At 44.4% G+C, this 144,179-nt stretch overlaps 1 long non-coding RNA gene across 1 annotated transcript; it reads right to left on the bottom strand.

Annotated features, from left to right (window-relative positions):
- Positions 1 to 42,224: 42,224 nt before the first annotated feature.
- Positions 42,225 to 115,381, bottom strand: LOC311234905. The gene is made up of 3 exons (XR_014620113.1): positions 115,107 to 115,381; positions 114,738 to 114,829; positions 42,225 to 42,327 (listed from the first exon to the last, which is right to left on the bottom strand). It is a non-coding gene; the product is annotated as an uncharacterized lncRNA (long non-coding RNA).
- Positions 115,382 to 144,179: the final 28,798 nt, after the last annotated feature.

Genomic DNA, 144,179 nt, shown 5'->3' with positions numbered 1-144,179 from the left:
CCACGATCAGTCCCCTCCTCTGGGCCCGCTGCAGCTGTGCCGGCCCGGCGATGCATGCCGTCCGCGCCCCGAAAGCGTAGTCTTCTGCTACGTGCTATGTATTAGTGCTAATGCTCTCTCAACACCACCAGGCTTTCTCTGCCTTTGTCTTTAGTGTCGCGGAATATCAGCCCCAAGCTGGTGTCGTCGAGCAGCGGCGCTAACTCACAGTACGCGTCTGCGTTACGCTGGTCGTCCAGGGCTTGCTCTTCCGCCGTCAGGTCTCCCGTGGGGGCTGCCAGGATCGTCTCCTTCAGTCCCGCACCGTGCATGCAGCATAGCATGCGCTCTTCCCAGAGCTCATAGTCCTCTGCTTTTCGTTTAAATGAGGGCCATTTGCCCCTTCCCTTGTTCTCCATCCTCTTCGTTGGTGGTAGGTGCAGCTTTAGCTCTTGTTGGCCTAGCGTCTAGCCACGCGGTGCTCCCGGCGCTAACCTAGCCTATACTTCAGCTAAGCTTGCTACAGTACCCTTATTATTTCGCCCCGGCGTTATCTGGGCCCATAACCTGTGTAATGGGAAATATTAAAGAACTAAACGATGAGCCATTTACAAATCATTCTGAGTCATTATTAATAATAATAAGAACGTTTATTTCACCGTGGCCACAGTTTATAGTTTATAGTTTATAGTCAGAGACAATATGTTAACACATTAGCGTCTGGCCATAGACTGACCCAGAGCGCTGTTCAGACATATGTTAAATACACAGTTGTCAGACATAACATAATATCAGATATGATGATGAAGGTAAACAAAAATGGTTCTCAGACACTGGAAGCAACAACAAAGAAGTTATGGCTGGGGAGATGTTGGAGTCTTCTTAAAGAGACATACACACATTAACCAGTCAAGCTGGTCACACTGAAAGTCACGCTGTATAACATGATATCTCAACACAGATCTATAAGGACATGATAATATATTCCACGACAACTCCCCCGATAATTAATCACAATCATTATCACTTCATAAAGACAACAACAAATATTATCATCCTTAAACCAAAAATAACACAAATTATAATAACTCAGCAAAAACTATTTTTATTATCTAAAAACAAAAGGTCCTCTGGATTGACCCTGTGTCACGTGCAGAAGAGAAGTTGCCATAACAGCCAACCATCATTAGTGTCTCTTTGCAAATGTCCAGACGGTGGTCGAAGGACTCAACAGTACAATGTCCAATCTCTGGTTTTGTCAAGGCCGGAGCAGCTGCACCATATTTTCTCTAATCACCAAGCTGAAAAATAGAATCACAAAAAAAAACAGGAGAGTATCTCGCCAAAAAGACAATTTCCCTTATTCAAAACAAAAACATTCTCACAAAACTTTCAGTAGAGCGAAAACAGATTAACAGCAAGAACACGTGACTGCAAACTGCACAGTGCTTGGAATCTCCCAGCAGAGGAAAAGCTCAAGGCTATTCCCTCAGAGGCAGGGAGATAGCTTAAAAGTTTAAAACAAAACAAAACTACAATTTGCAAAAACATCTCCATTCTGAACAAAGTTCAGTACATTATTACCTAATATTTCTGATATAATGTAATGTGATGTGGGTCAGACTTGCCTCTTAATCAGTTGTTGAATCTCAGGTAGATCACACATAACCCAAGTCTTCCATTGTAATGAAAGCACATTCAAAAACATCTTCATTCTGAACCAAGTTCAGTACCTAATATTTCTGAGAGGAATACTGTAATATCTGTATGTGTGTGATTCAAAACTTGCCTAATCATCCTTCTCCTGAAGAATCCCGGAGCGGTCTCTCCTCCTTCCCCCGTCCGCAGTCCAAACACCCCCGTCTGCAGTCCATGTATGCCGTGGCTCGGTCCTGATGATCCTCCCCTCTGATGCAAGGAGCCTGTCCGGTGAATGGCTTAGACCTGCTGGAAACTGTCTCTTAGATCTTTATCTCTGGACCACTGATCCTATCAGACTGGGGTCAGCTGTCGGTTGATGGTCTTAGCGTCCCATCAGCTGGGTGTATGCGTTCACTAGCTGATAGGCCCTCTGCCTCCTAGTTCTGGAGCAGATTGGGACAGCTTACTTTCTCAGTAATCAGCTGTAGTCGGTTCCCCCACTCAGGTCCTTGGTTGTGGCCCTGATGGAACAGGCCTGCTGGAAACTGTCTCATAGATCTTTGTCTCCGGCTGATGGTCAAGGAGAACTGTCTCAGTGTCTATGCTGTAGCTGCAGAGTGGAGCTCTGGTTCAGTAGATTAGCTGGGCCAGCACTTGTCTCCCCGTGCTAGAGCAGTGGGCCTCAGCTTCCTCTCTCAGTGGTCAGCTGGGCCAGCACTTGTCAGTAGTCAGTGGTCCTCTGCGCCCCATAGCTGAGTGTCCTCTCCTCGGGCAGCGGCGGGGTATTTGGACTGCACAGAAGACTGAAGAGAGACACACCCACCGAGAATCCTCAAAAGAAGAGAGAGAGAGAGAGAGAGAGAGAGAGAGAGAGAGAGAGAGAGAGAGAGAGAGAGAGAGAGAGAGAGAGAGAGAGAGAGAGAGAGAGAGAGAGAGAGAGAAATAAATAAAAATAAAAATAAAAAGCTGTCAGTAACATTTTACACACTAAAATATTAGAAAGGTGTCCACTCCAGGCTTGAAGTTAGGACAGCCTATACCTTCACTCAGCTCCAACGATATGTGTGTTCTACCCAAAAGTCCTTACTTTTTCTTTCCTCCTTATGTTTCTCAGGCCAGGTGGCCCATTACACCATGAGCCCATCTCCCGTTTCCAAAATGCATTACAGACTGTTTGAAAAAGCTGTTTTGCTATGATAATTGGTAATGACATATCAAAATAATGTTCAATAAGATGTACTTGTAAGTTTTATTCAGAAGTTAACACAAATAAATAATATTACCAGTACAGTACAGTATCTAGCACACTCTCAGGAGCAAAACAGAAAGAATCATTTCAAACTTGAACTATGTGACATGGCTTGAATCAACTGCTCCAGTGGAGTTGCTCAGTGGCCAATGGTGTCAACTGTGGTTGTACTGGGCAGCTCCCAGGTGTGAATGGAACTGTGTGAATGTGAAGCAGGGCGTTCCTGAAAAAGAGCATCTGTGCTCAGCGAACCTACCCTGGGTAAATAAAGGTAAAAAAAAAAAATGTAAATTTTTGTTATGAGAGTTGGTTGTTAGTTGTCACAGACAAAACATGCTCCCTGTATGCTAGATGTACACACTTTTAGCTATTATGTTTGTTTTTTCTACTTTTTTTATTAAAGCAACACTGGCGGGTACGTCATACGACCGCCAGACACTTATGGACCTAAACCCCGGGCTCAAAGAGGAGTTTGGAGACACTTTATGCCTAGAATGGCCAGCAGAGATCAAGCGGGAGAACGGCAACAAAGGAAAAGACAAAGGAAACGGCAGGAAGAGGCACAGAGGGAGACGAGGAGGTATCAGGCTGAGATTAAAAAGAGCTGCTTACCGCCCAGCAATTCCATCCATCTTTCTGGCGAATGCACGTTCGTTGGAGGGTAGGATGGATGACTTGAGGGCGAGGGTCCGCTTCCAACGGGAGATGAGAGACATCAACATCATGTGTTTCACGGAAACATGGCTCAAGTCAGCGACTCCGGACAACAGCCTCTCTCCCTCGGACGCCTTTACCGTATTACGTGCGGACCGCACGGCAGCCTCTGGAAAGAGCGTCGGCGGTGGGGTCTGCCTCTTCACGAACAATGTCTGGGTTAATCCCAAAGAAGTGCATGTTCTCTCAAGCTCGTGCTCCCCAGACATGGAATATCTGTCAATCCTGTGCCGTCCGTTCCATCTCCCCCGGGAGTTTACCGCGGTCATCATGACTGCCGTATATATCCCCCCACAGGCGAATACTGGCAAATCGCTGGGGGAACTACATGACCACCTCAATAAACACCAGATCAGACACCCAGACGCGGCGATGATCGTGGCTGGCGATTTCAACCAGGCGAATCTGAAGAAAGTGATGCCGTCCTTTTTTCAGCACATCGCCTGCTCCACAAGAGGGAGGAACACGCTAGTTATTCCCCGTTCAGAGCCGGCTACAAGGCAGTAGCAGCTCCGCCATTGATGGGGTCTACAAGCTCGAGCGATCACGACTCCATCTTGTTATTCCCCGCCTACAAGCAAAGATCACGTGACGCCGTCGTGTCACGTGAGACAAAGAAGTGGATTGACGAATCAGAGGCCACGCTCCAGGTCGCGCTCGCAGACACGGATTGGAATATGTTCCAGGGAAGCGCCAGTGACGTCAGCGAGCTCGCAGACACAGTGGTGAGCTATATAACAACAATAGCTGATGGTATTGTCCCCACGAAAAAGGTGCGGGTTTTCCCAAACCAGAAACCGTGGGTGGACAGTACTATTAGAGCAGCTCTGAACTCTCGCACCACCGCTTACAACCTGGGCAGAGTCAGGAAACATGGAGGAGTATAAGGCTTCAGTCTATACTCTGCGCAAGGCTGTCAAACTTGCTAAGAGGACATATGCTGATAAACTGGAGACACAAATGGCACATAATGACACAAGAGGCTTATGGCGGGGACTGAAGACAATAACTGACTACAAAGTCAGTGCCCCCTCAATGGGGAGCGACAACGCCTCTCTCGCGGACAAGCTCAACTCTTTATTTTTTTTTTTTTATCCACTTTTTCTCCCATTTTTCTATATTTTCTCCCATCCCAATTTCGTATCATCCAATTCATAATATCAGATATGATGATGAAGGTAAACAAAAATGGTTCTCAGACACTGGAAGCAACAACAAAGAAGTTATGGCTGGGGAGATGTTGGAGTCTTCTTAAAGAGACATACACACATTAACCAGTCAAGCTGGTCACACTGAAAGTCACGCTGTATAACATGATATCTCAACACAGATCTATAAGGACATGATAATATATTCCACGACAACTCCCCCGATAATTAATCACAATCATTATCACTTCATAAAGACAACAACAAATATTATCATCCTTAAACCAAAAATAACACAAATTATAATAACTCAGCAAAAACTATTTTTATTATCTAAAAACAAAAGGTCCTCTGGATTGACCCTGTGTCACGTGCAGAAGAGAAGTTGCCATAACAGCCAACCATCATTAGTGTCTCTTTGCAAATGTCCAGACGGTGGTCGAAGGACTCAACAGTACAATGTCCAATCTCTGGTTTTGTCAAGGCCGGAGCAGCTGCACCATATTTTCTCTAATCACCAAGCTGAAAAATAGAATCACAAAAAAAAACAGGAGAGTATCTCGCCAAAAAGACAATTTCCCTTATTCAAAACAAAAACATTCTCACAAAACTTTCAGTAGAGCGAAAACAGATTAACAGCAAGAACACGTGACTGCAAACTGCACAGTGCTTGGAATCTCCCAGCAGAGGAAAAGCTCAAGGCTATTCCCTCAGAGGCAGGGAGATAGCTTAAAAGTTTAAAACAAAACAAAACTACAATTTGCAAAAACATCTCCATTCTGAACAAAGTTCAGTACATTATTACCTAATATTTCTGATATAATGTAATGTGATGTGGGTCAGACTTGCCTCTTAATCAGTTGTTGAATCTCAGGTAGATCACACATAACCCAAGTCTTCCATTGTAATGAAAGCACATTCAAAAACATCTTCATTCTGAACCAAGTTCAGTACCTAATATTTCTGAGAGGAATACTGTAATATCTGTATGTGTGTGATTCAAAACTTGCCTAATCATCCTTCTCCTGAAGAATCCCGGAGCGGTCTCTCCTCCTTCCCCCGTCCGCAGTCCAAACACCCCCGTCTGCAGTCCATGTATGCCGTGGCTCGGTCCTGATGATCCTCCCCTCTGATGCAAGGAGCCTGTCCGGTGAATGGCTTAGACTTGCTGGAAACTGTCTCTTAGATCTTTATCTCTGGACCACTGATCCTATCAGACTGGGGTCAGCTGTCGGTTGATGGTCTTAGCGTCCCATCAGCTGGGTGTATGCGTTCACTAGCTGATAGGCCCTCTGCCTCCTAGTTCTGGAGCAGATTGGGACAGCTTACTTTCTCAGTAATCAGCTGTAGTCGGTTCCCCCACTCAGGTCCTTGGTTGTGGCCCTGATGGAACAGGCCTGCTGGAAACTGTCTCATAGATCTTTGTCTCCGGCTGATGGTCAAGGAGAACTGTCTCAGTGTCTATGCTGTAGCTGCAGAGTGGAGCTCTGGTTCAGTAGATTAGCTGGGCCAGCACTTGTCTCCCCGTGCTAGAGCAGTGGGCCTCAGCTTCCTCTCTCAGTGGTCAGCTGGGCCAGCACTTGTCAGTAGTCAGTGGTCCTCTGCGCCCCATAGCTGAGTGTCCTCTCCTCGGGCAGCGGCGGGGTATTTGGACTGCACAGAAGACTGAAGAGAGACACACCCACCGAGAATCCTCAAAAGAAAGAGAGAGAGAGAGAGAGAGAGAGAGAGAGAGAGAGAGAGAGAGAGAGAGAGAGAGAGAGAGAGAGAGAGAGAGAGAGAGAGAGAGAGAGAGAGAGAGAGAGAGAGAGAGAGAGAGAGAGAGAGAGAGAGAGAGAAATAAATAAAAATAAAAATAAAAAGCTGTCAGTAACATTTTACACACTAAAATATTAGAAAGGTGTCCACTCCAGGCTTGAAGTTAGGACAGCCTATACCTTCACTCAGCTCCAACGATATGTGTGTTCTACCCAAAAGTCCTTACTTTTTCTTTCCTCCTTATGTTTCTCAGGCCAGGTGGCCCATTACACCATGAGCCCATCTCCCGTTTCCAAAATGCATTACAGACTGTTTGAAAAAGCTGTTTTGCTATGATAATTGGTAATGACATATCAAAATAATGTTCAATAAGATGTACTTGTAAGTTTTATTCAGAAGTTAACACAAATAAATAATATTACCAGTACAGTACAGTATCTAGCACACTCTCAGGAGCAAAACAGAAAGAATCATTTCAAACTTGAACTATGTGACATGGCTTGAATCAACTGCTCCAGTGGAGTTGCTCAGTGGCCAATGGTGTCAACTGTGGTTGTACTGGGCAGCTCCCAGGTGTGAATGGAACTGTGTGAATGTGAAGCAGGGCGTTCCTGAAAAAGAGCATCTGTGCTCAGCGAACCTACCCTGGGTAAATAAAGGTAAAAAAAAAAAAATGTAAATTTTTGTTATGAGAGTTGGTTGTTAGTTGTCACAGACAAAACATGCTCCCTGTATGCTAGATGTACACACTTTTAGCTATTATGTTTGTTTTTTCTACTTTTTTTATTAAAGCAACACTGGCGGGTACGTCATACGACCGCCAGACACTTATGGACCTAAACCCCGGGCTCAAAGAGGAGTTTGGAGACACTTTATGCCTAGAATGGCCAGCAGAGATCAAGCGGGAGAACGGCAACAAAGGAAAAGACAAAGGAAACGGCAGGAAGAGGCACAGAGGGAGACGAGGAGGTATCAGGCTGAGATTAAAAAGAGCTGCTTACCGCCCAGCAATTCCATCCATCTTTCTGGCGAATGCACGTTCGTTGGAGGGTAGGATGGATGACTTGAGGGCGAGGGTCCGCTTCCAACGGGAGATGAGAGACATCAACATCATGTGTTTCACGGAAACATGGCTCAAGTCAGCGACTCCGGACAACAGCCTCTCTCCCTCGGACGCCTTTACCGTATTACGTGCGGACCGCACGGCAGCCTCTGGAAAGAGCGTCGGCGGTGGGGTCTGCCTCTTCACGAACAATGTCTGGGTTAATCCCAAAGAAGTGCATGTTCTCTCAAGCTCGTGCTCCCCAGACATGGAATATCTGTCAATCCTGTGCCGTCCGTTCCATCTCCCCCGGGAGTTTACCGCGGTCATCATGACTGCCGTATATATCCCCCCACAGGCGAATACTGGCAAATCGCTGGGGGAACTACATGACCACCTCAATAAACACCAGATCAGACACCCAGACGCGGCGATGATCGTGGCTGGCGATTTCAACCAGGCGAATCTGAAGAAAGTGATGCCGTCCTTTTTTCAGCACATCGCCTGCTCCACAAGAGGGAGGAACACGCTAGTTATTCCCCGTTCAGAGCCGGCTACAAGGCAGTAGCAGCTCCGCCATTGATGGGGTCTACAAGCTCGAGCGATCACGACTCCATCTTGTTATTCCCCGCCTACAAGCAAAGATCACGTGACGCCGTCGTGTCACGTGAGACAAAGAAGTGGATTGACGAATCAGAGGCCACGCTCCAGGTCGCGCTCGCAGACACGGATTGGAATATGTTCCAGGGAAGCGCCAGTGACGTCAGCGAGCTCGCAGACACAGTGGTGAGCTATATAACAACAATAGCTGATGGTATTGTCCCCACGAAAAAGGTGCGGGTTTTCCCAAACCAGAAACCGTGGGTGGACAGTACTATTAGAGCAGCTCTGAACTCTCGCACCACCGCTTACAACCTGGGCAGAGTCAGGAAACATGGAGGAGTATAAGGCTTCAGTCTATACTCTGCGCAAGGCTGTCAAACTTGCTAAGAGGACATATGCTGATAAACTGGAGACACAAATGGCACATAATGACACAAGAGGCTTATGGCGGGGACTGAAGACAATAACTGACTACAAAGTCAGTGCCCCCTCAATGGGGAGCGACAACGCCTCTCTCGCGGACAAGCTCAACTCTTTCTTTTTTTTTTTTTATCCACTTTTTCTCCCATTTTTCTATATTTTCTCCCATCCCAATTTCGTATCATCCAATTCAACCCTCCCCTGTCACGAACGCTGTTTCTTGCCTCCCACAAGCCGGCTGCAATGTGGACTAAGTCATACATAGCACAAGTCCCCTCCGGTACTTGAGGTAACAGCAGTCGCATCTTTTCACCTGCGCAGCTCGATCTCTCAGTGTCGAGGAGTAACGCGTGGGAGGCTCACGCTGCCCCCGACACTTCCTGATTCTACTGCGCAGGCGCACCAACCGACTTGTAGGAGTCGCTTGTTCACAACGCCCGATCCCCACCCTTCAGTTTCCCTCCCCGTAATACGGCCAATGTGTATTACTGCGGACGACCAGCTAAACTGAAAACAATGTGGAGAGCTGGATTCGAACACGCGAATCCTAGCGTAAGCTCAACTCTTTCTACGCTCGGTTTGGTGTAGACAGTAGACTAGCTCTCCGGCTAGTGACGTCACTGGCGCGCCGGCTGTTGTGGAGGGGGGGGGGGCAACCGCAGGGGGCGGGGACGCTCTCTCGTTGTCGGAACACAGTGTGAGAAGAGCATTTATGCAGGTGAACACCAGGAAGGCTGCTGGCCCAGATGGTATAACAGGACGCATACTCAAGTCCTGTGCCAACCAGCTGGCCCCGGTGTTCACCGCCATATTTAATCAATCCCTGGCGGAGTCAGTGGTCCCTGCCTGCTTCAAGATGTCTACCATCATCCCTGTACCGAAGAAACCCTCCCCAACATGTCTCAATGACTACAGACCGGTGGCACTCACCTCTGTGGTCATGAAATGTTTCGAGAGGCTGGTCAAGGACCACATTTGTGCCTCCCTCCCCAGTGATATGGACCCTATGCAATTTGTATACAGGACAAACAGGTCCACTGACGATGCGGTCTCCCAGGTACTGCACAGCACCCTCTCTCACCTTGACCGTCAGAAGGGGGGCTATGTGAGACTGTTGTTCATTGACTACAGCTCAGCGTTCAACACCATAGTCCCCACCAGACTGGTGGACAAGCTGATCGAGCTGGGTCTGAGCTCCGCCCTGAGCGCCTGGGTACTGGACTTTCTGAGTGAAAGACCCCAGGCGGTCAGGGTGGGGGGTCAGACCTCCAACATCATCACCCTGAGCATCGGGTCCCCCCAGGGCTGTGTTCTGAGCCCCCTGCTGTACTCACTCTACACACACGACTGTGTGGCCAAGTTCAGCTCCAACTCCATAGTGAAGTTTGCAGACGACACAGTGGTGGTGGGGCTGATCTCGGACAACGACGAGAAGGCCTACCGGGAGGAGGTTGAGGTACTGGAACGCTGGTGCCAGGACAACAGCCTGCTCCTGAACATTGGTAAAACCAAGGAGCTGATCGTGGATTATAGGAGAGGACAGCAGGAGACACACACACCACTGATGATTAACGGGGCTACCGTGGACAGGGTGAGCAGCTTTAAGTACCTGGGGGTCCACATCTCAGAGGATCTGACATGGTCAACACACATAGACACAGTCGTAAAGAAGGCAAAGCAGCGCCTCTACCACCTGAGGCAGTTAAGGAAGTTCAGAGTATCGGGGAAGATACTCCTTCTACTCAGGAGCTGTAGAGAGCATCTTGACCGGAAACATCACTGCCTGGTATGGAAACAGCACGGCACAGGACAAGAAGGCCCTACAGAGAGTGGTGCGCTCAGCCGAGCGTACCACGGGTATTGCACTACCTCCCCTGCAGGTTCTATACAACAAGAGGTGCAAATCCAGAGCCTGCAGAATAATGAAAGACCCCCACCACCCCAATAACAGCCTGTTCCAGCTGCTGAGGTCAGGCAGACGCCTGCGAACCCCAGCTACTAGGACAGAGAGGCTTAGGCTCAGCTTCTTCCCCCAGGCCATCAGAGCCTTGAACAATGAACATTGAGTGCCACAGAACACTGAACTATCCACACACAAGCACACATGAGCACACACACGACACACACGCTGTGCACGCTCACACACTAGCAGCCACTTTAACACTTTAACACTTTAACATGAGCGGGCACACACTCATGCCGCACACACCCACACTTATGGCCAAAAGGAAAGGCCACTTTAAATTAGTATAGCAACAGTAACAGTGTATTGCACTACCAAAGCTACCTAGCATGTCCTATATGCTCTGTAAATAACTATGTACAGATACCGAGATGTCACACCATGTTACCTGTTACCTGTTATTGCACAATGTTGTTTTTATTGGATTCTATTATATGTTGTACCACTGTATTGCACATCGTTGCGGGCAAGACCACCCGCATTTCATTGTATACTTGTATGCCGTGACAAATAAAACTCTTGAATCTTGAGATAATTTATGCCAGTAAGCTGGTTTATCATAAAATGGAGTAACGGAATATTACACTAGGAATGTAATAGAACTGTTTGATTATGACACATTCTCAGAAACACTTTTCCTTCATTTTACTGTTGGATGTGGAGATTGACATCATGTTGCAAATATCAGTCAACATCTTTTGCTTTGAAGTCAAATAACAATTTCACAGCGCAATGACTCCTATACGAATATATTTGCTACCAAATAATCCACTGATTCTTGAAAACATCACCTTTTTGGAATCCTTTACCACAAGACTTATCTTGATAGTAAATGATGTCTACTCATTGAGTGCATTTAAAGAGTTTCATTGTCTCTTGCAAAGTGGAAAAAGCAAAGCAATACATAGACTCAGTGTTTAACTGTAACCTAAACAAAGGATAAGTGCTACAAAATAAATCTGAAAAGTTACTCAAAATAACTGAAAACAAACAAACGCGCACGCCTGTGACAGACGTATAAGTAGGCTGTGCCTGAGATCATCTGATTGGCTAATGCCACCTGCCCAGTTAACTAGTCAACAGCACGATGGTAATCCAATGAGAGGACTGACATCAATAAAACCAGTATAAAGCTCTGCATTAAAGTACATGTGTTTGCAAGAGTTCCATTGTAATAGATTTTTATGTAAAATCTTTGGTTTGACATCTACAGTCAAGCCCCGTCATTACCTTTGCTGAGGCAGCAACAGAGTTTGTGGAGTTAAATCACCAGAGGTTTTTCCTGGTGGAGCAAGAATGCCACTGATGTGCCGGCTCTCCTATTAAATAAGACGATGGCTATGAAATGCAGCTTAAAACTGCCGAGATCCGATTCCCTTTTTAAAGACTACAACAATAGAATGGCCTGAACCTCCTGTTCGCTACCCCTCCAACCCAAAACAACTCCCGCAGGGCAAACCTTCCTCTTAGCGTACAGTTCTAGGCCTGGGTCCTACACAGTTTTAAACAGTACAGTGTAAAAAAAACTTCTCTCTTCCATGCTCTGAGCACCGTTTTTTGTTTGTCTAAAGATAACCCTCGGGTTTCAAAACAAAAACCGTGCCACTCTGCTGTTATTCAAAACACACTCCTACACCTCAACAATTTTTCTCTGTGTCTCATCTGGCCATAGCAACGACAGGCCCCGCCCCTCTCCTGGTTGTCATGTGCTGCTGCCATGACAACAGCTTTAACCTTTACACACATTAAAACGCAGTTTCTACTGTCCAACCCCTCTCCGCTCTGCTGTCTCTGCCTGCTGCCTAGCTTATCTTGTTGATGTTCTAAAGGAATGTCAACATTCAGCTCGCTGGCAGTGAGCTGCCAGCCACTAGACTGCTTCCTCCACCGTTCAAACCACCACCACTACCGTCACCATGCACATTTCTGACCTGTCTATCACTCTTTTAATAACGACCAAAAGGCAGTGATTATAGTCTGATTACTCAGAAGCATGTTTGAAAGTGAGAGGGCAAGGTTATGATACATTACGACCGCAAAGTCATTAGTGGCATTTCCAAACCTTGAATATGTTTCTACAGCTAAATCAGACATCCGTCCTTCAATCTTGTGGGTATAGGGCCAATACAGGAAGTTGAGTAGTTACATTCCATGACAGTTTTGTAAAGCTCAGTTGATATAACGCAAGCAAATTTTCCTAGTTACTTTCCCACAGGGTTTTTGCTAATATCGTGTCCATGTCTGTACACACTAAAAACAGATGGGTCAATTCTATAACCCAATTTCTTGGTTAATCGTGTTGGGTTAAAATTATGGGTTAATTCTCTGAGCATAACCATTATTTGGGTTATTGAGATTTAATTTTGACCCAATTCTGACCCAATTTGTGAGTTATAATAATGGGTCAATTTTCTGAGACATAACCCATGTGTTGGGTCAGAGAGCTGGGTGTTTCCGCTGGGATCTGCAAAGCACACCCCTCTCCCACTGGGAACTATCGTACATGCCTTTTGTTCCAGTCAGTCAGTCACGTTCACAGTCAACACGGTACAACAAACCCTCTTCACGGAAAAGACTTCACTGACTCAAGGTAAGATCTCGTTTCGTTAGCACAGTATTTATATCTCAACCCATCCATTGTGCCTATTGCGTCGTGTTAACCATGCACTGTGAACGTTGTGGAACTAAATTAGCTAGCTCTTCACAGCAAGTCTGTCCCGTCATCAGCTAGTGGCTAGCTGGGAGAGCTAGCCACAGCAAGTTGCAACTTAGCTACTCATTTCTATAATCGGTTCATCTCTAACCTTGTAAAAATATGTGGTAACCTCTTTTAATAAATAAGCCACACGACACGACACGACACATACATCATTACCGTTCAAGCATGCTACCGAAAGTGACCAAGTCTATGAGTATTACAAAGGTTCTGGCTAGTAGCTAGGCCTAGTTAGCCAGTAATAGTAACGTTACTGTTATTGCTAATTTTACCGTGTTTTGGGTTGTAATGATACCAGATTAACTGGAGACTATCTATAGCTGTGTAACGTTATATGGTTGATATCTTTATTAACCATGTGTGTAATAAAGCTGTTGTCCTCTCAATGCGGTGACATAGCTGGTTGGCTAGCTAGCTACATACTGTGATTTAGCGCCATTTTGAGGTCTACATTTTCCATCATCTCTCTAATGTCCCGCGATTCGGGCATCAATTTACAACAAGCCAGACATTTGGTGAGGCTTTTTACACCTGAATTCAGTGCTAAATATTCTAGGCTGCTATGTCAGCTAGTACTTGGCCTATCGTTCACACGTGGCTGAGTACTTGGGCATGAGGCATTAATTAATTGCAGATGTGTTCATTTCCACATTGCTTTCTGTTTTGTTTCAGGCCAGTCTTGATGGACAGCTTTGTCACAGAAAAATTAATTGAGTGGCAATTGCCAGAGCTCACAGACAGTTTTAAAGGTGAGCATTTTTACTTTCTTGACCATGAAAATGTTTCCATGACTAAGCAGTATAGGGTTTCAACACACATGCACACACATTATTCTGTTCTTCATCTTGGTTCTCATCCTGTTCTTGTCCTGGTGTCTGGTCCTGTGTTGGAGTTTGCTGCCTGGACTGTAAAAGTCTTTCTTTGTTTTCTGTCTTTTGTCTTTCAGATAAAGATATCGATGAGGAGGTGTTTCAACTTTTAGATGACGAAACAATCCGGAACCTCATCCCCAAAATAGGCCCCCGGCTCAAGTTCTCAAAACTTTACAGAGAATTTGTAAGTGATCACTAAGTTAAGAGTTCTAACATATCAAGGCAGATGGCGTATACATGCTTTAAATGCAAAAGGCTAATTCCTGGTGATGCCAAGTCTCTCTTTTCACATTTACGAGTAGCACACAATATAAACGCTTCATTCACTTAATCAAATCAAATCAAATCAAATTTATTTATAGGGCCCGACAACACACGTTAATGTCCCCATGGGCCGTACAGATCTTCTTTAAACAAGTCAAGAAGAAAACATAACAATAAGTCAAGAACAGAACAAGAACACCATAAGGTCCAAACATTTTTAGATGAATGCAAATAAATGAAAGAATGCAAGCACTCCCAGACATACCCCACGCGAAGGTAAGGAAAAACTCACTAAAACCTAACAATAGGGAAAAAAGCTCCACAGGCAGTGTGGAGGAGAGAAACCTTAGAAGGGCCATTCAAGGGGGGATCTCCCTTCTTAGATGTTGGTGATAGTAGTGTTGCAGACGGACAGTTGGTAAGCATGCACTCATGTGTGTAGTGGAACACAGATGAGTGCATGCAATAGCAACTGTACATTTTGAAAAATTAAAGATAGAGCTAATAGCGATAGCAGCTGAACATTTTATATCCAATGTTGTGAGGGAGTTTGTAGCAGAAAATGTTCTTTCATTCGGTCTTACAGAAAGCACTTGCAAGGAGAACATAACGACAACCAGGCCCTGGCCCAGCCACCTAATGTACCAAATCAGGCTGCTAATATTTTCAATGCTGAAGAGCTAGTACTTTCTTGACCATGAAAATGTTTCCATGACTAAGCAGTATTGTTCAGTAGGGTTTCAACACACATGCATGTGTAACGGGTGTAAAACTCACTCCCCAGAGGCATCCAAACTGAGCGCTTAGGAGGGAATTCCTTTCTTGGCGCAGCGGTTTGTGATGTCGCCCGCAGTGCGGACGCCTGGGGTTCGACTCCCACTCAAGGCATGGTCGAATTCGTGGCAGGGGCGAGTTGCCTCTGTTACACTGGTGCCGTAGACCCGGATGCCTTGGGTGGTGTGAGTTTAGGGGGGGTGAGTGTAACGGGTGTAAAACTCACTCCCCAGAGGCATCCAAACTGAGCGCTTAGGAGGGAATTCCTTTCTTGGCGCAGCGGTTTGTGATGTCGCCCGCAGTGCGGACGCCTGGGGTTCGACTCCCACTCAAGGCATGGTCGAATTCGTGGCAGGGGCGAGTTGCCTCTGTTACACATGCACACACAAATTATTCTGTTCTTCATCTTGGTTCTCATCCTGTTCTTGTCCTGGTGTCTGGTCCTGCCAGCCTGGTCCTGTGTTGGAGTTTGCTGCCACTGGATGGTACTGAAATTACTGTAAAAGTCTTTCTTTGTTTTCTGTCTTTGTCTTTCAGATCAAGATATCGATGAGGAGGCACCACCAGTACCCCCCTCACCAGAACCAGCAGTACCTCCCCTCACCAGAACCAGCAGTACCTCCCCTCACCAGAACCAGCAGTACCTCCCCTCACCAGAACCACCAATACTTCCCCTCACCAGAACCAGCAGTACCTCCCCTCACCAGAACCAGCAGTACCTCCCCTCACCAGAACCAGTACCTCCCCTCACCAGAACCACCAGTACCTCCCCTCACCAGAACCAGCAGTACCGCTTTTGGAGTCCGCAAAAGAGGGGTGGAGTTCTAGAGGAAGCAAGGTAAGCAAAAAAAGCAATATAATGCGCAGCTCCTCCCCCTCAGGGAATGCTACACCCATTTGCAAGGGGGCAGAACAGGAAGCACAGCCCCCCTCGTCCTTCGCATTGGCTTAACGGGGCAGGCAAAGCAGCAAGCTTCAGAGAGCCTAACTGCTGCTTCAGAGAGCCTATCTGCTGCTTCAGAGAGCCTATCTGCTGCTTCAGAGAGCCTATCTGCTGCTTCAGAGAGCCTATCTGCTGCTTCAGAGAGCCTATCTGCTGCTTCAGAGAGCCTGTCTGCTGCTTCAGAGAGCCTATCTGCTGCTTCAGAGAGCCTAACTGCTGCTTCAGAGAGCCTATCTGCTGTAGAGAGCCTATCTGCTGCTTCAGAGAGCCTAACTGCTGCTTCAGAGAGCCTATCTGCTGCTTCAGAGAGCCTATCTGCTGCTTCAGAGAGCCTAACTGCTGCTTCAGAGAGCCTATCTGCTTCAGAGAGCCTAACTGCTGCTTCAGAGAGCCTATCTGCTGCTTCAGAGAGCCTATCTGCTGCTTCAGAGAGCCTATCTGCTGCTTCAGAGAGCCTATAGGTTGCACCCACAGAGTTTGGTTGCACCACCACCAAGCCAAGGTCTGACAACCAAAGTCCCCCAGGCCCCCATAACCTCTATTTAAACTCGAAAAGGCATTGAGGTTTCCCTCATTTACAAAGACGAGTTAAAACCACTCCAAAAGCACTCCAAAATGTCATTGCACGTTCCATTGGCATGAGAAAAAAAAACTTGATTTAATTTAGCTCCCTTATATAGTTGGTATAAACCTGTTATCTTGCTTATGATTTGCTGTCAACCCAAGATTCACCTGTATTTAACATTCTTTCTTTGCTTATGTGCTTGTTTTAGGTTGGGACAAATATGGTGGAGTACCTCCAGCAGGCAAGACCCTCTCCCTCGGTTTTGGTGCTGGGAGAACCACACACATGTTGTGCTCAGGCATTCGTGATCTATGCAGGTCGGGCACACCCTAAAAGCACAATGCTCGGGGCAGTTGATACGTGTTTTAAAGCATTTTATGTATTTGACATAAAGTACCCCAGGCAGTGTGTTAATGCATGGGAGTTTCTCCAGCACGTTATATATAATATTGAGGGACCAGAGTCCAAGCATGTAGCATTCTTAAGGACAGCCGTACGTAACGCAAAACTTACAAATGAGGAGGAGGTGGAATAGGTGAAGTAGCAGGAGGGAAGGAGGAGGAGGAGGAGTATAAGGAGAGGAGGTGGCGTAGTGAGGAGGTGAAGTAGGAGGAGGGAAGGTGGGGGAAGAGATGGAGGAGGAGGGAGATGGGTAGACGCTAAGTCCCGTATTTCTATATGTATATATTAGTGCTGTCAATCGATTAAAATATTTAACAGGATTAATCGCATGATTGTCCATAGTTAACTCACGATTAATCACAAATTAATCAAATTTTTTCTACCTTAAACAGATCTTTTTCAAGTTCCAAGTTTTAATACTCTCTTATCAACATGCGAGTCAACAAATGCTTTCCTTATGCAGTCATTTAACACAAAAGGATGACCCTTATGCATTGCAAATTTGCATCAAATTCAAAACAGAGTGATGCACAAAATAACTTAAAAGAAAGAAAATTCATTAAAACAATGAATAAAGTGTACATGAAATAATAGGGGAAAGAAAATGTTAGGAACTTGTTACATTCACCCACACAAGGGCTGAGTAATTGCACACACCCCCCTCTCTCTCACACACACTCTCCTAGCTCTCTTTCTCTCTTGTTCTTCCCTTCTCTCTCACCCCCCTCTCTCTCTCTATATCTCACACACACACACACACTTCAGAAACAAACATAGTATCAATGAGAGCATCAATAATACACCTGAGTAATAGTCTAGTAAAAAAAATTCTTAAAAGTTAATCGTGAGTTAAAAAAAATAGTGGCGTTAATAGAATCGGGCGATAACATGTTAATACCGCGTTAACTTTGACAGCCTTAGTATATATGTGTTTTGATCTATCAATATCTGGGGGAGTGTTCCAACAGGGCAGTAAAGCAGTACAAAACCATATACCGATATGTATTATTTATTATTTATTATTTAAACAGGAAATCAGTTTGACATGAAAGCACTTTTTGATGTCCACACGCCGTGACATGTATATGCAACAAGTGTAATACATTTTGAAGTTAAATGTATTCTACGCCTTGGTCTGTTCTTTTCATTGATTTCAGCACATTTAGACTGTTATACCTTTCAATCAAGCATCTGTGCCAACCTAATGTAGTGTACTAACTATAGCAGTTGTGTTAATAGGCCGTTTTCACAGCAGCCATCTTGACACAGCAGGGTAAACCTACATCCTGTGAACCAGACTGACACATGTGTAACTAATCATGTTGCTGTGTCCATCTGTTGGTCAATTGTTGTCAATCTGGCTCACAAGATGGCTGCTGTGAATAGGGTCTATTTGACCCTTTTGATGTAACCCAAGATTCAGTCAAAGCAACTATTTTGACCCTTAAAATGGGTCGTTTGTATAACCCAATACGGGGTCAAATCAACTAGGAGGTTGGGTTATTTTGACCCTTAAAATGGGTCGTTTGTATAACCCAATATGGGGTCAAATCAACTTAGAAGTTGGGTTATTTTGACCCTTAAAATGGGTCGTTGGTATAACCCAATATGGGGTCAAATCAACTTGGAAGTTGGGTTATTTTGACCCTTAAAATGGGTTGTTGGTATAACCCAATATGGGGTCAAATCAACTTGGAGGTTGGGTTATTTTGACCCTTAAAATGTACTTAAATACTTAATACTTAATACTTAAAATACTTAAAAGTATTCGTTTATTTGACCCAAGTTATGGGTCAAATTAAATAACCAATAATAATGGGTCAAATTAACCCACACACTGGTCGGGCCCTTTTTGACCAGTGAATTGGGTCAAAAATAACCCAAATTGGGTCAAATTTGACCAATCTGTTTTTAGTGTGTATCACGACATTATAGGCATATATATATATATATATATGTGTGTATATATATGTGTATATATATATATATATATATATATATATATATATATATATATATATATATATATATATATATACACATATATATACACACATATATATATATATATATATCACAGTGGACCCTGAGCTTGGTTTTCCTCCATTTTCGTCCAGCAACTCTACAGCTCCTCTTTGTCTGACCAACACTGCTATCGTTTTTACCCATGGGGAGCTTTTGTCACTTGACCTCCCCCCCCCCCTTTATTGTCTCTGTTAAGTTTAGGTTAACATTGAAGAATACACAGTGATGGTCAGATATAGGTAATTCGATTACTGATACTTTATCAATTAAGTCTAGGATGTCACCATGTTGGTATGATTAATCTTTCACATCTCTAAGGATACCAACTGAGATTAGCTTCTGAGAACCAGGGGTGTAAATTACTTGAGTAATTGTACTTCGTTACCACACTTAAGTACTGTTTTGGGGGATTTGTACTTTGCTTCGACACAGCGTAATAGCTTACAAGGAGAAGCGTTGTTTATTGATATAAACAGAAGCCTCAGCCCAGATGTTATCAGATTGTATTTTAATTGCTATCGTCTCTGCCGCTATTCAGTCCAATGGTGGCTCAGGCCTTGTCTAGCCAGAACCCTTCTCCCGTTAGCCGAAGCTAATGATGATGTGTCATCCCCCCCTCCCCACCGGCGAGGGTGAGAGGGATGAGAGTCTCCCTATGTAGAATTTTATTGGCGCACACACAAAGCATGATAATAAAGGTGCAATCTTGTGGGATAAATTTGACAATCAACCCAAAACCAGCAGCATAATCACTGATTATTACACAAGGACTTTTTTACTTTTACTCAGAAGTGTGTCTTACTAGTTATGCTATACTGGCCAATATGACTTACTGCCATAGTGAAGCGTCTCTTTATATCAGTTTATAAACCAAATATACATTGAAAAACTCTCTGATTCCCCCCTTGATTCTAATCACCCTTCAGAATCATAAATCATTATTTGGTTTTTCAATTAATTATACCCAAAAATAGACTCCTAACAATTAGGCCCTACCTGTCTCAATGTATAGCAAAAATGAACCCTTGTCCCATGATGGAATGAGTTTGAGACCCCTGGTCTATCCCTTTAAGAAAAATAATAATGTACTTTTACTTTTCAGTACTTAAGTACACTCAAAAGTAGGACTTTTTGATTTTTACTCATAAGTGTGTTTTTGGCCAGCTACCTTGTACCCACTTATACACCTGTACTGCATACCCCTGTATGATAGCACGCACAATAACATCTGTACACACCCGCACATAATTCTCCCTTACACATCTGTAGATACTATATCTATACCTGTACATATCCTTTACCTACTCTTACTAGTTATGCTATACTGGCCAGTATCACTGTACATGTTAATAATATACTCTGTACATACATCTGACCAGCACCATTACTCAGTAGTATCCTGTACATATCCAGTGGGTCTTTTTAGACCTAGTGTTGTCTCATGGCTTGAGTGTCTGTATAAAAGAAATATGTGATACGTGCTTGTATCTCTGATCATATGCCTGTTTTATTTTCTGCTGTTGTCCCATGCTCTGTAGCTGCTATTCATCCTCCTGCACACTGTTTTCGTGCTCTAAATACAGACACTGCGCTGAATCTCCACACAGCTTTTAATGACTTTGTGCTTCCTAGTGTGAATGGGTATAATGCCCTAAATGTAGAGGAGCTTGTTGCACTTTTTTTTACATAATAATATCCCCATTTACTCACTTGTTACACTGTATATTGTCAATGTACTTTACTGTTACCTTTCACTCTGACACACTGCACTTTACTACTACATCTACACTCTGTTTGCCACATTTATTCCCACTGTACTGTATTTGTGCTGTATAATGACAACACATTTGACTCTAATCTAATATCACCAACCTACACCCAGGTTTCCCCTTCTGTTAGACTTCGTCATAGTACTGAGACTGCTCTTTTTTTTAAATGTCCAATGACATTATTTTAACTGTGGACTCTGGGTGTGATGCCATCATGGCAACACTGGATTTTGACCGCTTTCTCAGATTTTGAGACGGTACCCATACTTTCACTTAAGTATAATTTCTGGGTACTTTTACACCCCAGGTAGGATAGTTCTATGTATTGATCACAGACATGTAGGATAGTTCTATGTATTGATCACAAACATGTAGGATAGGTCTATGTATTGATCACAGACATAAGTGTTAATTTTAGTGCTGTCAGGTGATTAAAAAAATGAATCTAATTAATTACAGGATTTGTAATTAATTAATCTAATTAATCGCATTTTAATCGCATAACCATTTTATGCCTGATATTCTATAATCATATTTCAAATTGCATGTGTCCGGATGGCAGAATTCAGTACTGTATCTACAAAACCTTCTGTTTAATCATCTTCCATCTATTAATTTGCTTAGATTTTTCAGGTCTGGTCAATTTGAGCATGGTGTTATTCACAGTCAAAGATAAAAAAAAAAAGATGTATTGATATTCTCATTTGGTTCATAAGAATTTACTCAAAATAAAATTTTCATTCAATCAATCAATCACAGCGCAGATTGATTGATTGAATGAAAATGTTATTAACAGATTGCAGAATGGGTACAATACAGTACGGCTCAATACACACAATTGTTAAGGGGATGCAGACCAGAGAAAGACTTTCATCTTGTTTACATCAGGGTCCCCCATTTTCAATTCATAAAGAATTGTAAGTAAGGGTGCAACTTGCACCATGCAATCCATTCTTTGTGGATCTAGCCCACAGTATTTCTGACACTGGGAATACATTCCCTGAGATTCATAGATGTCCCTAGAATCAGATACCAAGAACATGCAAATGGACCATATTAAAAAGAAAAAAGTCTGTAAATGTGTATTCTACATTCTTATGGAATGAGATACAAAAAAATAGTATTAAAAAAATAAATAAAAAATTGTAATTAAGTTTGAGTTAATTTTCATAACGCGATAATTTGCTGTGTAATTAATTAATCTAATTAACGCGATAAACTGACAGCCCTAGTTAATTTATGTAAAGAGAAATGTCCATCGTCACTCATTTATGAGTACTTTACACCCCCACTAAGAACTCCTACAGAAATATTGATGAGTATTTTGGTGGCCGGTACAATGTGATGATGAGCAAAGACAGTCCAGCTTTTTAGTTCAATAACAAGATACTAGAATGATGTAAATTCACCCATGCCAATGTCATCATATACAAACGATGCAGATAAAATAGCTAGAATTGTTTATCCCTTTTCATAGCGTGCATGCATGTAAACATGTGTGTGTGTGTGTGTGTCATATACTCTGCCTGCTACATCATGTCCTCCGGTCGATTGACCGTCCAGTCAATGCGCTGATGGCTTCGTCCCGCGTTGCAACTCTGCCCTCCATTGCGCCTTTTTCCCCTCAAACTCCTCTTTATAGGCACAGTCCTTATACCAATGACCGCCCTGGCCGCAACAAACACCAGCAGGTTTGCGCTGCCTCTTTCTCTTTCGCCTCGGGATGCTCTGCCCAACTGAGTAGTCCTTTGCAAGCTGTGAGACAGTTCTCACCAGGGCTAACTGTGATTGTCCGACCGTTTTATCAGCGACAATTGTGACCGCTCCATCAGCTGTTGAGCATGCAGACTCAGCCCCCCCAATTGCCTGGCCATCTCATCTGCTGCTATTGAGCCAGCCCTGTGTGTGGACGTTGAAACAGGCGAGACCGTTGCAGATGGTGGTGGTGGTATGCGAGGCCAATCTCCTCGCTTCGGAGTCAGTGGTCGCTTAGATGATAATAGATCGCTTGGAAAAGCGCCCGGTTTCCATCATAATACATCATATTTCAACGCACAGCGCGTTACGCACTGATTGGTTGCAACGGATACAGCAATGAAACCAGTGCACGCCCACTGTAAGCGCTATTGCGTCTAGCCCGAGAGAAATGCGGCTACGGAAAGAATAGACGCCTATTGCGTCTAGCCCGAGAGAAATGCGGCTACGGAAAGGAGTCACTTCCTGTTGTTAATGAAAACAATTATTTATATTTGATATATTAACGTTATATTGTGCATTGGAAACACAAACATACTTAAAATGAGTAAATATTATTCATTTTAAACTTCATTTTAAACTTAAATTCATTTTATAGGCCCCCAAAAAAATTAAAAAAATTTATTCTTCTTCTTTTAACCAGGGAGGGCGGCGCTCTAGCGCCCCTATCGGCCAGCCGCCACTGCCTGACTTCAACAGGCCAATTCCTGGCCAAATGAATACATACGGAAACCTTAGAACTCCAGAGGTCGAAGGCGTCTTGCAATATAGGCTCCTCTCTCCTGAGGCGTGAGGTTATGAATTTACCCACACGGTTGGTGCAGATTCTTCAACTTGTCAATACAACACAGGTGCATTGATTGTTCTTCTGCGTTTCAAAATATACTGCTTAGAGCCAAGATGATACAAGACTTCTATTTTTAAGAGCAGGACTACTATCTCGTAATCTCAATACACTGCCAACACATTGCAGAAAGGTTAGTAGGAGAAATGTTATTTTTGTTGTAATGCTTCATTCAGTGATGCATGTGTAAAATACAGTTTTTCATTGGAAATGTGTGTCATGTTGTAGAATAAAAGTTGTAGTCACTTTTATTTTGAAATAAATCCAACCGGAAGTGTTATTGTTGTTCTTACGCCGGTTTAGCTATTGGATAATGGTCAATGAATGGTGTAAGAATAAAGTCCAAAGGACCTTCTGATTTAACAAACCTGCTTTGTGTTTTTCATATCACTCTCAAGGCATCATAACATTCAGTAATTTCACGGTGGCGAATCTGGCGATTACTCTACTTGATTGATTGAAAACTTTATTAACAGATTGCAGAATGGGTACAATACAGTACGGCTCAAAACAAACTATTGTTAAGGGAATGCAGACCAGAAAAATACTTTCGTCTTGTTTACATCAGGGTCCCCCATTTTCAATTCATCATGACATACAGATATACAGTACTGTTTCATCAAGACATTTATGTTATACAAGACATACAAGTATACAGTACTGTATAAGAGACATAGATCAGGCAAAAAATATATGTAACGGTTGTGACAACATCACCTCAAACTTCGATGCCCCGAGTGGGAGTTGAACCCCGGTCTCCCACACCGCATGCAGCAACACAGACCGCTATACCAAGAGGTGAATCCACTTCTAAGTGCTGGGTCTATGCGTCTTTTGAGGATGTGAGAGTGAGTTTAACCCATAGCACCGCTACTCACCCCAGCCCTTCTTGACTGCGCTTTACGATACCATCCGTTACACGCACCCTCTCAAACTCACTCCACTCCACCCAAGGCATCCGGGTCAATCGGCACCATTGTAACGGTTGTGACAACGTCACCTCAAACTTTGATGCCCCGAGTGGGAGTCGAACCCCGGTCTCCCACACCGCAGGCAGCAACACAGACCGCTATACCAAGAGGTGAATCCACTTCTAAGTGCTGGGTCTATGCGTCTTTTGAGGATGTGAGAGTGAGTTTAACCTGTAGCACCGCTACTCACCCCAGCCCTTCTTGACTTCACGATACCATCCGTTACATATATATAGGGGCGACAGTGGCTCAGGAGGTAGAGAAGTCGTCTGACAGCTGTCACTTTTTGCGACAGGAAGTGAGAGTTGTTTGGAACGAAGTGTGAGCGGAGTTTGTGGATAATTAGTGTTTTTTAGGTAATATAGAGTTGTTATTTCTTTTCGGTTTTAATAGTTCTTATTTTGTGTTTGTTTCCCCCAGCAGCTTTGTGCTGTTCGGGGGAAATTATCATTGGCTGGATACGATGGCATCGGACACTTTGAACGGCGGACGGAATACGAGGGCAAATGATAATGGAACGGAAAATAACTATGAGAAGAAACTAACAATCGAAGTGGATATTGAAGGAGAAGATCGGATTACGATGATGGAGTTATTGAGAGCGGTGAAAGTGCAGTGTGGTACAGTGTTGGGTTGTCGATTCAAGACGCCTAGAAAATACGAGCTGACGCTGAAATGTTTGAAAACAAAGGCCAAAGTTATGGATGGCTTGAAGATCAGGAATAGTCGAATAATGGCAAGAGAGCTGTCAACTGATGAAATGGTTGTTTCATTCATGAACTTGCCAGTGTACATAACTGACGATGAGATTTTGGAGAAATGCGCGATGTCGCCGATAAAAAGGAGAATATGGACAGGCACAGATGTCGCGGATAGGACGAGGTACGTAAAAGTCAAGTTCACGGAACTGGTAACATCATTGCCGTATTCAACACGGTTTGATACCTTGCAAGGAGTAGAACATTTCAGAGTTTTGCATGACAAGCAAATTCGAGTGTGTAGACTTTGCATTAAACCGGGACATGTACTCAGAGATTGTCCTGAGTTTAAATGTCATAAGTGCAAGAAGCAAGGACATTACGCGCGTGAGTGCGAGCAGAGAGAGAAGTGCCCGGGATGCGGGGACAATTACACGCAATGTACGTGTGCTGCGGCGAACGGAGGGAGAGACGAGGGACGAGAGTCTGGTGAGAGCAGATCGACAGGTGCGAGGGATGGAGCTGAGTCGGCTGACAGAGGAGAGACGGTTGAGAGCCAGGGCGCGGATGGAGGAGAGGAGGACGAGGAAGAGGAGGAGGAGGAGGAGGAGGATGCCGAATCAAGAGAGGCGGAAGGAGGTGACGATGATGATGGTGATGAGGAGGAGGAGGTGATGCAGACAGCAACGGAGGAGGATGGAGAAGGAGGCTGCACAGTGGCGGAAGCAGTGCAGGAGGAGAGAACGCTTCCAGCCAGTGGCAGCTGGTTCAACGCACAGGGGGAGGCGCACCAGCGCCCTCTGTCGGCCAGACGCTGCTGTTTCCAGTTTACAGGACAGTGGAGAAAGTCGAGAGATGACAGCTGGGCAGCAGAAGGAGAAAGGTGAGAGTGCTTCCAGTTTACATGACACTGATGACAGTGGAGAAAGTCAGGACATGACAGCTGGGAAGAAAGAGCTGAAAACGAGGGTGAGCAGAGTGAAGGGAGCAAGTCAGGGGGATACCCAGGAGCTTCAAGGAGATCTGAAAGGAGGTGAGAATGTACTCACAGAGAAGAGGTTCACGTGCGCAGGGAGTGCTGAGAAGAGTGAGAGGGTGAAAGAGGCAGAGGGGGGCAGCTCTATCTCACTCTCAGATACTACAGATGGGGAGAGAGAACTGTCTGATGAAATAGAGATGGATTTGAGTGTGTCAAATATAAACAGGCTAAAGAGATCTCATCCGAGGACACGTGGTGGGCGCGGGCGAGAAAAGACAAGAAAAGGACGAAATAAATGAATGTGATAATTCTTATTACATTTTCTGTCATGTGTGCTACACTAAATATTGTTTCACTAAATGCAAATGGTTTGAGAAGAGTAGGGAAAATGGAGGAACTTTTTATGACCTATAAAGCAGAAATAATAGTTTTACAAGAAACATGGTGGACAGAAAATGTAATGAATGATGTAAAAAAGAAATGGAATGATGAAATATATGTGAGTAATGGAGCAGAGAGATCGTGTGGGGTAGCTATATTATTGAGAAAAGGTGTTGTTAATAAGGTAAGGAAAATACATGAAGATACTGAGGGGAGCGTGTTGATAATTGATTTTGTGTTTAATGATATTACGTATAAATTATGTAGTATTTATGCTCCAAATACGGAAAAGGAGAGGAAAGTGTTTTTTGAGGGTTTGAGGGTGCACATGAGTGATAATTGTATAATGATTGGTGATTATAATACTATGTGCACAAGATTGGATACAACAAGTAGGGTGTTTAAATTTGACACATCTAGGAATGCACTATTTAAAATAATGGCAGAAACTGATATGGTGGATGTTTGGAGAGAAGAGAATGCAGGTAAGATTGGATACACTAGAAAGCAATTGGTGATGGGTGTACTGAGGCGGAGTAGAATAGACTTATGCCTTGCAAAAAGAAGTGTACAGAAGTACATTTTAAATATAGAGCACAAATTTAATTATTTAAGTGACCATGCAGCTATATGTTTGGAGTTGGGGTATGAAGTGCAGATGAGAGGAGGGGGGGGTGTGGTGCTTGAATATAGGGGTGCTAAAAGAGGAAGAGTATCAGAGAAAGATAAAGAAATATATATGTGCAGAGAAGGAAAACCAAATATATAAAGATAATGTGGGTGTGTGGTGGGGTAATGTGAACGCTAATATAAAGAAAATAAGTATAAGATATACTAAAGCGCGGAATTATAAAAAGAAAAAAGAGGAATGGAAATTAAGAGAAATGTTGACAAGAGAGGAGGAGAAGATAAAAATAAATCCAGATCACAATATAGAGAAGTACCTTGAGCTTGAGGCTAGGTGGGAATCAAGTGAGAGAAAAAAATGTATGGGAGCAATTATAAGGAGCAAAGCTAAATATGCTTTTGAGGGAGAGAGGTGTACCTCTTTCTTTTTAAGGTTGGAAAAAAATAAGCAAAGGAAAACATATATAAGAGAAATTGAAAATGAAGAAGGTGAAAAAATGAATGATCTTGTTGGTGTTTTGGATACTGTAGAGTCTTTTTATAGGAAACTATACAAGAGTGAAGGGGTTGATAATGAGTGTGTAAATATTGTGTTAAATACCATGAAAATGAGGCTGGAGGAAAGTGATAAGAATATGTGTGATGGAGAAATAACTGAGAAGGAGGTGAGAGAGGCAATTCATGGCCTGCAGATCAAAAAAAGTCCGGGGCTAGATGGATTGTCTGGAGAGTTTTATAAAACTTTTGTTGATCTGCTGGCACCAATATTATTGAATGTATATAAAGAAATGGAAAGAAACAGTGTGTGTGCGGAAGGAATGACTACTGGAGTTTTGACTTTGTTATTTAAAAACAAAGGCAGCAAAACTAGGTTAGAGAATTTCAGGCCAATAAGTTTGTTGAACGGAGATTATAAGGTGTTGACAAAGATCTTGGCTAATAGAATAAAAAGGGTGATTGGGAGCATAATAGCGCCGACGCAAGCCTACAGTATACCTGGAAGAGACATATCTGAAACTATCAGAACGATAAAAGATGTGATAAAATATGTAACAGGTAGGGATGAAGAATGTGCTTTGTTAAGTGTAGACCTAAACAAAGCTTTTGATCGTGTGGATCGTTGTTCTTATTGAAAACAATGAATACTTTTGGTTTTGGTGAAAGAATTATAAAATGGGTAAAACTTTTGTATACAGATGCAAAGAGTTGTGTAAAGTGCAATGGGTGTATCACAGATGTCTTTACTTTAGAACGGTCTGTGAGGCAGGGGTGTCCACTTTCAGCCTTGCTGTACACAATTTCTGCAGAGCCACTTGCAACTTATGTTAAAAGTATAAAGGAAATTGTAGGAATTAAAATACCAAATGGGGGGGTGAGTCTGGTGCACCAGTATGCGGATGATACTACCTTCACAGTAAGGAATATTGACAGTGTAAATAGAATAATGGAGTGTCTGCGGGTGTATGGTAGGGCATCAGGGGCTAAGATAAATGTGGATAAGTCGGAATTATTATGTATAGGTAATTTGAATATAGATAAATGTGTTTTCCCTTTTAAAATGGCGGAGGAGCACATCAAAATTTTGGGGATATGGATAGGGGTGAATGATAGTAAAGAGAGGGATTTAACGTAGACAGGTATAGTAAATAAAATAAGACAGATGCTTCAGTATTGGAAACAGAGGTGTTTGAAGCTAAAAGGCAAGGTAATTATAGTAAATAGCTTATTAATGTCAAAATTAATGTATGCTTTAAGTGTGTTGGACATGCCAGAGACAGTAGAAAATGCTGTGAATGGAGTAGTAAAAGATTTCCTGTGGGAAGGGAAGATGGCTAAAATAGCGCACAAGACTCTGATAGGTAAGTGCAGTGAAGGTGGTTTAAATTTGTTTGATTTTAAGGTAAGGAAAAAAACTGTAAGGATAAAGTGTGTACAGAAGTACTTGTGTGATAGCACAGAGTATGGCTGGAAGCGTTTTTTCAGAGAGTGTGTAGAGAAGGTAGGCAAGTGTGGGGACAATGGTCTGTTCATGGGGTTTAAACTGCCCATGACAGAGGGGATACCTGGTTTGTATAGGGAGGTACTGCAGGCGTGGGCTGAGTTCTTGCCCAATGTAGAGTACTTATGTACAGAGTTAGAAATGGTTTTTAACCAACCTGTATTTCTAAACCCTAAAGTAAGTATTAATGAGAGTGTTTTGTATAATAAAGTTTTTTGGAGAGCAGGAATAAGACAAGTGAAGGATTGTGTGTATGAGTTTGTACCGGGCTTCCTCCCGGTACAGGCTTTATATGACACAGTGATAGAATTGGAGGAGGAACAGTTATGCATCAGTTTCTTCTGGTTTTGAAAAAATTAAAAGTGCGTTGCCAAGAGAGTGGAGAGAGAGAATAGATAATGAGTGTGGGACAAATAAAAGATGTGGACTGCTAGAGTTGAAGGTAGGGAAGGGAGAGAAGCAGAAAGATATAGGTAGTGTAAAAAGTAAAGAAATATATCGATTTTTTGTCTTGAAGGAAAAGAAGATACCAGCGTCAGAGCAGGTTTGGGAGAGGGTCTTTCCGGGGCTGGTGGGAGGGACTATTTGGGGCAATGTAGATATACAGTTTAATAGTATAGAGTGTGAACATAATGATTTTCTGTTGAAACACAATAGGATGTACACAAAAACGGTGTTAAGTCATATTGATAATAGCATAAGTAGAGTATGTGATGTGTGCAACGACAAAGATGAATCTTTTATGCATATGCTTATGGAATGTGATGGCCTGCAGATGTTTCATACAAGGCTGAAAGAGGGCCTGGGGGTGAACTGGGGAGAGGGGAGGGAGAATGGGGTGGATTGGAAAAAGAGGTTTTTGTTTGGTTTTTTTATGGGAAAAAGGAGGAGAAAAACTTGATGAATTATGTATTGAGCCATGCTAGATATGCTATTGTGTACAGAAGAAGGATAGCTTTTTTTTTTATCAAAAGAAGGTGGAGGTGTGGCCTTTGTTTAAAAGCATGATGAAAAAAGATCTAAAACTGGCTGAAAAATATATGAGTAAAGAAATGTTTGAGAAATGGTTTATTGACAGCGGGAAATGTATAAGGATGGAGAGAGGTCAAGTAGAGTTTTGTTTTGGATAGTGTTTTTTTTTGTTTTGGATGGGGAAGGGAAGGATCTGGTTCTGAAATAATATTGTATGTATATAATTGAAATGCGTGTCGATGTGTCCTTGAGCAAGACACTTAACCCCTAATTGCTCCCGATGAGCAGGTTGGCACCTTGCATGGTTGCCTCCGCCGTCGGTGTGTGAATGGGTAATATGTAAGTAACTAATTGTAAAGCGCTTTGGAAAGAAACTGTACATTGGGGGGTTTGGACATTTACCGGGGCCAGTTTTTAATTGCAGCCACCCGTAGGTGCTCTTTGAGAGCGGTTTTGAAGGAGGGTAGGGATTCACATTATTTTACGCCTGTGGGTAGGGCGTTCCACATTGTTGTGTCATAATTGTGAAACGTGTTTGAGACAAATCTGGGTTGAACATGACTTGTGGAGCTCCCTCTGGTGTTGTGGTCGTGGAATTCACGGACCTTTGGGAAGTATTTCGACATGTACATGGGTATCTTAGTGGTGTAGTGTATCTTGTAGACCAGGCCCATTGCAAGTTGCTGTACTCTGTCGTCTACTCTAAGCAATCCTAAGTTGTCAAAATGGGCAGGAGTGAGGTGGGTTTGAGGAGTAAGGTCAAGCAGTAGTCTGACCATTTTCTTTTGTGATGTTTGTAGACTTGTTTTTAGGGCCTTAGTCGTGCAAGCATAGTCGTAGTACCCTTGAATGAGTGCTCCTGCCAGAGTCTTCAGGGTATTCTTGTTTACCAGAGAGGATATCCGGTACAAGAATCTTGTTCGTTGGTTGACCTTTTTGATTACATTGGTTGCCATTTTGTTACAGGAAAGATTTGCCTCTAGGATGGAACCCAGGTAGGTAATTCCATCTTTCCTTGTGACAATATTGTCACCCAATGTAACAGAGAAGCCGTTGGCCTTGCTGAGTTTGTTATTTGATCCAAAGAGAATGGACTCTGTTTTACCCAGGTGTAATGATAGTTTGTTATCAGCGAGCCAGGTGCAGATTCTGACGAGTTCAGAGCTGAGGGCTTTTTCAACCTGCAACTTGTCCCTGTCAGAGACCAGCAGGGCTGAGTCGTCCGCGAACAGGAACAAGTTGCAGTCACAAGCTGATGACATGTCATTTGCATCTCCACCATCTGTTCTCTCCCCTCCAGGTAGGATTGCATCCAGCTCGCTGATGAACTATCAAAACCAATTGCTGTAGTTCATACTCCTCCACCTTAGTCCATTCAAATATATCTTCTGCCGCTTCAGTTAGTCCGTTCATTACATGGTCTCTGCATTCTAGTTCTAGATATTTTCAGAGAATTGGAGGTTAGCATTAGCCCATTAGCCATAGACAACGAGTTGAAAGTACTGTACACAGAGCCACGTGACGTAATTCTGCTGGGGCGGGGACTGAAAGGAAAGGGGACCAACTCTAATGTTGCCAGCAGTAGAGGGCGCTCGAAGCGCAGTAAGTGTAAAATGAATTCAATCAACCAGTCAATGGGAGGTTTACTATTTATGACAAACGCTTAAAATATCTGAATTTCAATATTGTAAAAGTTAAATTTGTCATCAATATGCAATATACATCAATACACAAAAATACTTTTTCCATTCCGCTGAATGACAATTTAAAATGTCAATATGTTTCTATTGACCATAATAATTGTAAAGATTGTAAAGAAAGATTGTACTTTTACTGTTATAAGCAAGTTTACGTACCACTCCATATATTTATTACCTCCAGAGTCTGCATATTTTTACAGAGCTGATGACAGAACTAGCTAGGGAGAGAAATGTCTAATTTGTTAGTGGTTCGGGAGGTAGAGCAGTTGTCTGGTAATCCAGAGGTTCCCAGTTTGATTCCCACTCGTCCCGGGCAGCGTGTCGAAGTGTCCTTGAACAAGACACTTAACCCCTAATTGCTCCTGATGAGCAGGTTGGCACCTTGCATGGTTTCCTCCGCCGTCGGTGTGTGAATGTGTGAGTGAACGGGTACAATTTGAGGATTTTTTTTTTAAAGCGCTTCATAAATGCAGCCATTTACCATTTATGGTCTCTGCTTATACTGTTGATGGCTGACAGTATATCTCCGAAATGACATGTTTTGAACATGGCCGTAATATGGTCAAACAGTTTGGCACACAACCTAAAAACTGGTGGTCTCTAACAAAGGAGTGGTTCATTTCTTTGCGGGAAAAGCACCACAATGTTGTGAAATTAATCCAAAACAAACAGACTCAACATAACCTAAGCACCTGCCTTCATCCTGCCCTCTGGTAGAAGATATGCTGCCCCTGTATTCAAAACGTCTGCTATTAGGCTTCTTAACAAACAGAACCCCCCAAGCCGCGTCTATGCCTTCTACAACGCTGTTCGGTTTCCTCTGATTGGCCGCTGACCTATGCTATTACACGCCCCTTTACACTCTCGCGCTGTGAAGCGCCAGCGGGGCGATGCGGTGGTTTCTCCCCGGCTTCCGTGCGCCGTGCTGCCGCCGGCTTGACTCGGTCCAGCTCCAGCAGCAGCGGCCGTCTTCCGCTGCCTGCGGTATCCTCCCTCCGAGGCGGCTCGTTCTTATTATTATCCCCCATTGTTCAGGTCGACATGGTCGCACAAACACCCGTTGGAGGAGTAGTGGGGGAGAAGAAGAGGAATATTTTTAAATAGCAAGAATTATCGACTGGCAACTCTGTGCTCGTGAATGAATGAATGAATGAAAACTTTATTTAACAGATTGCAGAATGGGTACAATACAGTACGGCTCAATACACACAATTGTTAAGGGGATGCAGACCAGAGAAAGACGTTTGTCTTGTTTACATCAGGGTGCAGCTGCAGCTGCTGGTACACTATGGAGAGAGAGGCACACAACAACAGACAGACAGCCGGTTTCAATCACTGAAATATGCCTCTCTCCATACAGTACCAGCAGCTGCAGGTCTGACGAGCACAAAGTTGCCAGTCGATAATTCTTGCTATTTAAAAATATTCCTCTTCTTCTCCCCCACTACTCCTCCAACGGGTGTTTGTGCGACCATGTCGACCTGAACAATGGGGGATAATAATAAGAACGAGCCGCCTCGGAGGGAGGATACCGCAGGCAGCGGAAGACGGCCGCTGCTGCTGGAGCTGGACCGAGTCAAGCCGGCGGCAGCGCGGCGCACGGAAGCCGGGGAGAAAGAGAAACCACCGCAGCCGGGGAGAAACCACCGCATCGCCCCGCTGGCGCTTCACAGCGCGAGAGTGTAAAGGGGCGTGTAATAGCATAGGTCAGCGGCCAATCAGAGGAACCCGGAAACCGAACAGCGTTGTAGAAGGCATAGACGCCCCCGGGCCCCCTTGCCCCTTCCATCTGGAAGAACTGGACCTGTTATACACAATACATCAGTATACATGTACAATCACACTACAGTCAACATGCAGTATCACACACAGATCCATATACACACAATACAGCAGTATACATGTACAATCACACTACAGTTAACATGCAGTATCACACACAGGTCATAGGTCGACAGGACTACCTTGCTATTGACTATTATTTTTGTGAATGAACTGTGTGAGCCCTATTTAAAAAGAAAAAAATCTATTTTCCTTGCCCCAGGTTGTGTGCAAACCAGTGACATTGACAGTGATTAGGTTAACATGGGACTGCTGAGTGGGGAACTTGGACTAATTGGGGGGAAGCTTCAGGCTAGATCTTTTCCATATGGATTGGCTGGTGTTTTGAGCTAAATCATTCAATCTTTATTTATACTCGATAATACACTGAGTAATTAAACTCATTTACAGTGCCGTCGAGATGTTACATACACAAGTGTCACAGTGTGTTCATAAATATAAAGATATCAGACAATCAGAATAATTAAGAGCACATTTTTAAAATACATTACAAAAAAATAAAAATATCTTTTTAAAAGAATAAAATAGCTAAAAATTTAAACAGAGGTAATAATTTAAAAACAATTACATATTGTGGTGACCTGATTGGTCATTACGGTTCTAAACCGACCCATAGACACTAGAGTGTCTAGTTTCAGTGTTTCCTGCAGGGTATTCCATGATTCAAACCTACCGAAGTCGGCCCATGTCACCCCACTTCTTAGGGACCTGCACTGGCTCCCCATTGCTGCACGAATCCGCTTCAAGGCCCTCGACCTAGCATACCGTGCGGCAAAGGGAACCGCTCCCGCCTACCTCCGGTCAATGGTCTCTAACTACACACCCTCAAGACCCCTACGCTCTGCATCTTCTGGCCGCCTCAGACCTACTCCTATCCAAGCTCCGGGAGGGTCATCAAAGAGAAGTCGCCTATTCTCAGTCCATGCCCCACAATGGTGGAATGAACTACCCACCCCAGTTAGGACAGCCGAATCACGTCCAATCTTTCGCCGTCGACTAAAGACGCACTTCTTCAACCATTATCTGAATAAAAAAAAAAAAAAAAAAAAAAAAAAAAAATCTAACCCTAACTAACCGTACTGTCATGCACTTGTCCTAATAAACTAACCTACACTGTAGCACTCAACACTTTGATGAACATTGTTGCTCAGCTGATAGAGTTGTGCCCTTCCTGATGGCTTGTCGTACAGAACTTGTAAGTCGCTTTGGATAAAAGCGTCAGCTAAATGACTAAATGTAAATGTAAATGTAGGGGCAAAAAAGCCAAAAGCAGATCTACCAAGTTCAGTACAAACTCTAGGCACTCTAAGTGTAAGCCAAAAACTGGATCGTGTACGACAGGGTCCAGTGGTCCATTCCAATAAAGAACTAATATAATTTGGACAATCTCTAATTATGGCTTTATAAATAAAAAGATTGCAATGCTAGATAGATAGATACTTTATTGATCCCCTTGGGGAAATTCCAGTGACATACACATACAGCTCATCGTCTCATTAACAACATCATATCACAATCATTACATTTTTACAGTAACAACGGCACAACATAAATTCAATAGACATGTACATTTGTTGACACATGTCATCATTACAGGAGGCCTGAGACACTGTATGCGCGATAGTCGGCTGCAATCCCACCGAGTAGTAAACAAGATGGATCGCGCCTGGTGAACTGGAGGGAGGGCGGAATGAAGGGAGGGGGGGGGGGCATGGGAGACTGGGGGACAGGAATTTGGTAGTGAAGCAGTCTAAGGGCCCCCATACTTCATGCAGCTCGAGGCAGATAATGCCGCATATGTCCATTAGTCTAATCATCGTCACCATCATCGTATCCCCTATTAGCACGGTACGGTGCCAGAGAGGCCCACCCGACCTTATTATATAGGATACAATGGTGAGTACCATAACTATCACCGGTGATAAATCTAATGGCTGAATGATAAACAGAGTCTAAGGGCTTAAGAGTGGAAGCCGCTGCATGTCTATAAATCACATCTCCGTAATCCAAAACAGATAGGAACACTGCTTCAACAACTATCGACCTGGACATAAAAAGTGGGTGGTATGTTCCCAGACAGAGTGGACAGACAGAACGGGTGCAAAAAAAGTAAGAATCTTTATTGACTAATTGAATACAGTAATGCAAGCACAGAAACAATGGGAAATATTGGCGGCCAATGGCTCTTCTGGTTTAGAGGTGTCGGGAGGCTCTCTGGCTCCGCTACAATATCACTCTCACTACTTGCACAGCAGGGGTTAGTTAACTAGCATTAGTCTTGGTGTCACAGTTACATTAGCCACTCGCCATAGGTGGAACACACACAAAATCACTACAATTATACGATACACACTATAGGCCACTCTGACACGTCCACACACACTATATGCCACAAGGATTATGGTCCCGTTTTTAAAGGGGTAGTTCAACCAAAATAATAAAAACAACCGGTATGCTATGTATCCATCCAGATACATATACAATGGACCTGAATGGCACTCAAAGTGCTAACAAAATACTTTTTAAAAACTCAACAGTAATGTCTTCAGACCTTTTGTGAACAGTTTCATTCAAGTAGAGATCATTCATTCCCACAATTCAAATTGTGAATGCAGAACATGTAGAGTATTTCTACATGTTACTTACAGTAAGTAAAAGATCATTCTTCCACCACTATTTATGAAATCAGCAATGAACCGGATATGTGCAAATTCTTTAAGAAATAAGCATATAAATTGACTAATCAACTTACAGTTTTGGTCGATCAAGACCAAACTGACCTAATAATTGACTATGAGGAAGGAACCCTAATGGCTGTACAGCATTTCAGATTACAACACTCATGATGAGTCAATACAAAGATATAATCAGACATTTAATTGACTACATAAAAATAGGAGGTACAGAAACTTAGTATTTAATATGAATGAAGATGAAGGTCACAAAAGAAAAACAAGTCAAGACTCAATAACATCAACTGTTCACTGTTGACAAGATGTTATTGTTGATACATCCTAGTCATTAGGTAGATATTAATGAACAAGGATACAAAATGATATGCCTTCAACATAACAAAGACATTTTCAAAGATCCTTTGTGTTTGACAGAGCAGTTGAAACCCTCTGCTCAATAAAAGGTGGTTAATATGAAACACAGTTACCATTTTGCTTCTATATAGCATATTTGATTTCTCTTTCTGCAGCTTTAAAAGCAGAATAAATAAAATTACAGCACAAAACTGACAGCCCGTTATCCCGAAAATACACACTCTGGAGTTTCTTTGCCCATAATATTTTATGTATTTTGACATGCAAACCATCTGACATTGTTTCAGCAAAAGCCAATGTACAGCACAATTAAAGGAAAGCCACACATCACTCTCTCTCTCTCTCAACATGACAATACAAATCCTTCTACATTTCTCCCACATTCACAATTATGCCTGTTAGCATGTAATGCTCAACTTAGCAAGCAGTAAAAACCTTTCATCCTATGGATTTTGGCACGTATTTCAGCACCATCAACAGAGAGCGGAGTTCTAATTATAATTAGTAATTTGTTTAAACTTCACAAAAATGTAAGATATGGAATTATATAATTTCTAGTAGGTAAGCAATGGGTGTTCAAACTAGTCTCCTATCTCACAAGCCTGTTAATGATTTAATCAAATGACCCAGTCCACGTTCCTATTTCTTTTGTCCGCAGGATCATTTTGCAATAAAAATAAGCAATAAATGTGAAAAATGACTTATGCTTATGTCCTGTTGCAGCGTTCACTAATATCAATAACTGACAGGAAATAAACTTGAGCCCAAGCTGTTCCTATAGCAACACAATTCCACTGAAAAACTCAATAGGCATATGTATTTATAATGAGTATGTATATTGTCAGTTCAAAATGATCAGTAAGGCAAAATGACAATAACTGGTTGAACATTTGTCAAATATGTTTATAATGTGAACAAATATATTTAATCACTACATGTTTTACAGCCATAGTCTGTAATTAACCTGTGTGGCTCACCTGCAGTAGGCCTACTTTCCATAAGTGTATTGTGTGAGTAAAGAAATAAGTGGTGGTATGGTGGTTCTGTTTCATTGTTTATACGTGGCTTTTAAATAAAAAAGGTAAATCCCCACCCTAGATGCAAAATAAGAACTGTCACCTTTAGCCTAAAGGCAGTCTGTTGTCATAATGAGTCAAGTCAACTTCCTCTTGTAGACTGGACTGATGATTGCCCCACTTTTTACAGCTTTGCTAAAATATTGGTGGAGTTCCTGGAGTTGCCTCTATGGTTCCTTGCATTTATATTCTGAATAGGGAATACACGAGGGAGGCAAGAAGCCAATCATCAGTTTGTGAGTGACACTCGTTAATTATCATGAAGGAGACTTGCTCTATTACAGGAGACAGGGAGAGCCCTCAGTCAGGGTGTCTCCAGGTTAGGAGACAGCTGTACAGGGAGAGCCCTCAGTCAGGGTGTCTCCAGGTTAGTAGACAGCTGTACAGGGAGAGCCCTCAGTCAGGGTGTCTCCAGGTTAGTAGACAGCTGTACAGGGAGAGCCCTCAGTCAAGGTGTCTCCAGGTTAGTAGACAGCTGTACAGCGAGAGCCCTCAGTCAGGGTGTCTCCAGGTTAGGAGACAGCTGTACAGGGAGAGCCCTCAGTCAGGGTGTCTCCAGGTTAGGAGACAGCTGTACAGGGAGAGCCCTCAGTCAGGGTGTCTCCAGGTTAGTAGACAGCTGTACAGGGAGAGCCCTCAGTCAGGGTGTCTCCAGGTAAGGAGACAGCTGTACAGGGAGAGCCCTCAGTCAGGGTGTCTCCAGGTTAGGAGACAGCTGTACAGGGAGAGCCCTCAGTCAGGGTGTCTCCAGGTTAGGAGACAGCTGTACAGGGAGAGCCCTCAGTCAGGGTGTCTCCAGGTTAGGAGACAGCTGTACGACAGGGAGAGCCCTCAGTCAGGGTGTCTCCAGGTTAGGAGACAGCTGTACAGGGAGAGCCCTCAGTCAGGGTGTCTCCAGGTTAGGAGACAGCTGTACAGGGAGAGCCCTCAGTCAGGGTGTCTCCAGGTTAGGACAAAGTTTGAGAACATGAATAGCAAAAACCAACTGTAAAGTGTTATTGAACTCTTATAAATCTAGTAAAAAATTACTTTACAGGCATTTGATGCTTGGTGTTAATTTTGGACCCTGTTTATAGCACTCAATAAATATAGACTGAATTATAAATATTAACTTAATTTAAGACTATTTCATGCTTTTTAAGGCCTTTAATAAATGTTAATATTCAATAGTAAAAGTACTATTAAATAACCTTTTAATGACCCATGGACACCCTGATGGAGCAGAAAATGTCTAAGAATGATCTTAATTTGTGTGTCTATTATCTAACAAATCCCTCATACATAAGAATTAGGGATGCCCCGATCGATCGGCCACCGATCGTTATCGGCCGATATTCAGTATAAATATGCGATCGGTGATGTTTTATTTTCACCGATCGTCAAACCCGATCACTCGCTGTCGCTGAGTTCTGTCTCAGACACCGGTGGTGCGGCGTCTGCTCTCGAGTCCAGCCTCTCCCGCACGCATGTAAACACGGGTCTAGTCTAGTGAGACACGGGAGGACGGCGTGTCGTGTCGGCGTCTCCCTGAGCTAACGTTAGCTTAGCTACCGTTACAAAATGACCCAGTCAACTATTCACTTTTAGTTTAATACATGATGAGGCATTGTCTAACCGAACGGTATCTAGCCGGCCAGCTACCGATAGCTCCTGACATCAACAAACGCCGGCTCTAGCAAGTATAGTAGGTAGGTATGATACCTGTTAGCTGTTAGCTCACGTTAGCGCAAGTTAGTTCACTGTTAAAAACGAAATGTCCCATTGAACTAAATAATTCACTGAGGCGTTGTATTAACGTTATATATCCGGCTAGCAGTAGCTACAGATAGCTCCTGATATCAATGTCTTATAACACTGATTCGATGCGTATTCGAGCTGAGGGCTTGCTGAGCACAGTTAAGTAACGTTATACCAATAGGGTCCAGGTGCAGCGCCGGAGAATCCTGGCCGTAGCTCGAGGCTACTCGAGTATAGGTCCAGCTGCAGCTCCGGAGAATCCTGGCAGTAGCTGGAGGCTACTAGAGTACACACAGACAGTGGAGCTTGTTGCGTGGTGGCGATGTCTCGCAGATAATACAAGTACAAGTCTAATTATATAATATATATATTTTATAAAAAAAAAGAAAAAGAAAAAATTTATATAAAATACATTTTAATTTCTTTTAATCAAAAACGATCGGTATCGGCCGATATGGCTCACAACGATCGGTATCGGTGGCAAAAAACGTGATCGGGGCATCCCTAATAAGAATGATACATAGCCTAAATATGAAATTCATGGGCTGTTTTTGCATCATGTCCACCATCAAAAGATATCTTTAGATATAAGTTTCTTCTTGATTTGGAGTAGTGTAAGTAGTTGAAACGATGTGTGTCTGGAGAAAAAGGGGAAACAAATATTATATATAGAATATGTGTCCATCTCATTATATGTGCTTTCCAGAATTAATATTTGTATTTGGGCTCAATGCCAGTAAATATTTTGTGTGTGTGTGTTGGTCTGATAATTAGACCTCCTCTCTCTGTCCATGGTGCTGAAATACCAACCAGAATATAGGATAAAAGTTGTTTTCACTGCCGGGCATTAGGCATTGTGAATATAAGATAGCTATACATTTGCATTGTCATGTTAAGACAGATATATGTGTGGCTTCATTTTAATTGTGCCATACCTTGGTTTTTGCTGAAACGCCACATGGTTTGCACGTCAAAATACATTAAATATTAAGGGCAAAAAACTGCAAGGGTTCCTACTGAACCCTTTCCCACAAACTGAACTAAATGGTTTCTCTACAGTATGACCTCATGAGGCTCTCCAACCCGTTTCCATAAACTGAACTAAAGGGTTTCTATCCAGTATGAGTTTTCATGTGTGTCTTCAGATTGCCTTGTTCACTGAACCCTTTTCTACAAACTGAACAACTAAATGGTTTCTCTCCAGTATGAGTTCTCATGTGTTTCTTCAGATCTCCCTTCGTAATGGACGCTTTCCCACAAACTGAACAACTATAGGGGTTTTCTCCAGTATGAGTTCTCATGTGTATCTTCACATATCCCTTCGTACTGAACCCTTTTCCACAAACTGAACAACTAAATGGTTTCTCTCCGGTATGAGTTCTCATGTGTATTTTCAGTTTTCCTTTATCATGGAACCTTTTCCCACAAACTGAACAACTAAATGGTTTCTCTCCAGAATGAGTTCTCATGTGTCTGTTTAGACCTCCTTTCTCACTGAACCTTTTCCCACAAACTGAACAAATATAGGCTCTCTCTCCAGTATGAGTTATCATGTGTTGCTTGAGACCTTTTTTATCATTGAACCCTTTCCCGCAAACTGAACAACTAACTGGTTTCTCTCCAGTATGACTTATCATGTGTAGCTTCAGACCTCTTTTCTCACTGAACCTTTTCCCACAAACTAAACAAATGTAGGGTTTCTCTCCAGTATGAGTTATCATGTGCGAGTTCAGATGTCCCTGCGCACTGAACCCTTTCCCACAAACTGAACAACAAAATGGTTTCTCTCCAGTATGAGTTCTCATGTGAATGTTCAGACCTGTTTTCAGACTGAACCCTTTCCCACAAACTGAACAACTAAATGGGTTATCTCCAGTATGAGTTCTCATGTGTATCTTCAGACCTCCTAGATGACTGAACCCTTTCCCACAAACTGAACAGCTAAATGGTTTCTCTCCAGTATGAGTTCTCATGTGTATCTTCAGATATCCCTTCGTACTGAACCCTTTCCCACAAACTGAACAAATAAATGGTTTCTCTCCGGTATGAGTTCTCACGTGTATCTCCAGATGTCCTTTATCACGGAACCTTTTCCCACAAAATGAACAACTAAATGGTTTCTTTCCGGTATGAGTTCTAATGTGTATCTTCAGATGTCCCTCCTTGCTGAAGCCAGGACTACTTCGTATTTTCTGTGTCTTCTTTGGTTTCCGAGTCATCAAACGTGGTCCTCCACTCTCCTTCCATTCATCATCACTGTCATCAGTCTCAGTTGCATAACTCTCATCATCACTGTCATTAGTCTCATTTTCAGAACTTTTATCATCACCGTCTTCAGTCTCAATTAGAGAACAGTCTGAAGAAACGGGCTGGCTATCTCTAGTTGGTTCTAAGTCACCAGCTGGATCTAAGTTACTGGCTGGTTCTGATACTCCACAGTCCTCTCCATCAGGTTCTGTTTTCATCTGTTCAGTTGAGGTGCTGGGTAAAGAGTAAGCTTCTCTGTTTCTCTCCCAACGGGTTTGAAGAGGCTGGAAGGGCTGAGCGTTCTCTTGACCATCTTCACATTTCACTGGGTGGCCTGTGATCTTGGAGCCACCAGCTTCTTCCAGCCCTTGGTGTAGTTCATCTTTAATCTCTAGGAGCTCTGGGTCCAGGGTTTGGCTGAGTTGTGAGGACAGAGTATTCTCTCCACCATGTTCATAGGTCATCTTGGAGCCACCAGCCTCCTCTAGATCTTGAAATAGTTCCTCTTCTTCCTCTTTAATCTGTAGGGGCTCCGACTCCTCTTGGCTCAGACTGGGGCTCCTCTCCTGCTGCTCAGGGGGAACCTCCTCTTCACAGATAAATACCTGTAAGGTAAGGGAGTCAAGAAAGAAGGGCATGAAATAATTGTAATTTAATTTGTTGTAACCATTTCTTTTGAAAGTAACAAAGGGACAGGTCACCGTTTCACACTATACTCCCAGTGAAGCCCAAATAAAAAAGACATTAGCAGCTTCAGAGGCCAGAGGGTGAGACCTATAAATGTGTTTTCTGCACCTCGCTCCCTCATTCTGGGCAAGATACATGTGATAATAATAATAAATAATAAATTTATTTTATATAGCGCCTTACATTAGGCATCTCAAAGTGCTTTACATACATGGCATTATAGCATACAGACAAACACAGTACATGGACTTTCATAATGACGACATAGTGGGGATAATACAGAGAGAGGGAGACAACTTAGAGACAAGACAGAGAGATGCGTAGTAGAGCCTCAGGCAGTGTTCATAAGTATAAGATATACCGTTACAGACACTAACTAGCGAGCAAGCAAGTCTTGGTGACCAACAGATGCTTTTGAGAACATTTGGGCATCTACAGTCAGAACCACTACTGCGATTGTAAAATATGATACAATACATATGATCAGAACTGTGACAGGTACAACTCTGGCTTGGATTGTTTTTTACTGGCTTTTGGAGTTGAATGGGATGAATTGCTGTCTGGATTTGTGCCTTGTATTAATGATATAACATTACACTTAACATTATCAAGTTTTGATATCACTATCGGAGTTGGACTTTCAGCGTTACAGATTAGTTATTTATTTAGGTGACATGACTGCATGAACATTACTCATGCTTAAAGTGCCAATCTTGCCAATCTCCATTAAAATAAATGTCTGTTAAGTCACGACCTATCGCTGAATGAGGTAACACAATGTATCCAAGTATACAATGTAACCAAGTATTGTGAACTAGGCGTCTGTGGCGACATTCCTGGGAAAGATCTTGCTTAATATATGTAAATTAGAACTGGGCGATATGGCAAAAAATTATATTGCGATAACGATATGATAATGTTATCATATCACTCGATAGATAATTATCGAAATTGTTATAAGTAAAAAATATATATATATTTTTTTAAACAACAGATGTATGTTTATTTTGCAGCAATTCTTTGTCGTTGCCGCCATCTTTAGTGTTACATCCCCTCACACTCCAGTTCTCAGGCTGCAGCTGGTTTAAAAGCGAAAGTAAACCGGTTTCTCTGCTGGCTGTGGCTCCAGGGGAGTTGAACAGTTCTGGCTCTGCTAGTTTCTTTTCGATCTTTTGGCGCTTTTTTGGTGGACAAACCACCACACATGTGCACCGTGACTCGTGACTGGAGTCTAGTTCTGCTAGCACACATAGCCTACTGTGTACAGACAGTTTCAAACTGCATTTTAAATTAAAACGCAAACAAAATAAATGGACAAGAGAAAAATAAATCTCAATTTGGTCAGTATTGTCATTTGGACAAGCAAAGCCATTACTTTAAGTTGCAGGCAAGAAGGACAAGTCTGTCCACTGTCTCTGGTTTTAAAACTGCCCTGTTGCAGGTCACAAAAAAATAAAAATAAATCCGATCTTTTTCTTTTCGATATCGATTATTAAAATATATCGCGATAATTATCGTTATCGTTATATTGCCCAGCCCTAATGTAAATAAAGTAATAATTGACCACATGGAAAAAGGTACATAATGTACGTTCTCTAGGGGTTTAACAGTATGTGTATTCGTCCCGCGAATTTACGGTACGGCCGCCACGGTGCAGTACGTGCAGCCATACGAAGGATACGCCTCGGAGCGTTTGCGCCTTCCCTCTGCGCAAACACACCAGTCGCACATTGAAGGATCTCAAGGTTTTTCAGTGATGTAAACAAAAGGTATATATTGGTGTATGACAGCACTGCTTATAGTAGAGCCATATGAAATCCGTTTAATTTTTTCTCCCGAACACGGAATTTCAGTCCAGATTAGGGCAAATTCTGCAATATTCCACGTTTACAGTTGATTCCGTTTTTATTGCTCAATTCCACGATTCCGTCCGCGATTCCGTGAACGCGGATTCATCTGAGAGCAACACAGACGAGAAGAGAGAGAGTGTGTTTACAGGCAGTGTGTCTCCACAGCGAGCAGGGTGGGAGCTCCAAGGTCATTCGTCATCTTGATAAGGATTGCATTAGCAGAATGGCCAGAGAGAGAGAGTTTGACACCACTAGAAACAGACGTTTAATGTGTGTGAAGGGTGAACAGCAGTTGCCATGACAGCACGTCACATGGCAACAAGAAGAGGGGCGGGGCCTGCCGTTGCTATGGCGAAGATAATATAATGTGAGTTTTCTTCCGGGTACAGTTAGAATGAGAAACGAACCACACCGAAGAGCGCACGTGTTGATCAGAGACTTTCATCCCTCTCCACCACCGCTGGGTGGGGGAGGGGAGTGACACATCATCACTAGCTTCGGCTAGCAGATATGGTTGTTGGCTACGACAAGGCCGCAACGACCACCGAGCGGGGTAACAGGAGATCATTAGAATAATGAATTTAGTTCCTTCCAAATACTTTTCAAGGACAATACATAACTGGTTTACACCTTGTACGAGGCTTTGTGTATGGAATAAACAACGTTTGTCGAAGAAAGGTAACACGTCTGAGAGTGTCAAATTTTTATTACAGATTGCATTAACTGGTTCCCGACCGGCAAGGTTGTTTTGGCTTTTATTACATTTTAATAACCTACTCAATGTCACGAGCGGCACTGCAGATTGACCCCACTCTTGGAATTCTGAAAAGTGCCGGCCAGATCCTCGTAAGGGCGCTGTCTCGATAATGCAGTGTTCCCTGTGGCAGAACTGTGCTTTTTTTTTCTTTTTTTACTTTGAATGGAGTTTACTGTTAGCTGGAATCTATACCAGCGTTTCCGTTAGCCGGTAATTACCGGTATTTGACCGGCAAAATATGTTGAAGTCCGAATATTTAAATCTCTCCGGTCATAATGTCCGGTGAAAATAATTCCTCTAAGCACAATTTTATTATTTGAATTGTATTAAAATAGGCTAAAATTAAATAGCCTATGCGATGAACGAAACAATCATTACATTTGTTTCATTGTTGCTTCACTCTGATAAAGCGCGGATGGCGCCGCTCGGATGTGAATCTTTTTTTCTTTCTTTTTTTGAGCCTGCCTGGCCACCATAACGACAAACAGGCATACGAGCGAGAGAGAGAGATGGCCAAACAAGCTAAGCTTAACAAATATTTCATGAAACCAAGCACAAGCAGGTCTAATAATAATGACAACGAAGATGAGTCTTCTGAACTTGAAGTCACAGAGACCGCTGATGCCGTGGTGAAAGAAAACAGAAACAGAAATGTTGAGCGTTCAGGCCCGAGTGGAAAGTTTAATTCTCCTGGCTGAGGTGCGACATTATAGTCTAGTAGTCTAGCCTCTATGATGTACGAGAGATAACATTGATTGAACGTACACAAAGTACACTTTATTGATTGAACCACAAAGAGCATCCCCAGTCTGCTGCTATACCGTTGCGAGCCTCGCAGACGGCCACCTGTTCCAATGGGGATCTATCAAAGTCGAACCAACCAGACGACCCGCTGTTCTCGCAGGTACAAAACGGATAGGCACAACGAGAGACGGGGTGAATGAGTGTTGACATTTTTTAATCATATGCAACTGTTGGTTGACTGCCGTGTCACATAGTAATGCATATTATTTATTGATTATAACTAAATGTAGGCTATATTGAAATCAACAAATGCGTTACGAGCATGTGGCTCGTCCTCTCTGCATGTGGCGACGAGCTAGCAAACGAGGCAATGTGATGATCAACTACAGTTTGCTGTGTGTGTGACATTAAGATATGTGTGACGTGTCTGATACAACGAGGTGAAGCGATGTCGACTCGAGATTAATTTGGGGGTGCGTGTGACAGCTGCTGCAGCGCAAGCCTGCGGGGCGGGAGCTTGATGCTGGATTAGCGTATCGCACTAACTTGGGAGGCGAGAGACAGGGAGCAAAATTTACTTTTTGACTCACTGGCCAGTGGCGGGTAGATGGGAAGAATCTACCCGCCAAGCATATTTCTTACCTGCCAACTTTTTTTTGATAAAAGAAAAATGTATTATTATTTTATATAATTTTTATTTTTTTTATAAAATATATATATTATATAATCATACTTGTGATTGTGTTATCTGTGAGACATCGCCACCTCGCTGTCTGCAAACAGCTCCACTGTCTGTGTGTATACTCGAGTGGCCTCCCGCTCCAGCAAGGATTCTCCGGCGCTGCAGCTGGACCCTAAACGCTACATTCAGCATGCAAAAGGATTCTCCTGAGCTACAGCTGGACCCTATTCAGCAGCCCTCACTCATGCGATGTAAGCCAGGGACTCGAATACGCATGTTGTTGTAGGACATTGATGCCAGGAGCTATCTGTAGCTACTGCTGGATGGCGTTGGGACAACACCTCAGTGAACTATTTAGTTTACTGCAACATTTCGTAGTGACTAGTGAGCTACCTAGCCAACGGAGGTATTATGCACTGGACTATTGCTGGAGCATTTGTTGATGTCGGGAGCTATCAGTAGCTAGCCGGCTGGATAACGTTACACAATGCCTCATGTATTAAACTAAGTGAATAGTTGACTGGGTCATTTTGTAACGGTAGCTAACGTTATCTCACGAAGGTCCCACACTGACTAGACTAACGTCACGGTGACTGTCGGAGGCAATAGCCTCTGTTTACATGCAGGCATACAGAAACAGGTGGGGAGGGGGTAGGAGCAGCAGCAGCAGTGCGCGGTGCGCTGCATGTCTGTGCTGAGACAGCGAGTGAGAACTCCGCTAAAGAATTGGATCATGATTTTCGGTTTTCACATGACCTCTCAGTGGGAGGCGCCAAACGTAAAAACTGAGCGCCAATGGCGGGTGGCGCTCTCTAGTTTCGGTCCCTGGCGAGAGATAGTAATTTGATTCTGCAAATCAATTTCTCATTCTTCGCTTGATGTAATTAATACAAATGTCCAATATAACGGAATTCATTAGCTCATAAAAATGTGATTATAACAGACTGCTGTTTAAAACTCTGACCGGAATTTCTCGAATATGTCCGGGGATAGAAATCTTGCAGGACACCCAGACCGGCACGAATATGTTCTAACGGAAACGCTGATCTATATGTGTAGCCCGTAGCTTGGAATACCTTTTGCGACGCCGAATTCACTATGCAGTAAAGGAATATATCAGCCAATGGACATATCGATCTACTAGATGGCGATTGATAACTGGGAAATCCTTTTGGGGATCCAACCGGCCCACGGTAAGATATTTTTCACGTAAATTACATGCTGATCAGGCCTTGTTATCATAGCCAACCAGGCGATCAGTGAATGTGGCTACTGAGGCTAACGCAGTTATTGGTAATCAATAATCAGAAACGACGTCCCCCGCCCCCCCTTTCATGCATTCATGGTTCACAGATAGCAATACTATAGTATAAAGTATAGATTTAGCTCTACAAACAGCCTCACGCACAATGCAAGTCCGTTTTGAAATGCTGGCCTTATAGAGTGAGATTAGACGGCCCCCAATGGCCGGGAATGTGTTAAAGGGGAATGACAAAGATTGTACAGCCAGTATGAGAAGACGACACAGAGAAATAAACACAACGCAGAAACTACACGAGCCAACGATGAAGAGGTGATACTGGCTGATTTGATAGAAATCTAACATGCAGGCACTCGCGAGGTCCGTGCGAGAACAGCGCGCGTGGCCGGTAACACCGAGGCACATTTACATTGGAACAGCTGCAGGGTCATTACAATTTTCTTTCGTTTTCTTGTTCGCCCAATAATGTTAACCAAATGAAACCAATGGAAAGAAACGCACCAACAAACACACCAACATTCTCCCCCGCCGGACTCGAGTAGGGTAAATCTGCAGTGCCGCAGCCTAGGGCTGGGCGATATAACGATAACAATAAATATCGCGATATATTTTAATAAGTGGTTTGTCCACCAAAAAAGCGCCAAAAGATCGAAAATAAACTAGCAGAGCCAGAACTGTTCAACTCCCCTGGAGCCACAGCCAGCAGAGAAGCCGGTTTACTTTCGCTTTTAAACCAGCTGCAGCCTGAGAACTGGAGTGTGAGGGGATGTAACACTAAAGATGGCGGCAACGACAAAGAATTGCTGCAAAATAAACATACATCTGTTGTTAAAAAAAGATTTTTTTTTTTTTTTTTTTTACTTATAACAATTTCGATAATCATCAATATCGAGAAATATGATAACATTATCATATCGTTATCGCGATATGATTTTTTGCCATATCGCCCAGCCCTACCGCAGCCCCATACATTGCCGGACTCACAGGCACATCAAATAAAAAAAATAAACATACTTTTCCTATAGAACATTTTTCTATTTAATAATAATTATTATAATAATTATCATAAATATAATATATAAAAAAATTACAAATAAATGTATATTAATAATAATTATTATAAATGTTTTTTTTCTGTTGTACCGAACCCAATACCCCAATACCGAGGTACGTACCGAACCGTGGCTTCTGTGTACCGTTACACCCCTAGTATGTTCTGTTATATAACGTGTTATATAAGTTACTTACGTATAGGGATGGGTACCTTTCACATTTGAACCGATACCGGTACCGGTACCTGTGAATCGATACCGGTACCCAACGGTACCTTTTTTCGGTACTTTAGTCTCAAGAAATTTTATTTACCTACATCAGTCGTAAAAAAAAAATCCAAACTTCAAATAACTACAATTTCGACAGTTTTCGGCTTGTCATTGCTCCGACTGCTTTGTTGTTGAATCAAGTCAAATCCTAGGTAAGCATATATTGTGTGTGTGAACGTTGACATGAAAAGAAAAAAGTAAAAAAAAAAAAAATTATAAAATATATTTTTTTTAATTTTTTTTCCGGTTTCTCACTTGATTCGATACTCGGTAGTACCGACGTGTTTCGGTTCGGTACCTCAAAAGTACCGAATTCGGTACCCATCCCTACTTACGTATAACATAATATGATTACGTATTGTATTGAAAATGTACAATGTGTACGTATTACAAAATAAGTACATATTACATAATCATAGTATTGCTGTGTGTGTATCAGGGTGGTTAGTGTAGTAGTGAGAGCACTCGTCTGTGACCGCAGCACTGCAGCAGTGTGTCCCCTAGGATTTCTTTCGGGGGGGGTGGTAGGCCCCCCGAAACGACTAGTGTTGTCGCGGGGCGAGCATGTCACGGATACATGGCGTGCAGTAAGGCGGTTGTTAGTATTGGTGCATTTCTCTACACTGAACTGAAATGAACCGATTGCACATAAATATTAACAATATTTACAACACATAAATTAACTTATTTTTCTTCTTTTTTTATCCACTTTTTCTCCTTATTTTCTATCTTTTCTCCCATCCCAATTTCGTATTTCCAATTCTCCCCTCCCCTGTCTTGAACGTTGCTTGACTATGCCCCCCACTGGTCGGTTGTAGGGAGGATAGAAGCCTTGCATCACGTGTCCCCTCCGGTACACGAGGAGGCAGCCTGTCGCATCTTTTCACCAGACAGCGCGGACTCTGTGGCGAGGTGTAACGCATGGGAGGCTCACACTACCCCCGCTACTTCCTGTCTCTGCTGTGCTGGCGTCCCCCAACAGACCTGTAGGAGTCGCTGTCCACAATGTCCAATCCCCACCCATCAACTTCCACCGCTACCTCTGCCAATTGAGATAGTATGACGACTGGCCCAAGCCGGAGGCAATGCTGACACCCGGATTCGAGACCGAAGTCTCTTGCATTGGTGACGAGCGCAATCTCCGCTGCCCCACCCAGCCGCCATGGGTTAAATTCATAATTTACCATCCCTCGCCAGCTCTATTTGTCTATGGAGAAGTTCCCCTTCTTTGCAGGGCTATAACTTTTTAAATCCTATTGCTAAATTGCCATTATTATGGCCCATTCAATGTCCTATATGTATTGTTCAGGGTGTAGCAACGTTAAACTTTTTCATTCACATATTCATACTAAAATATGGTCTAAAGTATAAGTATGTTTTTATCGTTTTCTGCAGCTTTCTTCAGAACGTGATTTATAGCCCCAAATGCATTATATTGATGATCAAATACAGTTTGGTAGGAATCTGTGCGAGATAAAAAGTTTCAACTGGACGTGGTTCTAGAAGTTTCTACGCATCATCTGATGATGACCGGATGGGCGGGGGATCGTTTATAATTCCGTGGGCAGCGTTAGATGATTCATCCAGAGTGGGTCATATGTTCATCAGATCAGTTAGTATAGAATACGTTAGAAAATAACGCTGAATCTTACCGTGGCTTCCTCGCGCCGCTGGCAGATGAGCGTGGAACAGATTTTTTTCTATTATGGGATGTAGAAATGCCCGATCCATTTCCAGGTTGTATAATAGTATATACGTCCAAATAACGTTGTTTATTGAGTTAGGGCGAGCAATCTATTATCCAGTGTTTCAAGATGGAGTCGCGGGAGCTATAGCGAGTGGTCGGACCACATATGGATGATCACTACCGGTTCAAAGGTTAATTTCCGGCTGGTGATCTGCCGATCGGCCACCAGATGGCGCTCTTGAACCGCTAGAGAGTTGAGTGGAGCTTTGCACTGTGTCTCAGGGCTCCGGAAAGGAAATACTGCCTATTTTTTAAATATTGACATCAAAGACGAGTTACGGCGTCTTCGGCAGAATGAGCATGGCTCGGAATGACGTGAAAACTCGTTCACGGCGATCATAGTGTTAAATGCAGTTCAACTGCCAGTGCAGTGCAATAACTAAATAATAATTAAATATATGCTTCTCCCCAGCTCTGGCTGACATCACCATTGTGATACATGATGGTTAGGCCTTTGTGTTTTCCTCAGTGAGGGATTCTCTCCTGGTTTCAATCCTACCTCACCACCCAGACACAGTTTATCACCATCATCTATTCCAGTTCCACCCCGGCCCCAGTCAACCAAGGCGTTCCCCAAGGTTCTGTACTTGGCCCAATTCTGTTCATCATGCTCCCCCTCAGTCAGATCATCCGCCGCCATGGCCTCAGTTTCCACTCCTACGCCGACGACACACAACTCTACCTCTCCACCAAACCATCCACCCAGCTCCCCCCACGCTCCCTTGTCAACTGCCTTCATGAAATAAAAACCTGGATGTCATCTAACCTTCTCAAACTGAACAACAATAAAACTGAGCTCATGGTTGTGGCACCCAAGTTGGAGATCTCACCCTCGACATAGGCGGCTGCTCCATCTGCCCTTCCCCAAAGGTCCGCAACCTGGACTCCAGCCTTTCCTACCAAGCCCATGTCAGTTCCGTCACCAAATCCGCCTTCTTCCATCTCAGAAACATCTCCAGACTCTGACCATCACTTTCCGACTCCACAGCTGAGACCCTCATCCATGCCTTCGTCACCTCCCGCCTGGACTACTGCAACGGGGTCCTGTCCGGGGTCCCAAGCAAAACCGTGGACAGGCTCCAGTATGTTCAAAATTCAGCTGCCAGGGTTCTAACCCGCACCAAACCCTGGCAGCACATCACCCCCACCCTCATCCACCTCCACTGGCTCCCAATCAAATCCTGCATTACCTACAAAACCCCACCCCTACACTCAGTCACGGTCCCTGCGATCCACAGACACTGGTCAGCTCTCCATCCCCCCATTGAGTTTTTTTTATAGACATTCGAAGCTTTGTTCGAATACTTCAATAGAAGCTTTGAATGTTAAAAAATGACATTCGGTACAGCCCTACTACTAGGTATACACTATAGGCCAGGGGTCGGCAACCTTTTTGACATGAAGTGCCCGTTTGAAATGTTCTTGTGAACTACTAGTGCGCCATATCAACAATATTCCATCCCTATAGGCTACATGCATTGTAACAAGGGATGGGAATCAAAAACCGGTTCCTGGAATCGCATGCCTCCGTGACTATCGATTCCTCTTATCGCTGCCAGGTTTTTCCTACAGTTGCGCATAACGTTAGCGCCACGCATGTAGCCATGGCAGACTATTTGATTCCTTAAGGGCACGAAAATTGCCTGGGTTTTGGTCATATGCTCCCGAAATGCTCCCGCTGTTTGGCTGTTTCTATGTGCAGTGAAAACTACTCCAATGTTTTAGAACCTAGTGAGTCATTGATTTAATTCAGGGTAACCCAAGATTAGCCGCGGAGCTAACGCTAGCTAATCAAGCTCATAGATTTTTGATTTTATTATGGATCCCCATTAGCTGGTGCCATGGCAACCAGCTAGTCTTCCAGGGGTCCACACAAAAAGACATACAAAAACAATTATTGCAAAACAGAATTATTAAAAGTCAGTACTCCACACACAATACACAATGAAACTAACAATTAAGATGGCTAAAATTACATGCAAGCAAAGAAACAGAAAACAAAACAAAATACTTTACAGAGATAGATAACAGCTGACAGCAGGTAGTACAGGTACAAATAAAATAAAAAAGGGGGTGGGGGCTGTTGTGTAAACCTTGTACTCTTTAGTTCACATAATAAGAGACGGAGAGCGTGTGATGATCACGTTGACTGTTTGTTTACTAGTAGGTAAGTCAGGAAGTACCGTGCAACATACAAACATGTCAGTGTAGCAACACGAGCCAATACCTTACAGGACAGGGGCGAGCGGGGACTGGGGAGGGAGCTCTGTGTGTGTGTGTGTGTGTGTGTGTGTGTCTCTGAAAGACCAGAGACAGAGAAGTCAGAGGAATAACGACCTGTTGAATGCAACTACGGTTCAATAGATTAAATTAGTTTAAGATATTGAACTGTAGTTACATTTAACAGGTCGTTATTCAATAGATTAAATTAGTTTAAGAATAAAAAACTTCAAAAAATTATTTATTTTTAACACTTTGATCGCCATGGGTTAAATTCATAATTTACCATCCCTCGCCAGCTCTATTTGTCTATGGAGAAGTTCCCCTTCTTTGCAGGGCTATAACTTTTTTAATTCTATTGCTAAATTGCCATTATTATGGCCCATTCAATGTCCTATATGTATTGTTCAGGGTGTAGCAACGTTAAACCTTTTCATTCACATATTCATACTAAAATATGGTCTAAAGTATAAGTATGTTTTTATCGTTTTCTGCAGCTTTCTCCAGAACTTGATTTATAGCTCCAAATGCATTATATTGATGATGAAATACAGTTTGATAGCAATCGGCGCGAGATAAAAAATTTCAACTGGACGTGGTTCTAGAAGTTACTACGTATCATCTGATGTTGCCCGGATGGGCGAGGGGGCGTTTATAATTCCGTGGGCAACGTTATACCATTCATCTAGTGTGGGTCATATGTTCATCAGATCAGTTAGTATAGAAGACGTTAGAAAATAACGTTGAAACTCACCGTGGCTTACTCGCGCCGCTGGCAGATGAGCGTGGAACAGAATTTTTTCTATTATGGGATGGAGAAATGCCCGATCCATTTCCAGGTTGTATAATAGTTAGGGCTGTCTTAAATACTTCGAAGCTTCGTTCGATGGCACAAGCTTCGAACAGTAAAAAAAAAATCGAAGTTTAAAAAAATAAAAAAAAAAATCATTTTTTTTTTACTTCGATTTGTGTGTGTGTGTGTGTGTGTGTGTGTGTGTGTGCGTGCGTGCGTGTGTGTGTGTGTGTGAGAACTACCCATCCCAGTTAGGACAGCCGAATCCCGTCCAATCTTTTGCCGTCGACTAAAGACTCACTTCTTCAACCATTATCTGAAATTATTAAAAAAATAAATAAAAAAAATCTAACCGTGACTAACCTTACTGTCATGCACTTTTCCTAATAAACTAACCTACACTGTAACACGCAACACTTTGATAAACATTGTTACTCAGCTGATAGAGTTGTACCCTTCTTGCTGTCTTGTCGTACAGAACTTGTAAGTCGCTTTGGATAAAAGCGTCAGCTAAATGACTAAATGTAAATGTGTGTGTGTGTGTGTGTGTGTGTGTGGGGTGGGGCCGGGGGACAAATACACTGGAGGAAAGTAACCCAGCTCAGCACTGCCCAAATTATATCATCACTATTGCCTGTTTGAAGGATATCATCCTCAAATACATATACACCTACATGCCTTGTAGAATTCCACACATAAGAAAGAAAGATACTGGGATGAATAAACAAAATAGGAAATAAAATTTAGATAAGGTGCTACTGAGATGTTTTGGTGAGTTCTTTGTTTTTTTGTGGAAGTTGCCCTTCTTAAAAATGCATGAACATTCACTGATAATTGGTCTGTAGTGGAGTCTACAAGGTCTACATTGCCGGACCATGTAGAATCCGGACCTTGTAGACTGACATAATTCTGTGCATAGTTTAGTCTACACAGGCCATATTTCAAATAATCAAAATCTTACTTCATTCATCTTAAACATTCTTGATTTGGGGGATTGGTAGTTCCCATGAAATCTGAAGTTGTTCAAACGACAACAGCGATCCACCTTGAATTAAATCACACAGCCGAGTGAAACCTTGTTGGCTCAGTCACGAAAGGGGCTACTTAATTAATTAATCCAACCCACTTTATTTATAGAGCACATTTAAAAACAACAAAGTTTATGAAAGTGCTGTACAAGTCCCACAACATAAGATAAAATTATAATTTTTTTTTCCCCGAAGCTTCGAATTAAAATCGAAGCTCGGCCCCGAAGCTTCGATTGCCAAAAAAAGCTTCGAAGGTCAGCCCTAATAATAGTATATACGTCCAAATCATGTTGTTTTTTCGAGTTATTTGCACCGATCGATGTTCACTGTGTGAAGACGGAGTCTCTCCAACGATAGCGAGTGCCCGGACCACATATGGATGAGCACGTCCGGTTCAAAGGCTCATTTCCGGTTGGCGATCTGCCGATCGGCCACCAGATGGCGCTCTTGAACCGCTAGAGAGTTGAGTGGAGCTTTGCAGTGTGTCTCAGGGCTCCGGAGGGGAAATATGATTTCGGTCACAGATTTTTGAAATATTGACATCAAAGACGAGTTACGGCGTCTTCGGCAGAATTAGCATGGCTAGGAATGACGTCTTAACTCGTCATCGGCGATCATAGTGTTAAGATAATCTCAAATACATTATTTTATTTAAGTGTACAGTTTTTGTATTTTTCTGACATGGGGGCTCAACAATAAATGACAATCAGAAATGTCAAGTTGCATGTTGTTATTCTAACCAGCTTATTTCGGTTGCATTTCCAATTTATTTATTTGTCCTTGTAATTTTTCTTATGTGGGCAAAACAACGAGAGCCTTTAAATCAAGAATCAGTGAACACAAATGTGCTGTGAGAAATTCAGATGTCAAGTCGTCGGTAGCTCGACATTTCTCCAAGTGTAAACATACCGTCAACTAGGGCTGGGCGATATGGCCTAAATATGATATCACGATATTTTCTGACCTTTCTGCGATACACGATACACATCACGATGTTTTTCCTTTTTTCCCCAAACAATTCATTATGAGGCTTACCAAGACAGTATTTGAGTTTGCAAGCGAACATTAACACTTTGACTGCCGGAAAACGCTTAAAAGCGTCATTCCCGGCCATGCTCAAGTTGCCGAGGACGCTTTACAGCGTCTTTAATATCAATATTTCAAAAATCTGGGATCGGATTCATATTTCCCCTCCACTGGCCTGAGATCCACCAGGAGGACCCACTGAGCTCTCTGGCGGTTCAGGAGCGCCATCTGGTGGCCGATCGGCGCAATCGCTTAACAGGAAGTGCCGTAGAGGTTGTGCTGGTCTGCCATATTACTTCCGGGCACTCGCTATAGGTCCCGGGACTCGATCTCGACACACTACATAGCGATCGATTGCCAATAACTCGATAAACAACATGATTTGGACGTATATACCATTATACAAGCTGGAGATGGACCGGGTAAATCGACATCCCATAATGGTAAAATTTCTACTCTACGATGATCGCCCAACGGCGCGCGGAGACTGGGGTGAGTTTTAGCGTGTAAAATTACCGTCTTCAATACTAACTGCTATTATCAACATTTGACCCACATTAGATGATTGGTATAACGCTGCCCACGGAATTATAAACGCCCCTAGCCCATCCGGTCAACATCAGATGACGTGTAGTAACTTCTAGAAGTACGTCAAGTTGGAATTTTTTATATCGCGCTGATTGCCATAAAACTGCATTGCATCATCAATATAATGTATTTGGGGCTATAGATCACGTTCTGGAGAAAGCTGCAGAAAGAGATGAAAACATACTTATACATTAGACCATACTTTACTATGAATATGTGAATGAAAAAGTTTAACGTTGCTACACAATGAACAATACATATAGGACTTTGAATGGGCCCTAATAATGGCAATGTAGCAATAGAATTTAAAAAGTTATAGCCCTGCAAAGAAGGGGACTTTCTCTATAGACAAATAGAGCCGGCAACCTACGGTTGATAATGAATTTAACCCATGGCACCCAAAGTGTTAAAGACAAAAGACTCATGCATTTAGCATTTTTATATTATATATTAGATTTAGATTATTGGATTCTTAGATTATATATTTAGCATTTTAGCCTTTCGTTTTTTTATATTATATATTAGATTAGATTTAGATGATTAGATTACATATTGTAACTATTTATTTATTTACATGTATGTATACATTTATTATTTGAACGGCTTAAGGCTATATCTGTACTTGATGTTTGTTTGTTGTGTTGCATACTTGAAATAAACTTCAATCAAATCAAACCCCCCCTCTTAAAAACAAAAACCTGTGTTTAACCTAGCCATCTATAAAACATCATGCTAAAACTGAAACAAATGTCCTACTCCCCTAAAGAAAGAAATACATAGCAAACATGACTCAGTTATCCAATAGTGCTGCTGCTTTTTATTTTGTTAAAATCTTTTAGTTAATAAGACTAAAAGACTACAATATATATGACTACAAGGGCCAGAAGCCCACTTCATGACGGCTTCCTGTCCTGGCATTCCATTTCCGGTTTTCCGGTTAACGTTACATTTTCAACAACAGATTGCTGCTAATTAAACACTTCATGGAAACGGAGTAACGTTAACGTTATGTCGAGTTCATACGTGTAGTGTAGTATGAACTCCACATAACGTTAACATTACTCCGTGTCCACTGTTGCTGCCACTGTTGCGTCGCAGATGGATGGTACACTCTGTTAGCTCCGTAGCTAATCCGCTCATAAACTAACTTACAGATAGCAGTACCGTTAACGCCGGAGCTTACTCCTGGGTTTCGGGGTGCATCCCTAGCACGAAGCCACCGCCTCTCTGTCTCTGGCTAGGTGTGTGCGCTTGCGTGCGTGTATGTGCGTGTAGATGACGTAATTTTGGCAAGTGTGTGTGTGACTGACTTTTTTTTTCTGCGAGAGGGAGAGGCGAGAGAGAGAGGAAAGCATTTAGCACTGCGCTTGTAAGTCTCATCTCAGCCGCGGCGGCCTCTAACGCGAGGGCAAAACATCACGATATCCGCGATACGTTTAAAAAGTGTATTGTTAATGAACTGTACCCGATATTTATATAATATCGTCATATCGCCCAGCCCTACCGTCAACGATCTCAAATATATGGGACTAGAGTTAGTACTCAGGCCCGCGAGAGGTGGAGACAGACACAAGTTGCTGTTGCAACTTGAATGTTATTATATCCACCTGTTCAATTGCATCGAACCTAGAGGAATGAATGAAGAGAACGTTTTAACCTGTTTCCTCTAACCTCCTTATACCTACATTATTATTTCTGGTTTAATAAAGTTGTTGTTTGTTTCTAAACAAGAGGTATGTTTCTCAAGGATGCTCAATGTATAATTTGAAACTATTTAATTAAATGTGTAAAGGGGCTCAATTAGCCCTAGAAACTAAGGGCATGTTATATGTTATATATCAAGTTTCTGGTAATTTAGTTTAGTTTATAATATAGATATGGGTTAGGGTTATATATATATATATATTTTGATATAGATATATTTATATATATGTATAATTTGTGGATTTATGATTGGACTCTACTTTGATAGGTCATTCCTTTGGTCACATTGCACAGGCACACCTGCGTCGTGATGTCATTTCCTGCGGTGTCATGTAATTACCTGCCAGGTGTATATAACTACTGTACCATCTTGAATGTGTTTCCATTGCTAGCCATAACACTTAAGAAGGACATAGTCCGAAACATGTCTGTTTCCTATTCAGGCTGCCATTAAAAACATTGAACCTGAGAGTGATGGTCCGGCTACCCTGCTTTTTGATATACTAAATTTATTTATTTAAATTATAAATTTTATCAGGAATCTCATCAATTCCCATCCCTAATCGTAACAGCATTTTAAAGACATTTTCTCTCCTAATCAGGTCTTTTTAACACTTTGGATGCCACACCCGAGATTTCTCTGGTTTACCCCCCGACCGTTGAATGCCCATCATGAGATTTCTGTTTTTTTTTTATTTCTTTTTTTATTAGCGATCTGAAATCATATTGCATCAAGCGAGCCTACCGTTGGATATCCAGGCACCGCCGGCGATCAGATGTGAAAAAAGCGCCCCCTATCGCCTCCCAGATGGTAAATCACCCTTTTGGATTGGACTCAATGAAAGTGAATGGGAGAACGGATTTCTGACTCCACATTTTACTTCTCACTGATGTAACCGGGGTCTACCAGAGTTCATTCTGGAACCTTGGTGCCACGGCGAATAAGTGTTCTACTGTACACACGGTGGATCAATATAATTATCGATTTTTTCGAATGGCGATCGGAAATTGGAATAAACCATTTGGATACCATCTGACCTCAGGTAAGGAATCTATGTTATCAGTCTTAGGATAATCAGACTCGTTTTCACGGAGATATAAGCGTTTCCACTATATGTGATATAGCTGTTTTGACTGTAAAAGCCATCAGGAAATAAGAGCAGAGATTATCAGCGTGCGTGCGCACACATATACTATCGATCATCTAGCGTTTATTTGAAAACGATTCATAAATAGGCAGACAAATGACAACGTTCTGGAATATTCCAGTAAAAGACGTTTATCATCATAGGGGTGTTTTTTCCGCAAAAACGAGTGATTTTCAAAATGCTATCAAACGGAAATGAAGCAATAAAAAAACAATCTGCCTTGACAATGTTGACTGGAAAATGAGTCTTTGATAAGCGACGGGCAGATTAGACACATAGCCATAATTTAAAACATAGATTAGGCAAGTTAACATTGGAGTGGGTTTGGGCATCAAGGGGGTAAAAGGAAAACACGGCGTGGCATCCAAAGTGTTAATGAAAATTTTTACATTATTACATCATTATTATTATTATTATATTATCATTGTGGTTTTATCAACCCTAAATCTGAGTTGGGGGGATAAAAGCGATGGAGACAAACAGCTACAACCATTTCACTGGCATTTGCTAGGGATGCCCCGATCGATCGGCCAGCGATCGGTATCGGCAGATATTCAGTATTAATATTAATGAATTATGAAGTTATTTGACAATTATTAAAATACATTTACATGTTACAAGAAGTCATACATCCTAAAATTATCAAGGATAGCACAAAAAAGTCAGACTTATTTCCATTGTGGTCCTTGGTCTCAGCAGCACATGGTATTTACTATTTACATAAACATGTATTACACATATTATCGTCAGGCCAGCATACAGTATATTGCAATTTTTTTTATTAAAAAGTAAAATACAACATTATTAATAAAATATGTACAAAATTTACAGACACACTAAAACTACACTACATTAAAAACTAGAACCTTCCTTAGTTACTCTGGGACATTTTCAAGGAGCCATTTCCTAACGTTCACCTTGAAAGACGTTCACGTCTTTTCCGGTGTTTGACTTTTATTTTGAAGCCCACCGACCGGACCGGAAGTATTGTTGTTATTATCCTAAGCAGAAACTATGAGCCGACAACATGACTCGTCCGGTTCTGTTTTTGAGCTAATGATAAAACAAATTGTTGGTGAACAACTACCTTTCGGTTAGTTTTAACGTTAGCTACTAACGTTAGATGCAGCTACTACAGGCAATCAACGATGAGGAGGAAGCGTCAAAGCAGTAATAGAATAGCTGTGGTGCGTAAGCACTGCAGCACGACTCGAAACTACCGGAGTGTTATAATAAATTAATTCATGTTTAACTTGTCCCCGTGTCCAGTCCTTTGACTAGCCCCACCCGTTCATTGTAAACAATGATGCATGTAATTGTATTAACGTTATTCTGTGTTGTACTTGTAGCTATGCTATACGTTGTATTTCGTTTGTTAGATATTTAGCTAATGTTGTTAGCATGGAATGAGAATCAAAGCTCTATCTTTCATCTTTATTTAGCAGTCCAGTTTCTCCGGGCAGTAGCGAGTAACTACTTGGGTCTAAAAATAGCTAACGTTACACTACAAATAATGCTACTTGGTTAAAAGGAGCAACACTATTGAGAAATGTCTATGTGGCGTTGCCCCACGGAGCTCCCGTGCTGTACTCTAGTAACGTCAGCGGCCCGCCTCCCAACACGGACAGTGACTGAAGGGGCACTGGTTCCGCCTCATTAAAACAAACGCGCAAATAGCAATTAATCGCGCCCGTCAAAATCATTGCATTCATTTTAATTATCGCAGCAATTAATCGATTTATTGCTTATCGCGGCAGGCCTAACTAGCATAATCAAAATTACACTGCACCAGGCTGTTGGCCAGTAGTCTAAGGCTTTCCCTGTCAAGAAGATTGGCCTTTCTAGCCAAAAACCTGGTGCGGGCATTTACCTTACCCAGCACCTGTAAGGCCATTCCCTCCCCCCCCCCCCCCCCCCAGACTGTCATCCAGCATACAGCCCAGGTACTTCACTGCTGTTCTTGCTGCTGAACTCTCCACACACAAGCACACATGAGCACACATGAGCACACACCACACAGTGTACACGCTCACACACTAGCAGCCACTTTAACATGAGCACACACACTCATGCTGCACACGCTCACACTTATGGTCACTTTACAAAAGGAAAGGTCACTTTAAGAATAGTATAGTAGTCCCGGACTATTCGATCTATCATTAGAGCCTTTAGCACAATATATAAGACAATCCCAATACATAGAACCAATCGTAATCAAGGGCACACAACATAAAATTAGTTTATATGCGGACGACGTAATATTGTTCATGCAAAGCCCCAACACCACATTGCCTCATCTACTCAAGTTGATAGAGAACTTTGGTGATTTATCGAGATTTAAAATAAATTGGCCGAAGTCTGCTTTCCTTCCACTTAACACCCATGCAAAAAAAGACACAACCCTCCCAGGTGAGATACCCATGGTAAAACATTTTAGATGCTTGGGTGTGGAAATATTTCCCACCATAAGACAAACGGTGAAGCACAATTACACAAAAATACAGAACAAAATCAAAGACGACCTGGACAGGTGGGCAAAACTTAAAAACTCAGTACAGGCAAGGGTATCAATAGTTAAGATGGATGTACTACCAAGAATCAACTTCATCAGTTCAATGCTACCGTTACCCCCTCCAGAGGGTTACTGGAAAAGACTACACTCCTCCACATACAAATTTATTTGGAATAACAAACCACCTCGCATAAAAAGATCCACCGCACAGAGAAATAAAGCAGACGGTGGCTTGGCAGTTCCAGATTTTTTCCAATATTTTAAGGCATACACATTAAGATCATTGACAATATGGTTTGATCCCCAGGCATTGGTATCCTGGAGAAAATTGGAAGAAAACATAGTAGCCCCACATAGACTGAAGGACATAGCACACACTAAACTACCAATCAAGCACTGTGAGCGGAAATTTGGCCCCATAATTACCCATGCAATCCGGATATGGCGTGAAACACAAAAAAAATATCCTAACCCTCAAAAATGGCATAATCATACTCCCATATTCAATAACAATGCACTCTTAATGGGAAAACGTCCTAGAAGATTCCCTATATGGGAAGTGCAAGGCATACACTCATTAGGGGACATTTTTAATAACCAGGGTTCTGTATCGTTAGTGGCTTAGCTTGGCATCGCCTTCTGCACTATCTCGCGTACGTGCACGCGTACTGAATAAACCACAAATGTACCTCTAATACCAGTATTAGTCTGACCACACCCCTCATCAGCTTACCTTCATAAGCAGGTGTGTGGTCACCTGCTCTCCTCCTTCTCGCTTTCACCACAAGGAAGAGGTGCCTCGGTAGATCCCCACACTTGACACCATGATGGAAGAAATTGGATTAGGAACAGCTTGGGAAACAAGGATACGTTGACATCATATCTTTATTTTCTCTCTCACTATTTTCGAGAAAATACGGCGATATTGTCTTCGTACTGGAGTGTCTAGAAGATGATGATCATTCTACAAACCCTCCACCGGTTTTCGTATTGGGAGCACGCCGCTGCATGCTTCTCAACTGCAGTTCCTTGCTGTGTTTGTTGGGGTGAAACCTGTCAGGCCACAGCTGAACTGTCGGACATGCCGCTGTTGTGAGGAGCGGTGCGTTCCAGGTTGGGTGAGTAGTGTTTGCTGGCGGGCTCCACTTGTCTGTTAGTGCTATGGGGGCTACTAGACAAAGTTTATGGAAACCGGCCCCAGGCTAGGGTCCTTTGTTTAGCCGTCTAGGCGACAGAAGGCCTTGGTCTGGCGACCATTATAGTTTTAACTAGTGGGCCGCGACCATTGACACTGGTGATCCCTGTGTGTTCTGGACGAGTGGATTCTCTCTGTCACCGTGTTAAGACCCCATCTTTCATATCCAAATGAGAGTATTCCTTCACGAGGGGATATGTGCATGTAATGTGCGATAGCGGCAGATTCATGTTCAAAGTCAGCTATACAGGCCAGTTGGTACTGTGCTGATTCCGCCGGACGTGTTAATGTCACCGTTGTGAAGCGGTGTTGACGTCTTGTTTTCTCTTTTCTCTTAAAAAGTGAGGAGGGTTCAGAACGGCGGCCTGTCTGGGTGAGTGTTATGTCATTGTTTACATGTTCATAGCTTACGGTTAGCCGGTCGGTGGCCTGGCGCGGGGTAGCTTGGCTTTTCGCGCGCCGCCGGGAGCTCGCTCCTGATCGCGTGCGTCGTAGATCGGCGTCTCGCGAGCGGAAGCGATAGCACCCGAACGGTTGGAGCAGCCGTTAGCTTGATGCTATTCTGTTGAACGTGCTTTGATTTTTAACATGTTTTACACTCTTGACCACGACGTCATCCTTGACAGGGGATGTTCGTCAACCCTGCCTGAGCCTAGACGGGGATTGCGTCAACAAAGAGGGCTGTGTTCTACGGTGGCTTGTGACTGCACTTCGCTGATCTGCGTTCCGGGCAGGTACGGGGTTGGCCAGACCCTCATAACACGTCTTCTGGTTTTACCTTGCTAAATGTATTGTGAATGACTGTGTTTTTTCCCAAAACGTGTGTTGTTGCAATGCATTTGAGATACGTTGCGGGTTGTGTGTGAGCTGTTTTTGTCACTGGCAGTAGCTTCTCCGTGCAGGTCGTGATGTATTGATCTGGTTGTTGTGTGAGAAACATCATGGTGTTTATGTGTACCGTGTACTCACTACTAAGGCAACTAACCTATGAAGCTATGCTTGGTGACGAGTGAGTAAAAGAATGTTCTTTCTCAGACTGTAATGACAATGGACAGTGAGTTCACACATTAACAGGTTTTCCTGTTTTTAACTGGCCGTATTGAGGGTAAAATAGGAGGATTGTGTTTTTCCCCCCCCGGTTCCCTGGGGACTTTATCACCTCCTATCAGACATGTTGTGCATTAATTGTGTCTTTTGTGTGGTAGGGATACGATGTAACTCTCAGCTTGGTTGCTGAGGTTGTGCTAAGTCTGCTGGAGAAACTTATTTCCTAAAGGGAAATTGGTTTGGTTGCTGTCATGTGTGCTTAGCAAGGCCTGTGGTCGATACTAATCAAGAATGATGTATTCTCTCATTGTGATGATGATGGGTTGTGTGTGTCATGTGACCTACAACTGGGTTGTACTGGCCACAGAAGCACATGTGTATGTTGGACCGGGGTTCTTAGAGCCCTCTCTATTCTGTGTTTTTCCTTAGTAAAAATCAGATAGCAGGTTAGCTCGTGCGCTGTGTGGAGCTGTGAAACGCTTCATAGAGCTGACTATGACTGTGTCATATTCTCTTTTTGTCGTTACGTCGTATCATGGGTGTGGGGTCGTAAAGGGGTGAACTGGTAACCTTTCCTCTCCCCATTGTTCTGTCGGTCAGGGGTACACCCCCTGTCCTTCAAGGTTCCCGTCACGTGGCGGTTCGGCACGTTACGGGGGGGGGGGGGGGGGGGGGGGAGGGAGTTCCTGGTCCCACGGCCTGGTATATTGGGCGTGTGCACCGCAGGAATTCCCCCGCCATAGAGTACGTCACCGTGCGCGTCTCTGTTGGTAGGACTTCCGTGTGCTGTTCAGGTCCATGTGATGGATCTGTTTTCAGGGGGGGTGGTCAGGGCTCCTCCTCACCAAGCGCCTACTCAGGCCTTCTGTGAGTTCGGACTCCTTCTTCCATGTGATCCATGTGAGGAAGCCTCCATCAGAGTACAGAGCCTTCCTCCTCAGATTGTCAAAGTGAGTGGACCCTCTAGAAGGGTCCTTTTCTATTGTATGTATATTCGATTCAATTCGTTTATTGAGTGTGTATGGGTTCGGTGCCTCTTCCCCGGAGGCCCTAAAACCAGTTTTTTACATGGCTCAAGGTGCAATATATTCTTTTCAATCTGTACAGCTCGCGTGGGAAGTCTCTCTGGGGATCCCCGTCTCTTTCCTATGGGAGGGTGGTGGGATGTAAAAATGTGAACATTTTTTACCCCGGCTGTGTAGACTGGGATACATACTGTTGATGCTTCCTTCTTTCTATTCCAGAAGTGTTGGAGTTAGGGAGTGTCACACCCCTCTTGTCGTTCCCCTGGGCGCCTTGGGGATTCAATGACAGGTCTAAATAGCCTGTTCATTGATGGGGGTGTGTCCCGACGCACGTATAGTGCTAGCTCGCTGTAAACAGGCGATTGACTGGCACGCCTTAGTTGCTTGTGGTTGAAACAGCGTTTTTATAAAGCAACTGAGATGGGGGTTTTTCCTCTTCCGGCGACCACATCCCATGACCTGGGTGGGTTGTCGACGGATCCTCGTTCATGTCTGGGGGATGATGACGGGATGGATCTGAACATATGTAGTGGGGTCTCACGCCCTTGGGGTGGGCCACCAGGCGCGGTTCGTCCCGACGTCTGGGTGGCGCCTTCTTTTCATGTTAAGATCAACACGCATATCTGCCCTTCTCCTGGAGTAGGCATGTCGGCGTGGTTAGGGCACGGGACTGGTTCTGGTCACGCTGGTCCAGATCAGTTGAACCCGTTGTCCGCCGGGGATGCAGATCTGCTGTTCTGGTACCCTGAGGGACTTGGGCTTTTTTCAGGGGGAAAAATGCCAGGTCGGTCTGGGTGTCACAGGGTTAAGCGCTATGGAGACCCTGGTTGGGTATGTTTTTACTCAGCACTGTCGTCATGGCTTACAGCCATGCCATTCTGTACGCGCTCGATCTCGTCGGATCTCGGCCGCTACACAGGTTGGTCCTGGTTAGTACTTGGTTGGGAGACCGCCGGGGAATACCAGGTACGGTGTGCTTAGGGGCTGGTTCTCCATTGTTTTTCGCTCCTCTCTCACGCATGGCGAAGAGGGGCCTGTGGGGGTGGTTTTTTGACCTCCTCTGGTGACCCTGTGCTTCCCGTACCGCCAGGCCCGGTCCGAAGTGATGTTTGCGACCCGTAGGCCTGGGTTAACCCTTTTTGGAAACTGAAACACTTGTACTGCGGTATAGCCGGTGTATACCCGCAGGTGTGTTTTGGAGTTTTTTCTTGAGGGGTTATAGGAACAACCACCGCATTGGGTAACACCGAGGTGGTTGATTCCCTGGTGTGTTGGAGCAGTGTCAACTCCCGGGTTCACCGGTTGAGGGTGCCCCTGCACGTTCATGACGTCTGCCAATCGTGTCAGCCTTCTCTGCCTCGACCCCTCTGGGTGGGGGTTGTTAAATGGAGGCTTGGTCATGCAACACCGCCAGCTTACGCTCCTTCCGCCGGGGCGGCTGTGTTCAGCTGTCCCCTCTGGCGCCTGTCTCGTCCGCAGTCTCCAGGCTAGGGTTAACAGCCTGTTGCCTGGTTTTTCCCCGGTGCGCTGCCTGCTTCCGTTGGTTAACCTTTTTTGTGTGCTTACGGCCATGCTGACTGCCTATTCTGCAGGGTCAGTGTGCCAGGCGGTGTACTATTGGGGGGACGGGGCCCGCTCGGCTTACTGGCCTGGTTGGTTCCGCCTGGGAATACCAGGTGCAGTAACTGAGGGGCCTTTGTCCGAATACGCTGGCGATGTGGGGGGCGGGGCACTACGTGCCCACCTGGTGGGGTCTTGATGCTGGCATCATGGACTTCTCCGGGCCCCCATTCCAGGGAGTCCAGTCCTTTTGGTGGGTCTGGGTCTTCCTTCGTGCTCCGCTGCTACGGCCTTGCCACGGGGTTGGGTTTGCCCTTGACCCCGTGATTCTGGGGGCAGTAACGAGGTTGTTCCTCCGTTCGTTCCCGGGTGGCATGCGGGTTGTGCGTGTGTGTAGTCGTGGGTCAAGCCACGGTCTGCTCACCCTGTGCGTTGAGTTGCTTGAGTGCCTCTTCGCACGGTCGGGTCCGTCGCCCTCCCGTGACGTCCCTAATAGGGGGGCTACCCTCCATTAGGGGGGGTCGGGGGGGCTCGGCCCTCCCTGTTCTGATGGTTTTGGGGGGCTGTCAGCGGGGTGTATTTGTCAGCCAAGTGGCTCCGCTTGGCCTCCCTTGTGCAGAAGGCGATGCCAAGCTAAGCCACTAACGATACAGAACGTTAGGTTATGACTATAACCAAGTTCTGTTAGTTAGGGGCGATGCTTGGCATCGGACGCCGCTGCAGCCCTTGTCCTCACCTTGTGGTGAAAGCTTGGGAAGGAGGAGAGCAGGTGACCACACACCTGCTTATGAAGGTAAGCTGATGAGGGGTGTGGTCAGACTAATACTGGTATTAGAGGTACATTTGTGGTTTATTCAGTACGCGTGCACGTACGCGAGATAGTGCAGAAGGCGATGCCAAGCATCGCCCCTAACTAACAGAACTTGGTTATAGTCATAACCTAACGTTTTTGTAGTTATGGAGAAATATGCACAAAGTTTAACCTCACCGAGTCCACATGGCTTTTTTACATACAGTTACGCCTATGTTTGAGGTCTCACAGTGTTCCATTAGACATACCAGTTGAACACCACAGATACCACAAATTCTTCTATGAAAGAGAAACATTGAGAGGTTTTGTATCAGGTTTTTATTATCAATTACTAACGTCCTCGTATGAAACCCTCCAACTAGACGCTGTCTGGAGGAGGGATATACCAGACCTGGAAAGTGACTTTGATTGGCAAGAAGCATGGGCAAATGTCCGTCTTACATCAAGGAACCCGGACCATCAACAAATCAATCTTAACTATATTCACAGGACATACTTGACTCCTATAAGACTGAACAGAATGGGCCTTAAACAAGACTCAAAATGCTCCCAATGTACAAATGGAGACGAAGGGACATGTATGCACATGTATTGGGACTGCCCACCAGTTAAGGCATTCTGGAAAGATGTGACCCATCAATTATCAAAACTCGTATCTTGGAATATACCAGTACACCCCTCTGTATTGCTATTGAATGATGTTTTTGAGTTTGCAGTAAATCCACAGCTAAAGAGATTGGTTTTATCGGGTATCACAGTGGCTAAAAAACTGATCGCATCACGCTGGTTTCAACCGGAAAAAATGTGCCGGAAGGTTTGGTCTCTTACATATCTCGATGTGATTTATGAACGTGCCACATATATGCACGTTACGTATATGGATGGGTACCTTTCACACTTGAACCGATACCGGTACCTGTGTGAATCGATACCGGTACCCAACGGTACCTTTTTTCTGTACTTTAGTCTCTAAAAATGTAATCTACCTACCTCAGTTATAAAAAAATATTCCAAACATAATATTTAATAAATAAACAATGTATTATAATTTTTTTATAGTTTACTTTGTTCTTATTATTATTCATTGTTTTATCTTTCTTTTATCATGTAATGTGAAGCACTTTGGGCTGCATCTTGTATGAAAAGTGCTATATAAATAAAGTTATTATTATTATTATTATTTACATCTTACTGATGTAAAGCACTTTGAACTGCAATGTATGTTTTACAAATTAACTAAAAAAGTACACATCTATATATATTTAAATACAAAATAAATAAAGGTATTGTATTTTACAAAAAAACAAGTATAAAACAAGGGTAAACAAACAATTAATAGGGGTGTAACGATGCATAGATTCTAATGTGTTAGAATCAATGCATCGATTTGAATATGTTAGAATCGATTATAATCTAAATTAGTGTGTATTGTTTTTAGTGACCTATAGTCCATTCATGCTGAGTGAATCAGTTCCCCCAGCCACATTTGTGTATAATTTTTTGGGGAATTAACTGATAGAAAATGTATCAAATGTATCTAATCGAATCTAATTGAATCGTGGTCAAATGAAGAGATTTCATGATGCATCGAATCGTTGCCTGAATAATCGTAATTAATCGTTGTGAGGTTGAATCGTTACACCCCTAGCAATTAACTATTCTGCTGATAAAAAAATACACATCTATATATTTAATAGTGCTGTCAGGCGATTAAAAAAATTAATCTAATTAATTACAGGATTTGTAATTAATTAATCTAATTAATCGCATTTTAATCGCATAACCATTTTATGCCTGATATTCTATATTCTATAATCATATTTCAAATTGCATGTGTCCGGATGGCAGAATTCAGTACTGTATCTACAAAACCTTCTGTTTAATCATCTTCCATCTATTAATTTGCTTAGATTTTTCAGGTCTGGTCAATTTGAGCATAGTGTTATTCACAGACAGTCAAAGATAAAAAAAATTATTGATATTCTCATTTGGTTCATTACAATTTACTCAAAATAAAATGTTCATTCAATCAATCACCGCACAGATTGATTGATTGAATGAAAATGTTATCAACAGATTGCAGAATGGGTACAATACAGTACGGCTCAATACACACAATTGTTAAGGGGATGCAGACCAGAGAAAGACTTTCGTCTTGTTTACATCAGGGTCCCCCATTTTCAATTCATAATGAATTGTAACTAAGGGTGCAACTTGCACCGTGCAATCCATTCTTTGTGGATCTAGCCCACAGTATTTCTGACACTGGGAATACAATCCCTGAGATTCATAGATGTCCCTAGAATCAGATACCAAGAACATGCAAATGGACCATAATAAAAAAAAATTGTATTCTACATTCTTATGGAATGAATGAGATATAAAAAAAAAAGATATTATATAAAAATAAAATTGTAATTAATTTTGAGTTAATTTTCATAACGCGATAATTAGCTGTGTAATTAATTAATCTAATTAACGCGATAAACTGACAGCCCTAATATTTAAATAACAAATAAATTTAAGTATTTTACAACTGATTAAACAAACAAACAATCTAGCAGCAATGAACTACTCTGCTGCTGATTGAATATTCACTGTGTCCCCTGCTTTGGAGAAGACCGGCCTACGACAGGCCTAATTTGTGGCTTGTTTACCGACGTCACATCCGCTACTCTTCTGCACTGCTACTGCTTGCACTGTAGCCTAGGGAGCTAACGTTATGTCCGACGATTAGCTAACGTTAGCTTAATAACGTTAAATGGGTTACAAATATGTGGAACTATGGAAGGAGTAATCCGATCGCTAAAAAGAAACCCCACCACGGCAGCGAGAGCACATAACAAAAGAAAGTTTCGAGAGGAGTGGAAGTTTGGAGATAGTGGTGTTTCAAGAGACTGGCTAGTGGCTACACAGTAATATTATGCTGGGCTGTAGTGATCAGTTGTTCCGTATGGTGCAACTGCAAGTATGTCAAAAAGAAACAACATGTTTGTCATCTGTAGTAAATAAATGAAGCTGGAATCCATTCGTGACCATGAACAGAGCCAGTGTCCCATTGGCTCATGTCTGTGTCCCGGATTCAATCGGCCTCTCCTCTAAAGACGCTCTGTGGCTAGGCTAACAGCCATGTCAGAGCAGAGGTGGAAACTGAGCTACACTTTCTAACAACCTGCCCACTGTACCAAGATATCAGAGACATATACTCCATGAATTGCAAACACCCAAAGAGAGTTCGAAAACATGTATTGTGCACGTGTCGTTGCCGTTAACCCGTTCACTGCCGCACTACAGAAGGTTAACCCTTTACTATCACACTACCGTCGGTTACTGTCGGTACCCTTAAAAGTACAGAATTCGGTACCCATCCCTAGTTATGTATGCTCTATATGCGTAGAGCCCTGCATATGCACATTCAAGTTCAAATGCAAACCCGTGTAGGAAAATAAACAGCTGCCTACCAGTCAGTGTGATGACTGGCCCTGTTTTGCTTCGCTGAGCTCCGTTATCTGGGGGCTGTAGTTGGTCCCTTTAAGTTGCACACATGCTTCAGAGTGGTCGGTTGTCAATCGACTCCGGGAGGGGCTGAGCACGTACTGTATGTGCGAGAAGATCTGCTCACAGAGGTACGTTGACCCGTTTGTTCTTCTGACAAACAAAACCGTACTCTTCTGTCCATGAGTGCTGGAATGCCCGAACTTCCATTACTTTAGCTTTCTTAGCTAGCGGGGTTGCCATCATGACATCGACTACAACTATACATAACAGAACCGCAGCACTGTGCGAATACCATGGGAATTGGGAAATACCTTCAAGCAATTCAAACTTGATTAAAAAAAAGCAATGCAACAACCAATGGCTATTCAAGAGGTGATTTGACATGCTAGCTGTCATAGGGGTGTGCAAAAAAACTAGGTCTACACTACTAGGTATAAACTGTAGGCTACACTACTAGGTCCACACTATAGGCTACACTACTAGGTCCACACTATAGGCTACACTACTAGGTCTACACTATAGGCTACCGCTACACTACTAGGTCTACACTACTAGGTCTACACTATAGGCTACTGATAAATGCTACAGGTAGTCTCTATATATCTCAGTCACCTACTCGAGATATAAGCCTGCGGCCGCTCGATATCCCCCAGCGAGGTGCTAAACTCGCCAAGTTCTCGAGTCAATTACTATTTCTGTCAAGATTACTTCAAGTCACTGGTCTAATTATCTCCAGTTGATATGAAATGTAAGTATGAAGAGTTGTTAATCTCTTCTTGTTTGTAATAAACCGAATGTATGTCTAGGAGAACTCTTATATGCCTATAATAAAAATAATATTATTATCATCATCATCATCATTATTATCATTTTACGAAAGGGCTTGTAATACTGCTCATTTGAAAGCTTGGTTGTATTACTACTTTGTTAATAAGTATTACCACTGTTAATAATATAACATTAGCGTACTAACACGTAATCATTGTTTGCACGCCCCAGTACCTTCTGTCAATCCGACAGGCTCGTCCGCCAGCGGGACCGACCATCCAATCCTGCAGTGATTTAGACGATCGATTTCCCACAGACCTGACAGCCCATCGAACCGAGATACCAGAACCTGCAAACAACAAACATTTCCATGTATAGTATTTGTTGTGAAGGGCCAGATTAAACCGAATATATATATTTATTTATATATATATATTTAATTGTATTTGTATATTCTCTAATATTCCCTGATATCCCTTGTATATTCCTTGTACAATATGCATTGAATATCCATTCTAGCCTACTGAACATCCCATAATAGTCTCCATTCTACTATTGGTCGAGACCTTGGTGCCAGGCTGCCATACCCCTCAGACCCAGTTCAAACGTACCGCTCCACATGTACGAACAAGTCCTAGTTCCGCGTAGGAATCTGACTACCGCACCACTAATGGGACTATTTGTTCATAGTGCGTATATATACTGCGCTACTAAAGTAGGACTTTCCTTTTCAGTCCAGTTTCTTACCCTCCAATAGAGTCACAGACGTAAAGCCTCCCCGCGACGCCACGTGTGGGAGTAAGGCCAAGTTCGCCTACCATCGGTATTGAGACATCGTGTATATTAATATTTGAATAGTCATATTTGGCACTATATCGTCGAGTTGGACGTAGTCTATTAAGCTAATAATAGTCTGTTAATATATAGTGCTTCGTGCGGTGAGAATACTACCGTAGTCAGTACCCCATCGTTTCGGGCAGAGAACTGGCTGCTTACCCAGGGTGGTTGACCCCACGTGAAGCTGCACCCGAGGAGCCCCAGAGCCGACGAGCGAGTGGACCTGTATACCGGATTATTCTACCGACGACAGCCCGCCTTCCCAGGCACGGATTATGCTTTGTATACATTAATTATTCCATGGATAAAGACCCCCGACACTGCCGTGTGTTGGAACCCCCCCCCCTGGAGAGGACGCAAGGTGAGGAGACGCTCTGCAAGACGAGGTCGCTTCACGTCTCTCCTCCGTGGACCGGATGACGCCGGCCCACAAAGAGTCCACCTGCTTTCATCTGTGGTCCAAGGATCGCCGGCGCATTGAACGGCACTACAGTGGGTTCACCTGGGATACCCTTGGCCGGATGAGGCAGTCGGATTCTACCCCCCCCCCCCTTCCTACTCCTGTCGGCTTACAAGCGACCGGATTAACCCCCTCTAGTGTATTCAGTATATAATCATTAAAGTATCATTGCTGTTATTCCTTAAACTATTCCAGGTCGTATATGTACCACCTGCGCCTTCAGAGATTGGACATTCTCTATTGATATACCGACGAATACTCTTGCCATAAAAGTGCATACTAATTCCATTCATAAATGTGATTGATTTGATTAAGTGCTTGCTCTACACACCATCGCTGTGTAGAAATAAAGACCTATTTCTAATTCGTACATTTGTGTTGGATCCGTTTCATCTACGTGACAGTGTTCATCATAATATATTTATGCCGTGTACTGGGTGGCCGAATATTAAGTACAAAGGTAGTGGTAGTAAGTATCATATCTAGTAATACAGTCAGGGAATTGTACCCCTCAGTTACAATTGGTCCTTCGAGCCGGAGGGTAATTAGTGTAATATTAATATAGTGTTATTAATATTGAAATGGCCTATGATGAACACTCCACGAAACGATCCTCCTAACCAACGCCCGCAGCGCGAACGACGGCTCCCTCAGTACTTAGAGGCCTACGCTGTCAGTCAACAACCTAGTCTTCTACTAACAGTAAACGCGGTAAAACTAGAAAGTAAAAGTATGTCTAACCCCAACGCCCAGACTACCCCGACCATAGAGGCCCCTACGGGCTCTAATGTAACTGACCAAGTTCACGGTGGGGACCAGTGGAAACCAGACATGACTTCACACCCCGCCAGTACTGAAGAAGTAGTCCCCGATGAGTCCCGGGAGGAATACAACGCTACCGAGAGAGAACTCGGCACGGAAGAAGACGGGGAGAGCACCGTGGAGATAGAGCTCCAAGGCTCCGCAAGGAGTACCCCGAGGGAAGGCTCCCCTATACAACCGCCTTCTCCCAGCGAGGCAGAGAGGACCCTACAGCAGGCCTTCCTCATCAGCCTGAACGCCGCTGCTGAACGCGACCGACTGCAGATCCAGCAGCGAAGCGAACACGAGCAGATACGTCTAGAAATAAGACGCATTCAGATGGAAGAGAATGTGGCCCGAGAACGAGCCGGTGCTCAACGGGACGCAGCGCGCGACAGACAGCAGTCGCAACTAATAGAACAGCTGATCAGACGGACAACACCCTCTCCCTCCGCCAGAGGCTCCAGGAACTCGTCTAGACACACCTCCAGGGCGGCATCCCCTAGCCGAGTAAACAACCCTGAACTTGACCAACAGACGAGGTCTATACCCCCCACAGACCACCTCCCCCCACCGGTCCAAGCGAGACCTAGCAACCGGGAAGGAGCAGCATATCCTGTGGAGAGGCTAAACCAGAGACTACAAGCACTGGATGACCTAACTGAAGACGAAGAGGAAGAGGAGGAGAACCACGCCCGAAGACAGCACAGTACTCTACCGGACCAGGAGGTCCGGTACAGCCCAGGCTATACTCCCGCGGAGCTGCGCTACAGACCCCCGACTCTATACACGGGTGAGCACGACGCACGACCCGCACCGAGGAACAGCACCTGGACAAGCGAGCCATGGTACACTGCCGGTACCAGCCCATACCAAGGAGCGGGAGGAGACTCGCCTAGGAGGCCTCTCCCCCAACGCTCGCCGATGTATCCACAGTCAGCGTCATACATTGGCACGCCTATGGTACCCGACTTCACCCAAGAGAACCGGGCCCAGTATACAGAACTCCGCATGTGTCTGGAGACCATGTTGGTGGATGTATTGGATGAACGCCACAAATACGCCATCCTACTGAAGCACTTAAAGGTGCCCCGCGCACATAATATAGCGCTCGCCTACGCGACTTCCACCACCCCATACACAGCAGCGCTGGTAGCATTGGACCAGAGGTATGGGCGCATATGGGATTACGTGATCCAGGAGATCCGACACATCGACCGCTTACCCCCCGTAATAGACAATCGAGCACTGGACGACCTGTCCATCAGAGTGCAGTCCCTGGTAGGGATGTTGGGAGCGCAAAGAGAGAAGGGGAGGCATGAACTTTACGCCAACTCAAATGTGGAAAGGATTCTGGAGAAGCTGCCGCCCGCTCGTCAGGAGCGCTTTAGGCGGCAGAGGGACCACAGAGACCCGAATGGCCCCGAACCGAACCTCCTCGATCTAGCAGACTTCCTGGCGAGAGAAGTCAGCAGCCTACGGCTAGATACATTCGGACGGAGCACCCCTGGCTCCAGAGAAGGAACCAGACGACTAAATGATGGAAGAAGATCGGTGACCGTGATGCACCAATCGGAGTCAGTACCGAGCAGCAGGAGCCACAGTACCCCCTCCAGAACGGAGAAGTGGAAGATAGTGTGCCCCTACTGTGAGAAAGAACACTGGCTAGCGCAATGTGACTCCTTCCCCAAGCTGAACGCGGAGGAAGCCAGTCAATGGATAAAGTCCAACAAGCGCTGCTTTCGCTGTGCGCGCTCACACATGGCAGCCGAATGCCGCTTAAAGAAAAGGTGCACCAAGTGCGATGGAGCCCATCTGGACATACTTCACGACAGTAACAGACGGCGCCCTTCACCCGCACCATCCAGCCGCAAAGCGAGCGTCATGTACATCGATCCCGCCAGCAGCAGTGGAGCCCGAGTACTCCTAAAAGTAGTGCGTGTGACACTAAGCTACCAGAATAAAGTCCTGGACACTTACGCCGTCCTCGATGACGGGTCAGAGAAGACCCTGCTGCTCGCCTCCGCTGCGGCCCAGCTAGGGCTGCGGGGAAGCGAAACCCAAATGACAATTCGGACAATAAGACGAGATTTGAAGACGATAAAGGGCAAGAATGTCTCATTCTCTATCGCAGCAAGCGGCCAGCCTGAGCGACGGTACCAGATTACAGACGCTTTCACCAGCCAAGAAATAGGACTGTCGCGGTACACATACCCCGTCGCCAAGCTGATGGAGAAATATGCACATCTGCGCAAGTTACCGATCCCGCTCATAGACAATACTATGCCGACCCTGTTGATAGGCTCCGACCATGCAGACCTCATTGTCCCGATAGACCGGGTTCATACCGGACCCCGAGGCTGTCCTGCAGCAGTCGAGACCCGTTTGGGATGGACTCTCCAAGGCCCGCTCGCCAAATCTCTCAACCGAAGTACAGCCACTAGATGTCTCCACTCCCGAGTCACAGAGGGAGAAACCGCACTCCTGCAACACGTAGAGCGGCTATGGACCTTGGAACAAATGCCCTTTAAGAACGGAAAGAAAGACATTCGCTCTAAAGATGACATTTACGCCATTCACCTCCTCGAGACAGGGACCAAGAGAGTCCCGGTCAACGGCGTGTTGAGATACGCCACGCCACTCCTGCGGCGAGAAGGAATGCCTACTTTCCACGCCAAGACAGACGCCACAGAACGGTACCTGCTGAACACGGAGCGGCGCTTAGCCAAGAACCCCGCCCAAGAGAGTGTATACCGCGCTGAGATTGAGAAGCTCATCACAGCGGGACACGTCACAAAGATGGACATTAAAGAGGCTGACCAGACCACTGAATCGTGGTACGTGCCTCACCACAAGGTCCATCACAACGGTAAAGACCGCATAGTATTTAACTGCAGCTACCAGATCGGATCCCAAAATCTGAATAAAGAGTTACTGCCCGGTCCCACACTCGGCCCCTCCCTACTCGGCGTTCTACTCCGCTTCCGCCAGGAAAAGGTGGCCATCAGCGGGGACATTAAAGGAATGTTCCTGCAGGTGAGATTAGTAGAGGCGGACAAGCCCCTGTTACGGTTCCTATGGAGAGAGAAGCCAGGAGATGAGCACCCAGCCATCTACCAATGGGAAGTCCTCCCCTTCGGAACGACGTGCAGCCCCTGCTGTGCTACATTTGCACTACAGAAACATGTAGCAGAGGACCCAGCAGCGGACGAAGAGGTCCGACACAGCGTAAAGAACAGCTTCTACGTAGACAACTGTCTACAAAGCCTTTCAACCCAAGAAGAAGCCGAGGCTCTCCTGATTAAACTCCGCGCCTCATTGATCAAAGGCGGCTTTGATCTCAGGCAGTGGGCCAGCAGCGATCCGCAAGTACTGCGCAGCCTCTCCTCCGAGGACAAGGCAGCCAGCAGCGAGACCTGGATGGCTACAATCCCGGGAGAAGCCCAGGAGATGACCCTGGGATTGGTGTGGCGATTCAAAACAGATTCGCTTCACTACAGACACAAGCCCCTGACTACGGAGCAGGGAAGGCCGGCGGCGGCGCCGACCACCAGACGGAGTGTGTACACAACACTCGCCCGACAATATGACCCACTAGGATGTATTCTACCGTACACCACCAGGGCAAAAATGATTGTACGAGCATTGTGGGACAAGGACCAGGGCTGGGACGACCCCATTCCCGCACACCTTGAATCCACCTGGAGAGAGTGGGAGATGGAGCTCCACTCACTCCCAGGCGTTAATATGCGCCGAAGCTACTTCCCACCCACGGTGAGGCCAGAGACATGTAAAATGGACTTACACGTCTTCAGTGACGCCTCAGAGGTCGCATACGGATCAGTAGCCTACTTGCGGGCCCAAGAAAGGGGGGGAGAGATCTACACAGCATTTGTCCTCGCCCGCTCGAGAATAGCCCCACGCAAGCAACAATCTATCCCACGTCTAGAGCTCTGCGCAGCCCTAGCCGGAGCGCACCTAGCCACGCTCATCCAACGTGAGCTCACCATACCGGTGTCTAGAACAATCCTGTGGTCAGATTCCACGACGGTACTCGCCTGGATCAAATCGGACTCATGCAAGTACAAAGTCTTCGTGGGAGTCAGAGTCACCGAGATTCAAGACTTAACCGAAGAGTTAACCGGAGAAACAGAGTGGCGCTACGTTGATACAAAACAGAACCCAGCTGACGTCATCACCCGGGGGATGCCCCTGGATGACCTCACCCGTCGCAATGTCTACAGTGACGGCCCCGCATTCCTAAGACTCCCGGAAGGACAGTGGCCCATGCCTATCCCGAGGGAAGCAAGTCCAGAGGAGGTGGAAAATAAGAAGTCTGTGTTCTGTGGATTGAGCACCGTAGCCTCCACCGACCCTAACATAGACGATTGCACGTCCATAGAGAGTGCACAACAAAGAACATTCCTGCGGTACCACCCGGAGTGCAAGTCCCCCGCTGATATGTCAGCAGCTAACTACGAGGAAGCAGAATTGCTTCTACTGCAGCGAGCCCAGAGAGACTCGTTCCCCGATGAATTGGCCTGTCTACAGGGAGGAAAGCCCGTCCCATCCGACAGCAGATTAATTCATCTGGCCCCCGAGAGCGACGCTCATACCCTCATCAGAGTGGGTGGTCGCCTACGCAGAGCCCCCAATCTACCGGATGACATTAAATACCCGATCGTATTGAACAGCCGACACAAGGTCACAGAGCTGATTATAAAGAAATACGATGAGGATGTACATCACGCAGGAGCAGTTTCCTACTGCACTACCTACCGTCTCTACAGACCCGCCAGAAGTGGGTAAAGGAGAGAGACAATTTGACAGAAGGAACAGTCGTCATGATTATTGATCAATCACTGCCCAGAGCTATGTGGCCGGCCGGCCGCGTAAGCAAAGTGATCACCGGTGCCGACGGCAAGGTCCGAGCAGCTGAAGTGCTTGTCCAGGATCGCACTTACACCTGTCCCGTGGCGAGGCTCATAGAACTGCCCCGACTCCCAGACACAATCGATGATGACCATGACCCTACAACCCTATGACTTTGTGAAGTTGACTGACCCCTACAGCAAACCCTTATGTGTAAATAGACAACGCGATTAATCTGTCTCTGTTTAACTGATTAGGTCTGGGACCAATCAGGGGGTGGCTGTTGTGAAGGGCCAGATTAAACCGAATATATATATTTATTTATATATATATATTTAATTGTATTTGTATATTCTCTAATATTCCCTGATATCCCTTGTATATTCCTTGTACAATATGCATTGAATATCCATTCTAGCCTACTGAACATCCCATAATAGTCTCCATTCTACTATTGGTCGAGACCTTGGTGCCAGGCTGCCATACCCCTCAGACCCAGTTCAAACGTACCGCTCCACATGTACGAACAAGTCCTAGTTCCGCGTAGGAATCTGACTACCGCACCACTAATGGGACTATTTGTTCATAGTGCGTATATATACTGCGCTACTAAAGTAGGACTTTCCTTTTCAGTCCAGTTTCTTACCCTCCAATAGAGTCACAGACGTAAAGCCTCCCCGCGACGCCACGTGTGGGAGTAAGGCCAAGTTCGCCTACCATCGGTATTGAGACATCGTGTATATTAATATTTGAATAGTCATATTTGGCACTATATCGTCGAGTTGGACGTAGTCTATTAAGCTAATAATAGTCTGTTAATATATAGTGCTTCGTGCGGTGAGAATACTACCGTAGTCAGTACCCCATCGTTTCGGGCAGAGAACTGGCTGCTTACCCAGGGTGGTTGACCCCACGTGAAGCTGCACCCGAGGAGCCCCAGAGCCGACGAGCGAGTGGACCTGTATACCGGATTATTCTACCGACGACAGCCCGCCTTCCCAGGCACGGATTATGCTTTGTATACATTAATTATTCCATGGATAAAGACCCCCGACACTGCCGTGTGTTGGAACCCCCCCCCCCTGGAGAGGACGCAAGGTGAGGAGACGCTCTGCAAGACGAGGTCGCTTCACGTCTCTCCTCCGTGGACCGGATGACGCCGGCCCACAAAGAGTCCACCTGCTTTCATCTGTGGTCCAAGGATCGCCGGCGCATTGAACGGCACTACAGTGGGTTCACCTGGGATACCCTTGGCCGGATGAGGCAGTCGGATTCTACCCCCCCCCCCTTCCTACTCCTGTCGGCTTACAAGCGACCGGATTAACCCCCTCTAGTGTATCCAGTATATAATCATTAAAGTATCATTGCTGTTATTCCTTAAACTATTCCAGGTCGTATATGTACCACCTGCGCCTTCAGAGATTGGACATTCTCTATTGATATACCGACGAATACTCTTGCCATAAAAGTGCATACTAATTCCATTCATAAATGTGATTGATTTGATTAAGTGCTTGCTCTACACACCATCGCTGTGTAGAAATAAAGACCTATTTCTAATTCGTACATTTGTGTTGGATCCGTTTCATCTACGTGACAGTGTTCATCATAATATATTTATGCCGTGTACTGGGTGGCCGAATATTAAGTACAAAGGTAGTGGTAGTAAGTATCATATCTAGTAATACAGTCAGGGAATTGTACCCCTCAGTTACAGTATTTATACATTACATAGCATATATATATATATATATATATATATATATATATATATATATATATATATATATATATATAATATATATAACTTTTAGCTGAAAAGCATTAACCAGTCAATTGATTCAATCCGTATTAGGTTACAGTACATTTATAGTCACCCTCAATAGGAAATCAGGGCGGCGGCTGGCATCGTGGCACATTGCTGGCAGAAATCAGTCCAAGGATTCAAAAGATATTATAAAAAGCTGTTTTTATTTAGAAAGGTACAAAAAAGGACTGTATTGGATATATCCATTACAGTTTAAAAGATTATATAAAACAAAACATCTTATCTCTAAGATCGCAATAGCCTGACACGGCTTGAGCCTGCCATGGAAAACTCTGAAATTCTGCCTCTCGAATGGCGAGCAGTCATTTTTATATCGATCCGGCATCATATTTCTATTGGTCTAAAAACATTGATGTCACAGTGATGTCATTTCACTAGCCAACCAACGTACAATACATAGTAAGGATGGACTCCTCCCCTTCTAGTCGTTACATCTACTGGAGAAGTAACAGATTACCTTGTGTTGGAAAACCCCTATCTGTTACTAACAGGCTACCAGAGGCCCCAAGGTTGTCTTTACATTCCTTAGTGGCCAAACAGTATTAAAATGAAAGCAATTCACACTTCTTGCATGAGTATATAGTACATATAGCATACACAGCATATACAGTACATAGCCCAACACATACATATACAGATATATACAGATACACATACATGTATAATACAGTACATATATATATAGTACATATAGTATATACATATATATACACATACCTGTACCAATCATTGGTTATATGTCTACTCTATGCAGGACAGGCAAGGTTTACATGTGCCAACCTGCTGTTTTTCATTGTGCAGAGCAGCCGGCAGGAGCCGTCTCTAAGGCCACATTCCTAAAGGTAACTCCTTACTGCATGAATAGTCTTATACGCCTATATATACAACTCAACACTCAAATACAATAACACTGATTGATCACACATCATATATGTATTTTGTAGTTTAAAGTATAATATGTATGTATATTTTTGTTTTATAATGTATAAAGGGTTAACTTTTGTAGGCAGAGATTCACTCCTCTGCTCACATCCCAGCCTGTGTGTGGGTCACTCCCTTTTTTTTGCACATTCCAGAGAAATGGACAGAGAAATGGACTCTGTGCAGCCCCATGCATTATCAAAAGGTTTCTGTTTTCCGTCTGACTGCATATTCCATTAACTGTAGTGTAGTTTTATAAGTGTATAAAGAATATACAGGTCATATACATAGCTCCAATCATATATAATAACAGTGGGAGGAAGAATCTACAGACATTCCTCATAATCATATATAAGAACAGGATGTCATAATAACCAGTGTCACTAGTTGGCTGTGACACTTCACACCCCCTCTGTCATCCTGGTCGGTCATTTTCCATTGTCTTAATAGCGCCTGTACTGGGGGACGAGATGGCGATTGCGGGGTCACGTGGCTGTGACTCTCCACACCCCCTCTGTCATCTTGGTTCCCTGGTAGCCGGCGGGAAGACTTGCATCTGTTGTTCCCTGGCTGGACGGCCCGACAGGATAGGGGTCACGTTGTTGCTTGGTATCCGGCGGGAAGACTTGCATCTGTTGTTCCCTTGGTCATCTTGGTCATCTTGGGGTCACCCCCTCTGACCTCTTGGATCTCTCCCATAGTTTGAGGTAGGTCGAATTGTCACCCCCGGGTCCCCGAGAATTGTAGCAGCAGTCCTCTATTGAAGTGTGGTTGGCCTGGTCGTGTGACCCTGTCCGTAGGCCTCGCAGGACATCACAGATACAGTCCACAGAGGACTCATTTCTTTTCTCTCTTTCAGGTCCATTCAGGGCTCTCGTCGCCCTGTAACCTGGGTCCAGGCCGATGTCTCTCTGTCTCCATGTCACAGGATATGCGGGCCTGCTTAGCTCTCTTGTTCGGTCTACATTTACATTTAGTCATTTAGCTGACGCTTTTATCCAAAGCGACTTACAAGTTCTGTACGACAAGCCATCAGGAAGGGCACAACTCTATCAGCTGAGCAACAATGTTCATCAAAGTGTTGAGTGCTACAGTGTAGGTTAGTTTATTAGGACAAGTGCATGACAGTACGGTTAGTTAGGGTTAGATTTTTTTATTGTTTTTTTTTTTTTTTTTTTTTTTTTTATTCAGATAATGGTTGAAGAAGTGCGTCTTTAGTCGACGGCGAAAGATTGGACGTGATTCGGCTGTCCTAACTGGGGTGGGTAGTTCATTCCACCATTGTGGGGCAAGGACTGAGAATAGGCGACTTCTCTTTGATGACCCTCCCGGAGCTTGGATAGGAGTAGGTCTGAGGCGGCCAGAAGATGCAGAGCGTAGGGGTCTTGAGGGTGTGTAGTTAGAGACCATTGACCGGAGGTAGGCGGGAGCGGTTCCCTTTGCCGCACGGTATGCTAGGTCGAGGGCCTTGAAGCGGATTCGTGCAGCAATGGGGAGCCAGTGCAGGTCCCTAAGAAGTGGGGTAACATGGGCCGACTTCGGTAGGTTTGAGATCAGGCGGGCCGCTGCGTTCTGAATGAGTTGAAGAGGCTTAGTGGCAGTGGCCGGGAGGCCAGCGAGCAGTGCATTGCAGTAGTCGAGGCGGGAGATGACTGTTGATTGGACGAGGAGTTGGGTGGCTTCTTTTGTCAGGAAGGGGCGTATCCTTCTGACGTTGCTCAGGAGGAATCGGCAGGTTCTGGTCGTCGCTGCGATGTGAGCAGAGAAGTTCAACTGGTCGTCGAGGACAACACCAAGGTTCTTGGCGGTCGGGGACGCAGTCACAGCTGTATTCTCGACTGTGATTGAAAGGTCGGTTAGGGGGGAGGATTTGGCCGGCAGGTGGAGCAATTCTGTTTTGCTTAGGTTCAGTTTGAGGTGGTTGGACGTCATCCAGGCTGAGATGTCGGACAGACAGGCCGAGATCCGCTCAGAGACGTGGATATCTGAGGGAGGGAAGGAGAGGAAGAGTTGAGTATCGTCGGCATAACAATGGTAGGAGAAGCCATGAGACGTGATAATGTTACCCAGTGATTTAGTGTAGAGGGAGAAGAGAAGGGGTCCTAAAACCGAGCCCTGGGGGACACCCGTCCGCAGGGGGCGGGTGGCCGACAGGGTCCCTCTCCATGACACTTGGTAGGAGCGGTCATTGAGGTATGATGACAGCCATGTCAGCGCAGAGCCAGCCACTCCCATTCCTGCGAGGGCCGCAAGGAGGATCTGGTGGTTGACTGTGTCGAAGGCTGCAGATAGATCTAGGAGAATCAGTACAGAGGAGAGGCCTTTCGCTTTTGCTAAGTGAAGTGCCTCTGTGACCGCAATGAGGGCTGTCTCTGTGGAGTGACCAGTCCTGAAGCCTGACTGATTAGGGTCTAGGAGGTCATTCTGTAAGAGATAAGCAGTAAGTTGGTTGGATACAGCACGTTCAAGTGTTTTAGAAAGGAAGGAGAGAAGAGAGACAGGACGGTAGTTGCCTATGACGGTAGGGTTCAGGGTTGGTTTTTTTATGAGCGGCGTGACTCTGGCTTGTTTTAGGGAGGTGGGGACCACCCCCGAGTTGAGTGAGGAGTTGATGGTTGCAGTTAGGAATGGGAGGATGTCTGGTGCTATGGTCTGGAGGAGTGGGGAGGGTAGCTGGTCCAGCTGGCAAGTAGTCGGACGGTTTGACGTTACCAGTGTCAGGGTCTCTGCTTCTGTAATGGGAGAGAAAGATGACAGAGTGAAGGATGAGGTTCTCGATTCAGCATTTGGAATGGGTGGGGGTTGGGAGAAGGAGCTGCGGATGTTCTCCACTTTTTCCTCAAAGAAGATCGCAAAGTCTTCGGCAGAGAAAGATGAGGGAGGGGGGGGTGGGGGGGGAGTGAGGAGGGAGGACATGGTAGCATGCAGTTTGCGAAGATTCTTGGCAGAGGCCTCGATCCTATGGTGGAAGAAAGAAGCTTTGGCATTAGTGATGGTTTTGGAGAATGTTAACAAGAGGTTGTGATATGTGTCGATGTCAGCAGTGAGGCGTGACTTTCTATACTTCCTTTCAGCTGCTCTCAGGACCTGTCTTTGTTCTCTCACTGGATCTGTCAGCCATGGACTGGGTGGGGAACGGCGGGCAGGTTTCTCAACGAGGGGACAGAGCTTGTCGAAGGAGGTTGCAAGGGCTGAAAGGAGGGTGGAGGTTGCCATCTCTGTGGAGAGAGCAGAGAAGGTGTCACTCAAAGGTAGAGCGGATAGTATGTCAGAGGAGAGGGTCTAGGAGGTTCGGTCTAGGAGGTTCGTCCCTTGGGTACCGAACTCTCTCCCTAGATCTTGATCTAGATGAGGACCTTGAGGATGCTCTGGAGCTTGACCTCTCCCGGTCTTCCTCCATTTCTGAGTTCTGATCTGGGTCAGTATATTCCTTTTTGCCATTAGCTGCGTCGTCCACTGACTCCGGGGGACAGCCCCCCCGTCTAAGAATGCTCCTGTTCGCAATGGCTAGTTAGCCAGCTAGTCGCTCCTGTTCGCAATGGCTAGTTAGCCAGCTAGTCGCTCCTGTTCGCAATGGCTAGTTAGCCAGCTATTCGCTCCTGTTCGCAATGGCTAGTTAGCCAGCTAGTCGCTCCTGTTCGCAATGGCTAGTTAGCCAGCTAGTCGCTCCTGTTCGCAATGGCTAGTTAGCCAGCTATTCACAAAGTAGAGTTTTTCTACTTAAGTTCTGACTTTAAGTAAGCATTTAGTTACTTCAAGTTCAAGTGACTTTAGGGCTCCCTAGCCCTGTTGGTCGCGAGTAAACGCCACTTCGAGTGGTTTCTTATGAACCCTCTCTTGTTCCTGATAGATTTTTTACCTCTTAGGCTGTCTGCTGCGCTTTGCAGACCTCTACGTCACTCATTGTTCCAGATCTCGAGCACTTAGGAGGAGTCTTGGTTGGAGAGGTTTGCTTGCTGATAAGACCAATCTTGAGTAAGGTTTTAACTCAAATCTGTAATAAATTTTACTCCAGAGGCACCTGACAGCAGTTATTTCAGTTCATATTCTTTCGGCTGTTAATACCTATTCAATTAGTATACAGCCCAACTCACTTGAACTCATGTTCTAAGCCCCAGAACCTCCGATCCGTTTTGACAGACCTATAAACCAGTGACTTGGCCGCCCAAGCACCACAGCGTCCTGTATGCTGAAGCTTCCAAGCCCCCACAAATCTGATAGGCCCGTCGGATACAGAGACCCTGATGCTCGCTCTGTCCCCCCGCGTCAAGGTGCTAAGCTTGATGAGAGTTTGCAGAGTCTCAATTTTTATCCATAGGCGCCGGTGAGTGTACATCTCATGCAGCTGATATGGTTGGTACGGGTGCTAACCTACCAAAATAGTTACTGTCAGGTAATCCCTTTTGAATGAAATAGATTACAAATTCTTTCGTCCTCTTTACTCTGGTTTTAGAGAAAAGACAGACATCTTTACATAGTATACTTAAAATGTATACAAAATGAATGTAGTATTCTATGTCATGTTTCTTCCTAAATGACAATAACACTACACATCATTCCTCTTGACAGATGAGCTGAATGTCAAGTGCAGTGTGCACTTGCTTGAGTGTCACGTGTCAGGGCCCCAGAAGGTAAGGATACTATTGATTCTCCTTCCGGGCTTTGAATTTCTCCCTTTTTGCCCTCATCTCTGCTTGCTGTTCTGGGGTTAGTGCCCCCCAATCGTCTGCAGAGAGGTATTTGATGTCGGAAGACTCAGTTTTCCTTGTTCTAGTCTTAGCTGGTGGCTGTTGCTGGGCTTTGGGAGGCCGAAGTTGAGCCTTCTCATCTCGTGGGTTCTTCCCTTTCCTTTCCCCCTTATTGTATCTGTGTTGAGAAAGCATTTTGACTTGGTCATACAGTATACATTCAGTACGTAACTGGTCTCCTGACCATGCTGCGCATTTGGCTGCCAGAAGGTTACCCCCTGGTACACCTATGAATAGCTTTTCAAGCAGTAAGCCTGATCCTTGCCTAGGTGTTCCACGTATGACTGATTCTGCTGCAACAGTGAGAGACAAGCTCCCGTCTCGCACCTGTGGGATTAGTTTCTCCACCATGTTTTCCCCTGGATCTTGACCGGGGATTCTTACTTCTAATTCCATCATTTGGGCCATTGAAGCCCCTTCGGGGATCTCCAGTCAATTGAGGTGTCTCAAAATGCGAGCGGCATCCGGGTCATCATAGAGAGGTGACCCATGGAAAATCTGAGCAATCCTGTGGATATAAGCAGCCTGGGTCTCCCCTCGAAGCCTTTCTGGGGCTAGTTTTTTGAGCACTTGGGTTTTGCTTAACAATTCTTGTGCTTTGTTGCTTTCTCCATATTGGGTGCTGTCATGCAGACTCCTGCCTGTATGTGAACTCTTTCCTCTCGGTCGGTAAATGTCTCCGGGAGATTGGGCTAGTATGGAGTGAGGGCTCACTTCCAGTCGGTGTTCCTCTGTGCTGTGTCTCAGGGCTCGGATTGGGCTTATGGACGGGGCCTCGTTCAACCAGTGTCTTTCTCTCCTGGCTATTTCAGCCATGGCCCTGTCTAGCTTGTACACCTGTTCACGTAGTATGTCATAGCCTGCATGTAAGTATGCATGCTCGTATGGTTCTGTTACCCCAGGGTGAGACAACACTTTTTCTGCCACGGTGACCGGGCTAAGGCCTGAGCCGTTTCCCCATGTCACGGGATATGCTGGCATAATATCCCCCGTTTCCTTTCCTTTCAAGTCTCCTTCACTCTCTTCGGAGACGTCCTCCAATCCTGAGCTCCAGGTCAAGCCCGAGGGTGACTGAAAGGTGGTGCCTTTCAGAGTAGGCCCATTGCCTATAGGTCTCAGTTTGACCGGTTTCGCTCTCTTGTTTCGAGGTCTAGGAGGTTCGCCCCTCGAGTACCAAACTCTCTCCCTAGATCTTGATCGAGATGAAGACCTGGAGGATGCTCTGGAGCTTGACCTATCCCGGTCTCCCTCCATTTCTGAGTCCTGATCTAGATCAGTATACTCCTGTTCGCTACTTGCTGGGTTGTCCCCTGACTCCGGGGGACAGCCTAGAAGTCTATGGATACTCCTGGCCTGAGATCGCGCAGGTTCCACCTTTTCAGGTGCGAACTGTACTGTCGGTCTCCTGGGTGTGGATGATCTCCCTCTCTCCGCTGCTCGGGAGGAGTTCTGGGAGTTGGACCTTTCTTTCCTGGGAACGGGTCCCGACCCCTTAGGGTTCGGAGGGGGAGTGAGAGGTACCAATGCAGGCTCATCGTCCTCGTCTTCCTCACCCTCCACTGCTCTATCCAAGGCCAGGGTTATTGCCTCATGGTCCCTAGGTTCCACCATGAGACGGATCTCCGTGTGCTCTGCACTCCTTAGGCTTGAGATCGCGCTGATTACGGCTTTCCCCAACCATATGCCTCTTTGGCCATATCCTCGAGACCTGCCCCACATCAGGTTTATGGCTAGTCGGTAGGGCATGTCCTTAGTACCATGGCCAGCATAGATTTCCCTTTTCTGCAGTAGTTCCTTTATACGGGACACCAGTCTGTCCCAGTTTATGTGTGAGGACTTTAACTCCTTGTATTGGTCTTGGCTTAGTGTCACATGGACAATTTTCTCTGCGTGAAACACCTCATAATCACACTCTGTGATTACTGCCTTGCCTGGTTTCAGGGGCTCTTTGGTCCTTTTTTCCATTACCTGTTTCCTCAGGTTCCGGTAGTAAGAGCCTCCTGCCGTTACCATGCTTGTTTCCCATCTACCATAGTTCGTCAATGACGGTCCAGTGAAGGTGAGGATTGACCATGGTGTATCAGAGTTATCGGTCCAGACTGGGTAGTTAGTGACTGTTATGTCTAGTGATTGTCTGTGAGACCTTGTAGATGTCACTCTCACCCCTGAGTGTTCACCACGGGGAGATATATAGGTTGCTCTCGCTTGCCTCACTTCCTCGTGAACACGTGGTCCTGGGCTTATGCACTGCAGGGAGTGATCTCGCCCTGGTGTGGTTGATCCCCCCAGTGTCGGGAGGTGTCCCCTGGGTGTATAATCTCCCCGCTCTCCTAGGTAGTCTAACCCCCTGTCCGGTGTAAAAACTCCCAATCCATCATCCGAGGGTGAATCCTCGTCCTCGGTGATGTGGGAATGATTGTGAGACATCCTGTTAGTACTGGCTCGTTAGCCTGTTGGGAGCTAGTTAGCTCTTGGCTAGTTAGCCATCAATTCGCTCCTGGCTAGTTAGCCATCAATTAGCTCCTGGCTTTGTTAGCCTGTGGTGAGCTAGTTAGCTCTTGGCTAGTTAGCCATCAATTCACTCCTGGCTTGTTAGCCTGTTGGGAGCTAGTTAGCTCTCGTCTGGCTAGGGCCAGCTCATTAGCTTGTGGCTAGTTAGCCTGCATTCCAAGTGGGCTCCGTTTTGGTTGCCTCATGTAGCCTCGGGCTAGGTAGCCATCCAGTTAGCATTCAGTTCGCTTGTGGCTAGTTAGCCTGCATTCCAGTGGGCTCCGTTTTGGTTGCCTCATGTAGCCTCGGGCTAGGTAGCCATCCAGTTAGCATTCAGTTCGCTTGTGGCTAGTTAGCCTGCATTCCAGTGGGCTCCGTTTTGGTTGCCTCATGTAGCCTCAGGCTAGGTAGCCATCCAGTTAGCATTCAGTTCGCTTGTGGCTAGTTAGCCTGCATTCCAGTGGGCTCCATTTTGGTTGCCTCATGTAGCCTCGGGCTAGGTAGCCATCCAGTTAGCATTCAGTTCGCTTGTGGCTAGTTAGCCTGCATTCCAGTGGGCTCCGTTTTGGTTGCCTCATGTAGCCTCGGGCTAGGTAGCCATCCAGTTAGCATTCAGTTCACTCTTGGCTTGTTAGCCTGTGGGGAGCTAGTTAGCTCTCGTCTGGCTAGGGCCAGCTCATTAGCTTGTGGCTAGTTAGCCTGCATTCCACTGGGCTCCGTTTTGGTAGCCTCATGTTAGCATTCAATTCACTTGTGGCTAGTTAGCCTGTGTTCCAGTGGGCGCCGTTTTGGCAGCCTCATGTTAGCATTCAATTCACTTGTGGCTAGTTAGCCTGTGTTCCAGTGGGCGCCGTTTTGGCAGCCTCATGTACCCTTCAATTCACTTGTGGCTAGTTAGCCTGTGTTCCAGTGGGCGCCGTTTTGGCAGCCTCATGTAGCCTTCAATTCACTTGTGGCTAGTTAGCCTGTGTTCCAGTGGGCGCCGTTTTGGCAGCCTCATGTAGTCTTCAGTTAGCACCAGCTTATTAGCCGGAGCTGCCAGCCTGTATGGCTGCGCTGATGTCTCTCTAAACTGCCAGACATTTTAGAGAGAGGGTTTTCTTTACTTTCTTTTTCTTTAATCCAATTGTGCGGCCTCAACCGCTCCACCAGCAATGCCCCCACTATGCAGATGCCTTTAATTTGCCACTGCTTTCCACTGAGGGCCATACAGATCAATATCCTTTGTCTGGTGTATTCTAAAGCTCGGTTCTCCGTTTTTCAATATTTCTAGTTTATTTTATTTTGGCTGTTATCTTACCGATCTCAGCCCTAACCCAAGGGACGCCATGATAAATGATACAGGTAGTCTCTATATATCTCAGTCACCTACTCGAGATATAAGCCTGCGGCCGCTCGATATCCCCCAGCGAGGTGCTAAACTCGCCAAGTTCTCGAGTCAATTACTATTTCTGTCAAGATGACTTCAAGTCACTGGTCTAGTTATCTCCAGTTGATATGAAATGTAAGTATGAAGAGTTGTTAATCTCTTCTTCTTTAGCTGAAAAGCATTAACCAGTCAATTGATTCAATCCGTATTAGGTTACAGTACATTTATAGTCACCCTCAATAGGAAATCAGGGCGGCGGCTGGCATCGTGGCACATTGCTGGCAGAAATCAGTCCAAGGATTCAAAAGATATTATAAAAAGCTGTTTTTATTTAGAAAGGTACAAAAAAGGACTGTATTGGATATATCCATTACAGTTTAAAAGATTATATAAAACAAAACATCTTATCTCTAAGATCGCAATAGCCTGACACGGCTTGAGCCTGCCATGGAAAACTCTGAAATTCTGCCTCTCGAATGGCGAGCAGTCATTTTTATATCGATCCGGCATCATATTTCTATTGGTCTAAAAACATTGATGTCACAGTGATGTCATTTCACTAGCCAACCAACGTACAGTACAATACATAGTAAGGATGGACTCCTCCCCTTCTAGTCGTTACATCTACTGGAGAAGTAACAGATTACCTTGTGTTGGAAAACCCCTATTTGTTACTAACAGGCTACCAGAGGCCCCAAGGTTGTCTTTACATTCCTTAGTGGCCAAACAGTATTGAAATGAAAGCAATTCACACTTCTTGCATGAGTATATAGTACATATAGCATACACAGCATATACAGTACATAGCCCAACACATACATATACAGATATATACAGATACACATACATGTATAATACAGTACATATATATAGTACATATAGTATATACATATATATACACATACCTGTACCAATCATTGGTTATGTGTCTACTCTATGCAGGACAGGCAAGGTTTACATGTGCCAACCTGCTGTTTTTCATTGTGCAGAGCAGCCGGCAGGAGCTGTCTCTAAGGCCACATTCCTAAGGGTAACTCCTTACTGCATGAATAGTCTTATACGCCTATATATACAACTCAACACTCGTATACAATAACACTGATTGATCACACATCATATATGTATTTTGTAGTTTAAAGTATAATATGCATGTATATTTTTGTTTTATAATGTATAAAGGGTTAACTTTTGTAGGCAGAGATTCACTCCTCTGCTCACATCCCAGCCTGTGTGTGGGTCACTCCCTTTTTTTTGCACATTCCAGAGAAATGGACAGAGAAATGGACTCTGTGCAGCCCCATGCATTATCAAAAGGTTTCTGTTTTCCGTCTGACTGCATATTCCATTAACTGTAGTGTAGTTTTATAAGTGTATAAAGAATATACAGGTCATATACATAGCTCCAATCATATATAATAACAGTGGGAGGAAGAATCTACAGACATTCCTCATAATCATATATAAGAACAGGATGTCATAATAACCAGTGTCACTAGTTGGCTGTGACACTTCACAGCTACACTACTAGGTCTACACTATAGGCTACACTACTAGGCATACACTATAGGCTACACTACTAGGTCTAGTACATACTAGCAGGGCTCCAGAGTGCGACCATTTTAGGCGCACTGTGCGACCGAAAATCAGTTCAGTGCGACTTTAATGTTTTCCCTTGTCGCACTGGTGCTCCCAGCTCCCAGAAGGTCTGTCTGTCTGTGTGTAGACTGTCTTCTCCCCCCCCCCCCCCGTGGCCATGTGCGTTCTCAAAAAAAAAAAAAAAAATCTCTGCCTTTGATTGGCCCTAACGCGTGTATCCTTTCGGCAACTTGCTTTTCCTTCCACGTTGCTCTGATTGGCCAGCGATCTACGCTAGTTTCGCCCCTATGCCGGTAGCGCGCGCATGCGCATTTTTTTTTCCCCCACGCTCACACACGCAGGTTTTAATAATAATAATGCAGGTTTTGCCCCCACGCCGGTAGATAATAATAATACTTAGACAAACGCACGCAATTGGCACAAGTGTAAATTATGCATTAGTCACTCAGTTTTAACATTGATGCACTTAGCTCAACTCGTTCGCCAGCTTGCTGTGGAGCCTATGGTCACAAGTTCAAATCACTCTTAGTTCAATTTTTTTTTTTTTTTTTTTTAACGTTTAATTAATTTATCATCTCTATATTAACGTAACTAGCTATTCATATCAATCGAAATAATGTTCAACTCTCTATATTAACGTAACTAGCTATTCATATCAATTGAAATAACGTATTGTATTGTTTTCATCTCTCTATATTAACGTGATTCCATCAACACATAGGTAATATGCTCTTGCGCGTGACGCAACTTTGGGCTTCATTATTCAGCCACAGTGTTGATGGAATCACGTTAATATAGAGAGATGAAAACAATACAATACGTTATTTCAATTGATATGAATAGCTAGTTACGTTAATATAGAGATGAACGTTATTTCGATTGATATGAATAGCTAGTTACGTTAATATAGATGATAAATTAATAAAAAAAATGTAACTAAGAGTGATTTGAACTTGTGACCATAGGCTCCACAGCGAGCTGACGAACGAGTTGAGCTAAGTGCGTCGATGTTAAAACTGAGTGACGAATGCATAATTTACACTTGTGCCAATTGCGTGCGTTTGTCTAAGTATTATTATTCCAAGTATTATTATTATTATTATTATTTACCGGCGTGGGGGCAAAACCTGCGTGTGTGCGAGGGCTCTCGCATTATTATTATTATTAAAACCTGCGTGTGTGGGAGCGTGTGGGGGCAAAAACAAAAACCTGCGTGGGGGCGTGAGGGCATTATCTAGGCCAGGGGTGTCAAACTCATTTTTACAGAGGGCCACATCAGCATTATGGTTGCCCTCAAAGGGCCAAATACCGTATAAATGTTAATGTAATGTAAAATAAATGTAGCTACTCATTTACATATTGTTAAACATGTTTCTGTATTTATTACTTATTCAAATTATACATATTGCATATGCATTTGCATAGATGTAAAAATATATGTTAGCTTATGTTATTTTAACAAATAATTTTAGTTGATCAGAACCCCATATTACTCCATCAATCAATGATCAAACCATTCAAGTAAATAACAAAGAAGAATATCATCAAATACAAGCTATGACATTAAGTTTGTTCAAAACCTTTTTGTCACAGTCAAGAGGGGCAGAACTAACAACTGTGAGCTGCAAAGAACACGTGGGACAGATGTAGCAGATGTTACAAAAACAAATGGCTGCACACAACCTTGCAGAGGCCATACATCCAACTAATGGAAGATAGTTTAATTAACTTTAATTAACAGATTGCATAATGGGTACAGTACAGTACAGCTCAATACACACAATTGTTATGGGGATGCAGACCAGAGAAAGACTTTCGACTTGTTTACATCAGGGTCCCCCATTTTCAATTCGTAATAAAATTGCTATTATGTGTCTGCATGAACACACAACTGTAACTGTACTCAAAAATAACAAAATAAGGGTTGTCTCAGTTCACAACTATATTGGTCAAGTTTTGGGTGGGACTTGTTTGCGTCCCTACAGCTTCTTATTCAATTGAGCGAGATGCTCGGTTATGTCACACAGCCAGTTTGCATCCGACAGTTCAGACAATATTTCTTCAACCCTTTGTTACCTATTCTGCCTGGATCTTTTTTGTATTTTGGGCTGTAAAATTGTCAAAGAATGTCTGAGGAGTAAGTGCTTTTGGCTTTTTTCCTTTGTTACTTCATCAATACCTCAGATGTTCAACATACATGTATGTGTAAGAATGTGTAATAACTAAGGCTGTCAAAGTTAAAGCTTTATTAACGCATTAACCCACAATTATTTTGACACTGCTATTTTTTAACCCAATATTAATGTTAAAAAAAAAAGTTTTTTTATTTATTTTTATTTTTTTTACCTGAGCTCTTGGGGGGCCACATCAAATGACGTGGCGGGCCACATTTGGCCCGCGGGCCGTGAGTTTGACACCTATGATCTAGGCTCATGCGCATGCGCACGCTCATACCGGCGTAGGGGCGAAACTAGCGTAGATCGCTGGCCAATCAGAGCAACGCGAAGGAAAAGCAAGTTGCCGAAAGGATACACGCGGCCCTAACACTAGGGGTGGGACGATACATCGATTATCAATTATCAAATAGGATCGATGCAACGTAAAAAGATCGATTCATATTGCGATAGTCTTATTTTGAAAATCCCCTCGTGAGCATATCCGCCCGGCTGCAACAACAACATTAGCTGAGCGCAGCTCAGTGTGTGTAGACGTTAGACAGCATTGCTTCAGAGTCCGCCTATTTTGCCCGAAATAAGTGCCTGTTGTTTTTTCCCCCACAAGGGGTCAAATGCATCTAACATGCTTTCCATCCTCGCCATTCCTTTATGCCCACGTCGCGTTAAATAACGAAATTAACGTTGCGTTAGCGTGAGCTAACTAAGCTAAGCTGATAGAGCGATAGAGCAGAGGTCCACTAGGGACTGGGAAGGAGGGGGGGTTACTGCATTCTCGAGATAGCCCGACTAACAGGATCTGGCCGGTACTGCACCTTCTGACCCCCAATATGCCTTTTCCAGCCAAAATACAGCGCTGCGATAGGATATTAATATCGAGAAAAAGAAAAACTAACCAAAAACAGTGAACAGGAGGTCTATTTGCATTAAAAACAATAGATTGTTTTTCATTTAAATGTCTGGAAGAGATCAAAAATAAAAATGTCAAATGATATTTCCATTGCCTTTTTTTTGTTGATTTAAATGTTACTGATTGTGTTAAATGAGCATATAATATAGTCTCATATCGATCGCAGGCACCTGAATCGAATCGTATCGTATCGTGGCAGACTTTGTGATATTGGAAAATATCGTATCGTTGTCCAAAGAACCGTATCGTATCGTGATGAAACTGGTGATTCCCACCCCTACCTAACACGTGCATTCTGCAAAGACCAGCCCCGATCTGCCTCCGATTGGCTCTGATCATCACCCTGAAATTACTTTTCGCTGAATGACGGGCTAAACAAGATGAGCATCAACTTTTCGAATTGAAACGATAAATAAGCACATCGTCGCATACTGGTTTCATAATACAACGTTTCTGAATGGACGTTTGGATTAAACAAAGTGTATGCAGTGATGCTTTCCCAGCGGAACACAAGCTGCTTAACGTTGCACAGGTATGTGTCATCATGCACGTTAATTAAGATATGTAACGTTAGAGCGCAGCTAACGTTAGGTAGCAGGAGCAGTCGGCCAACAAAGTTGTTTCAACAAATGTATTCACAAAATGGATTATCATTCAAATGTTATTGAAGCCTCCCGTGACCAGTAAGTAGGTACTACTACTCAACCGCAGCAATGTTCATTATGAATTGAAAATGGGGGACCCTGATGTAAACAAGACAAACGTCTTTCTCTGGTCTGCATCCCCTTAACAGTTTCAGTGCTGACCTTGTTTACATTTTTACCCTGTTGAATGCCATCATCCACTTCAATGTTAGCGTTAAAAACGCCTAATCTATGTTTTAAATTATGGCTATGTGTCTAATCTGCCCGTCGCTTATCAATGACTTGTTTGCAGTCAACATTGTCGAAACGCATTGTTTTTTTTTAATCAGTTCATATCCTTTTTATAGCATTTCAAAAAGCTATCGTTCTGTCGAAATGTTTTGGAAAATTGAAAGATTCCCCATAAACGGCATTTATTGGAATATTCTCGCATACACTAGACACGTTGTCATTTGTCGGCCTATTTATGAATAGTTTTCAAATAAACGCTAGATTATCGATAGTATACGTGTACTTATGCACGCTATAGACGCAGGCTGAAAAATCTATTCTCTCTGCTGATGGGGGCTGCTGTGGCGCGCAGCGTTGGTTGTCGTGGCCATCGGCAGTCGCGGTGAGGATCTTTGTTGATTGGCGTTGGCTAGCTGGCTTTGGCTAGAGTTGTGGTTCGCTAGCTGTGTGGGCTAACGTAGAGCCATATGGAATCCGCGATCACGGAATTGCGGACGGAATCGCGGAATTGAGCAATACAAATGGAATCAACTATACATTTTTTTTTTTTTTATGTTGTGGGACTTGTACAGCACTTTGTTCAACTTTGTCAGTGCTGTAAAGTTTAAACCTTTATAAATCTTAGACAAACAAAACACTTTGCTTTCATGAAATATTGTAAGCCGTCATTTGAGGCTTTATAAAAGCAGCACAATGAACACCAATCTGTCAGTGTCGAGTCCAACCTCATCTTAAATAACAAACAGCATTGCTTGTTGTAGTTAACAAAGAGAGGCAGAGTTGATTTTGCAAAAATATATATACTTTTTTTTTTTAATAATCGAATTTTATTTTCATATTCAAATCCCATGCCCATCGAACGAAGCTTCGAAGTATTTAAGACAGCCCTATTAAATGGACTGAAATTGTGGACATTTATTCATTCCCACTTATTAGACACTATTTCTGATGGTAAAATGAGCGTACAAAGCAAAATACAGAATTCTGAAATATTAAAACGGAAAAAAACGGAATTTGGAGAAAAAAATTCAACGGATTTCATATGGCTCTAGCTAACGTTGGCCGAGTTTACTCTGGCAGCGTGTGCTGGCTAGCTGGCGTTGGTCAATAAAGATCCTCACTGCAATTAGTTAGTTATCATAACCATCGGCAGTTGCAGTGGGGATCTTTGTTGATTGGCGTTGGCTGGCTGGCACATTTTGCATAGGGGGAACTCGGCTGACGTTGGCTTGTGTAGCTGGTGAGCTGTAGTTCTAGTTGGGGCTGGCTAGCTGGCGTTGATCAGTGGGTATCCTCGCTGCGATTGTCGATGGTTGTGGTGGCTGGCGTTGCGTGCTGCGGTGGCTCCTGTCAGTGCTGTGGTCGTGCCGTTGATGCCAACGTTCGTTGGATGGGCTATGCTAGCTCTCGTGACTACAGTTCCTTATACGAGCATTAGAAAATGTCCACAATGCTATTCGCAAGAATAGAAAATAAAAGCCTAATAATAAGCTATACATAGCCTAAACTGCCGTGCTGAAAGCTAGTAAACACAGCATCTCTATGGCTTAGTCACAAACGTGATTTATACAGAGACATTTGACAATTGCCCATTAATGGTTCATACATACTGTATAAAGACAACGGAAATCTATTTTATTTTTGTTAAACAGCCTACAATATGACATAACCTAGTTCTTGATTATGATCAGTCTCACTCATCAAAATGTTTTCTAGGTAACTTATGGTATCTCAAACTAATTAGGCCCTCTGCTATGACAAATGTATAATAATAATAATACAACCATACTTTTTCTACACCTTGAATTTTTTTTAACTACAGAAGTCTGCTGCATTTGGCTCACAGTGACTCCCCCCTATCAGAAGCAACCTAACCTCCGCTTTTTTTGAGCAGCATATAAAGTACACAAATTAGTCCAAAGACGATAAAAGGCTCAACAGGGCAGTCGCAGAGTTCATCTGTATGGACCAAGTTCCAATATATACAGTTGAGAAAGCTGGGTTCAGAAACCTTGTACAGCAACTGTTTTGAGTGCAAAAAAAGTTCTCCAGCATTTTGAATGCCATTGCTTTTAATTTAATTTATTTATTCTTGTCATTGTTCATTGTTGTGTTTTAAAATAAAGAACAATAATGACATCTGAGAGTTTTTCCCTGATTTTGAGGTATCGAAAAGTATCGAAATTAATATTGGTATAGTATCGAAACTAAAATGTTGGTATCGTGACAACCCTACAGCACACACATCCACACGCACACACTCACTTTAAACAAACAACTCACTGCAGCACCCACTTTACACACTTTAGAACACCTAAACACACTTTATATTTAGTGGTAAAGAATTTGCACTACAACCCATACCTCATTACACCTTACTGTAAATTGTACCTAAATTGTACCGCATCCCATTTCTGCTTTGCACTATATAGTATATTGTATATTAGTATATTGTATGGTAACTCAGTTACTTCTACTCTGCATTGAACATTGTACGTACATACTGAACACTTGTGTCCACATCCGTGACTTCTATTTTTACTTGCTATACTTATTTTATTTTATACTCATCTATTTTTGTCTAGCACAGTCTCTGGAGCGTAATAGAAAGAAGCATTTTGTATAAAAGTATTCTGTACTTCTGTATGACAACTAATAAAGAAACTAACTAACTAAGCAAGTAGCTTACGATCCTAATTCAAATGTTTCATGAGTCATTATTTAAATGGGCTATGGGAATGGGATCATGTTATGTTAAGGTAGAGGGACTGGACAACAGGGTGACATTCACAGGTGTGCAGACTTGAGCATGTGAGGTAGGGCTGGGCTGACTACACTTGTGATTTAGCTGAGTAAAAGTAAGTCAGTACCCATTGTGTATTATTTTTGGTGGTTGTTTGTTCTCTCTGAATCAATCAGCTCAGTTCACCCCATAGGGATTGACTTGAGCAGCCTGTGCTAATTAGTCCAATCAGTCAGAGGCCAGCCTCCTACAGGTGTGGGACATTATTCATCAGGGATTTAAGTGTAGTTTAGCACCAGCGCCAGCGAAGCACAGGCGACCGACTAAGACAGACAAAGACTTGGAGTTTTCCTGCTGGAGTTTTCCGAGGAGGCAACAGAGTGCATTCGAGTATCTACTGCCTCTTACTTGCCCTCCTCCAGCAGGCCACCCTTTTGTATCTGCATTTTCTGGTCTTGCCTTGTTAGCTTGTCAACTATACTATCCTAGTCCCCTAGCTTCCAGGCTTACCCGGCTAGATCGACCTACTGGTTCTAGCTCTTTAGCTAAACTTTCAATTGGCTTCATACACATAGCCTTTAGCAGTTGATCCATAGCACTTTTTATTTTTATCACCGCCACCTGGGTAAGCATGGCTCTGTGTTCCGTCTGTCCCTCTCTCCTAGAAAGGTTAACTCGGTTAGAGAGTCGTGTCCTTGAACTTGAGTCAGGAAAACAGTCAGCTTTAGATGTCTCGGACACTTCAGGCTTTTCTAAGGAGCCTCAAGCGAGGTCTTCTAGTCTGGAGAGTCGCAGACATAGTGCTCAGGACATGGTCTTTGCGCCCAATACGGAGTGGCAGTGTAACTCTCGGTCTCGGCCTCAACACTTGCTCCGCAACATGATCTTACACGTGTTGCGGGTTCCGGTCCCAGCACGCAGCGGCCTCCACTGAAACCCCGCCTTCCTGTCCTTGTGATTGGCGACTCCATCACCCGGCATATTAAGCTAGACAAGCCAGCCGAGATCAAATGTTTTGGGGAAGCCAGAGCTACCAACATTGAAGCCAACCTGAGATTTCTGGCGAATAGCATAGTCAAGGGAAAAGTTAACCCACATCTCGCACCCACTGAAGATAAATTTTAGCATATATTGTTATACACGTCGGAAATAATGACTGTAGGATGAAAGTCTCTGAGGTCACAAAGATCAACATAGTTAGGCTTTCTGACCTCGCCAGAAAGATGAGTCGGCATCGAGTAATTTTCTCTGGCCCCCTGCCTGTAAACCGGCATGATGAGTTCATGAGTAGGACAGCTTCTCTACACCGATGGCTGGAAAAATACTGTAAAGAACAGGGCTTAGGGTTCGTGGATAACTGGTCCTCTTTCTGGGGGCGCCCTGCAGGGAACTAAATAAGTACCTGCCACCCGCCAATGGCGCGCAGATTTAAGGTTTGGCGACTAACAATGAGAGGTCTGCCCGCCACCTGGCGTGTAGTTCATATCGATACTCTTATTTTGAAAGAAATCCTGTGCAGGTCTCATTTCCGCCCCAAGCGCAGCTCCAGTCATAATATCTATGGCTCCGTCAGCTAGCAACGTTCGGTTCATATGATACTCTTATTTTGAGAAAACTCTGTGGCAACTCGACGAGTCATATGCGCCCAGTCCGTGCTATTGTCTGCGGCGCAGGTTGGTCAAGCAGAGGAGCAGCGCTACACAGCAATGCGGCTATTTTGCGATCCGAAATAAGTCTGTGGTGTTTTTTTTTTCTCACAACGGGTCAAATGCATCTAACACGCTTTGCATCATCACCATTCCTTTATGCCCACATCGCCCGAAATGAACGTTACATTAGCGTAAGCTAACAAGCTAATCCTGATCAGAGGCAGAGCCATAGAGAACAGCAGACAGTGTGGACTGGGGAAAGGGTGTGTGTGTGCGTGCGTTTGGAAAGACGACGAAGTCAGTCAGGAGTATATTATAGTAAACTGAGGATTACTGAGTATGGACAGATAATGTTGATATTCAAATATAAAAAAGTTTCGAGAGGAGTGGAAGTTTGAAGACAGACTAGACTACAATATGATGCGGGTGGTGAGTTGAAACAGTGTGAATGAATGACATTTATTTAACAGATTGCAGAATGGGTACAATACAGTACGGCTCAATACACACAATTGTTAAGGGGATGCAGACCAGAGAAAGACTTTTGTCTTGTTTACATCAGGGTCCCCCATTGTGTGTGTGTGTGTGTCCCAACCGACCCCACTTCTATGTTTCAATAAATTATTTGCATTTAAAACTATTAACGCTGACTCATTCCTTCAGTCCACTCAAAATGATGCTAATATTCCTTATGTTGTTTATGATATTAATTGAAAATAGCATATGAGAGTATTATAGTAATAATAACACATGGCGATATACTAAAAAGCTATTTATAATTGTTGGCTGGTAAAAAATCTGCCTGGCTGGTAGTTTTTAAAATCTACCAGCCAAATGGCTGGTAAGTCAAAAGGTTAAGTTTGTTCCCTGGCGCCCTGGCTTGCTGAGAAAGGACGGCGTGCATCCTAACATGCAAGGCGCCTCTCTCTTATCTAGCAGTATAGACAAGATTATAGCTTCGGGCTGACAGCCACCCCACAAGCATGCCAGGGTGCAGGCTCTTAGCGAGCATGCTAGTCATGCTAACCCGATGGAGCCTGCCAATCCCTTATACCAGGGGTCAGCAACCTTTTTGACATGGAGTGCCTGTTTGAAATATAGTTGTAACTAGTGTGCCTCAACAATATTCCATGCATCGTAATTTTTTTTCTCATAATCAGGTATTTTTAATGATAATTTTTACATTATTACATCATTATTGTTATTGTTATTATTAACAATATTATTATGATGGTTGTATCAACCCTAAATCTGAGTTGGGGGGGGGGGGGGGGAATGCAATGCAGACAAACAGCTGCATACAGTGCGACCATTTCACTCACATTTGCCCATTCATTTTTGGACACATCACACACCATCGGTGTGTGTACTGTACGTGTGCTGTCATAGCTCCACCTACAGGCCTAATGGAGAACACCAGGAGAACACCAGGATGTGAATGGAGGGTGAATGTGAGGTATATCGTGTAAATACGTTTTGATTGATCGCAAGACTACACTGTAAAAAAAATAATAACTGATACTAACTAACTAATAACCAGAACTTAAAAATATTGAGTTATTCAGTTACTGTGCATTAAGGGTTTCAGTTTTCAATCCATAATAATAAGTAGGGATGTCCGATATTATCGGCCGACCGATATTATCGGCAGTAAAATGTGATATCGGAAAATATCGGTATCGGTAAAAAAAATTAAAAAAACATTTTTTTTCTTTTTTTTTAACCTTTATTTACCCAGGCAAGCAAGTAAGAACCAATTCTTATTTTATTTATTGTCAAAAGTATGCATGTTGGTTTAATTCAACAACTTGTATGTTAATTTTAACTTTTTTTATTATCATATTTTGCACAGATAATGCTTACATTTAGAAAGCCTTTTGAATGCATCCGGTGAAATTATTAGTTACCTGAAATTATTCCGTTTTTTTTGGGGGAAACCCTGCATATATCGGTATCGGTTGATATCGGTATCGTATCGGTATCGGAAATTAAGAGTTGGACAATATCGGAATATCGGTATCGGTAAAAAAGCCAATATCGAGCATCCCTAATAATAAGTTAACAGAAAAATAAGTACACAACCACATTATTTCAACCTAATAAAACTATGTTTATTGTCATTGTTTTAAGAACACAAGCCATACTCACATTTTGAGTAAAAAAATTGCTTTTAACATGTGCAATGTTCAATGAAATAGAAAAATAAATAATAAAATAAATGTATTTCCAGCTAAATTGAAATAATAAACAAATAAAGGGTCTCAATTAAATATGTGGTAGTAAAAAGAACCTGTGGGAGGATTTCAACAAGATAAATGCGACAACAGTGCAAAATATTTCACTATAATATTTCAAAGCAAAAAAAAAAATTTACTGCTGCCCCCTGTGCCTATGCAAATGCCCCCGCGTGCCTATGCAGGCACGCGTGCCTAGGGTTGCCTACCCCTGCCTTATACCTTTCCTAACCATGCTGGGTCCCTCCTCCACCAGGCTCCCCACCAGGGTTAGAAATTAACGCGGGCTTGGGGCAAAATGCCCTCAAAAATTTACCAAATGCCCTCGAAAATCAGTTAAGGGGGGCAAGAAAAGCCCCAGACAGTTTACTAATTATATATATAATTATATATATGATCTAAAGTGCGAGCATTTCCCTCATATTTGCCCCTAATAATATGTGTGTACGCGCGAACCGGAAAAATCATTTACTCGCAGTGTGCGAGATGGTGAAGATTACAAAACAGCTCCGCTGTTAACCCTTTACGACGTGTTTAGACGTCATTCCTCGCCATGCGTAATCTGCCAATGACGTCGTACAGCGTCTTTGAGATCAATATTTCAAAAATCTCAATCATATTTCACCCACGGAGACTTGACGGATCCTGTAGATCTCCTCTCAACTCTCCAACGGTGCAAGACCGCCATCTGGAAAAAAAACATTCTGGAATAAAATAAGTAAAAAGAAGAACAGTTAAAATGTGCAGGAAAGGTCAAAAAACCCAAGGGCTTAGCGACCTCCCCTCTTAAACCTATATAGGATAACTACACAAAAACAATCCCTCCCGTCCCCCCCGTCCCCACATTATGCACAAACACATGTGCATATCCCTCTCTCATACACACAGATACATACAATACAGCATTATATATTATATTATAATGTTGGGTAAAAGATTTTAAAATACTTTACACAAATACACATGGATACTATAGACTACAATTGTTAAGGGGATGCAGACCAGAGAAAGACTTTCATCTTGTTTACATCAGGGTCCCCCATTTTCAATTCATCATAACATATAAGACATACATGACATACAGATAGACAGTACTGCTACATCTATACATTTATGACATATCAGATTTGCAAATACAGTACCGTTTGTGATACAAAAGTGTCCAGAAAAAGTGTATATACATTTGACGTAGAAACTGTACATTGGAGGAGGTTGGGTGGCTGGGTGGGGGCTGTACATTGGAGGTGGGGGGGGGGGGGTTTGGTAGGGGGGGGGACACACATTGTACACTGTACATTGGAATACTGACAAAGCCATACGTCCGCGTGGTCGGAGCCGATGAGCAGGGTCGGTGTGGCGCCGTCGATAAGCGGTATAGGTAGTTGACGTAGGTGCACATACTTCGCCATCAGCTGTGGGATGGGGTAGGTGTACTGGGACAGGCCTATGTCGTGGCTGGTGAAAACGTTGGTTATACTATACTGCTTCTCGGGCTGGTCCACCGCTGCTATCTTGAAGGAGACCCTTTCACCTTTTATGGTCTTCTGGTCCCTTCTGATGGTGCGTATGGTCATGGTACCTTTGGCACCCCGCAGGCCCAACTGGGCTGCGGCGGAAGCGAGGAGGAGAGTCTTTTCAGACCCATCGTCCAGGACGGCGTAAGTGTCCAGGACCTTGTCCTCGTAGCTCAGGAGCACTCTGACCACTTTGATGAGCACTCGGGGGGTCCCGCTATGCTGGTCAATGTGGAGCACTCCTGTTGGTCGGTTGCTTTGGATCGTCTGGGGTGGTGCCGACTCGCGGTCGTCCGAGTAGCACCGTGACTCCCAGTGTCTGCTGTAGCAGTCGGGACACCAGGGAGCGGTCAGGTGGATCTTTGGTACTGGTACCACCGCCTCGGCCTGGTACATTACCGTGACGGGCCCACTTTGTTGTCCTGGCGGACGCTTGTTGATGTCATGCAGGACCTCCAAGTGGGTGCCGCCGCACCTGCCACACTTCTTCTTCAAGCGGCACTCAGCTGCCATATGGCTGCGCGCGCAGCGGAAGCAGCGACGGTGGTCCTTGATCCACTGACTCACCTCGTCCGTGGTCAGCTTCCCGAAAGTGTCGCATTGATACAGCCGATGTTCCCCTTCACAGTACTGGCATTCAATCTTCCACTCCTCTTTCGTCGAGGGGGTGTTGTGGTTCTTGTGCTGCGGTACTGATTCGGCTTGGTGCATAACGGTCACCGACCGGCGGTTATCATTTAATCCCCGAGGTCCTGGTCTTGGGCTTGGTCCACTCCATACGAACGTGTCCAGTCGTAAGCTGCTGACCTCCCTGGCAAGGAACTCAGACAGGTCTAGGAGGGATGCCTCTGGGCCGTTGGGGTCACGGTGGTCTCTCTGCCGCCGAAAACGCTCTTGTCGGGCGGGAGGGAGCTTCTCTAATATCCTCTCTACATTAGAGTTAGCGTACAGTTCGTATATCCCTTTTTCCTTTTGGGACCCCAGCATCCCTACCAGGGACTGTACCTTGATAAGAGAGGTCATCCAATGCTCTGTTGTCTCTGGCTGGGGGGAGACGGTCAATGTCTCTTATCTCCTGTATCACGTAGTCCCATATGCGTCCGTAACGTTGGTCGAGGGCTACTAGAGCCGCGGTGTATGGGGTAGTAGAGTTGGAATATGCCAGCGCTATATTGTGCGCTCTGGGCACCTTCAGGTGCTTGAGTAGGATAGCATACTTGTACGTTTCATCTGGTACATCGGACATTATTGTCTCTAAGCACATTCGTAGCTCTGTGTACTGTGCTCTGTTCTCGTGTGTGAAGTCCGGGAACGTCGGTGTGCCAAGGTACGATGCCATGGATGGCTGGCACATCGGTGAGCGTTGGGGGAGAGGCCTCCTGGGCGAGTCTCCCCGTGCGTGTCGTCTTGGGCTGGTACTTGGTGGGTACCGAAGGTCGGGTACCCAGGTGCTGTTCCTCGGTGCTGACGGTGCGTCAAACTCACCCGTGAGTTGAGTCGGGGGTTTGTAGCGCAGTGCCTCGGGGCTGACGTCTGGGCTGTACTGGACCTCCTGGTCCAGAGTACGTTGCTGCTGGTCGGGGCTGTACTGGGCCTCCTGGTCCAGAGTACGTTGCTGCTGGTCGGGGCTGTACTGGGCCTCCTGGTCCAGAGTACGTTGCTGCTGGTCGGCTTGACATTCCTCCTCTTCCTCTTCCTCTGCTAGGTCCTGGAGTCTTCTGTTCAGTCTCTCGGCGTGGTCCGGTTCTTCCCGGTTGCTGGGTCTCGTATGGACCGGCCGGGGAGTGGGTTCGGAGACATGGACAGGATCCTCCTGTTGGCGGGGTCCCGGGTCGCTTGGTCGGGTAGGGGAATGTGCCCTAGACCCTTGTCGTGATGATCTCCGGGAGCTCCGGGCGGAGTGAGGGGGTGTCGCCATGGCGATCAATTGTTCTACCATCTTCGCCTGCTGCCGGTCGCGCTCTGCTTCGCGCTGGGCATGGGCGGCGTCGCGCTCTGCTTCGCGGTGGGCATTGGCGCTGGCATGGGCGGCGTGGAGCTGTGCATTTGCGGCGTCGCGCTGTGCATTGGCGCGGCTTCTTTCAATGTTCTCTTCCGTCTGAAGGCGTCTGGTCTCCAGTCTTATGCGGTCGTCTTCACTCCTTTGTTGCGCCTGGAAGCGCTCTCGCTCGGTTGCAGAATGTTCGCGTTCACTGAGGGCTTGGGCTTGGAGTTGCGCGTGAAGGCGCTCTCGTTGGTCTGCAGCTTGTTCGCGCTCGGTGGAGGCTGCCAGGGTGGCGATGAGTGCCTGCGCCAGCATCTTGTCCGCTTCGCTGGGGGAAGACACAGGCGGAGGTGATCGGCTTCTGGCAGTGCTCGTTGGAGATCCGTTCTCCTGTCGCGCTCCGAGGAGATCCATCTCCTGGGTGTGCGTCTCTTCTGGTAGTGGGTCGGGTTCCGTCCCTGGAGGGCTTTCTTTATCCTGGAGCTCTCCGGGGACTACCTCGTTGGCGTCGGGTAAAGTCATGTCAGGTCCCTCCTGGTCCCCCCCGTGAGCTTGGTCAGTTACGTTAGAACCCACTAGGGTCTCTACTGGCGGGGCCGCCTGGTCGGTAGGGTTTGACATACTTTGACTATCCGCTTTATTTATTTTATCCGTATTTAACTTCTTTATAAAGCTAGGTATTAGACTGACAGCGTATGCCTCTAGATAGGGAGGTGGCTGACGTCTGCGCTCCGGGCGATCTAGCTTAGGAGAACCGTTTGTGGAGTGTTCATCATCGGCCATGTTAATATTATATTAATATTACGCTAATTACCCTCCGGCTCGAAGGACCAATTGTAACTGAGGGGTACAATTCCCCGACTGTATTAATAAGTATGGTATCATTAAACCACTACTGTCTTATGTACATTACTACTGGCCATACAGTACACAGGTATATGATATGAACACCTCCACAATGATACGGTTCCACACAAATATTGGTTAGAATAATATTTATTAGCAGCAATGATAGTATATAACAATACTTTACGTAGGGTCGCGCTTATAAGGCGAAAGAATGTGCGTGAGTAAATCAATAAAGTAAGTCCATTATCATATTACGCAGGAGATAATGAATACCACCTGTATCTTAGGAATTATATCTATGGTACACTAGTAAGGCAGCGGGAGATACTAGTAGGGTCCCTCCGGTTGTAGGCCAGCAGGGGGAGGAAATGTTCGAATGCAAACTCTGGATCAACGGGGAATCAATAAGCTCCAGCTACGGGAGTCGGTACATTACTCCCTTGATCGGCAGACGAAAGCAGCAGCTGTAATCCAAGTATGCGTGCAGAATAGGTGAAAGCCGGCCAGCCTCTCCGAGAGACGGGCTCGAGTGATGTTCCTCACGGGTAAATCCCACACAGTAGTGGGGTGTAGACGATTCTCCTCCGCTCCAACATCCACAGGACCAAAGCAATAATCCAGCTGGAAAAGGCTCTGCATTCACCCGTGTAGATTCTCCGGTGCGCGGTACTTCACATTAACTAGGTCGAACTTGACGTTATTCTAGACACCTTTACTGTCCTATTCGCACACGGTTATAAGTGCTCTATTTAGACACACGGTTGCTCACTTCACTTGGTCGTTGACTCGTGATGAAGGCTTTACGTTTGAGGGTAACGCGTTTCTAGGTTAACTTAACTTTAGGCTAAGTGCTTTAGGCTAAGGTGCTGCTGTATCCACCTGCGACGTATTTATACGTACGGTGAATAATCTAGTACCAGCCTTATTTCTGTCTCATATTCTTGCGCAGACCCAGGCATGTCCAGACAAGCCTTGGCGGTGACTTTGAACTAGACCTTGGGGGTATGGCAGTGGCGCCTAGTTGATCGCTATCCAATAGGAGAACGAAATATTATGGTCTGTACTAGGTAAAAGGGATATTCCGTGTATATGTACAAAGAATACACAAGGGATATCAGACGATATACAAATATTATGCAATATATATCAAGTAGTAAATATATATATTCGGTTTAATCTGATCCTTCGTAACATTAACCATAACCAACTCCGAAACAATGCTTAAAGTTAACATGCCTAAACTTAACCCGCGAAAGAATGCATGTTAAAAAAAATAAAATAAAAATTGAAGGGAATCGAACTTGTCATCAACGGACCGCAGGATCCACAGCACGGCAGCGCTGCCACTTGAGCTAACTGTCGAATGAAAAACATCTGGGATTACGGCTACATAATGCCGCAAGCTCTGCCGCTCCGCTCTGCGGCAGCCAATCAGGGAAAACGCGAAAGCACTCTGCAGCACTCTTCCGCTGTTAATAAGCTATAGGCGTCCCCCGCAGGGGCGGACAGAGAAGATATCACACAAACGCACCAGACAAGGCATGCGGAAGAAGAGGCCACTCCTACCAAACCCGGAGCGTAACACAATCATGAACTTCTCTACTGCGCCACTGACAGAGACCTGCATCACAGCCCTTAGTAAGGGCCCGGGGTTGTCGTTTGTACCAACTACCACCACCAACGACTTTGATACCATCATAGACTTCCACAAGTTCTTCAGAACATTGAGACTGAAAGAGTTCTTCCACTCTGGAGGAGCCACCAGCCCAGGGACTCATGTCCCTGTGCACAGCGCCACCCCCTCTCAGGCCAACACAACAGTGAGTAAACCTATTACGCCATTCAAGAAGAAATCGACTTTTATTCCCCCAAGAAATCGCAATGCATCCCTCGACACATATTGTCGTTTAGTAGAAAATGATGTACAGGCTATTTAAAAAAACAAACGGGAATATAAAGTGTACAACATGTGTAAAGCGGAAAGAGAGGCTATCACTACCTTAGGCAAAGACAAGACAGTGATTGTTCGACCAGCGGACAAAGGTGGCGCTATTGTACTTCAGAACACTGGACTATGAAAATGAAATTCTGAGACAATTAAATGATCAGTCGTTTTACAGTAAGTTACTGTCTGACCCTACCACTCAATTTAAGCAGTCTGTCCATGATAAATTGTTGTTTTGGCTAGACAAAGGGGAAATCACTAAGAACAAATTTGAATTCATGAAGAACGAGTACCCTGTGACACCAGTCATCTACACACTTCCCAAAATCCACAAATCCCAAACAACCCCCCTTCCTGGGAGACCCATTGTTAGTGGTATTGGATCTCTGACCACCAACATCTCCACTTTTGTGGACCACTGTCTCAAGCCATGGGTGACCTCCCTTCCCTCCTATACACGGGATTCCATTGATCTCATTAACAAACTAAAGGCCACTGTACTACCAGACAATGCTACGTTTGTCACTGGATGTGACTAGTCTGTACACCAATATCCCACATGATGATCTTTGTTGGCCGACGGCTCCTGCTACCTTAACGTTAGCTGCGCACTAACGTTACATAGCTTAATTAACGTGTATGACTTACCTGTGTAACGTTAAGCAGCTTGTGTTCCGCTGGGAAAGCATCACTGCATACACTTTGTTTAATCCAAACGTCCATTCGGAAACGTTGTATTGTGAAACCAGTATGAGACACTGTGCTTATTTATCGATTCAATTCGGAAAGTTGATGCTCACGATGGCTATTTTGTTTATTTGTCATTCAGCCCATGCGAATTTCAGGGTGATGATCAGAGCCAATCAGAGGCAGGTGGGGGCTGGTCTTTGCATAATGCACGTGTTATAGCCAATCAAAGGCAGAGATAAAAAAAAAAATTTTGAACACACATGGCCATGGGAGTAGGGTATATCTGCAGAGCCGCAAGCCCAACGTCTACCCTATTGGGCCACGGGGAAAATTACGCTACACACAAATACACACACAGACCTGCTGGGAGGTGCACCAGTGCGACAAGGGAAAACATCCAGTCACACTGCACTGAAATTTGGTCGCAAAATGCGACCAAAACAGTCACACTCTGGAGTAGAGCTGCCGCGGTATCGGTATTACCGCGGTATCGCTGTTACATCATGCCCACCGCAGCGTTGGGCTGAATACCGGCATCACCGCTGTTTTTTATTATATTATTATTATTATTATTACGCTCTCGTTGGGCTTGCGGCTCTGCAGATATACCCTACTTATCTGTCGAGATTCCAAGCGACCCTATTGGGTACCACATGTCACATGAAACACTGCAGACCACTGATTGGTCAGAAGAGATACGCGTCACATGCTGGAGCATATTGCAGTGCTTTTACTTCCTGAATCTCAGCCATGAGCCATTGATCAGAGCTCACAGTCACAACACGGCTAATAGTACGTTAGCTCCCACCGGAGACCGGAGTGGATTACCGACGCCGTCGCTCCTCAGGGAACGAGGCATAATGATTTTACTGCAACGAAATGTTATAATAAAAGCCCTTCGTTCTATACACTTGTCTGATTGAAAACTTTATTAACAGACCGCAGAATGGGTACAACTCGGCACGCTCTGAGCAAAGAAAGGAACTTAGATATTAATTGAGTAACGCTTGCCTTGCTATGGTCCGGTAAATACGAACGTAACTATACTAACGTTAATGCCACAAATCGAATGCCTTTGTAATCATAAGTAGTAACGTTATAATAAGAAGAAGAAAGGGTCGGGGGGGTAACCGGCGGGCGCGCCGCTACCACCCCTGCTCGCGACACCGAGGGGAGACTTCGAATCCGTGTTTCACTTTTAATAACGAATGCGTGCATGCCGAATCCCAAACAATATTCATGCTGCAAAGTCATCCTCTAAAGATAGACATTTAGACTAGAGGCAGGCTATATGCTATAAAGAGTAGACTACAAAAAAAATGCATTCAAACTTTTTTTTGTGTGTGTGTGTACGGTAATAACCGCGGCGGTAGGAAATATTTTGCAAATTTGTGCGGTAAGGAAAACATCAATACCGCGGCAGCTCTACTCTGGAGCCCTTGAGGAGTTGTCTAACAAGGTCCTTAAAACTCCATATCTGCTGAATGTATTACACTGTTTATGTCAAACTTGTTTTCACACAGGCACCATCCCCTCGATATGGAACAAGTCCATTATTAAGCCCATCCCCAAATCTGCAAAAGCTGACCCTAGAGTCCAGGAGAGGAAACTAACTTTTTGGCTTACCAGCCAACTGGCGAGTATCTGATTTTTCTTACCAGCCAAACAGATTTTTTACCAGACAAAAAATATCGCTAATTGTGATAATTACTTCTTTGTATGTCAAGCCGCGTCAATGTTGTGTATGCATCTGGGTAGGCACACTGTGCCTTTAAGACAGCACGGTGGTCTTACGACAGTGCTGTGAAGTACCGTCAAGTGTTGTGGTAACGTCAGTTGGGTTGGTGTGCTGTTGACGTTGTGCACAGTGCACTGGTTGAGCTAGCCCCTTTCGTGACTGCGATGTGCAAGCCAGGGGCTTTTGAGCATGAAATAAAATGTCTAACCTTACGTCGTAGTCCGGTGCTTTTTTGGAAACATTATAGTCATAACAGATATACACCTAGCTGGCTGCTTTCAGCACACAGGGCTAACGTTAGCTATATCTAAAACGCTAACTAGAAGCCAACCACTGTATACAGTTCCAGTAGACAACATTACACCTCTGTGATTTAAATGTGTCCTTAGTAACTTATACTCGATGGTTGTACTAGGGTTGGATGCAGTTCCCCGTTGGTCAGTCTGTCTGTTTTCCATATTCTGCTGTGTTTAACGTTATCTGTTTGCGAGTGCTCCTGATGGCTAGCCTAGTAGTACCGCGGGACTTTTATTATTATATGTCCGCGGGTTGGCCAGTACTGCGCAAACGTTTATTAAACATTATATGTCCGCGGGTGGTCTTGTGCAGTGCTCTCGTGGCACTGTCAACTAAAGCGAACACTCAGAAGACGCGCACCGTTTGCCAGTGCAGTGATTGCAGAATGTTTTATTTTTTTGTATACTCGCCAGACTGGCGAGTGGTCTTCATGAATCACTCGCCAAACGTAAAAAATACTCGCATTTGGCGAGTAAAGTGGCCTAATTTCCTCCCCTGCTAGAGTCCCACTAAATTAGAGGTATTAGTTTGATCAGTACAGTTTATAAATTATATTCAAGTGTTCTTAATAATAGATTAAATAAATACTTAGAATATAATGAAATGTGGGGGGCGGCTAGGTGGTGCCGTGGGCAAGGCGCTCACCACCAATGCAGGAAACGCTGGGTTCGAGCCCAGCTCTCCGCATTGCTATCAGCTTGGCTGGTCGTTCATACTAATACAATTGGCAGTATTAGTGGGTGGGAAGCTGATGGGTGGGGATCGGACGTTGTGGACAGCGACTCCTACAGGTCGGTTGGTGCGCCTGCGCAGCAGAATCAGGAAGCGACAGCAGACCCCCAACGCTGAGATCGCGCTGTGCAGGTAAAAAGATGCGCCGGCTGCTTCCTCGAGTACCGGAGGGGACACGTGATGTAAGGCTTCGTCCACATTGCAGCCGGCTTGTGGGAGGCATGGCCTAACAGCGTTCGAGACAGGGGAGGGTAGAATTGGACGATACGAAATTGGGATGGGAGACAAATTTTAAATGGGAGAAAAAGTAGATAAAAAAAAGGAATATAATGAAATGTTGGTGGATGAGCAGAATGGGTTTAGGGCTAAGCAGCGTTTCCGTTAGAACATATTCGTGCCGGTCTGGATGTCCTGCAAGATTTCTATCCCCGGACATATTCCTGAAATTCCGGTCAGAGTTTTAAACAGCAGTCTGTTATAATCACATTTTTATGAGCTAACGAATTCCGTTATATTGGACATTTGTATTAATTACATCAAGCGAAGAATGAGAAATTGATTTGCAGAATCAAATTACTATCTCTCGCCTCCCAAGTTAGTGCGATACGCTGATCCAGCATCAAGCTCCCGCGCCGCAGGCTCGCACTGCAGCAGCTGTCACACGCACCCCCAAATGAATCTCGAGTCGACATCGCTTCACCTCGTTGTATCAGACACGTCACGCATATCATAATGTTCAACTTCACACACAGCAAACTGTAGTTGATCATCACATTGCCTCGTTTGCATGCAGAGAGCGAGAGGACGAGCCACATGCTCGTAATGCGTTTGTTGATTTCATTATAGCCTACATTTAGTTATAATCAATTATATGCATTACTATGTGACACGGCAGTCAACCAACAGTTGCATTATGATTAAAAAATGTCAACACTTACTCACCCCGTCTCGTTCTGCCTATCCGTTTTGTACCTGCGACTAGATCCCCATTGCATTGGAACAGGTGGACTTCTGCGAGGCTCGCAACGGTAGCAGCAGACTGGGGATGCTCTTTGTGGTTCAATCAATAAAGTGTACTTTGTGTACGTTCAATCAATGTTATCTCTTGTACATCATAGACGCTAGACTACTAGACTATAATGTCGTACCTCAGCCAGGAGAATTTAACTTTCCACTCGGGCCGCCGCCTGAACGCTCGACATTTGTTTATTTTCCGCGGGAGCATCGGCGGTCTCTGTGACTTCAGAAGACTCATCTTCGTTGTCAATGTCATTATTATTAGACCTGCTTGTGCTTGGTTTCATGAAATATTTGTTAAGTTTAGCTTGTTTGGCCATCTCTCTCTCTCGCTCGTATAGCTGTTTGTCGTTATTATGGTGGCCAGACAGGCTCAAAAAAAGAAAAAAAAAGATTCACATCCGAGCGGCGCCATCCGCGCTTTATTAGAGCGAAGCACAATGAAACAAATGTAATGATTGTTTCGTCCATCGCATAGGCATAGAGATCTTTTGGATTATAAATTAATTTGTTCTGGTATTGATGTTCTATTTTATAAGGCTATCAAAAGCCTGTATAAGGCCCCATCTGCCTGTCTGCAGCTGAATGATGTTAGGACCGGCTGGTTCCCCACCCCATTCGGTGTAAAACAGGGAGATATGCTTTCTCCCACTTTATTCGCCCTTTATGTTAATGACCTGGCGCAAGGAAAAAAGCAAGCAAGTATTTTATTGTACACTGATCGGCTGATATTGTTTTGTTTTCAGAAAAGGAAGCAAATTTACAAAACATGTTGAATATTATGAGTTCTTGGTGCAGGAAATGGAGACTTGCGATTAACAGTGAAAAAACACAGATTATGCACTTCAGGAAAAAACATGAACAGCAGAGTAACCATAAGTTTCAATTTGGACCAACACCCCTGATTTACACATTCTTATAAATATCTTGGTTTCACCTTTAATGAGTACATGAGCTTCATAGAAGGAAGGAAAATAATATCTGAGTCAGCAGGAAGGGGGCTAGGGTGTGTTGAGTCAAATTAAAGTGTGCACTGACCTTGGGTTTTCAACATTTACACAATTATTTGATTCAATGGTGGGTTCTGTTTTATTTTATGCTGCTGGAGTATGGGGTTTTGATGATGCACCTGAATGTAATGCTATCCAGAACCGGGCCATGAGATACTTCTTGGGAGTCCATAAATATACACCAAAAGGGGTTATAGAAGGGGACATGGGTTGGGAGTGGGACTCATGCTTGGTCAAGCAAAAAGGTGAAATGGTTAGGTTATGGAACCGCCTGGTCCAGCTGCCAAATAACAAGGTGACAAAATATATTTAACTGGGACAGAGCACACGGTCATCCCTGGTCAAGAGAGATGTCCATGATTTTTTCGTCTGCTGACTTAAGTATGATTTTTATGAACAATCTGCAGTGTAAGGTTCACATAATTAAAACAAAATGATCAACAATCCATCAGGATAAGTGGAAGGTGGAGATATGGAAAAAACCTAAACTTAGAAAATATGTTGTAATAAAAAATGACGCCCTGATGCTCTGTTGTAAATGTTATTGTATATTTGTATTTAACTATTTTATCACACTTTTTTACTCTGTCTATTATATTTTATTGTTTTTAGAATTGCCTATTTTTAAACTGAATCAAACCGTACTTTTTTACTCTGTCTATTCTATTTTATATTTGTATTAATGAATGAAAGCGTAAACAGAGAGGCCTATTGGGATGTTATTAGATCCTAATAATGTGAACAACTGATGTACCTTACCTTGCTGCCTCCATCTTGTTCTGCTCGTGTAGCCGGACTAGTTCTACTCCTCAGCAGACTCTTGTTGCTACGACTCTGCGTTTTGTTGTGTTCTTTCCAGACAAAGAGATTCAGGTTAATCTTTAACTGAAACTAGTGGTGTATTTATGTTCAGTCTGTTAGGTAATAAAGACAGAAACAATGCAGCAGCATTAGGGTACAATGATGGCGTCTGCAGCACACAAGGCCCAGCCTGGTTATGAAACCACTGCAAGCGGCTAGTAATATGCAGAATAAAACATTCAATTGTGCAATGTCGTCATCTCAAATGGGAGCCTATTGACCAAGAGGGTGACATTAAAGTTCAAAGGACCTTCTGATTTAACAAACCTGCTTCGTGTTTCTTCATCTCAGTTTCAGCATCAAAACATTCAGTAGTTTCACGGTGAAGAATCTGGAGATCAGTCTCTCCTCTACTGTTCATACTCCTCCACGGTGCTCCACCTTAGTCCGTTCAAACACTTCAAATATATCTTCTGCGGTTGCAGTTAGTCCATTCATTACACCATCTCTGCATTATAGTTCTAGATATTATCAGATAATTAGATTAGCATTAGCTTGTTATTAGCCATAGTTCTAGATATTATCAGAGAATTAGATTAGCATTAGCTTATTAGCCATAGACAACGAGGTGAAACTACAGTACACAAAGAGCGTGTGTCTGACGTCATTTCCGCTGGGCGGGGACTGCCTCAAAGCTCTATAAAGGAGAGGACCAACTCTAATGTTGCCAGTAGATGGCGCTCGAAGCGCAGTCATTGTAATTGCGGGAGGTACACTAAATGGGAGGTTTACACAAAATCACTATTTTATTATAACTAACAAAAATACATTTTGGAGAATATTCTTTCTTCTCTCTAAATGCATTCCATTGAAGTGGGAACTAGGATACATCAGTGTGGTCTCTGTAAACACTTTTAAAAAGCAGCGAAAGACTGTGTTGTTCAAACAGGCTTTTGTACGGAAGCCCTAAGAGGCCGTACATTCATGAATGAATGAATGATGAATGAAAACTTTATTTAACAGATTGCAGAATGGGTACAATACAGTACGGCTCAATACACACAATTGTTAAGGGGATGCAGACCAGAGAAAGACGTTTGTCTTGTTTACATCAGGGTCCCCCATTTTCAATTCATATTGACATTTATGACATACATAACATGACATTTATGGCATAGGGACATACAGGTATTTAGTACTTATACATTTGTGACATAAACGGTATTCAAATATACAGTACTGTTACCCATAGATCCTGACAGAGTATATACATAATGGGGAGGGGACTACATTAGGAGGGGGTGGGTGGGTGGGAGAGAAATATACATACGGTGGGGAGGAGACTGTACATTTGGAGGGGGTGGGTCGGTGGGAGAGAAATATACATACGGCGGGGAGAGAATATATACATGCGGTGGGGAGGAGACTGTCTATTAGGAGGGGGTGGGGGGTTTGGACATTTACGGTGGCCAGTTTCGAATTGCAGCCTCCCGTAGGTGCTCTTTAAGAGCGGTTTTGAATGTGGGTAGGGATTCACATTCCTTTACAGCTTTGGTTAGGGCGTTCCACATTGATGTGGCATAATTGCGAAACGTGTTTAGTCCCTTGTTTGAGCCGAATCTGGGTTTAACATGATTTGTTGAGCTTCCTCTGGTGTTGTGGTCGTGGTATTCACTGACCTTTGGGAAGTATTTTGACATGTACATGGGTACCTTAGTCGTATAGTGTATCTTGTAGACCAGGCCCATTGCAAGTTGCTGTACTCTGTCGTTTACTCTAAGCCATCTATAGGTTGTCAAAGTGGGCAGGGGTGAGGTGGGTTCTAGGGGTAAGGTCAAGTAGTCTGACCAGTTTGTTTTGTGATGTTTGTAATCTTGTTTTTAGCGCCTTTGAGGTGCTTTGGTACCATGAGGTGCAAGCATAGTCGTAGTACCCTTGAATGAGTGCTCCTGCCAGAGTCTTCAGGGTATTCTTGTTTACCAGAGAGGAGATCCGGTACAAGAATCTAGTTCGTTGGTTGACTTTTTTTATTACATTGGATGCCATTTTGTCACAGGAAAGATTTGCCTCTAGGATGGAACCCAGGTAGGTAATTTCATCTTTCCTTGTGACAATATTGTCACCCACTGTAACTGAGAAGCTGTCGGTCTTGCTGAGTTTGTTATTTGAACCGAATATAATGGACTCTGTTTTGCCCATGTGTAATGATAGTTTGTTATCATATGCAGATTTTGCCTAGTTCCGAGCTGAGGGTTTTTTCAACCTGCAACTTGTTCTTGTCAGAGACCAGCAGGGCTGAGTCGTCCGCAAACAGGAACAAGTTGCAGTCACAGGCTGATGACATGTCATTTGCATAAATTAGGAACAGTAGCGGTCCTAGTATGCTTCCTTGTGGAACACCACAGCTCACTGTGAGGGGGGGGGGGGGGATAGAGTACCGTTTACCTCCACCATCTGTTCTCTCCCCTCCAGGTAGGATTGCATCCAGCTCACTGATAAACGATCAAAACCAATTGCTTTTAGCTTGTCAATCAGAATGGAGTTGTTGAGCTATATGTTCTCATATGTTGAAAATGGGATCATATGTTATGGTTGTTATGTTTTGTGTTAAAGTGAATAGCCGAGACGTTCATATACATGTGTTGTATTGGAAATGTGGTGCAACTCTATTCTAAGTCTTGTGTTTTGTTCTTGTACTTGCAGTACGTAAAGACATGACGGTATGACGCAGTGGCGGGAAGCCGAGCATGTATATCTAGCTGTCAGCTGTCATCAGTCAGCTGTCAGTGCGCACAGGGGTGAAAAATGCTGTGTCACAGCTGGGAGTGTTTGTGGTGTTTGTAATGGAGGAGAAGTTTGGTTCACTTATTGTAAATAAACTATTCACATAAAAGAAACCAAACGGATCAGGCATTCTTTGTGTGGATAAATACATATGATAAGGTATGAGTCATGATGACAAAGAAACAGAACCCTCTACATTGAACAACACTGATGACGAAGAAACAGAACCCTCTACATTGAACATGGAGAGCGAAGGAACAGGAAACTCTACAGGAGTGATTGACAGTATCGAAGGCCTTTTGTAGTTTCTCAAGTTTCTTTAATAGTTGTCATACAGAAGTACAGAATACTTTTGTACAAAATGCTTCTTACTGTTGCGCTCCAGAGACTGTGCATGACAAGATAAGTATGAAATAAAGACATAGTAAAAATTAGAAGTAAAAAAAGAGGTCACAGTGTTCAGTTTAGACATATGTACAATGTTCGTAGACGTAGTTACCATACAATATACAATACTGTGCAGTGTACTAATATACAATACTATATAGTGCAAGGCATAAATGGACGAGGTGCAGTTTAGGTACAATTCACAGTAGGTGTACGAGTTGTAGTGCAAATCCTTTATCAATAAATATAAAGTGTAAGTGTGTTTGTGTGATCTAAAGTGTGGAGAGTGGGTGCTGCAGTGTGTTGTTTGTTTGAGTGAGTGTGTGCGTGTGGGTGTGTGTGCTGTGTGCATTTGATGGTTGTTGCATAGTGATTATTGTTCGTTTAGCGATTATTGTTCGTTTAGCAGCCTGATGGCCTGGGGATAGAAGCTCCTTCTGAGTCTTTCTGTGCTCGCCATAAGACTCCGGTATCGCTTGCCTGACGGCAGCAGTTCAAAGAGGCAGTTGTTCGGGTGGCTCGAGTCCTTAATAATTCTCTTAGCCTTCCCCTTGCACCGCTTGTTGTAAATGTTCTGGAGGGTGGGAAGCCCCCCTCTAATTGTGCGTTCGGCTGAACGTGTCACTCTTTGTAGTCTGCTACGGTCTTGTGCAGTGCTATTCCCAAACCAGGAGGTGATGTTGCCGGTCAGGATGCTCTCTATTGTACATGAGTAGAAGTTCCTAAGGATCTTCTGACTGACTTGGAACTTCCTTAGGCGCCTGAGGAAGTAGAGGCGTTGTCGTGCCTTCTTCACAACACTGTCAATGTGTGTGGTCCATGTCAAGTCCTCGGATATGTGGGCTCCGAGGTACTTGAAACTGTTCACTCTCTCAACTGGTGCCCCGTCGATGCTGAGGGGGCTGTAGTCCTTGACCCCCGACCTCCTGAAGTCCACAATCATCTCTTTTGTTTTGCTGACGTTCAGGGAGAGGCAGTTCTCCTGACACCACTGTGACAGGTTCTCTACCTCTTCCAGGTAGGCCCTTTCGTCGTTGGCAGAGATCAGGCCCACCACTACTGTGTCATCAGCAAATTTGATGATGGTGTTGTTGTTCCGCTGTGCTACGCAGTCATGTGTGTACAGGGAGTAGAGGAGGGGGCTCAGAACACAGCCCTGGGGGGCCCCTATGTTGAGCGTGATGGATGAGGAGGTGCAGTTGCCGGCTCTTACCACCTGGGGTCTGCCCGTCAGGAAGTCCAGGACCCACTGGCACAGGTCATAGTTCAAGCCCAGGTCCCTGAGCTTGGCTATGAGTTTGGAGGGGACTATGGTATTGAATGCTGAGCTGTAGTCGATGAACAGCATTCTCACATAGTTCCCCTGCCTCTTGTCCAGATGTGATGCTGCTGTGTGCAGCACATGGGCTATGGCGTCCTCCGTGGACCTGTTGGGGCGATATGCAAATTGCAGAGGGTCCAGGTTGATGGGGAGGGAGGAACAGATGTAGCCCTTCACTAGCTTCTCAAAGCACTTCATGGCTATGGAGGTGAGGGCTACAGGGCGGTAGTCGTTGAGGCAAGCGGGCGTAGATTTTTTGGGTACAGGGATGATGGTGGACTTCTTCAGACAGGTGGGGATGACGGCCTGTTCCAAGGACAGGTTGAAGATGTCAGTGAATACCGGGGCCAGTTGGTCGGCACAGACTTTTAGGACGCGGCCGGGGATGCCGTCCGGTCCTGCTGCCTTCCTGTAGGTCCAGCATGACCATGCCGCAGTATTTGCCCACGTCCACCTCTTGTTTGATGTGGGCGTTCAAATAGAGAAAGCATGTGTCAGTGGAGTGGGACGTTCTGAAGCCAGATTGGAATTCGTAGATTAGATTTTTTTTCCGCCAGGTACTTTTCGACCTGTTCGTAGACTATTTTCTCCATGACTTTCGAGATGGAGGTAAGAATAGAAACAGGGCAGTAGTTGCCTGGGTCTAATTTGCTGCCCTTTTTTTGCAGAGGGGTCACTCTCGCAATTTTGAAGTCCTTGGGGACGTGTCCCTGTTTTATAGAGAGGTTTATTATGTGTGTGATGACTGGGGTGATGGCGGCTGCTGAGTCTCTGAGGAATTTGGAGTGGATGTTGTCATGGCTAGTGGCCTTGTTAGGTTGGAGGGCGCTAAATTTTTTGAGTACCTCATCGGTTGTTACCATTTCTAGTTTGAAGTCGTCTTTGCGGACCCCTAGGTTTTTGTAGTATTCTACCCCATAATGCCCTGAGTGGGAGGGTAGTTTTTTTTACCAGTGTTGTGGCTATGTTTGTGAAGAAGATGTTTAAGTAATTGGCTACATCCAGCTTGTCTGTGATGAGCGTGCTGTCCGTCTTTATGTTTATGTTTGAGAATCTGGTTTTAAGTTTTTTACTGCAGCCTAGTTGATTATTGAGTAATTTCCAAAGTTCACGTGGTTTGTTTTTGTTTTCCTCAGTTTTGTCATTGATGATTTCTTTTTTTGCGGTTTTGATCATGGTGTTTATGTCATTTCTTAGTCTGTTTCTTTGAATTTTTAGTTCAACCACGTGGGCTTGGAGTTCACTGTTTGAGCTTTTGGAAAGCTTTGTCTGACTTTTATGAAGTTGAGAGGATTTTTTGTCTCTAGTTTTCATAGCGGCCAGTTTTTTTTTATATGTCTGTTCATTGGTTTTTTTTTCCAGTGCAACCAACATTTACAAATGATATGTACTTGAAAATGTTCTATTTGAAACACAAAGACAAAATACAAAGAACAGCAGACATCAAGACAAAGTGACATGTAGACAAATAGTGATGGTAATAAGAAATATATAAAAAAAAAAAAAAAAAAAAATATATATATATATATATAATAATAATCATAATAAAGTAAAAATAAAGTAAATAATAATAATAAAAAAATAAAAAGTACGTTATTTTTATTTTTTAAATAAGGCGATACCTTTGAAAAAGTGAGTACAGCAATTCATAGGTCAACCAACTCTGGTGTTGATTTGGTGCATCAAAGGAGAAAGTTTGAAGGGGAGGGATGGGTGAGTAGTGTACCAAGGGTATTGTGTGAGTGAGTATCAGTCTGGAACTATGGGAAGGTGGGTCCTCTCAACATAGGAAAAGAAGGGAGCCCACATAGAAAATAACTTGTCTGTAGATCCTCGGAGTGTGTGTCGGATTTCTTCTAGTTTAATACAGTTAAGAATAGATTTAATCCAAAGGGCATGGGAAGGGGGTGAGGAGGATTTCCACTGAAGTAGGATTAACCGTCTCGCTAACAGAGTAACAAAGGCCAAGACCTCTTTGTTGTTATTTGTCAGTTGTAGTAAGGGTGAGGTAACACCAAATAGCGCAGTCAAAGGTTCTGGTTCCACCTGAGTACTGCATATTTCAGAGAGTGTATTGAATATGTTTTCCCAAAGGTCCACTAGGGATGGACAGCTCCAAAACATGTGCACATGGTTTGCTGGGGACCGATTACATCGTGGACAGTTAGGTTTCACACTTTTGTAGATTCTGGATAGTCTCAGCGCGATTTTTAACCCTGGTGGTTCTTAGGGGTGCCATGTTGTTGAGTATTGTTGTGAATTTGGTTTTGAATCCAAGCCATGTTTCTTCAACCTGTGTACCACTGAGTTCATCTGACCAGTCCATGCTCTCCAGTTCTTGGTTAAAGGCCTCTCTAGAGTAGGTTTTGAGGTCTCTAGATGTGACAGTTTTGGTCAGAGGTCAAAATGAGGTCAATGGTGGTTTGTGTCGAATCACATATCCTTGTGGGTTGGGTGATTAGCTGGCTGAAACCGTGCAGATCAGAAAACCTACTGAAGGCCTTGAAGACGGGTGCTGCTTTACGCAGCATATCCGTGTTCCAGTCCCCAATAAGAATTTTTTCTACCCCCTCCACCCCAGCTCCACCCATCAAGTGTGTCATAGAAGCCACTGTGTTCTGGCGGTCTATAGATTGTGCCTACTAGTACTGGTTTTGCCCTATCGAATAAGATTTCAATCCAAACAATTTCAATTTCGTCATGGTTAAGGTCAGTACGGTTGATGAATTTGGTATCTTTGTGTATATACACACAGACGCCACCTCCATATTGATTCCTATCCCTCCTGACTATTGAGTAGTTTTCGAATGTTTTTCATACATTTGATTTACTCCTTTTTCCCGTGATAACGAGTTAATTTAATTTGTTTTCCTGTGATAACGGGATAATTTTCTCGAGATCTCGAGAAAACGAAACGATAATCTATTATAAATCACTGCAGAAAACATCATTCAGTGTCACAATGTCAGAGGAGCAGGTAGCCCTTTCGTGACTATGATGCACTCGGTGCATCACAGTCACGAAAGGGGCTAAGCAGGAGGATATTGATCACTGCGTCACATATCTCTTCAATCAAGGCCTGACACAGGCTGAAATAGCTTTATGCCTTGCTGTTACAGATAATATATATACACATTAGTCTGCGTCAAAGTGCAATCAAAGTGAGCTCTCAAAGAGCACCTGGCTACGGGAGGCTGCAACTCGAAACTGGCCCCTGTATGTCCAAACCCCTCCCTCCCACCCCCTCCATGTACAGTTTCCTCCCCATCGTATGTATATTTTCTGTTAGGATCTCTGTTTAACAGTACTGTATATTTGCATATCTTGTATGTCACAAATGTAACAGTACTGTGTATATACCTGTATGAATGTCATGTACCTCCCTGAAATAAATTAATCCGTTATCACAAGAAAACGGACTTCGTTTTCCCATGATAACGAGATAAATGAATCCGTTATCACGAGAAAACGGACTTCGTTTTCCCGTGATAACGAGATAATGAGTCGTTATCACGAGAAAACGGACTGTGTTTTCTCGTGATAAACGAGAAAACTATCCCGTTATCATGAGAAAACAAATTAAATAAACTCGCTATCACGGGAAAACGGAGTAAATAAAATGTATGAATGTACGGCCGCTTAGGGCTTCCGTACTTTTGGCTAACTATGTCTGTGTAAATCTCTTATGTCTTTTTATCTTGTTTTTTTTCTTGCACGTTTTTAATTACTTTCTTTTTAATATGCTGCTATCCTTGCACTTTATTGATGTTTTTATATGTAAAGCACTTTGTGACCCTGGTCTGTGAAAGGTGTAATAAACCTTACTTACTTACTTACTTACTTACTTACTTACTTACTTACTTACTTACTTACTTACTTACTTACTTACGTACTTACTTACTTACTTACTTACTTACTTACTTACTTACTTACTTACTTACTTACTTACTTACTTACTTACTTACTTACTTACTTACTTACTTACTTACTTACTTACTTACTTACTTACTTACTTACTTACTTACTTACTTACTTACTTACTTACTTACTTACTTACTTACTTACTTACTTACTTACTTACTTACTTACTTACTTACTTACTTACTTACCCTGGTATGTATGCCCTCTCAGAACACATACTGTATGTGAGAATGCTCTTCATTGATTATGGCTCAGCATTCAACACCATCATTCTCTCTAAATGTGTCTCTAAGCTCGTTGATCTTGGACTGGAGACCAGTGGCGTCGTTAGCCCTGGGCTTCCGGGGCTTTAGCCCCGGATGTTTTTCTCCTAGCCCCGGATCTAAAAAAAAAAAAAAGAGAAAAAAAATGTTTTTTTTATGTCAGCATCCCCATTGTCTGTGCTGAATGTTTGTTAGTGTTTGGTATTTCTTGTTGGTTTTTAGTACTTTTAAACATTTTTAGTAAGTAGTTCATTTGATCCTATAATTCTTTCATTCACCGATTTGTGGACTTTTTTTTTAGTGTCCTGAAAGGCGCCTTATAAATCAAATGCATTATTATTATTATTATTATTATCATCCAGGAGGGAAAAGACACTTTGGATAGTAGGGACTGCATCTCTGCCTGTCCTGACCAGGAAACACTTTGCAACTGTGATCTCCTCTGGCAATAGTTGGATATTGTAATGTGTGGTGAGGGGTTGCAGCAATTCCACTGAGAGAAACTGGTCTGAGGCTGGATAACATGCCTGTATGCCTCTCATAAGTTGTTATCCAACTCATGAGAAACTGCTCTCAAGCTCTTGCAGCATTCTGTCGACGACTGGATAGAACAGTCTCTGTCTCAGCTGATCTCCTGAGCTGAGGTCTGAGCTTGTGCCACAAGATGACTCAACTACATACTCGTCCATCCTTTTCTGCTTCCTCCTTTGGCTGGTAGTATGTTCCTCAATCCAAAGGCCATTACATATGGCCTTTGTCCTGTCATACATGTCCACTGCCATCTCTGAGGTGCGATAACCATTGAGTGTGTCCTGCACTGTGCTTTTAAATAGTACAGATATTGAAGATGTGCACTTTAACGCAGCAGCACCTGGAGCCATCCATACCCATTCAAGATTCAAGATTCAAGAGTTTTAATTGTCACGGCATACAGGTATACAATGAAATGCGGCTGGTCTTGCCCGCGACGATGTGCAATACAGTGGTACAACATATAATAGAATCCAATAAAAATACAGTGGTACAACATATTAATAGAATCCAATAAAACAGTGCAATAAACAGGTACATGGTGTGCCATCTCGGTATCTGTACATTAGTATTTACAGAGCATATAGGACATGCTAGTTAGCTTTAGTAGTGCAATACACTGTTCCTGATGTTATACTACTTTAAGTGGCCTTTCCTCTGGCCATAAGTGTGCGTGTGTGCGGCATGAGTGTTAAAGTGGCTGCTAGTGTGTGAGCTTGCTCAGCGTGCGTGTCGTGTATGTACTTGTGTGTGGATAGTTCAGTTTCTGTGTCTCTCAATGTTCATTGTTCAAGGCTCTGATGGCCTGGGGGAAGAAGCTTAGCCTAAGCCTCTCCGTCTTAGTCTCTAGAATTCGCAGGCTCGCAGGCGTCTGCCTGACCTCAGCAGCTGGAACAGGCTGTTATTGGGGTGGTGGGGGTCTTTCATTATCCTGCAGGCTCTGGATTTGCACCTCTTGTTGTATAGAGCCTGCAGGGGAGGTAGCGCAATACCCGTGGTACGCTCGGCTGAGCGCACCACACTCTGTAGGGCCTTCTTGTCCTGTGCCGTGCTGTTCCCATACCAGGCAGTGATGTTTCCGGTCAAGATGCTCTCTACAGCTCCTGAGTAGAAGGACTGGAGTATCTTCCCCGATACTCTGAACTTCCTTAACTGTCTCAGGTGGTAGAGGCGCTGCTTCGCTTTCTTTACTACTGTGCCTATGTGTGTTGACCATGTCAGGTCCTCTGAGATGTGGACCCCCAGGTACTTGAAGCTGCTCACCCTGTCCACGGTAGCCCCGTTAATCCTCAGTGGTGTGTGTGTCTCCCGCTGTCCTCTCCTATAATCCACGATCAGCTCCTTGGTTTTACCAATGTTCAGGAGCAGGCTGTTGTCCTGGCACCAACGTTCCAGTACCTCAACCTCCTCCCGGTAGGCCTTCTCGTCGTTGTCCGAGATCAGCCCCACCACCACCGTGTCGTCGGCGAACTTCACAATGGAGTTGGAGCTGAACTTGGCCACACAGTCGTGTGTGTAGAGTGAGTACAGCAGGGGGCTTAGAACACAGCCCTGGGGGGACCCAATGCTCAGGGTGATGGTGTTGGAGGTCTGACCCCCCACCCTGACCGCCTGGGGTCTTTCACTCAGAAAGTCCAATACCCAGGCGCTCAGGGCGGAGCTCAGGCCTAGCTCGATCAGCTTGTCCACCAGTCTGGTGGGGACTATGGTGTTGAACGCTGAGCTGTAGTCAATGAACAACAGTCTCACATAGCCCCCCTTCTGACGGTCAAGGTGGGAGAGAGTGCTGTGCAGTACCTGGGAGACCGCGTCATCAGTGGACCTGTTTGTCCTGTATGCAAATTGCATAGGGTCCATATCACTGGGGAGAGAGGCACAAATGTGGTCCTTGACCAGCCTCTCGAAACATTTCATGACCACAGAGGTGAGTGCCACCGGTCTGTAATCATTTGGACATGTTGGGGAGGGTTTCTTCGGTACAGGGATGATGGTAGACATCTTGAAGCAGGCAGGGACTACTGACTCCGCCAGGGATTGATTAAATATGGCGGTGAACACCGGGGCAAGCTGGTTTGCACAGGACTTAAGTATGCGTCCTGTTATACCATCTGGGCCTGCAGCCTTCCTGGTGTTCACCTGCATAAATGCTCTTCTCACACTGTGTTCCGACAACGAGAGAGCGCCCCCGCCCCCCGCGGTTGCCCCCCCCCCTCCACAACAGCCGGTGCGCCAGTGACGTCACTAGCCAGAGGGCTAGCGGCGACACTGTCTACACCGAACCGAGCGTAGAAGGAGTTGAGTTTGTCCGCTAGAGAGGCGTCGTCGCTCCCCAATGAGGGGGCGCTGACTTTGTAGTCAGTTATTGTCTTCAGTCCCCTCCACAAGCCTCTTGTGTCGTTTCACACCACCCCATGTCCAGTGTCCTATAATAAGCTTTAATCGAACCTCGGATAGTCCGGTTGGTTTGGGGTGGTGTGAAAGCTCATTCACTCTTGCAAGTGAACCCTGCTGCGGTTATTTGAGATGTGAATGCAAAGCGGACCAAAGGCAGGAAAAGACCCAAAAATCGAATATTTTTTTTATGAGAAGACTGAAACATATGTATATAATGAAACACACAATAGTTTTTTTTCGATTGCCTAAGCATGATTTTGAAAACGGGGCCCGGTGTTTCAAAACACACAATTAGCACAACCACACACACAATTATCAGAACACCTCAGATCCTTTGCTAAATTAAACACTTGTCAAAACCATACACTAATTTTGTTACCATATGAAACACACGTTACATAATGACTTAATTCTGTTTGAACCAGTTACACACACTGCTGTGCTTAACCTAAAACACATTTAGCAATTCTACTTCTCAGTGATTAGAGTACTGTACGTGAAGTACGCAGAGAATGTGCAAATATACAATAAATTCACCAAACACTACACAAGACCAATGCTGTAGACTGATGAAAATATAATTTATTTATCTACATATACCCAAATCAATGATGCAGACTGATGAAAAAAATAACATTTTCTCTCCATATACCCAAATCAATGATGCAGACTGATGAAAATATAAATGTTCTCTCCATATAACCAAATCAGTCAACATTTCAACATGGAGAATCACAACAATACATGTCCCAGTTTTCATGCTACTATGTGCATAACACTGTAAGCTCAGCAAATATCAGACAAACATAAAATACTGTATCCAGTACAGGTTAAAATTACAGTAACACAATTTTTTTTTTGAAAAAATTTAAACAGAAAATACTAGACATTATCTCTTTGCCTAGCTGGATCTGGCAAGATAATTTTGTGTTGTGATTCTCCATGTTGACATGTTGACTGATTTGGGAAAATGGGAGACAATGTATATTTTCATCAGTCTGCATCATTGGTTGTCTTGTGTAGTGTTTGGTGAATGTATTGTATATTTTCACGTTCTCTGTGTACAGTACTTCACTCTCCTTCCATTTTGGTTGAAGACAGGTGAACTCACCTGCTGCATTTTTATAGTGCTTAAACCTGATTGTGTATCTACAATTAAGCAATGGTGTGTTTGTGCATCTGATGGCTGTGTTTAACCAATTGGCTCATATGTGTGGTAATTTGACATTCTGTGTCTAATGTAATGCAAGTGTGTTTAGTGTTTTGCAAATCACTGTGTGTATTGTTTTGCAAAAAGTGAGGCTGACATTGTAGGGGTGCAAATCTGGGCCTATATTTTGCTCCTTGAGTGTAAGGTTTTGATAATTGTGTAATACTTTTGATTTGAGTGTTTATGCAATTGAAGAAAACTGTAAAGACTAGAGATGAACTGTTTATTTATTTTGTACATAGGCTGTGCATATGTTTGTTTGTTTGTTTATTTGCTTATGTGTATGATTCTTAACTGTGTTTTTATTTTGTTATTGGTGTATATGTGTATGTATGTACAGTATATGTATATATATTATATATATATATATATATATATATATATATATATATATATATATATATATATATATATATATATATATATATATATATATATATATATATATATATATATATATATATATATATATATATATATATATATATATATATATATATATATATATATATATATATATATATATATGTATATTTGTACTCCTGTTGGACCAGATCAATGTTTTATCTGGCTAAATAAATAAATAAATAAGAAACTGATGATTTGGTCCTGTTAACTTTGAATTTTCTATGGGGACTGCCCAGATCCCTCTCATGGGACCTGGACCTCACTTTTGAGAACCTCTAATGATTCTAGTTATTCAGTATTCATCTCTAATTACTCTAAAATTGCGTATTTCTGTGCTTAAAAAAAAAAGCCCCCAATGTTTTCTAACCCTAAAAACGCCCCTGCTCTGCTCTAAAGGAAGTCGGTGATTTCAAATACCTGGGCTCGTGGGTCAACTCGTCCGAGCAAGACCTTAAAGGGAGGAAGGCGCTTGCGTGGAGGGCTCTGAACGGCATGACCAGTGTGTGGAAATCCAACCTCCCCCGTCAAATCAAGCTCAACTTCTTTCATGCAACAGTTGAGTCTGTCCTTTTGTATGGCAGTGAATGCTGGACCTTGAAGCCCACCCTGCAGAAGTCCTTGGATGGGTGCTACACCAGAATGATGCGTGTGGTGCTCAACATCAACAGGGATGAGCATGTCACTAATGCAAACTTGTATGGGGGGGTGCTAAAGGTGAGCGATAAAGTGGCAGTCAGGAGAATGAGGCTGGCAGGTCACTGCCAGAGACACCATGAGCTGCCAACCAGCAAACTTGTGCTGTGGGAACCAACACACGGGCATCAATCACGAGGACGTCCCACATTAACCTATGTGGACGTACTCAGGAGAGATGTGGGAACAGAATGCACCGGCGAGCTAGCCAGATGCATGGAGGATCGGGATGACTGGAAGCACCGATGGAGGGCCCGTCCGAGGACGACCTAGATAGATAGCCAATACCTGGACCTCTCATTTTAACCATCCCTTACTCTAAACCAGATTAAATGAAAAATGTCTTTCACCTTGATACCTCATTTCCCAAGTCATATAGTGCACCCATTTAACAATATCTCCCAAAGTTATATTTAGAATAAATCCTATCACTTTTCCCACCTGTAAAACTAAATATTTGTTGTGATTTCATCAGTGTGTCCCAGTGAGTCGAAAAACTATTCCAACCAATAATATAACATATTTTGATCCATTCCCCTCCCAAGCTACAAAATATCATTTGGTCGTCCTCAGACGGGTTCGCCAGCGGAGATTCCAATCATCCCGATCCTCCATACATCCGGCCAGTTCCGTAGAGCTCTCCACACCTGCGTCCTTCCTCAGTATGTCCACGTATGTTGGCGTGGGACGTCCTCTTGGTCGGGGCCCGTGTGTTGGCTCCCAGAGCACTAGCTTGCTAGTCTGAGGTTCCTGGTGTCGGTGGCAGTGACCTGCAAGTTTCATCCTCCTGGATGCCACCTTGTCGCTCAGCCTTGGTAGTCCCCCGTACAGATGCTGTGATGGATCACGGTTTATGTGGGTTTTATTTTAGTTTATTCTAAGGTGCTTTGGATGTATTTTTGGTTTTCTCTGGTGAGCTGTCAATCACCAGACACCAGTTAATTGCCATGCGGCATGGCAGGTGTGTGGGCTTGATTGCCACCTGATTGGTGTCAAGTGTGCAGTGCCTTTAACCAGTTAAGCTCGACGGGTCCGGTACCAGTCCCAAAATGACATCACGTCATAAATCAATCTCTCTCTAGAGTCTAGACTGTATGACATAATGTTGTGTTTTATTTTCAAATGTATCCAAGAGTAAAGACCATAATCCTGTCAAAACAGCAGTCATAGTGTATATTTTCAACAATATGTTTGTTTACCAATAGGGTAAAGTGTTATTAGTGAGATTTTAGTTCATGGAATGTGTTTATAATTTAGCAAATATCCGCCATTTTTTATTCGCTAAATGTAGCAGATTGTAGTCATATGAGGAGAGGGCATCCAGAGCTCCTAGCTCCTCCGTGCTCCTGCTACCCAGTGTTTGTAGAACCTCACCCTCACTAAGCAGGGATAATCCACCCTGTTACACCTGCAATAGTGCCTTGTGTATGGAGTATGGACCCATGGTTTGGTGTTTTGTATTGGTAGACTGGATCAGATCATAGTCAAGTCAAGTCAAGAGTTTTATTTGTCACGGCATACAAGTAAGTATACAATGAAATGCGGGGGGTCTTGCCCGCAACGATTGTGCATAATACAATAGTAATATAGAATAATATAATAAGAATCCAATAGAACGACATTGTGCAATAATACAAGTAAACAAACTAGGGCATATCGGTATATGTACATGAGTTATTTACAGAGCATGGTAGGACATGCTATGTCCTGTGGTAGTGCAATACACTGTTAGCTACGGATGAGGCACTGGGTCTTTATGTACACTGCTATACAATGCTATATTATACAATCTCAAGTTATACTATACTATTCTTAAAGTGACTGTTGTATCATTGACTTGATAAAACGGTTCATTTCAACAAATAAGACTGTGTAACCTTGGGTGACTGCTGGAATGCCAGAAAACAGATTGGAACAGCAGAAACAGGAACTATAGATGTGAGAGTGGGTTTTAGCAGAGCCCAATCGCTGAACACAGGAGAGGAGAATGGAGCGTTTCAAGGGGTTTTAATGGTATTCCCAAGCAGACAAGTATTACATCCAGAAATGTACAACAGGTTTGAATATGGGGATAACGTGAGCAGGCGCACTCCAGTGCCACTGCAGACGGGAGACACGGTTTCGTGTTTGAGAGAGAGAAAGCTGGAACTCCTCGGTAAGCTCCAGGCGGGTCCAGACAGGAACACGCTGGCACGGAGGTCCTGGGCACAAGAGAGGGAAGTTAGTACAAGGATGATCACACAGGGATGCCTAGCAGGTCTTCAGACTGAGGCGTCGTACCTAGGTAATGATACTAACACCACGACGACTTCTGGTCAGCGTCGTCCGGTTGAAGTAGGGTCCTCATCATCAGGGGATGGGAAACAGCTGTGAGGAGTGAGGTGCCTGACAGCGTGTGAATCAGGGAATGATGTGCAGCTGGGTTGAGTGACGGGAGGTGAAGGGATGCTGACCATATAAGGGCGTGAGGCTTCCGTGGTGGAAGGAATGGAGGATGAGAAGGAGTGCGTGGTGGGAGGAAGGGAGGATGAGGAGGAGTGCGTGGTGAATGTGAGGGGAAAAGGAGGGGGAGTGAAGTATGCTCTCGCCGTGATTATGACAATAGATTGGTTTACATGTCATAAAACGCCAACCAACCCCCACCAGCAGCAACGGCTCATCTGTGTAAACAGTACCACATTCCGGGGTCTGAGTGTTGTCCTGAGTGTCAGAATATCCTTGTCAACTTAAGAAAGGGTATATTGGAAGGTCATTAGGTTGGGAGGAGCAGATAACCATAGGTGTTTCTCTCTTCAATATATATTACATATCTGGTGTAGACAACTGGGCATGGTGTAGAAATGTACAATCAAAGGAACTGTGTATATGTATTTCACACTATACGATTACAGCTTGTAAATTAGATTTCTTTCTATATATAAACTGAAAATAGGTTATCTGCATCAATGCTTGGTATAAAACTGAAGGAAATTACATACACCGGTTGAATATTACATTAGAAATTATGAAGTAGAAAGTGTTTTCATTGGGGTCATTTGCCACAACAAGTACTGACTTGCTTCTGAGTAACCGGGGGAGGTCAAACTGCCACGGAGACAGAAGGAGACAAGGCCACCTGAGGTGCAGACAACACGCCCCTATGTGGACGGGGAGGCAGAGAGGAAAAAACCCAGGAACAGCAAACTCTTGTTCTATTATGGAGACATTTCATTGGTAGAGACAATATTTTGGATGTAACTCTGATTGGCTGAAAGTAGTCTAACTTGTGATGTCATGCTTAGTATAAAAGAGAGAAACAGTATTAAATCAGGAGGCCAGACACCCAGTCTGGTCTCCACCGCCCATCTGAGAATGTTTTGCAGTACGTGAGTAACCATGATTTTGTGTTGTCTAGTTTAATGTAAGGTCACTATCCTGGACCAGGTTAACCATGTAATGCACAGTATCTTCAATTGACAACCATGTGAATATGTGTGTATAGACTTGTTTGACTAGATGGGTAAAGCCAATTTGATGGGCTCCAGGAAAGTGAAAGTATCTATAACCATGTATTCATTATTTGTTAAATGATTAAAATCCCTGTATGCCTAACCTGCTTTTCCCACTTGGGCCTCTAACAATAAATATGGGTTGAATTCAAGCTCTGTTGTTTTGACTACAAACTTATTTCCCCTCTGGCTAGTGGAGTCTTGGGGGGAAACCATTTCACCATTCTTCTCTCCAATTCAGCGGGCTGTGTACACTGTAACTAACCTAGTATGTACATATGACCTTTCCTTTTGTAAAGTGACCATAAGTGTGAGCATGTGCAGCATGAGTGTGTGTGTGCTCATGTTAAAGTGGCTGCTAGTGTGTGAGCGTGTACAGTGTGTTGTGTGTGTGCTCATGTGTGCTTGTGTGTGGAGAGTTCAGTGTTCAAGGCTCTGATGGCCTGGTGGAAGAAGCTGAGCCGAAGTCTCTCTGTCCTAGTTGCTGGTGTTCGCAGGTGTTTGCCTGACCGCAGCAGCTTGAACAGGCTGTTGTTGGGGTGGTGAGGGTCTTTCATTATTCTGCAGTCTCTGGATTTGCACCTCTTGTTGTATAGGGCCTGCAGGGGTGGTAGTGCAATACCCGTGGTACGCTCGGCTGAGTGCACCACTCTCTGTAGGGCCTTCTTGTCCTGTGTCATGCTGTTTCCATACCAGGCAGTGATGTTTCCACTCAAGATGCTCTCTACAGCTCCGGAGTAGAAGGACTGGAGTATCTTCCCAGATACTCTGAACTTCCTTAACTGTCTCAGGTGGTAGAGGCTCTGCTTCGCCTTTTTTACGACTGAGTCTATGTGTGTTGTCCATGTCAGATCCTCTGAGATGTGGACCCCCAGGTACTTGAAGCTGCTCACCCTGTCCACGGTAGCGCCATTTATCCTCAGAGCCTGCCCTGTTTAAAAGCAGAGGTCCACACTGTGTTGAAGTCACTCTGTACTGGGCTCTGTTAAGGAAGGACAGGACACTCTCACTGAGAAACATTGCTTTATACTGAAAACTAGGGTAAGCCATTTTAAGTTTATTAGTGAATCTTAAAAGTGAGGAACCAGCTGACTTGATTAAAGGGGCGTGTTTAAAACGGCCATTTTGTTTAGTTAAGTGCCCCCATTAAGGGCCAGGTGTTAAGACAGCACTAATTAGTGATAGTGATTTAAAGGCTTGCTGGTGTAGCGTCAGCGAAGCGTCGAGAAACGAAGAGGGACAAAGAGGAGGAGTTATCCTGGAGTTCACCGCCGAGGGATCCACCGATCCACCCAGTGCTAAGTACACCATAATCCTATATTTCCCTCCCACACTGCTATTTCTCTACTTCCTCCCTGCCACTCTCGACAATACAATGTGTCTCATACCTATATCCACAATCTGCTCCTCCAGAACTGACTCTACCCATCCACGACAGTTTGCTAGTAACCCGGCTAATCTCTCCTACCCTCCTACAGCCACTAATACACCTGTCACAGTACGGGGAGGCTTATGGAATTGTCAATCAGCAGTCAAGAAAGCTGACTTCATTACTGCCTACGCCCATAGTCTAAATCTGCAGCTCCTGGCTCTAACTGAGACCTGGATAACCCCCAATAACTCATCAACACCTGCAGCATTATCTACAAACTATAACTTCACTCACACACCTCGACCTTCCAGACGGGGTGGAGGCACTGCCCTCATGACATCTCCTTCATGGGCTACAAACGTAACACCACTCCCAGAACTGTCACTCTCCTCTCTCGAATATCATGCAGTATCTGTCTCTAATCCTTTCAATCTCACCATTGTTACACTCTACCGCCCTCCAGGTCCGCTCGATCACTTCACAGATGAGCTGGACATGCTTCTTAGCTCCTTACCGGAAGATGGTACCCCTCTCCTTCTACTGGGCGACTTCAACCTGCCTGACTCATCTCAGTCAGTCATAGTAGTCTCCCTCCTACAATCGTTTGACCTGACTCCCACTGCCATGCCTCCCACCCACAAAGCAGGCAACTCCTTGGATCTCATATTTTCCCGTAACTCCAGCATCATTAACACCACGGTAACTCCCCTACATGTATCTGACCATTCCTTCATATCCTTCTCACTAACTCTCATGCTTAACCGAAAGGTCTTCACCCCAACTCAAACAGTCTCACTCAGACGCAACCTGCCCTCCCTATCCCCCTCCACCCTCTCCTCTGACATACTATCCGCTCTACCTTTGAGTGACACCTTCTCTGCTCTCTCCACAGAGATGGCAACCTCCACCCTCCTTTCAGCCCTGGCAACCTCCTTCGACAAGCTCTGTCCCCTCGTTGAGAAACCTGCCCGCCGTTCCCCACCCAGTCCATGGCTGACAGATCCAGTGAGAGAACAAAGACAGGTCCTGAGAGCAGCTGAAAGGAAGTATAGAAAGTCACGCCTCACTGCTGACATCGACACATATCACAACCTCTTGTTAACATTCTCCAAAACCATCACTAATGCCAAAGCTTCTTTCTTCCACCATAGGATCGAGGCCTCTGCCAAGAATCTTCGCAAACTGCATGCTACCATGTCCTCCCTCCTCACTCCCCCCCCACCCCCCCCTCCCTCATCTTTCTCTGCCGAAGACTTTGCGATCTTCTTTGAGGAAAAAGTGGAGAACATCCGCAGCTCCTTCTCCCAACCCCCACCCATTCCAAATGCTGAATCGAGAACCTCATCCTTCACTCTGTCATCTTTCTCTCCCATTACAGAAGCAGAGACCCTGACACTGGTAACGTCAAACCGTCCGACTACTTGCCAGCTGGACCAGCTACCCTCCCCACTCCTCCAGACCATAGCACCAGACATCCTCCCATTCCTAACTGCAACCATCAACTCCTCACTCAACTCGGGGGTGGTCCCCACCTCCCTAAAACAAGCCAGAGTCACGCCGCTCATAAAAAAACCAACCCTGAACCCTACTGTCATAGGCAACTACCGTCCTGTCTCTCTTCTCTCCTTCCTTTCTAAAACACTTGAACGTGCTGTATCCAACCAACTTACTACTTATCTCTTACAGAATGACCTCCTAGACCCTAATCAGTCAGGCTTCAGGACTGGTCACTCCACAGAGACAGCCCTCATTGCGGTCACAGAGGCACTTCACTTAGCAAAAGCGAAAGGCCTCTCCTCTGTCCTGATTCTCCTAGATCTATCTGCAGCCTTCGACACAGTCAACCACCAGATCCTCCTTGCGGCCCTCGCAGGAATGGGAGTGGCTGGCTCTGCGCTGACATGGCTGTCATCATACCTCAATGACCGCTCCTACCAAGTGTCATGGAGAGGGACCCTGTCGGCCACCCGCCCCCTGCGGACGGGTGTCCCCCAGGGCTCGGTTTTAGGACCCCTTCTCTTCTCCCTCTACACTAAATCACTGGGTAACATTATCACGTCTCATGGCTTCTCCTACCATTGTTATGCCGACGATACTCAACTCTTCCTCTCCTTCCCTCCCTCAGATATCCACGTCTCTGTGCGGATCTCGGCCTGTCTGTCCGACATCTCAGCCTGGATGACGTCCAACCACCTCAAACTGAACCTAAGCAAAACAGAATTGCTCCACCTGCCGGCCAAATCCTCCCCCCTAACCGACCTTTCAATCACAGTCGAGAATGCAGCTGTGACTGCGTCCCCGACCGCCAAGAACCTTGGTGTTGTCCTCGACGACCAGTTGAACTTCTCTGCTCACATCGCAGCGACGACCAGAACCTGCCGATTCCTCCTGAGCAACGTCAGAAGGATACGCCCCTTCCTGACAAAAGAAGCCACCCAACTCCTCGTCCAATCAACAGTCATCTCCCGCCTCGACTACTGCAATGCACTGCTCGCTGGCCTCCCGGCCACTGCCACTAAGCCTCTTCAACTCATTCAGAACGCAGCGGCCCGCCTGATCTCAAACCTACCGAAGTCGGCCCATGTCACCCCACTTCTTAGGGACCTGCACTGGCTCCCCATTGCTGCACGAATCCGCTTCAAAGCCCTCGACCTAGCATACCGTGCGGCAAAGGGAACCGCTCCCGCCTACCTCCGGTCAATGGTCTCTAACTACACACCCTCAAGACCCCTACGCTCTGCATCTTCTGGCCGCCTCAGACCTACTCCTTTTTTTTTTGATCCACTTTTTCTCCCATTTTTCCATATTTTCTCCCATCCCAATTTCGTATCATCCAATTCAACCCTCCCCTGTCACGAACGCTGTTTCTTGCCTCCCACAAGCCGGCTGCAATGTGGACTAAGTCATACATAGCACAAGTCCCCTCCGGTACTTGAGGTAACAGCAGTCGCATCTTTTCACCTGCGCAGCTCGATCTCTCAGTGTCGAGGAGTAACGCGTGGGAGGCTCACGCTGCCCCCGACACTTCCTGATTCTACTGCGCAGGCGCACCAACCGACTTGTAGGAGTCGCTTGTTCACAACGTTCGATCCCCACCCTTCAGTTTTCCCTCCCCGTAATACGGCCAATGTGTATTACTGCGGACGACCAGCCAAACTGAAAAACAATGTGGAGAGCTGGATTCGAACACGCGAATCCTAGCGTCTCCACACTGGTGGCGAGTGCCTTGCCCACTACACCACCTAGCCGCCCGCCTCAGACCTACTCCTATCCAAGCTCCGGGAGGGTCATCAAAGAGAAGTCGCCTATTCTCAGTCCTTGCCCCACAATGGTGGAATGAACTACCCACCCCAGTTAGGACAGCCGAATCACGTCCAATCTTTCGCCGTCGACTAAAGACGCACTTCTTCAACCATTATCTGAATTAAAAAAAAAAAAAAAAAAAAAAAAAAAAAAAAATCTAACCCTAACTAACCGTACTGTCATGCACTTGTCCTAATAAACTAACCTACACTGTAGCACTCAACACTTTGATGAACATTGTTGCTCAGCTGATAGAGTTGTGCCCTTTCTGATGGCTTGTCGTACAGAACTTGTAAGTCGCTTTGGATAAAAGCGTCAGCTAAATGACTAAATGTAAATGTAATGTAAATGTGTCCCCTGCTGTCTCCTCCTAAAATCCACGATCAGCTCCTTGGTTTTACCAATGTTCAGGAGCAGGCTGTTGTCCTGGCACCAGCGTTCCAGTACCTCAACCTCCTCCCAGTAGGCCTTCTCGTCGTTGTCCGAGATCAGCCCCACCACCACTGTGTCGTCCACAAATTTCACTATGGAGTTGGAGCTGAACTTGGCCACACAGTCATGTGTGTATAGTGAGTACAGCAGGGGGCTCAGAACACAGCCCTGGGGGGACCCGATGCTCAGGGTGATGGTGTTGGAGGTCTGACCCCCACCCTGACCACCTGGGGCCTTTCACTCAGAAAGTCCAGTATCCAGGCGCTCAGAGCGGAGCTCAGACCCAGCTCGATCAGCTTGTCCACCAGTCTGTTGGGGACTATGGTGTTGAACGCTGAGCTGTAGTCAATGAACAACAGTCTCACATAGCCCCCATTCTGGCGGTCTAGGTGAGAGAGGGTGCTGTGCAGTACTTGGGAGACCGCAACATCAGTGGACCTGTTTGGCCTGTATGCAAATTGCATAGGGTCCATATCACTCGGGAGGGAGGCACAAATGTGATCCTTGACCAGCCTTTCAAAACATTTCATGGCCACAGAGGTGAGTGCCACCGGTCTGTAGTCATTGAGACCTGTTGGGGAGGATTTCTTTGGTACCGGGATAATGGTAGACATCTTGAAGCAGGCAGGGACCACTGACTCCGCCAGGGATAGATTAAATATGGTGGTGAACACAGGGGCTAGCTGGTTAGCACAGGACTTAAGTATGCGTCCTGTTATTCCATCTGGGCCAGCCGCCTTCCTGGTGTTCACCTGCATAAATGCTCTTCTCACACTGTGTTCCGTCAATGAGAGAGCGTCCCCGCCCCCGCGGATGCCCCCCCCCCACAACAGCCGGCGCACCAGTGACGTCACTAGCCGGTGAGCTAGCGTCGCCACTGTTTACATCAAACCGAGCGTAGAAGGAGTTGAGTTTGTCCGAGAGAGAGTCGTCGTCGCTCCCCATTGAGGGGGCACTGACTTTGTAGTCAGTTATCGTCCGCAGTCCCCGCCATAAGCCTCTTGTGTCATTCTGTGCCATTTGTGCCTCCATTTTGTCAGCATAGGTTCTCTTAGCAATTTTAACAGCCTTGCGCAGAGTGTAGACTGTTGTTTTATACTCGTCCATATTTCCTGTCTCTCTGCCCAGGTTGTAAGCAGTGGTGCGAGTTTTCAGAGCTGCTCTGATAGAACTGTCCACCCACGGTTTCTGGTTCGGGAACACCCTCGCCTTCTTTGTGGGAACGATACTATCAGCTAAGGTTGCTATGAAGCTAACAACAGTGTCTGCGAACTCGCTGACGTCACTGGCGCTTCCTTGGAACATATCCCAGTCGACGTCTTCGAGGGCGTCCTGAAGCGTGGCCTCTGATTTGTCGGACCATCTCTTTACCTCACATGACACGACAGCGTCACGTGATCTCTGCCTGTAAGCCGGAATGAGCAAGATGGAGTCATGATCCGATGTGCTTGTAGCCCCCGCTAATGGCGGAGCCGGTACAGCCTTGTAGCCGGCTCTGAACGGGGTGTAACAAGGATCCAGCGTATTTCCTCCCCTGGTGGAGCAGGCGATGTGCTGAAAAAAGGATGGCATCACTTTCTTCAGATTCGCCTGGTTGAAATCGCCAGCTATAATCATTGCTGCGTCCGGGTGTTTAATCTGGTGGATGTTGAGATGTCCCTGTAGCTCCGCCAGGGCCCTGGCGGTGTTCACTTGGGGAGGGATGTACACTGCAGTCATGATGATCGCGGTGAACTCTCGGGGAAGATGAAACGGTCGACATTGAATGGCCAGATGTTCCAGGTTCGGGGAGCATGAACTGGAGAGTATCTGTATCTCCTTTGAGCTTACCCAGCCGTTGTTGGTAAGGAGACAGACACCCCCGCCGATGCTCTTCCCGGAGGCTTCTGTACGGTCCGCTCGGAAGACGGTGAAGGAGTCCGAGGGAGAGACGCTGTGATCCGGAGTCGCTGGTTTCAACCATGTCTCCGTGAAGCACATGATGTTACAGTCCCTCACCTCTCGCTGGAATCGGACCCTCGCCCGTAAATCATCCATCCTGCCCTCCAGCGAGCGTGCATTCGCCAGAAAGATGGATGGGATCGCCGGACGGTAAGCAGATATTTTTAGCCTTAATCTGATTCCGCTTCTCCTGCCCCTATGTTTCTTCCTGCCGCCGCTTTTGTCTTTGTCTCTGTCCCGTCTGATCTCCGATGGCCAATCTTGGCATAAAGTGTCTCTAAACTCAAGTTTCTTTAATAGTTGTCATACAGAAGTACAGAATACTTTTATACAAAATGCTTCTTACTGTTACGCTCCAGAGACTGTGCAAGACAAGATAAGTATGAAATAAAATAACATAGTATAGCATGTAAATTAGAAGTAAAAAAAATGAGGTCACAGTGTTCAGTATAGACATATGTACAATGTTCGATGCAGAATAGACGTAACTGAGTTACCATATAATATACAATACTGTGCAGTGTACTAAATACAATACTATATAGTGCAAGGCAGAAATGGGATGAGTCCGGAGTTTAGGTCTATAAGTGACTGGCGGTCGTATGACGTCCCCGCCAGTGTGGTTTCCATAAAAAAAGTAGTAAAAATAAACATAATGACTAAAAGTAAGCACAATCGTTGCGGAGCAAAACCAACGGCGACTAACCTGAGCCGCGCCATTGAATATCATACATTCTTTTTGTAAGGTTCCACCTGTCCCAGGACCATTCCCCCCTGTCTGTACTCCTCCTGTCTGTACTCCTCCACACTTGAACTTTTTGAACTGTCATGCCAAGTTCATAGACTTTGCTCTACTGCCACCGGGTGGCCTGTCGGTGGTACTACATGCCACTACCCTCTGCATGGGCCTTTGTTTATCTACAACTATGAATCTGCTTTTTGTCCTTGCTAATGTACTCCCTATGTATCTGCTATCGGTCCTGTGTGCTCCCCAGTATATTCATATGTTCTAGTCTAGTTTATTCCCCAGTGTGGTTTGGCCTTGTGTTTGTTCTGTGTTGCTCCCAGGTGTGTCTTGTTACCAATTACCCTCCTGTGTCAATCAGTGTGTGTATATCTGCCTCGTTTGCCTGTCTCTCTTTGTCGGTTCATTGTTGGGTTTCCCTACTAGTGTTTGCTGCTTGTTTTTGGTGTCCACGCTGTTGCTGTTCCACGTCCTTGTTCATGTTCTGTTCTCCTGTAGTACGTTTCCTAGTGTTTAATTGTTTGTTCCACCATTCTTTGTTTTCGTGTAAAGTTCGTCTCGTTTGTTAGGGTTTTATTTGTAGTCAGTTTGTTCATGTTTTTTCCTTGCCTGCCTTGCAGTGTTTTTTGTTTGTGCCTTTGGGACTTGCTCTCATTTATGAGACTATTCTTTGTTTTAGTAGTTTGCCCTCTGCCGGCCATTTTGCTGTGCCCTCTTTTTGTTGTGCTCTAAGTAAAGCATTATAGTTTGACATTCACCCCTGGCTCCGTGTATCGCTATTGCCTCTTCTCCTCATCCTGTTTGCATATGGGTCCTCCGCCAACACACCAATCCCTAACACTTTTTTTATTAAATGACTTACTTTCTTTTGGTGGGCTATCATTCATGGCCTTGCCCTACTTAATAACACGCCAATGCTGCAGGCTGAACAGCTCTTCCTAGAAGGGTCATGTGTACATCACAGGTGAGAGTAGAGAATGTAAATATATACCTATATCTTCTTTCAATGTTTCTGTCAACAATGTTGTGATTTTTATGTTTACTATTTCAGTGAAGGGGAAAAATTTCACAGGAAGATTGTAAAGAGATGGAAGCAAAAGGGAAGATATTGAAAGGTATTTTTTGGTATGGTTTTTGGTGTTTCGGTTGGTTTGAACTTCAAGTCAGCTCTTGATCACGGCTAGCCTGCTGCACTGTGGTAAAAATGGTAGCCGGCGCGTGCGTCAAGGAGAAATCAGAAAAGAGTGAAGTCCTGGCACTCACAATTAGAAAGATATCAGGAAAACATCAGCATATAACACACACACAGGTTGAGCCATTCCTCCACCTTGTTCTACAGCTGGTCAGACAGAGAGAAATGGTTGGTCCTCAGTCATATAAACCTGACCACCTCCATAATATTGGACACAATCTTAATGAACCAGTTCAGGGCCCTGTTTCTTGTACGTGGTTCAACTAAGTCGATCAAGATGTCATTATCCAGCTTCAGTTAACCCGATGTTTGAAGCCGGGATTTTCCTGTTCCACGAAGGTGGATTCAGTCTTGTTAACTCAAGCCAGACTTGCGACTCAGGCTAAATGCGCGCGGCCGCTTTAGGTGAAAAGCCAGCACGTATCGATGGCAGAGATCCTGATTCTCTAACGGCATTGATTGATTAATTGATTTAAGACTTTATTGACAGATTGCAATACGGCTCAATCGCCTCGCCGACAAGTTAAATGCGTTATCTATAGGCTAATTTTAAGTCCCTCATTACCTCAATCAATCAGATTATATTTCTTTAAACTTGCCTGCTGGATTGAATAATCAAATGAGATCTTGCTAGCGAAAATAATTAGTTAACTGTTATACAGAATTACGATACGGCTCTCTTACCCATTGATTGATGTATAGTCAATCTTTAACTTATCTCCAATGTGGTCTAACGGGTTGTTCTTTTGACTTTCACACAGACGACCGGGGTTCGAGACCCTAGTCGTCTCCTTCTTTTTGCAATATAGGAATAATTCAATTTGGTGCACGTTGAGAGCTATATAAAGAATGACATCCTCAATGCATGTAGATTTATAATATTTTAACTTAAAACCAGGCTACTTTGGCGTATAATCATTAATATTATATTCAAAAAAATCATATTGGAAACACCGGGTTTTGAACCCCGGTCGCTGGGTTGGCAGGCTTGAGCACTACCGCTGCACCACTGTGCCAGATGGGATAAATTCATTGTTTATACATTAATGAACGAGAGACCCGTGTTTAGAATATCCTTTGTTTTGAATGAAGTTTATCTCTTTATCCTCATTCATTAATGTGACGTCAGCGGCTCATTCAATTTCTCAAATCCGTCAAACAGCGCATCTCATCAGACATCTTAATCCCAGTTACAATTAAAATAACCACATAATGTGTACATCGCACGAGCGAGCGCCACCGTCGCCACGGTATATATAACGTGCATTATTTAGGACAAAGTGAATTTAGTATCAGCATTTTGGGTCTATTTTACATTTCAAAAGCCCCCTCTGGAAGAATGGAGCACAAAAACGTAATTCTGAATGGTGTAACGCAGATCCTAGGCCGTGGGAATAATTTCAGGAAACGAGCTGTCACTTTCTTTGCGGGGGCGTGGCTCTGCGTGATCCGGCTAACTTGAACTTGAACTCTGCTTTCGACCAGGCTCAAACTTTTGGATCTGTTGTCATGGTGATTTGGAAAATCCACGTACATGGAACCGGAAAGTCCGGCTAACTCAGTTATCCAGTTAAAGTTATCCGGCTAACTCAGTTATCCAGGTACAAGGAACGGGGCCCAGGTGCGTTAGGATCTGTTAACCTCTCGCTCTCTCTCTCTCTCTCTCTCTCTCTCTCTCTCTCTCTCTCTCTCTCTCTCTCTCTCTCTCTCTCTCTCTCTCTCTCTCTCTCTCTCTCTCTCTCTCTCTCTCTCTCTCTCTCTCTCCATGCTATCCATTCTTCCCTACCTCCTTCCTAGCTGGGTTGTCAATAAATAATATAAACAAATAAACCCGTTCCGTCCTCTGAGCTTTTAAAATGGACAAACTGGTTTAGGCAACTTAGATTACAAGTCAGTTTTGGGAAAGTTCTGTATCGTTAGTGGCTTAGCTTGGCATCGCCTTCTGCACTATCTCGCGTACGTGCACGCGTACTGAATAAACCACAAATGTACCTCTAATACCAGTATTAGTCTGACCACACCCCTCATCAGCTTACCTTCATAAGCAGGTGTGTGGTCACCTGCTCTCCTCCTTCTCGCTTTCACCACAAGGAAGAGGTGCCTCGGTAGATCCCCACACTTGACACCATGATGGAAGAAATTGGATTAGGAACAGCTTGGGAAACAAGGATACGTTGACATCATATCTTTATTTTCTCTCTCACTATTTTCGAGAAAATACGGCGATATTGTCTTCGTACTGGAGTGTCTAGAAGATGATGATCATTCTACAAACCCTCCACCGGTTTTCGTATTGGGAGCACGCCGCTGCATGCTTCTCAACTGCAGTTCCTTGCTGTGTTTGTTGGGGTGAAACCTGTCAGGCCACAGCTGAACTGTCGGACATGCCGCTGTTGTGAGGAGCGGTGCGTTCCAGGTTGGGTGAGTAGTGTTTGCTGGCGGGCTCCACTTGTCTGTTAGTGCTATGGGGGCTACTAGACAAAGTTTATGGAAACCGGCCCCAGGCTAGGGTCCTTTGTTTAGCCGTCTAGGCGACAGAAGGCCTTGGTCTGGCGACCATTATAGTTTTAACTAGTGGGCCGCGACCATTGACACTGGTGATCCCTGTGTGTTCTGGACGAGTGGATTCTCTCTGTCACCGTGTTAAGACCCCATCTTTCATATCCAAATGAGAGTATTCCTTCACGAGGGGATATGTGCATGTAATGTGCGATAGCGGCAGATTCATGTTCAAAGTCAGCTATACAGGCCAGTTGGTACTGTGCTGATTCCGCCGGACGTGTTAATGTCACCGTTGTGAAGCGGTGTTGACGTCTTGTTTTCTCTTTTCTCTTAAAAAGTGAGGAGGGTTCAGAACGGCGGCCTGTCTGGGTGAGTGTTATGTCATTGTTTACATGTTCATAGCTTACGGTTAGCCGGTCGGTGGCCTGGCGCGGGGTAGCTTAGGCTTCTCGCGCGCCGCCGGGAGCTCGCTCCTGATCGCGTGCGTCGTAGATCGGCGTCTCGCGAGCGGAA

This window comes from Notolepis coatsorum (assembly GCF_963971535.1).
Source record: "Notolepis coatsorum genome assembly, chromosome: 9".
In the NCBI taxonomy this organism is placed as follows: Eukaryota; Metazoa; Chordata; class Actinopteri; order Aulopiformes; family Paralepididae; genus Notolepis; species Notolepis coatsorum.
The sequence above is the reverse complement of the archived record's forward strand: the minus strand, read 5'-3'. Positions and strand labels throughout refer to the sequence as shown.